General features: G+C 34.2%; 5 protein-coding genes across 15 annotated transcripts; 3 read left to right on the top strand and 2 right to left on the bottom strand.

Moving 5' to 3' along the window:
• Positions 1-329: 329 nt before the first annotated feature.
• On the top strand, positions 330-16,168 carry LOC128994250 (glutathione synthetase-like). Of its 3 annotated transcripts, none has more exons than XM_054418657.1 (12): positions 330-470; positions 3,639-3,735; positions 4,307-4,490; positions 5,395-5,470; positions 6,705-6,904; positions 11,489-11,531; positions 11,708-11,781; positions 12,710-12,874; positions 13,051-13,204; positions 14,847-14,954; positions 15,224-15,498; positions 15,926-16,168. In XM_054418657.1, exons 2-12 carry the CDS (start codon positions 3,639-3,641, stop codon positions 16,047-16,049), a joined length of 1,500 nt encoding a protein of 499 aa, XP_054274632.1. In that variant the 5' UTR covers positions 330-470; the 3' UTR covers positions 16,050-16,168. The 3 variants fall into 3 exon arrangements, with proteins under 3 accessions (XP_054274632.1, XP_054274635.1, XP_054274634.1); XM_054418660.1 differs by lacking the exon at positions 6,705-6,904 and adding an exon at positions 8,134-8,267; XM_054418659.1 differs by having other exon boundaries at positions 466-568.
• Positions 16,169-16,631: 463 nt separating this feature from the next.
• Positions 16,632-27,787, top strand: LOC128995491 (glutathione synthetase-like). The gene is made up of 10 exons (XM_054420508.1): positions 16,632-16,702; positions 17,014-17,089; positions 18,324-18,523; positions 23,108-23,150; positions 23,327-23,400; positions 24,328-24,492; positions 24,669-24,822; positions 26,465-26,572; positions 26,843-27,117; positions 27,545-27,787. Exons 1-10 carry the CDS (start codon positions 16,632-16,634, stop codon positions 27,666-27,668), a joined length of 1,290 nt encoding a protein of 429 aa, XP_054276483.1. The 3' UTR covers positions 27,669-27,787.
• A 1,015-nt stretch (positions 27,788-28,802) lies between these two features.
• Positions 28,803-39,312, bottom strand: LOC128994933 (nuclear transcription factor Y subunit gamma-like). Of its 3 annotated transcripts, none has more exons than XM_054419772.1 (7): positions 39,024-39,312; positions 35,222-35,363; positions 34,014-34,334; positions 33,627-33,728; positions 30,806-30,937; positions 29,222-29,320; positions 28,803-29,004 (listed from the first exon to the last, which is right to left on the bottom strand). In XM_054419772.1, exons 1-7 carry the CDS (start codon positions 39,050-39,052, stop codon positions 28,924-28,926), a joined length of 906 nt encoding a protein of 301 aa, XP_054275747.1. In that variant the 5' UTR covers positions 39,053-39,312; the 3' UTR covers positions 28,803-28,923. The 3 variants fall into 3 exon arrangements, with proteins under 3 accessions (XP_054275747.1, XP_054275746.1, XP_054275748.1); XM_054419771.1 differs by having other exon boundaries at positions 33,570-33,728; XM_054419773.1 differs by having other exon boundaries at positions 33,570-33,728; positions 39,160-39,311.
• Positions 39,313-43,308: 3,996 nt separating this feature from the next.
• Positions 43,309-69,146, top strand: LOC128994642 (far upstream element-binding protein 3-like). 4 transcript variants are annotated; one of them, XM_054419322.1, is made up of 18 exons: positions 43,309-43,642; positions 46,887-46,956; positions 47,811-48,020; positions 49,255-49,384; positions 50,560-50,668; positions 51,455-51,529; positions 54,855-54,920; positions 55,742-55,912; positions 56,405-56,452; positions 59,462-59,563; positions 60,415-60,621; positions 63,051-63,285; positions 63,739-63,896; positions 64,510-64,660; positions 65,447-65,583; positions 65,808-65,999; positions 66,410-66,641; positions 68,691-69,146. In XM_054419322.1, the coding sequence occupies exons 1-17, from the start codon at positions 43,559-43,561 to the stop codon at positions 66,623-66,625; spliced, it is 2,361 nt and encodes a 786-aa protein (XP_054275297.1). In that variant the 5' UTR covers positions 43,309-43,558; the 3' UTR covers positions 66,626-66,641; positions 68,691-69,146. The 4 variants fall into 4 exon arrangements, with proteins under 4 accessions (XP_054275297.1, XP_054275299.1, XP_054275298.1 ...); XM_054419324.1 differs by having other exon boundaries at positions 51,470-51,529; XM_054419323.1 differs by having other exon boundaries at positions 49,261-49,384.
• Positions 69,147-86,912: 17,766 nt separating this feature from the next.
• Positions 86,913-127,556, bottom strand: LOC128994175 (sister chromatid cohesion protein PDS5 homolog B-like). Of its 4 annotated transcripts, none has more exons than XM_054418538.1 (25): positions 127,401-127,556; positions 122,101-122,193; positions 120,492-120,692; positions 119,828-120,012; positions 119,218-119,425; positions 118,004-118,263; positions 117,153-117,399; positions 116,690-116,841; positions 115,924-116,070; positions 115,207-115,388; positions 113,942-114,111; positions 112,749-112,853; positions 111,951-112,092; positions 110,945-111,096; positions 109,665-109,790; positions 106,336-106,437; positions 100,824-100,957; positions 96,430-96,553; positions 95,278-95,500; positions 92,508-92,776; positions 91,978-92,145; positions 91,552-91,686; positions 90,993-91,049; positions 87,918-87,968; positions 86,913-87,588 (listed from the first exon to the last, which is right to left on the bottom strand). In XM_054418538.1, the coding sequence occupies exons 2-25, from the start codon at positions 122,182-122,184 to the stop codon at positions 87,517-87,519; spliced, it is 3,696 nt and encodes a 1,231-aa protein (XP_054274513.1). In that variant the 5' UTR covers positions 122,185-122,193; positions 127,401-127,556; the 3' UTR covers positions 86,913-87,516. The 4 variants fall into 4 exon arrangements, with proteins under 4 accessions (XP_054274513.1, XP_054274514.1, XP_054274515.1 ...); XM_054418539.1 differs by lacking the exon at positions 127,401-127,556 and adding an exon at positions 127,213-127,232; XM_054418540.1 differs by lacking the exon at positions 90,993-91,049.
• Positions 127,557-144,179: the final 16,623 nt, after the last annotated feature.

Raw genomic sequence — 144,179 nt, forward strand, 5'->3', positions numbered from 1 at the left:
ATTCAACAAAATATTAGTTGGCTTTGAGGGTTGAGGTTATGTTATATCTGGTGGTCTGTTTGACTTTGTTTACGCTGCTAAGTAACAGACGACAGACCGCAGTCATCAACAAGATGGTTCTTCTTCTTCATGGGCCAGTTTTTTCGTTTGCAATAAGTGATCAGTCAGGCTGTAGACGCTTGTAAAACTGTCAGCAAATTGTGCTTCTTCTTCTCGAATCTTGTCATTTTGTCACTAAACTAACCTATATAAAGTTTTGAACTCAACTGTGTAAATCCTAACAAAAAAAGTTATTTACACTATTATTTACTTACTTGGGCCTACTTTCGACTACCTATTCGAATTGTTCAAGTTGATTATTTTTTTTACTTATTCATACTTATGAAGAAAAAAAATTGCTTCAATGAGACTAATTATTAGTTCTTAATCTGAACAATTAATCAATAGCACAATATTAGTAAAGAACTGAAGTAAGTAGATATAACCCCACTCCCACTCAACTGATAAGTGATAACTAACTTATTAACGACTGTAGTGTGTCCTTGGTGATAGATAAAGGCTTTCACAGGTTAGTTTAAGGCATATTCATTGAACTTGTCTCTAGTGTAATTAAACGTGCTTACTGCTCCCTGTGTTATCACTAGCCTAAACATTAGAAACCAGTAATGGTAAATTTATCTTGGTAAGCTTATATTGGTCCAAAATTTAAGTACATTCATCAAACTGTATGTTGGATTTCTTTGTGGTCTAGGCCTAATCATAAACCACACCCTAATAAGTTTTAACGTTTGGCTGGATCATTATAAAATAATGAAATTTTCCTGCTTTGTATGTAAATTTGAACGATCTAACCAAGTCCAAGACCTATAACTAACTCACATCCATTCTCAACAACGTGAATCAGCCTAGGCCTAGGCTCACCTCTCCTGGCCTATGCTCTCATCTCAGTGAAATGTTACGTTGGCACTTTATTTGCAATAGTAGACTGTTGAAAGACTTTAGGATAAGTTAGGCCTATTATAGACCTATCCTTATTGTTAGGTACTCACGTTCATTGCTGAATAATAAGTGCATGTGGTCCCCTAGGATGGCTAAGGCCCTAAATTACGGAGTTTATTTCCTAAATTAGACGTTTACTACTCTAGTGCTAATACAAAAGTAAAAAAGACAACTTAGATATACAAACTGGAGCCGCTCACAGTAACAACTGCCCTCTTCAACGGCTGAGCTTTCTTTGGCCATAAGTATTTATGACTGTATGTACGCCTCCTATTATCAACTCGCGCCACACCGACAATGCCGACTCAAGTCGGCCGCACAGTGATTGTGTTAAGACAGCTTCACACACCTAGGTGCGTATTTGAAGCTGAAAAAGAATGTACAAGGCAAGTTTGGAATGTGATCTAGTTTCAAACCATCAAAAGCTAGCTTAAATGTAACCCAGCCAGTTGTATCAGAAAAAGGCTAACTTATGTTTAGTACTTAATTTACAATTAATTAAACATTGGTTTTGATCACTTACTTAGTTACCTTAAATGAAATTTTAGCTTTATATCAAAATATAATAGGCCTAGTTATGTTTGTAGGCTCTACATTAAACTTTTGAATAAACATCCTTTTCTAAATGTAGAAAGTAATTAAAGAGACATAACTTAGGTATGATGTTTTGATTGAGTCCTTTTAGCGAATTTCCCTATATAGGGAAGTAGCTATTACCGTAGGTGACAGAATCAGAATACAGTAGAGTCCCGCAAACTCGGCGTAATGTGGACTGGAAGGGTGCCGAGTTTGGGAAATTCCGGGTTATCGTGAACTAGGGTTAAAAATAAGAACAACACAATTTTTAAGCTTATTAACTGCCTCTTTTATTTATGTTAGTATTAAGTCATCAGATATAGTAGAACAAATCCTTGGTACGAGCTGCGAATGATTTGTTTTGAGTCCATGTTTAACTCTGACTCAAAAAATCACTAATTTTCCGAGCCAGGTGATGGCCGAGTTATACAGACTGCCGGGTTATCGAGTGCCGAGTTTGCGGGACTCTACTGTACTTTATTCTTGAACATTGAACATAGAGTACGTACAGAATAGGCGTCAAACATTGCAGAGATTTAAACATAAGACAGTATAAAGTTGTTGGGCTTTGAGGCGCTGTCAGTAGTGATGGTTATTACTGGCACGGTAAGACCTAACTTAGGCCCAGGACCGATTTACTTTTTCATTTTGATGTCCCCAGAGGCCAAAAACACTATTCGTTCTAATTTTTGTATATGTAGAAAAATATTTATAATTAATGTTCGGTTATAAAAACATCTATACAATTCTAATAATGCCTAATATTAACAAAAGTTGGTTAGGCTATATATATATATCCGTGGTTAGGATATATATCTGTAAAGACGATAACTTGAGTAATTTTCGTACGATTTTAATAAAATTTGTTTGAAATTGTAAGGCGGGATAAACTTGGATGAGTTTGAGAACCAGCATGATCGGACCATGGGTACGGGCATAGATAAAACATACTCCTCAAGGGGTATAGATAAACATATACACTTGAGGTGTAGGCCTATGTTTTATCTATGGTACAGGGTTTTATGGGGTTAAAAATTTGTTTTTCTAATTTTTGACCAAAACACAAAATTTCCCAATTTCTCTTTAGACCATTTTAAAGAACTTAAAAAGACAAATACTTTAATAGTATATTGAAGTATTTTTGCGGCGGCAGGTTTGCTGCAGCAGGGGTATTTAATAACATCATATGTTGGATTATAATGCTTAGGGCCTACTAAGGATTAAAATTCTTTGTAAAATACATAGTTATTAGCCTATTGCATATTCATTAACATATGTTCTAACCTATATTAAAAATGAGTCCAATCAAACAGAACAATAAACATAGGCCTACGGTATTTATTTGTCTATCTTATCATATGCAAAAACTAACTAAGGCTTCTAGTTATAACTAACAGTTCCTTGACCCTCGTAGAAAAAAAAAAAAAAAAAAAAAAAAACTAATGCAATTTTTTAGTCAATTTGGAAAACATGTGGTAAGTTTACTACCTAGCTGTAGGTTGTGGTTAAGAATAACTTATGTCTACTTTTTCAAAATTATTTCATTAGTTAGTTGCCGCTTTTATGTTTTGTGAGATCGCCCTTGGCATTTGATTTTTTTTTTGTAAAAGGATGGGTCCAAACCCTGGCCTTGTTGCTTTCTAACACCGACTATTTGTTTGGCATCATCATTAATTGTCTGCCCAGAATTGATCTCACTCGGGATCGAACTAGCAACCTATTTTTTGTGTGCTATTGCTACCTCGAAGATTAACAAATGAAAAGTCCAGTTCTTTGAAATATTACGGGTGTTTTTGGAATATTTTGTTTATTAACTCAGCTACTTCTTTAATCTCAAAGCACACATTTCGGAGCTGTTGCTGGACTGTTGATGAGTTAGACATTAATCATAAAAATATTGTGCTTACCGGGTGGCAGCAAAGCTCAGCGCTGCTAGCTGAAAACCGGTTTTATTTGTCTCAGTTAGTTTTCATGTACGAGAGAAAACAGTTGTCTAATGCTAACAAAAATATTCATTTTAAAATAGCCTATAGATTTTTGAAAATTGTATTTTTTTGTTTTAGATGGCTGCCAGATTAACTCCAAGTATTCCTCTACCTCTAAACCCAGATGTACTTAAGGAAATTGTAGAAAAAGCAAAAGATTGGGCACTAATGCATGGTGTGTAGGCCTATACCAAAGAGAAATGCTGTGTTTGTAGAAAAAGTTTAGACATTATTTCTTATTTCAAGTCAATTAAAGGGTCAAATTTCAAACCCATCTGAACTAGTATAATTTTTTGGGACATGGTAGACCTATCCGATACCAACTCAAGGACATGTTTTTTAATAATAGCCTTTTACAGTGTACAAAAATAGTCTAAAATGCATAGATTTCTCCTGTTTATGCAGTTCCAACACTTCACAAAGAAATTGCCAGAATTAAAACTATCACTGATGGATCTGCCATGGTATTGCTGTATACAGATTGTTTTTTCTTTATAAAACATGTTAAATAGCCTAACCAACTTTTGTTAATATTAGTTAAGTAGGCCTACAATTAATTTGATCTCTGAAGTTTAATGAGTTGTTCTCCAATCCTCCATTGGAAAGTACAGTTTACAAAAATCATAAATTTAAGGAAAATTTAAGGAATAAATCTAAGCCCTGAACAGATTTGTGATAATACTAGCCAAATAGGTTTAATTGTTATATTTTATGCTGTCAAAATATATTTTAACCTCTGATTCTAGGTGCGTGTATGAGATCAAAAACTAATTTTTCTGAAGACTCTTTATACTTTGCCCCATTTGCTCTGTTGCCTTCAACATTCCCTACAAGGGAGTATAATCGAGCAGTCGCACTGCAGCCTGTGATAAATGAGTTGATGCACAAGGTGGCGCACGATCACGATTTCCTAGAGGAAAGTCTTAAAAAGTAAGTGTATTAAAGCTGGTTAGCCTAGTTCATTTTATTAGGTTTAGACTACTAATTAGATTACAGTGCTTTTTTTGTATTAGGTAAAAAGTAGTTTTCCTGCAAGTCAGATTCACAATCTTAATTCCTTATAATAGGCTAGTTATCTCTAAAGACTAATTGAGACATACAATTTTTGTTTTTGCTAATTTCTCTTAACGGAGGTATCTATTGCGGAAGTCTTTATACGATAAAACTTGTATTGTATTTTGTTTGTTTTAGGATCCATAGAAGTAAAAAAAAACTACGTTCAAAATTGTTAATGCCAAAATATGTCTCTGTGACCAAAGGCACAAAAACACTTGAACGAAATCTAATTTTATGAAATTCTGTTTGAATATATACGGTAATTAAAAACTTTGTTATTATGATTGATTTTTAATTTAAAAACAAATGCATGTCCTCTTGCTTGTATAGCCATGCTTTTGTCTGTACTAGGCCTATAGGTATCATTGAGTATACACGTATAAGAGGGGTCAGAAAATGCTAAAAGTTGTTACCGATTTTGGCAACGTAGTTCAGGCCGCTGACGCTTGGGTCGCGGTAGTCTGTCGGTAGTGCAGTGCGCCTCTGAGGACCTTTTAATCATATAGTATTCAAAATGTATTATGAAGCAATGAAACTAGGAACAAACAAACAAATTTCATCAACAAAAATTACATTTTACAAAAACAATGAAAGCAATAATAAAAAACAACCAAACTGCCTTACTGACAAGCCCGAGGTGGAGTAGGCTGGGCCGCTGACGCTACTCTACAACAGCGCTGCTCAGGTAACGATAACCTCCATTGAGTGGTTACTCTAGTACGTACACTCAATGACCATATTTATCATTTTGTATAAACTATCTCAATTTTTTTTCCAGTACTATAAAAGTTGATGAGTTCACTGGTGGCTTGTACAAAGTCTACGAAAAAGTGAGAAAGGAAGGTTTTGGTCAGGTGAGTTTGTCAATTTTGATGTATCTGCATGTATTAATGTTATGTGTAATTAATTCATAGAATGCTAATGCTGCCATAATTACTATTATGTGTCTTGCAATACATAATTTACTTACAATTGTTGCATTTGCTATAGTTACTTGCTTTCTAATGAATGATGTACAAGTATTAAGTGAAATTTCTTTATTCTTCATTTAATCTCTGTCCAGATTTATTTTATTTTAATTTTATCTAATGTGGCAGTCAATCTCAGTTAAAATAGCGCTAATGTTATTAACTCATGTTTCGGCTATGCAATAATTTTGTTAAACATCCTGATCTGAGGGATTTAGCGATAGTCGACTTCTGCATGCTCTTCAATGATTTGGTTTCATTTGAGAAATAATTCTTTCATGAAAATTCTGAAATGTCTCTTTCTGTCATTGCACTGTTTGTCGAATACAGAGAGACGTGGTATGTAAAGTTGTGACAAAGATAAGGAGAGCATGACGGATGAAATGGTTAAATTGTGTGATTTATATTTTTGATGTTTGAGTTTAATTAGAACATGAATTTGAACGGATAGTGTTTTTGGCCTCTGGAGACATCAAAACAAAAAAGTGAATCGGTCCCGGGTCCAGATCTTACCATGAGACCTACGGTAACACAGTAGCTTATTCCATACATGGGAATTCGTTAACAATAAATAAAGATAACGCTAGAATACTTGAAACAAAGTCACTGGACATAAAAATCATTTTAAAACATTATTCAGTGATACGCTACCTTCTCAGGGGGACAGCACGCTAGCAGTCAGAATAAAATCTTTAAGGTAAGCATACCATATGCACATGCAATTAAACATATTTGTTTGTGAAATACAATGCCGCAAACCTAAACTCCAACAGACAACCGAGTCAAAAATGGCAGCCGTTGAAAGATTTCCTGAATTAACAATTTTAAATCTTTGAACGGCTCCGATTTTTGACTCAGTTGTCTGTTTGAGCTCGGGTACCGTGGTATTGTCTTCTGCTAATGAAGACCTTTAATTTCATGCATATCAAGTTATGCGTACATCTATGATTTTCTTCTGACTTTAAGCGTGCGCCCAAAATTGAGTGGCTTATAAAACCATGTTGTAAATTGTATGTAATACAAAATAAATACAATACAATACGAATACAAAATTGGCATCAGTAGTCCATACAGATGGCATTCACTACTCAAGTCTCCAAAAGTCAATGGTGTGCTCTAGCGGCTCAGTCTTGGACTGGTGAGGGCCGACCTAATGTTGGAGACGTGTAAATGCGAGGTCAGTGTCCGGCCGTCAGGTAGTTGCGGTTGTCGTCACACCAATCCATCTTGTGTCTCGTACTGCTGCTGGAAACAGGTTGAGTTCAATACCATCGCCGCAGGCTTTGGTTGGTTAGGCCCTGCGTCCGGCCTAATCCACAGGTAGACTCAGTGTCTTTGGGCCGCTACGCTTTCTGTGTGAGTGATCGCAGACTGCTAACCGTAGTTTTTGCTTTTTGTTCTGTCAACCCAAATTAACGACTTGCCTATTGTGTTTGTTCAATTGTTGAAGCAGGACCGTTGTGTTTGTCGAAAGCTTTTGAAAGTTTAACGGAGTGGTTGTAAGTGTTTTGGTATTTATTTACCTGTCATTTGCAGCAGTATGTATTTTTAGGTTCATGTATAATCATATAAAGGCAGAAAATTATTTACGATATCGGTGTCAAATAGGAGTTAATTATTAAGAGTTTCTGACTGAATTATTGTTCCTAATATTAGAAATCTCTCAAGTTAAAATGTTTACCTCCTGAGTATTCAACATTGAAGTTAATAATTTTATATATAATGAAACACACTAAAAGAATTGTTGCAATATTAAACAATCTACAGTAAAGTTAACTTAATTATCAACAGACTTTTGATAATCGAAAACCCTGTCAAATAGTCGTTATTAATTGGTCAGGAGCAATAAAATAACAGGCGAGTCGGCAGCGCCACAGACTTTGAGCCCAAGGCAGCAATGTCGTGGGTTTGGTTCCTCTTACCTGCCAATACTTTTTATCAGTACAGTTTGAGTTCACCTTGGTACTGTTTTGGCTAACCCCTTTTGATATTATAGGATATAATCCACACACACGCCTCTGGCCAAGTGGATAGGTAAATACAGTGTAAAAGAGGCCGCTAACCTCTTTTTATTAAACAAGTCAGTTCTATTAACAGTGCTTTGGCCTTAAAAATTCTCTATACAGTTATAAAAAGGCAGGTACCGGAAGGGTAACTTAATTATTATTATTTTTTTTTTTTAAGAGATTTGATTAATTATGTGCTACCGAATGCATATTCGTGAGATTTTGTCAAAGTTATAAAGATTACATATTCTTGATGCATAACTGCTCCCTCCATTTTGTCAAGTATATTTTGTTAAATGCAGGGAACGTTACCTACATCTTTAAATAAAATTTGTTAAAAAAAATTAAAACAATAATAATTTAATTAAAGCTAAACTTTTTGTGTAATGAACTGCCTGTAGGAAATTTAAAAATTTGTATTTTAATATACAATATCTTAAAAGGAATATTGCTAAATATCTTTCTGAAAAAAATAGTGAATAGGTTAACCTGGATGTGTTATGTGAAATCTGTATTTGAATATTCAACATTTGAATGTTGCAGTCTGTCTGTCTGGGTCTTTTACGGTCAGACTATCTCCAACAATCTTACCAAGAAAACATTATTAAACAAGTGGAAGTAAACACAATTGCGTCAAGTTTTGGGGCGATTTCCTCTCATTTGTTTGACTTTCATAGGTATGTTGTGCTGTTAGTCCCTAGCATCATAGATTGTGTCTGTTAAATGTCTTGGATCCTCTCAATGTGAGGGATTAGCGCTGTCACTCTATCACACTAATTTATTGCAACAAAACGGGTAGCTTTGATGCTTTTGGAAAATAGTAGTTTGTAACTAAAATATGCTCAAATTTAATGATCCCCTCCTTGACGGCCAACTCACATCAGCTGTCTGTCGGCAGACGCACGTCTGTGTAAGTGATGTGATTGATACATCCAAATCACATTATAAAACATAACAAAACATAATCATTAGATAAGTACTTCTGTGTTAGGTTAGACAAATGCTATACATAGACATTTACAAATTTGAAGCAAAAAGAATATTTTTCAAACTATTCTTTAGTTACTATCAACATTTTATCAGTAAAGACGTTATAGCAACTATTATTGAGGATTTTGATGACCAATGTGCTGCTAAAGAAATCTCTTAAACTAGTCGTACAGTGGCTATTGGTGGAGTGGCTTGCCAGTTGCCTGTACCATCAACTGCAGTTTCCCAGCTGGTAACCGGTAGCGGTCACTAGTGGCCTCGTGTAAGGGCCCTTACTCATTCCATGGCTGTTTGCCACCTCACCGAGGGATTTCATCGTATCCGCTTGCAGATAGATGGACTCGTCTACGAGTCGAAACATGTGGTGTATGTTGACCCATTTATCAAGCAGGGTTGCGATAATTTAATCAGTGTGCAGACGTCTGTCTACCAACATACGGACGACCGGTGTGTGTTGGCCTTTTAATCAAATGTAGCTGAATATGCAGGTTTTCTTGCTATCTTGCCGTAAAATTTTACAGTATTTTTAAGCTACAACAGTTATATAGTAAACTGATTGCCTTCCTGAAATAAAAGTCAAATCTGATTACACTCAATAAAATCAAGCAATTCTTTAGGATCATGTGATTTAATTATGAATTCAATAACGATTATGAAGCCTATTTCAATTAATGCCACTTTAAGTTATGTTTGAATAGGCTAATATTGACTAACTTGAACCTCCAGTGCACAATGTACTCTCTGGTAAAAATACCAGAGAACAAGCAATAATCGTAGATTGTTCATTAGCTGTAGGCCTAATAATGTTAAAGTTAATTAAATAATAAATAACTGATAAATAAGTAGAAAACACCCGCACACTTAACAAGAAATTCCATGCCTTAAACTAACTTGAATGGCTCCAAAAGAGTATAAAATATATAAACGAGTATGTCTCTTGTTAAAAAGGTCGGCTCAGTCATCAATTGTTATATGTCTGTTATTTCATTTTTAATTCCTTTCTAAAAACAACAAGCAATGTTTTTTAAGTCTAGTTTTGTTTAAGGAAAGGCTCAGGATTGTGATATTTAGAGAAAAGAGGGAAAGCAGCTAGCTTACCATAGAACATAATCAAGGTATGCCAAAGCATTTATAAAAGACACTCACCCCCGGGGCAAGTTATGTTTGAATAGGCTGATGTTGACCAACTTGAATCTCCAAATTTTACAGTGCACATATTGTAAGCATTTATAATTCATTTATTCAAAATATTGTGTTTTGAAATTAAATGAATAACGTCTTAACTTAAGAGGTGAAGTTTAGACTTGCAAGTCTTCTCTACCTCTTAACCTCTGTTTTGTGGTTTATACTTGTACTATGACCTACTTAGACTCCTTCTAAGCTAAGTTGATGCTATCTTCCTTTACTCTAAAAATCACAATTAGTTGTATGTTCTTTAACTGCGGGTAGTTTAGATGAAATTTAGTGCATGATGTTTGGTGTTCCCAAATAATTTTTCCCTCATTCAAGGTTTTGTTAGTAGTGAGATGCTAGTGGTTATTTTATGTCTACATACAGATTTGATAAGTGAAAATCTGAGTGACATTTATGTACAATATTGCAATCTACCAGGATTTTGTTTATTCAAATATTTTTAATAGATAGATACTAAGGATGGTATAGCATGTAGTAGGGGAATAGCATGGTATTCTACAAAATGCTTATTAGTCGTTATGTAGATGATAAACTTTTCTTTGAAAATGTAGCGTCTTCTGTTCTGTAATTTATTTTGTTTATTCGAATTCTACACTAGGAAATTTTTAATGTTTGCTATTTTCAACATGTAGCCTTATCTGTTTTGCAATTTATTTTGCTTATTTATTGTATCTAAATGTTTGCTATTTTGGGTCTTTGTTATTTTTGTAGGTTGAACTTGTATGTTTTAATCATTTCAGATATGTAGTTATCCATTACAGGTAAACTGTAGTTACTGCAATATGTCCCATAATATAATAACAATAATATAGTCACAGTCACAAAATAATTTCTAATTTACTGAGTTATAGAGAAAATTTTAAGTACATACATGCTCTTGGTTCAAAGGTCATATTTGTTGATGTTTAAAGGATTATTGTATAAATTTCCCTAATAGTGGTTAGTAAAAAAGAAATTTCACAGCATTGAGATCTGGATTCTGACCCCAAGTGGAAAGGAAACTATGACATGACAGAATTGCCAAAAACACAATAGCTGAGAAAAGCAAAAGTTAACAGCAGTCATATTCAAACCGGCAAACAAGAAAAAAGGGATAAAATATAATTTTAAAAATTCATTAACCATAGGATCACAACTTTACAGTCCTGAAATTGAGCTGTAGGGTATAAGTGTGTAGCATCATTCAACATAATATAACACCATTTTTATTAATCAGTGATTGCAATTGTCCGCAAAATGCTTTTAAAAACATTAATCCATAAATTATGTAACAGCAAGTGAAAAGCATAATGTTTGACAGCCCATATCTTCCTGAATTAACCTCATTTATAAACACTGTTACACAACACATTTTATTTTTTGCCGGTCTGGTTTACAATATTTTTTCTCCATTAAGTTCTTTTTAAAGTTGGCATAAAGATAAACTATGTGATTTGAAGAAAAATTTTACAACTTAGAAGACTTAGACAACAAAATAGATTATTTTCTGACAGAATCAGTCCAAAAGTAGTTCTTGCTTGGCAGTTTTGCTTAGTTTGACATTTTCCCAGGAATGCTACTACTGTATACAGCAACTGCTTACAACTACTTTTATTAAGATTTGTTTCATAATTTATTTAACAAAAATTACCAGTTTTTAGCTATCTCAACAAATGTTTGCTGACATGAAATATTAGATTAATAATAATATTAAAACCTTTTGTTTGTTTCTTAGATATGTCTTACAAGAACTGGGGTATCCACAGCTACTTAAGAATGTAAGTATAGCAATGATCTAAAGTATTGTGCTCTGCCAACTTTTGCATGACATAAAAAAGGATATTTGTGTCATAATTTTGTCAATTAATATCATAAATTGTTTATCATAAATTATATTTATTGATTGATTTAATACATGTTAAAGGCAAGCATTAACCTTTGCTTTTATTTTTAGTTGCCTAAAAACCCAGCTTTAACTGGGCTCTCCAACGGCATGCTGGAAGCATGGGACATCTTTGGAAACAAAAAGTAAGTAAAGAAACCCATCAAGTAGCCCTATTTATAAGTTTTCATTTTTAATTCAGTAATTCAAGTCAGTCAAGACTAATTTATTATTCAATTACCAATAACAAAACATAAGAATTAACACAAAGAAAATAGAAATCGCACCATTAATAACAAAATGAAAGCCAAAAATGATTAAGACAATGGTTATTGAAAGTAATTTTGAACTGCCATTTTGTTATTAATGGTCCGATTTCTATTTTCTTTAAGTTAATTGTTATGTTTCGTCAAGATCTGCAAAATGATACCAAACTCAACTATACTTGCTATTTGAAAATTTTGAGCTACCCCCTACCCCAGCTACCCCTAATAGCAAGCTTTTCAAAATTGACCATAATTATTGTAGCCCCTCATATCTAAGAATGTTGCCACAAACAGATTTCAAATATCTCAAATAGTTGAAAAGTTAAGGGGGGGGGGGGGGGTAAGTTACTTTTCAGCCACCTTGTATATTTGATATTGCACAGGTGAAGGAATGTTTTTGTGTTGATTAGATGATAGTTTTTTCCAGAATTAGATCAGCTGGTTCCATCTACCAGAAGCTCAATGTCAAGGACAGCTAAGCCCTGATTCAAACCATAAAAGTGTATTCTCAGAACTGTGACTTCTATTTCCTATATTTTCTGTAGTCATTCTACAAGATCATCCTATTTAGTATTGATTTGATAAGTATATGTGAACAGACAGACAACAAATGCAAGTTAGTTTTGTTTGACAAAATAGTCTCTTGTCTCTTGAATTTACTTCATTTTGGTGTCAATAAGCTGTCAGATTCATCCCTAAAAAAACAAAAAAAAAAAAATAAAATAAAAAAAAAATAATGCAAATCCATTTTACTTAACTGAGTAAAATCCTTTTAGCTTTTATGATTTGTATGATGTAAATTTTCCAGTGCTGTCATACTGTTTGTCATTGAAGATGTGACATACAACATATGTGACCAACGTTTCCTGGAGTTTGAGATACGAAAAATAAATCCAGAAGTAAGAATTATTCGAAGGACACTTACTGACATAGCCAACGCAGCTAAGCTGGGTCCAAAGAAAGAACTTATGGTGTAAGTATACATTTTATAAATTTGACTTTGTAGAATAATAGTTATTTTGTATTTTATGTTAATTCACCATCGCCATTCTGATCTAATTGACTAATAAAGAATAATTTTGACAGGTCATTCAACTTTTTCATTACCGGTACAATGATTTTCACATGGTTGACCTATATTTGCTACAGGGGCCAGGATACAGTGGCTGTGGTGTACTTCAGAGCTGGCTATGAGCCTGGCCATTACCATTCACAGAAAGAGTGGGACGCTCGTCTGTTGATGGAATTGTCCACTGCTATCAAGTGTCCCAGCATTCATTACCATCTTGCGGGTACAAAAAAGGTACTGGATGTTTTATTCTATAACATTTATTTAAAAATAATGGCGTAAACCAGGGATACTCACTAGGCTCAAAGAGCCAATTGGTTTGCATCAAAGTAACCTCGAGACCGCAAGCAGTGGCGGCTTATGATCACTTTTAGGGTGAGTCAGTAAAAGGGGTTTTGGGGGCCCTCACCTGAAAAAATAGTTGAAAATAAAAGCCTAACGAGTTTTTAAGCTACCTGAAGCACATTTTTCAGTGTAATATATTTCTTCACTAAATATTGTTCATAGCTATAATATTTTATTTTAATTCCAACAGTACGAGAAAGCGTAGTTAAGGTACCTCGCCTAGACATACCCCTTGGTACATCCTTGAAATTTAGGGTAGGCTTAGCTGTAGTCAAACTTCCAACATCCGTTTCACCAGTAATTAGAACTCTGTTGAAAAATAAGTTTTGAAACTTCACACTACTCTACATGTCAAGAATTGTCTAGCGACATCTTCCCCATTATTTGCACCTTTAAATCAGTAATTTTATTGTTGATTTACACAATCCTAGGACTAATATTGATGGATGTTAGCCTGCGGATTGCTGTATAGTACTTAAAATGGTTTAAGTACCTACATTTAATCCAATTCGTTGCTTTATGTTGCAACTGGTTTCAACTCCGTGCAATCTTCAGGCGTACAAGGATAAAGTTGTCACTTCATTGTAAGGTCGTCATAGTTTTTTAAAAACACTTACCTTGAACATTGAACGGAAACTAAGGTTTAACATTAAAAAACAACAAAAAAATACTGAGAAGGTGAGCGAGAATAGACGCTTACCTATGGCTAAATCTTTCTTTAGATATTGTTAATTCAACATGATTTTTAAATTACATGGGCTTGAAATACTCAAATCAAAAATTATATTCAAAGGAATGGCTGGTAAGGCATTTTTTTTTAAAGGAATTGAGTTCTGCTAGCTTACCTAAGGAATTTAAAGTTCAGGAGCTAATAGATACACAATAATAGAACACAAATTAAACCCTGATATTTTCTCTTGACGTGGAACTTCTTCAGAGAATACCTTGAAGAGAAAATTGACTTTCTAATTTTCTCAGGTAAGCTCGCTGAACTCTTTGCCTTTAAAAAAAAAAAAAACTCCATAAAAAATAGTCATTGAGTAGGTAATCAGTGTAAGTGGCAGTTATTTTTGGATGACTGCATTTTATTCTCTCACAGAAAAGAGTCAGAATTTTTAGGTACTTAGTATTTTCCACACAGAAAATACAGGTTATAGTGCAATGTCATGGGAGATCTCTATGTTATCTAATTCCTCCCTAGTGTTTTGTGGACTTAAAGATTTTTCTTACAATGCTGACCCTTGCTACATCACTTTCCTTAGTTTGGTCATAAACTCATAATAAGGCTTAATGGTTGTGATGAATTACCTAATTGAAATTTGATTTCTCAACCAGCGTATTACTTCCTGCTTTTCCCAGTGCTTATTTGAAAACCACTGCTGAAGATCTCCTTTTGTAATATTATATTTGTGAACATTGTGCTTGTAATCGTGTCCATGAGTATTGTGTAGTCTATGGTAAATTGATAGTGATAGGTACTAATATTGTTTTCACAAACAACAATTTTCATAGTTTACCCTCTTTGTATCAGGTTCAACAATCCCTTGCCAAACCTGGTTGCCTAGAACGATTTTTGGATGACAGTAAGAAAATTCAAGAAATTCAAGACATTTTCACGGGTCTTTACTCTCTAGACTTGGTAAGTTAATAAATATTTATATTTCTTATTATTTCCATTTTTAAACGGTAATCTGGGTTTAAACAGTTTGGCGGATAAACTTTTAAATGCCACTGCAGTTTTATAAAAAAAAAATATAAAAGACTTAAGACATGTATAAAAAATTCGTAAAATAGTATATTTTTACCTTTGGTGTTTTCTCTTTCTATCAATTGAACATTATTGTCATTACTTAAACTAGGTTTTTTGCCTCACTGGTTGCATTTTGATAATAGAATGTTGTTCTGCAGGATGATGCGGGTAATACGGGTGTGCAGAAAGCTCTCTCGTCGCCAGAGAAGTACGTTTTGAAGCCGCAGAGGGAAGGAGGTGGCAACAATGTTTACGGAAGTGAAATCAAGGAGGTGCTGCTCAACATGGCAGACTCAGAAGAGAGATCTGCGTGGATACTGATGGACCGTATACATCCCCCGGTGCAGGCGAACTACATCGTAAGACCCAACCAGTCCACGGTTGAACTGCAGGACATTGTGTGCGAGCTGGGCATCTTCGGCGTTGTCATTGGGTAAGTTTTTTTGTAATATAGGGGTTTTGGTTTGCAGGAATATTATTGACAGGTTACTAAATAACTCATAACATTGAATATTGACAGAAGATGAGATTTCACTCTCATTTTGCTGTAGTCAGTTTTAGATTGAATACGGGTGTAGTTAAGTTTACCTTAGGACTATACGCCAACTTTTTAACCAACCTGAACTGCATCTACAATTTAATGCTGCCTAATGTTAATAATTTTTGTTATCATACTAATTCATGTTTTAATGGTGTTCCAAACTTGTTTGTTCCTAATCCATATCATATTTGGAGGTCATAATGAATTGAAATGGAAGTCAATAGGGGTACCATTCGGCCCTGAAGATAACATATGAATTAATTAAACTATGCTCCGATTCTACCGAAGTTTGTGTGAAACTCTGCCTCCTTGTTTACAGAGATGAAAAGCAAATTCTGACCAACAGACAAGTCGGCCACATGCTACGAAGTAAGCTCAGCTCTGCGAACGAGGGAGGAGTGGCTGCAGGGGTCGGGGCTTTGGACAGTCCTTACCTAACCTAACTGTCTATTACATTTTCACCGATTGTATACATTGTTATTTGTTATATTTTATACAGATTATACAATAATTTTATTGCAGTTATTTTAAATCAATACAGAATATATTTTTAACTACAGTACTTTTACTTGTGTTTTTTTTATCATTTACCACGAACACATTCATCACGGTCATCAATTTAGAAGCTTCAGTCTTACAGGTGTGCTGATTTAAGCATCTTCCATTCTTTTCTATTCCCCATGGAAGAGATTTTGGTGCACTTGCTCAGACGTTTTTGTTTTGTCATTAGGTTTTCTTTTGTCTTTCAATTTCTGTTTAGTCCTCTAACTCTTTCAGATCTGTTAGATTAGATGTAAAAAATAGTTGTTTTGACAAGGCTGAATCAAATTTACTTCAAAAATAGTTTTAGTAAAACTAATTTTATGAAATTCTGTTTGAATATATACGGTAATTAAAAACTTTGTTATTATGATTGATTTTTAATTTAAAAACAAATGCATGTCCTCTTGCTTGTATAGCCATGCTTTTGTCTGTACTAGGCCTATAGGTATCATTGAGTATACACGTATAAGAGGGGTCAGAAAATGCTAAAAGTTGTTACCGATTTTGGCAACGTAGTTCAGGCCGCTGACGCTTGGGTCGCGGTAGTCTGTCGGTAGTGCAGTGCGCCTCTGAGGACCTTTTAATCATATAGTATTCAAAATGTATTATGAAGCAATGAAACTAGGAACAAACAAACAAATTTCATCAACAAAAATTACATTTTACAAAAACAATGAAAGCAATAATAAAAAACAACCAAACTGCCTTACTGACAAGCCCGAGGTGGAGTAGGCTGGGCCGCTGACGCTACTCTACAACAGCGCTGCTCAGGTAACGATAACCTCCATTGAGTGGTTACTCTAGTACGTACACTCAATGACCATATTTATCATTTTGTATAAACTATCTCAATTTTTTTTCCAGTACTATAAAAGTTGATGAGTTCACTGGTGGCTTGTACAAAGTCTACGAAAAAGTGAGAAAGGAAGGTTTTGGTCAGGTGAGTTTGTCAATTTTGATGTATCTGCATGTATTAATGTTATGTGTAATTAATTCATAGAATGCTAATGCTGCCATAATTACTATTATGTGTCTTGCAATACATAATTTACTTACAATTGTTGCATTTGCTATAGTTACTTGCTTTCTAATGAATGATGTACAAGTATTAAGTGAAATTTCTTTATTCTTCATTTAATCTCTGTCCAGATTTATTTTATTTTAATTTTATCTAATGTGGCAGTCAATCTCAGTTAAAATAGCGCTAATGTTATTAACTCATGTTTCGGCTATGCAATAATTTTGTTAAACATCCTGATCTGAGGGATTTAGCGATAGTCGACTTCTGCATGCTCTTCAATGATTTGGTTTCATTTGAGAAATAATTCTTTCATGAAAATTCTGAAATGTCTCTTTCTGTCATTGCACTGTTTGTCGAATACAGAGAGACGTGGTATGTAAAGTTGTGACAAAGATAAGGAGAGCATGACGGATGAAATGGTTAAATTGTGTGATTTATATTTTTGATGTTTGAGTTTAATTAGAACATGAATTTGAACGGATAGTGTTTTTGGCCTCTGGAGACATCAAAACAAAAAAGTGAATCGGTCCCGGGTCCAGATCTTACCATGAGACCTACGGTAACACAGTAGCTTATTCCATACATGGGAATTCGTTAACAATAAATAAAGATAACGCTAGAATACTTGAAACAAAGTCACTGGACATAAAAATCATTTTAAAACATTATTCAGTGATACGCTACCTTCTCAGGGGGACAGCACGCTAGCAGTCAGAATAAAATCTTTAAGGTAAGCATACCATATGCACATGCAATTAAACATATTTGTTTGTGAAATACAATGCCGCAAACCTAAACTCCAACAGACAACCGAGTCAAAAATGGCAGCCGTTGAAAGATTTCCTGAATTAACAATTTTAAATCTTTGAACGGCTCCGATTTTTGACTCAGTTGTCTGTTTGAGCTCGGGTACCGTGGTATTGTCTTCTGCTAATGAAGACCTTTAATTTCATGCATATCAAGTTATGCGTACATCTATGATTTTCTTCTGACTTTAAGCGTGCGCCCAAAATTGAGTGGCTTATAAAACCATGTTGTAAATTGTATGTAATACAAAATAAATACAATACAATACGAATACAAAATTGGCATCAGTAGTCCATACAGATGGCATTCACTACTCAAGTCTCCAAAAGTCAATGGTGTGCTCTAGCGGCTCAGTCTTGGACTGGTGAGGGCCGACCTAATGTTGGAGACGTGTAAATGCGAGGTCAGTGTCCGGCCGTCAGGTAGTTGCGGTTGTCGTCACACCAATCCATCTTGTGTCTCGTACTGCTGCTGGAAACAGGTTGAGTTCAATACCATCGCCGCAGGCTTTGGTTGGTTAGGCCCTGCGTCCGGCCTAATCCACAGGTAGACTCAGTGTCTTTGGGCCGCTACGCTTTCTGTGTGAGTGATCGCAGACTGCTAACCGTAGTTTTTGCTTTTTGTTCTGTCAACCCAAATTAACGACTTGCCTATTGTGTTTGTTCAATTGTTGAAGCAGGACCGTTGTGTTTGTCGAAAGCTTTTGAAAGTTTAACGGAGTGGTTGTAAGTGTTTTGGTATTTATTTACCTGTCATTTGCAGCAGTATGTATTTTTAGGTTCATGTATAATCATATAAAGGCAGAAAATTATTTACGATATCGGTGTCAAATAGGAGTTAATTATTAAGAGTTTCTGACTGAATTATTGTTCCTAATATTAGAAATCTCTCAAGTTAAAATGTTTACCTCCTGAGTATTCAACATTGAAGTTAATAATTTTATATATAATGAAACACACTAAAAGAATTGTTGCAATATTAAACAATCTACAGTAAAGTTAACTTAATTATCAACAGACTTTTGATAATCGAAAACCCTGTCAAATAGTCGTTATTAATTGGTCAGGAGCAATAAAATAACAGGCGAGTCGGCAGCGCCACAGACTTTGAGCCCAAGGCAGCAATGTCGTGGGTTTGGTTCCTCTTACCTGCCAATACTTTTTATCAGTACAGTTTGAGTTCACCTTGGTACTGTTTTGGCTAACCCCTTTTGATATTATAGGATATAATCCACACACACGCCTCTGGCCAAGTGGATAGGTAAATACAGTGTAAAAGAGGCCGCTAACCTCTTTTTATTAAACAAGTCAGTTCTATTAACAGTGCTTTGGCCTTAAAAATTCTCTATACAGTTATAAAAAGGCAGGTACCGGAAGGGTAACTTAATTATTATTATTTTTTTTTTTTAAGAGATTTGATTAATTATGTGCTACCGAATGCATATTCGTGAGATTTTGTCAAAGTTATAAAGATTACATATTCTTGATGCATAACTGCTCCCTCCATTTTGTCAAGTATATTTTGTTAAATGCAGGGAACGTTACCTACATCTTTAAATAAAATTTGTTAAAAAAAATTAAAACAATAATAATTTAATTAAAGCTAAACTTTTTGTGTAATGAACTGCCTGTAGGAAATTTAAAAATTTGTATTTTAATATACAATATCTTAAAAGGAATATTGCTAAATATCTTTCTGAAAAAAATAGTGAATAGGTTAACCTGGATGTGTTATGTGAAATCTGTATTTGAATATTCAACATTTGAATGTTGCAGTCTGTCTGTCTGGGTCTTTTACGGTCAGACTATCTCCAACAATCTTACCAAGAAAACATTATTAAACAAGTGGAAGTAAACACAATTGCGTCAAGTTTTGGGGCGATTTCCTCTCATTTGTTTGACTTTCATAGGTATGTTGTGCTGTTAGTCCCTAGCATCATAGATTGTGTCTGTTAAATGTCTTGGATCCTCTCAATGTGAGGGATTAGCGCTGTCACTCTATCACACTAATTTATTGCAACAAAACGGGTAGCTTTGATGCTTTTGGAAAATAGTAGTTTGTAACTAAAATATGCTCAAATTTAATGATCCCCTCCTTGACGGCCAACTCACATCAGCTGTCTGTCGGCAGACGCACGTCTGTGTAAGTGATGTGATTGATACATCCAAATCACATTATAAAACATAACAAAACATAATCATTAGATAAGTACTTCTGTGTTAGGTTAGACAAATGCTATACATAGACATTTACAAATTTGAAGCAAAAAGAATATTTTTCAAACTATTCTTTAGTTACTATCAACATTTTATCAGTAAAGACGTTATAGCAACTATTATTGAGGATTTTGATGACCAATGTGCTGCTAAAGAAATCTCTTAAACTAGTCGTACAGTGGCTATTGGTGGAGTGGCTTGCCAGTTGCCTGTACCATCAACTGCAGTTTCCCAGCTGGTAACCGGTAGCGGTCACTAGTGGCCTCGTGTAAGGGCCCTTACTCATTCCATGGCTGTTTGCCACCTCACCGAGGGATTTCATCGTATCCGCTTGCAGATAGATGGACTCGTCTACGAGTCGAAACATGTGGTGTATGTTGACCCATTTATCAAGCAGGGTTGCGATAATTTAATCAGTGTGCAGACGTCTGTCTACCAACATACGGACGACCGGTGTGTGTTGGCCTTTTAATCAAATGTAGCTGAATATGCAGGTTTTCTTGCTATCTTGCCGTAAAATTTTACAGTATTTTTAAGCTACAACAGTTATATAGTAAACTGATTGCCTTCCTGAAATAAAAGTCAAATCTGATTACACTCAATAAAATCAAGCAATTCTTTAGGATCATGTGATTTAATTATGAATTCAATAACGATTATGAAGCCTATTTCAATTAATGCCACTTTAAGTTATGTTTGAATAGGCTAATATTGACTAACTTGAACCTCCAGTGCACAATGTACTCTCTGGTAAAAATACCAGAGAACAAGCAATAATCGTAGATTGTTCATTAGCTGTAGGCCTAATAATGTTAAAGTTAATTAAATAATAAATAACTGATAAATAAGTAGAAAACACCCGCACACTTAACAAGAAATTCCATGCCTTAAACTAACTTGAATGGCTCCAAAAGAGTATAAAATATATAAACGAGTATGTCTCTTGTTAAAAAGGTCGGCTCAGTCATCAATTGTTATATGTCTGTTATTTCATTTTTAATTCCTTTCTAAAAACAACAAGCAATGTTTTTTAAGTCTAGTTTTGTTTAAGGAAAGGCTCAGGATTGTGATATTTAGAGAAAAGAGGGAAAGCAGCTAGCTTACCATAGAACATAATCAAGGTATGCCAAAGCATTTATAAAAGACACTCACCCCCGGGGCAAGTTATGTTTGAATAGGCTGATGTTGACCAACTTGAATCTCCAAATTTTACAGTGCACATATTGTAAGCATTTATAATTCATTTATTCAAAATATTGTGTTTTGAAATTAAATGAATAACGTCTTAACTTAAGAGGTGAAGTTTAGACTTGCAAGTCTTCTCTACCTCTTAACCTCTGTTTTGTGGTTTATACTTGTACTATGACCTACTTAGACTCCTTCTAAGCTAAGTTGATGCTATCTTCCTTTACTCTAAAAATCACAATTAGTTGTATGTTCTTTAACTGCGGGTAGTTTAGATGAAATTTAGTGCATGATGTTTGGTGTTCCCAAATAATTTTTCCCTCATTCAAGGTTTTGTTAGTAGTGAGATGCTAGTGGTTATTTTATGTCTACATACAGATTTGATAAGTGAAAATCTGAGTGACATTTATGTACAATATTGCAATCTACCAGGATTTTGTTTATTCAAATATTTTTAATAGATAGATACTAAGGATGGTATAGCATGTAGTAGGGGAATAGCATGGTATTCTACAAAATGCTTATTAGTCGTTATGTAGATGATAAACTTTTCTTTGAAAATGTAGCGTCTTCTGTTCTGTAATTTATTTTGTTTATTCGAATTCTACACTAGGAAATTTTTAATGTTTGCTATTTTCAACATGTAGCCTTATCTGTTTTGCAATTTATTTTGCTTATTTATTGTATCTAAATGTTTGCTATTTTGGGTCTTTGTTATTTTTGTAGGTTGAACTTGTATGTTTTAATCATTTCAGATATGTAGTTATCCATTACAGGTAAACTGTAGTTACTGCAATATGTCCCATAATATAATAACAATAATATAGTCACAGTCACAAAATAATTTCTAATTTACTGAGTTATAGAGAAAATTTTAAGTACATACATGCTCTTGGTTCAAAGGTCATATTTGTTGATGTTTAAAGGATTATTGTATAAATTTCCCTAATAGTGGTTAGTAAAAAAGAAATTTCACAGCATTGAGATCTGGATTCTGACCCCAAGTGGAAAGGAAACTATGACATGACAGAATTGCCAAAAACACAATAGCTGAGAAAAGCAAAAGTTAACAGCAGTCATATTCAAACCGGCAAACAAGAAAAAAGGGATAAAATATAATTTTAAAAATTCATTAACCATAGGATCACAACTTTACAGTCCTGAAATTGAGCTGTAGGGTATAAGTGTGTAGCATCATTCAACATAATATAACACCATTTTTATTAATCAGTGATTGCAATTGTCCGCAAAATGCTTTTAAAAACATTAATCCATAAATTATGTAACAGCAAGTGAAAAGCATAATGTTTGACAGCCCATATCTTCCTGAATTAACCTCATTTATAAACACTGTTACACAACACATTTTATTTTTTGCCGGTCTGGTTTACAATATTTTTTCTCCATTAAGTTCTTTTTAAAGTTGGCATAAAGATAAACTATGTGATTTGAAGAAAAATTTTACAACTTAGAAGACTTAGACAACAAAATAGATTATTTTCTGACAGAATCAGTCCAAAAGTAGTTCTTGCTTGGCAGTTTTGCTTAGTTTGACATTTTCCCAGGAATGCTACTACTGTATACAGCAACTGCTTACAACTACTTTTATTAAGATTTGTTTCATAATTTATTTAACAAAAATTACCAGTTTTTAGCTATCTCAACAAATGTTTGCTGACATGAAATATTAGATTAATAATAATATTAAAACCTTTTGTTTGTTTCTTAGATATGTCTTACAAGAACTGGGGTATCCACAGCTACTTAAGAATGTAAGTATAGCAATGATCTAAAGTATTGTGCTCTGCCAACTTTTGCATGACATAAAAAAGGATATTTGTGTCATAATTTTGTCAATTAATATCATAAATTGTTTATCATAAATTATATTTATTGATTGATTTAATACATGTTAAAGGCAAGCATTAACCTTTGCTTTTATTTTTAGTTGCCTGAAAACCCAGCTTTAACTGGGCTCTCCAACGGCATGCTGGAAGCATGGGACATCTTTGGAAACAAAAAGTAAGTAAAGAAACCCATCAAGTAGCCCTATTTATAAGTTTTCATTTTTAATTCAGTAATTCAAGTCAGTCAAGACTAATTTATTATTCAATTACCAATAACAAAACATAAGAATTAACACAAAGAAAATAGAAATCGCACCATTAATAACAAAATGAAAGCCAAAAATGATTAAGACAATGGTTATTGAAAGTAATTTTGAACTGCCATTTTGTTATTAATGGTCCGATTTCTATTTTCTTTAAGTTAATTGTTATGTTTCGTCAAGATCTGCAAAATGATACCAAACTCAACTATACTTGCTATTTGAAAATTTTGAGCTACCCCCTACCCCAGCTACCCCTAATAGCAAGCTTTTCAAAATTGACCATAATTATTGTAGCCCCTCATATCTAAGAATGTTGCCACAAACAGATTTCAAATATCTCAAATAGTTGAAAAGTTAAGGGGGGGGGGGGGGTAAGTTACTTTTCAGCCACCTTGTATATTTGATATTGCACAGGTGAAGGAATGTTTTTGTGTTGATTAGATGATAGTTTTTTCCAGAATTAGATCAGCTGGTTCCATCTACCAGAAGCTCAATGTCAAGGACAGCTAAGCCCTGATTCAAACCATAAAAGTGTATTCTCAGAACTGTGACTTCTATTTCCTATATTTTCTGTAGTCATTCTACAAGATCATCCTATTTAGTATTGATTTGATAAGTATATGTGAACAGACAGACAACAAATGCAAGTTAGTTTTGTTTGACAAAATAGTCTCTTGTCTCTTGAATTTACTTCATTTTGGTGTCAATAAGCTGTCAGATTCATCCCTAAAAAAACAAAAAAAAAAAAATAAAATAAAAAAAAAATAATGCAAATCCATTTTACTTAACTGAGTAAAATCCTTTTAGCTTTTATGATTTGTATGATGTAAATTTTCCAGTGCTGTCATACTGTTTGTCATTGAAGATGTGACATACAACATATGTGACCAACGTTTCCTGGAGTTTGAGATACGAAAAATAAATCCAGAAGTAAGAATTATTCGAAGGACACTTACTGACATAGCCAACGCAGCTAAGCTGGGTCCAAAGAAAGAACTTATGGTGTAAGTATACATTTTATAAATTTGACTTTGTAGAATAATAGTTATTTTGTATTTTATGTTAATTCACCATCGCCATTCTGATCTAATTGACTAATAAAGAATAATTTTGACAGGTCATTCAACTTTTTCATTACCGGTACAATGATTTTCACATGGTTGACCTATATTTGCTACAGGGGCCAGGATACAGTGGCTGTGGTGTACTTCAGAGCTGGCTATGAGCCTGGCCATTACCATTCACAGAAAGAGTGGGACGCTCGTCTGTTGATGGAATTGTCCACTGCTATCAAGTGTCCCAGCATTCATTACCATCTTGCGGGTACAAAAAAGGTACTGGATGTTTTATTCTATAACATTTATTTAAAAATAATGGCGTAAACCAGGGATACTCACTAGGCTCAAAGAGCCAATTGGTTTGCATCAAAGTAACCTCGAGACCGCAAGCAGTGGCGGCTTATGATCACTTTTAGGGTGAGTCAGTAAAAGGGGTTTTGGGGGCCCTCACCTGAAAAAATAGTTGAAAATAAAAGCCTAACGAGTTTTTAAGCTACCTGAAGCACATTTTTCAGTGTAATATATTTCTTCACTAAATATTGTTCATAGCTATAATATTTTATTTTAATTCCAACAGTACGAGAAAGCGTAGTTAAGGTACCTCGCCTAGACATACCCCTTGGTACATCCTTGAAATTTAGGGTAGGCTTAGCTGTAGTCAAACTTCCAACATCCGTTTCACCAGTAATTAGAACTCTGTTGAAAAATAAGTTTTGAAACTTCACACTACTCTACATGTCAAGAATTGTCTAGCGACATCTTCCCCATTATTTGCACCTTTAAATCAGTAATTTTATTGTTGATTTACACAATCCTAGGACTAATATTGATGGATGTTAGCCTGCGGATTGCTGTATAGTACTTAAAATGGTTTAAGTACCTACATTTAATCCAATTCGTTGCTTTATGTTGCAACTGGTTTCAACTCCGTGCAATCTTCAGGCGTACAAGGATAAAGTTGTCACTTCATTGTAAGGTCGTCATAGTTTTTTAAAAACACTTACCTTGAACATTGAACGGAAACTAAGGTTTAACATTAAAAAACAACAAAAAAATACTGAGAAGGTGAGCGAGAATAGACGCTTACCTATGGCTAAATCTTTCTTTAGATATTGTTAATTCAACATGATTTTTAAATTACATGGGCTTGAAATACTCAAATCAAAAATTATATTCAAAGGAATGGCTGGTAAGGCATTTTTTTTTAAAGGAATTGAGTTCTGCTAGCTTACCTAAGGAATTTAAAGTTCAGGAGCTAATAGATACACAATAATAGAACACAAATTAAACCCTGATATTTTCTCTTGACGTGGAACTTCTTCAGAGAATACCTTGAAGAGAAAATTGACTTTCTAATTTTCTCAGGTAAGCTCGCTGAACTCTTTGCCTTTAAAAAAAAAAAAAACTCCATAAAAAATAGTCATTGAGTAGGTAATCAGTGTAAGTGGCAGTTATTTTTGGATGACTGCATTTTATTCTCTCACAGAAAAGAGTCAGAATTTTTAGGTACTTAGTATTTTCCACACAGAAAATACAGGTTATAGTGCAATGTCATGGGAGATCTCTATGTTATCTAATTCCTCCCTAGTGTTTTGTGGACTTAAAGATTTTTCTTACAATGCTGACCCTTGCTACATCACTTTCCTTAGTTTGGTCATAAACTCATAATAAGGCTTAATGGTTGTGATGAATTACCTAATTGAAATTTGATTTCTCAACCAGCGTATTACTTCCTGCTTTTCCCAGTGCTTATTTGAAAACCACTGCTGAAGATCTCCTTTTGTAATATTATATTTGTGAACATTGTGCTTGTAATCGTGTCCATGAGTATTGTGTAGTCTATGGTAAATTGATAGTGATAGGTACTAATATTGTTTTCACAAACAACAATTTTCATAGTTTACCCTCTTTGTATCAGGTTCAACAATCCCTTGCCAAACCTGGTTGCCTAGAACGATTTTTGGATGACAGTAAGAAAATTCAAGAAATTCAAGACATTTTCACGGGTCTTTACTCTCTAGACTTGGTAAGTTAATAAATATTTATATTTCTTATTATTTCCATTTTTAAACGGTAATCTGGGTTTAAACAGTTTGGCGGATAAACTTTTAAATGCCACTGCAGTTTTATAAAAAAAAAAATATAAAAGACTTAAGACATGTATAAAAAATTCGTAAAATAGTATATTTTTACCTTTGGTGTTTTCTCTTTCTATCAATTGAACATTATTGTCATTACTTAAACTAGGTTTTTTGCCTCACTGGTTGCATTTTGATAATAGAATGTTGTTCTGCAGGATGATGCGGGTAATACGGGTGTGCAGAAAGCTCTCTCGTCGCCAGAGAAGTACGTTTTGAAGCCGCAGAGGGAAGGAGGTGGCAACAATGTTTACGGAAGTGAAATCAAGGAGGTGCTGCTCAACATGGCAGACTCAGAAGAGAGATCTGCGTGGATACTGATGGACCGTATACATCCCCCGGTGCAGGCGAACTACATCGTAAGACCCAACCAGTCCACGGTTGAACTGCAGGACATTGTGTGCGAGCTGGGCATCTTCGGCGTTGTCATTGGGTAAGTTTTTTTGTAATATAGGGGTTTTGGTTTGCAGGAATATTATTGACAGGTTACTAAATAACTCATAACATTGAATATTGACAGAAGATGAGATTTCACTCTCATTTTGCTGTAGTCAGTTTTAGATTGAATACGGGTGTAGTTAAGTTTACCTTAGGACTATACGCCAACTTTTTAACCAACCTGAACTGCATCTACAATTTAATGCTGCCTAATGTTAATAATTTTTGTTATCATACTAATTCATGTTTTAATGGTGTTCCAAACTTGTTTGTTCCTAATCCATATCATATTTGGAGGTCATAATGAATTGAAATGGAAGTCAATAGGGGTACCATTCGGCCCTGAAGATAACATATGAATTAATTAAACTATGCTCCGATTCTACCGAAGTTTGTGTGAAACTCTGCCTCCTTGTTTACAGAGATGAAAAGCAAATTCTGACCAACAGACAAGTCGGCCACATGCTACGAAGTAAGCTCAGCTCTGCGAACGAGGGAGGAGTGGCTGCAGGGGTCGGGGCTTTGGACAGTCCTTACCTAACCTAACTGTCTATTACATTTTCACCGATTGTATACATTGTTATTTGTTATATTTTATACAGATTATACAATAATTTTATTGCAGTTATTTTAAATCAATACAGAATATATTTTTAACTACAGTACTTTTACTTGTGTTTTTTTTATCATTTACCACGAACACATTCATCACGGTCATCAATTTAGAAGCTTCAGTCTTACAGGTGTGCTGATTTAAGCATCTTCCATTCTTTTCTATTCCCCATGGAAGAGATTTTGGTGCACTTGCTCAGACGTTTTTGTTTTGTCATTAGGTTTTCTTTTGTCTTTCAATTTCTGTTTAGTCCTCTAACTCTTTCAGATCTGTTAGATTAGATGTAAAAAATAGTTGTTTTGACAAGGCTGAATCAAATTTACTTCAAAAATAGTTTTAGATTTTATTGTGATTTTATTTTTTATTTATTTTACAATATCTCCATAGGGGTGACGTGACACACTGAATTTACTTTTTTATGTCCCAAGAGGCCAAAAACACTAGTCAATTTGTTAAAATGTTTATACAAACATACTAAAATGTGTAATCATAATCATGTTTTTTATCTGTACGTGTACGTTAACACGATAACTAGAGCAATTATGGTCAGATTTTGATCAAATGTGGCTTGAACATTTAGGGCTGGAGAAACTTCAATGAGTTTGCAATCCAGCATAATCGGACGACGGAAACATTGTTTAGTAAAGTAAAAATTGGTTATTTCCATTTTTCATCCTCAAAACACAACAGTTTGCTTCTTTACACTAAAACTCCTTTAGAAAAAATATTGTTCGGCTTAAAAAACAAATAATTTTGATTTTGTACATTTAAGGGTACAATGCTTCACTTCACACTTAAAGGTTACAGAGATAATAAAAAAACAACTGCAATTTAAAAATTCCATTTTATACTTAGGTATACAGAACAACACTCAACTGCTGTAGTTTGTTTTGGATTATGTATATGTCAAATTCAGCCAATTTTTTGTTTCCTTCTAAGCTATCAAAATTTGCTAAACAACCTTAATTCTTTTCCTGTAGCAGCAAACCTAAGGGCTGGGTTAAACCTGTTAAATAGCGAATAAATCTAACATTTAGAAAAATATTTTGGTAAAAATTCAATGAGTCAAATGGAAAATGGCCTAGTCTGCAGGTTTACTGCAACTGGGGGTATTTATTAAGATAAAATTACTGAGAGTTATAAATAGTTTTTTTTACAATATGCACACATATTTACACACAGCTAAATCTATTCTGCCTCGGATGGATTGTTGTTTGATGTCGCTTGGGACAGATACACTGGCGTTGATCCTGAGTTCTGTTGGTTGACCTGCAAAAAAATATCAATTGTTTACTACATGAGCTCATTCATTATCCTACAGTCAAATCATTTTGTCCAATGCTGAAGCAGAAAAGTAGTAAGGTTTCAAACAATTGTTTTCCACACAACTACTTATTACTAACGGATGAGAAATATATTAAAATAATGTTAAAACACTGTGTTAAGTTGTATTTATTATAGAAGTCGAAAGTGATCTATGATTTACCTGAATTATCTGAGGATGAGCTTGTACTATGATTGGCGACGATGTTCCTCCGTTCAACTGCATTCTGATCATCTGCAGTTGACTGGGAGATAACTGAATCTGAAAAAATTGTTAGTTCTATCAAAATGCCACATTAAAATTAGGCTAATTGTACACAATTTATTAACTTGACAAGAGGATCGATAAAATAGTCTTTTGTTCTGTTTGTTGGTTCTGAAAACATTTTAAAAGACTTTCAGACATAATGGAAGTGTAGAAGGACAAGGTAATTTTATTAGTAGCACTTGAACTGAGGGATTTTTCTGACCTTGCTTGAACGTGTTTGCTGTCAAAATTTGAAAATTAATGTTGTAAGGAGTTTTATCGGTTTGTCCTCTATAGAGCAATTTTTTTTGTAGAAATTATTTTAAAACTCAAGCCAAATGGCTTTATCAGCTGCCTTGAACAAGAAAGGGGGTAGAATAGGTTTAGGCTGCAGCAAATGGAAAGGAGAGAACCAAAGATATACAAAATCATTAGTAAGAAATATGTTTGAGCAAAGACAATATCTGCAGTTATTAAATATCAGCTTCAATAATCCGACGTTATAATTTTATGGTATTGTAGGGGACGGAAATATTTATTCAAAGATACTCTGTGGGAAATATAGCGCTATTTAACTTTTCCCTTGTTTGAAACTGATAAACTATACCACCCTTAGGCTTATACTTAAGCTGTCCTGGCAGAGGCAGAGTTTGAAACTGATAAACTATACCACCCTTAGGCTTATACTTAAGCTGTCCTGGCAGGAGACCTGGCTATGAAGACATTTTGTACAACAGTATATCATCTGTAGTTTTTGTTTCCTTTTTTTTTAGCAAAAATTATCAACATTATCAATCGTTGAGATGGGGACGCCACCTAGGTGCGTAGTTTAACTCAAATATTGAATGAAGGATGAGTGTAGAATGGTGTGTGATGACCCGTGTAGCTCTGTAACTGACTAAGATCAGCTGTTTCATTAGCCAGGATCATTTAAAGCCAAATGATCAGAAACTGCTGGGTCCAGTTTTGAACCATCAGACTTTTTCAGGATCGAACCTGCGACCTTTTGAATGTTAGGCGAGCACTATAACCATTCAATCACCTAGCCACAATTGGATACAATATAATAAAACTATTACTGATATAACCACCATTTCTTCTACATTAAAAAAGAAAAATTTTGCTAAACTAATTAATTTAAAATCAGGTTGATAACTTATATTGAAACGGGTCAAAATTTGCTTGAGGGTGAATATTTTTGCGCTCATTCCAAATATGTTGTTTTACTTGTGCAAGGGGCTCAGTAAAAGCTAGGCATAATGATGTCACCCTGGACTAGCATTATTTTAATTAATACTCTCAGCCAATAATCTTAAATCGATAAGTCACAAACTCGTTCAAACCCTAAACTATATCGTTATAGGCTAGGTTATCTGGACAAATGTGTGACTCATTTTGGTGAGACAAAATTATTAGGTCTTCAGGAAAGACAAGATTATTATATCATATTTTGCCCTACACCAAAATTTACAGAGTATGATAAGATTTGATTTGACATACTGGAACATTTTGGATCTCCCCATTTGCCGTAACCACCTGCTGTACGAGTTGAATGCCCGTCTGTCCTTGATTAGTCTGTAGTTGCACCATGTGTGGCTGACTGGCCGAGTTGTTGGTGTTACCTCCGTTTTGCTGCAATCAGAACAAAGCTATAATAGATTTATACGACACTGACTCACCACTGTGTATATTTTTAAGGCGAAGATGAGTTAAGGGAATGTTAATTGAATAAGGAATTTTTGAAAAAGGAATAAAGTTCAGCTAGTCAAAGAAAATTTGAGTAAAGGGGCTAATAGATACACAATAAAAGAACACAAAACATTGTGGAGTTCTACATAACTTCTATGTCCCGCCAAAAGGTATGAATAGTTAACCCATTGACCAATCTTAGACGTGGCTCTCGCGCATGCCCTGGAGGTGTCCTGGAAGCGAAGAGTGAACATACAACATGGCACTCGACGTTCTGTACCCACGAGCACCTCAGCTTCCACAAGCACAGAAGGCCTTCGAACAGTTCCTGGGATAACAGCTATTTGTGTAATAGCTTTACTGTATATCTTTATTGGACCTGTTTAGATAGTTATTTTTTCAACAGATACAGTTGCGAACTGTGCACTGTGATTTTGTAAAGGTGTTTATTCTTTACTGTTTGTTTACTTTTGGTTTTGACTTGAGCTGCTTGAAAAGATGTTTTATGATTATGAAAATCTTGTGAGTGTGCTGAAGCTGATTTGTCATTGTCATTAGGTATTGACAATTAGCCTAAATGTTTTGCGTGCATGAATTATTTATGAAGTTTTAAAAGTTTAAAGTATTTTATACAGTTTACTTAACCTAGGCCTATATTTTTCGGATTCCTCAAGAGAGAGTGATTGTTAGGTTAGGTTAGGTGTTTGTTTGTGTGTGAATTTGTTAGATTGCAGTTTTGGTAGTGGTAGGTCTAAGTAGCCACTAAGGTAAAATTAGGCATACTCTTACAAATAGATAAGTTAATAATTTAAATTTTTCAAAGGCAATAACTTAGACCTAAACTCCACTGAAATACCCAACTAACTTAATCAAAATAAACCTAGACCTACCACTACCAAAACTCCAATCTAAAAAATTCACACACAACCTACTAACCTACTTACTCTACTCAACATACTCAACATATACACCCAACATACCTAATTCACACGCAACTCAACCTAACATTAACAGTCACTCTTTCTTGAGGAATCCGAAAAAGATAGGTTAAGTGAACATTTAAAACTTCATAAATAATTTATGCACGCAAAATATTTAATTGTTAATACCTAACAACAAATAATCAGCTTCAGCTCACTCACAACAATTTAATTTTCATAATCATAAAACACCTTTTCAAGCAGCTCAAGTCAAAAATAAACAAACAGTAAAGAATAAACACCTTTAAATCACAATGCACAGTTCGCAACTGCAACTGTTGAAACAACTATCTAAACAGGTCCAATAAAGATATACAGTGAAGCTATTACACAAATAGCTGTTATCCCAGGAGCTGTTCCAAGATCTTCTGTGCTTGTGGAAGCTGAGGTGCTCATGGGTACAGAACGTCGAGTCAACATGGCTGGCTAGATACGCGGGGCATGGGTTAAGGCCCCGGTGAGGTATAGTGCTTGAATCATAAGTTATTTAAAAATTTTCATATTATTTGTTTCGGGCTCAATGATTTATAATGTCCATTTTAGCTTTGATATCAATATTACGTTAATTAATCCTTCATGTTGTGTCCACTCAACTTTGGTCCGTTAGATAATATCTTAATAACATCCATCAGACGGCCACAACATAACACTGACATTTCGTCCTGATGTAGGACTTCTTAAGAGGATAGGTTGGAGAGAAATATCTGTTCAAAACTGGAACTGGAGTTGATCTTCAGCGTTGCCAACTGTGGCCACCACAAAAAAATACTAGACATAATGATACTATAAAAACAAATGTACACAAATATTTACACTTTAGGGGAAACTACTTAAAAAAAGCTAGCTGAGAGGGGAGGTAGGCGTTATTGAATTAAATTGAGGCCATTAGGATTTCCAGAGCCTGTAATATATATCGGCAGGCTAAATCCCACCTCCTCAGTAGGGAACTGTTGAACTGTTGTTAATTGAACAAGATGATTCTATGTTACAGTAGAACCTGTATTGTGTCACTTTTGGGACCGGGAGCGTGACAGTTAAGCGAATAGATGGATAACAAGAATCTTGTGTATGTTGTACTTGTTCAATGTTCTTACGGCGTTAATTACGACACATTAAGTAGCAGGGTGACGGATAAAACAGAGAGTAACAGTTGATCGAGGTTCTTCTGTACTAAGATCTCTCTGAAGCCATAACCATTTATTAAAATCTCAATGATGAAGTGTTGCTGGGTCTAGTTTAAAACCACCAAAAAGTAACTGAATTTTCTAAGAATTGAACTGGTAATCTGATTATTAGGCTAGCGCTAAAACCTCGCAGAAGTGAGACGAGTTGACAGACAGATCTAACAGAACAGATCATTGGTCATTGGATCAAGATTGGTTGGTTTCAGAACAGATTTAACCTTGCACCTTGGTGAAACAGTTACTCAATACAATAACGTATAGTCTTAAAAAAGCAAATCCTAATCCAAGCTAATCATACAAGCTTTAACGACTTCACTCACCAACTTCAGCATAATATACGCCTACAACATTGAACCAAAACATGTAAAGAGATTTGTCTCTAAATTGTTGCCGATTTTACAAAAGTCGAACCTGTTCACTGGGATTGGAGACGGTGATTGTGTGCAGACCGGAGGTAGGTTGTACTACCTGTATGGTTGGCGCAGGTGCTGGTGCAGACGACGCAGGAGCTGCAGATGCTTGCTGTAGAGCTGCTTGATGCTGTTGAGCTAGGTGGAAATAGTAATGGACCTGCAATAAATTCATAAATTAATAGTAAGATAGCCTTTTGGAGGAATTTTTCCACCAATTCACAACCACTGATTCACTACCTATATATTTTTTTACTATTCTATCTGGGGGTTGATCAAGACACCAGAAAACCAGAAGCTCGCCTATTAACGGGACAACACCTTGATCAACCACCTAAATAGTTCTATATTTGATTTTTGATTTTTTGGTAATTTTTGATGTTACCGCCTAATAATCTCATACATAACATAAGTATCTCATACAGAACATAAGTAGGCTACTTACCTGATCAGGATTTATGGGCGTTCTAGCTTCATTTGTCGATCTGCTGCTCGTAGTTTTTATTTCATCCCTGGGAACAATGTCTATGAGGAAATCAAACTGGTCGTACTTTGTGATGGCCATTGCGATGTCGTTTCGTTGCAAAGTGCGTCTCTTGTTGTCTTCAGTGTGTATCCATGCCCTCAGCGTAAGTTCGTGAATAAAAAGTTCAGCCGCTTTAGAAAACAGCATCGGTGCTTCAGCACTGATCATTTTTACATCTTCATCTAGTTTCATTATCTTTTTTATCCTTGCCAGAGGGAGAGCCTGAGTTTTCACATCTAGCTGCAAAATAACCATTAATATATGAAATGGATCGTTATATATATAATATAGATTATATAATCTATATATTTGCAACTCCTTGATTACACATATTTATAAGATTTCTTTTTTGGTACTGTTGCACCAGTGGGGTTCTACCTTAGAAAACTTGTTTTAAAATCATTTGGACTTTTTTTCATAAGATAAGAGAAAAATACTGTAAAAAGAGACGTTACTAAACAACTGAGTGGCAATACCAAACTATAGGCTACGGCAACTAAACAATAGTTATTTGTTTAACTAGTGGGGTGAGAAATGTTTACGCACGAGCCATAGGTGAGTCTGGAAAGTTTCTCGAGTGCAGCATAGGCAGTTTGCACTCGCCTTACACATTATATTTTTCCTACAGTTACTATAAAGCATATAAATAATTAGTCTTTCAAACACTGTACAACATGTTTTTAGGTTAGGTTAAATCCAAACACTAAACGAAATGGAATTAAACACTGCACCTAAGTGTTGCCAACTTATTTTCAAGCGTATACGTATTACGTGCCTAATAAAAGCACACTGTTTTGTGTTCATTGGTTGGAATACTGGCTTGCGGCAAAAAAAAAAAAAAACCTGTGACAAAAATAAAAAGTGTGCGGCAAAAGTAAGTAGATGCAGCAATTAGCAACTTTCTGTATTATAATCAGTGCAAGAAAGGCCACTTTGTCAGGTTACTGCAGGAAAAAGTTATTTCATTCATAACTTGACATAACCTGTACACCTATCTAAAATATTATGTTTTATGAAAAAAGAACCTTAGCAAAGGAAATTTTTTTTAACTCCCCGGTATCTCATTAGGGGAATCGATAAGATTATTTTTTAGCCTATGATTTCACAAAATTTTTTATCCTACATACCCGAACTTGACTTATTTTCTTGATTTCCTCTGTCATCTTGGGCCAGAATGCCAACAGGGCTGTATGAGCTTCTGACACATTCTGGGGAACAACTGCGGCTGAAGCAGAACCCGAGGCACCCTCTCCGTCCAAGTCATTGTCTCTATGAATTTAAACGTCACTATACAATTTATCATTATAAAACAAGAAACTTTTGATAGTTGCCAAACATTGTTAAAACAAAACTATGATTGAATATTATTGAACAGTAACTTAAGTAATCTAAATGCTATAGCAAGTCAGTAGTAGGCCTAACTGAGACGTAAAATATTAGATAGAATGGTATCACAGAATAAGCGTAGCCTATTGGAATGAGCGACTAAAGAGTGGAATTATGTCATTCCTCTGGCTAGTGTGCTTTGTTACTGACTAACAGGTTCTTTATTATAGCGTCTCGGTTTCCCCTTCCAAGAACTGATGAGAACCTCTTTAGAGAAGGAGTGGGGGGCGTGACGTCACTCTGCTCTTTAGGGAACACCATTACCGTAACGAGACGATATGATTCCATCGGTGTTCGTGGTGTAGTTGATAGCATCTCGGACTCGTGATCTGGAGTCCCCAGTTCGAATCCCGCCGGCGACACTAACTTTTTGTCCAAGGTTTTGCTTAGATTGCGAATACTTCTTAACTGTACAACTTTTTTTAGAATTTGAGGCATTTATAATTTTATTTATGAACAGAATTATTTTTTTAAATTAGTAAACTTAGTAAAGTTTATCTTATATCTTTTTTATATTATCAGCAAGTTTGGTTGGTTAGGTTAGGTTATGACAGTTTAGTTCTATAATTAAACATTTTAAAATTAATTTTATATAGTTAAAAAGTTAATTTTCTAACTAGAATATTATAAAATAAATTTAAAGATTTTCTTAAATCGATGTGAGGGGCTCTCCCACAATCCCCCACTCTTTCGCAGACAAGGTTCTCATCAGTTTTTGGAAGGGGAAAATGAGACGCTAGTGTTTCTTTATCCAGGATACTAAATAGGTTAAAAGCTTAAAGATTGAGATTGAGAACAGCTGTGAGAATTGTTAAAATACAAAAAAATTAGCTAAAGACTGTTTTGTTTCATCCAAAACCTTAACACCATCCATTTATTGGGTCCATTTATGAACCCAAGTTGTATGTCAATTTTATTAAAACAAGTTAGGCCTAATTGAATGTACAAACCAACCTAATTGTCAGTGTTGAATTCCAAAAGGATGGTAAAGGAATTAGGTGTGTACCTTGGTCCTATTTGCACCATAGTCGTAGAGACTAGAGATCATAATTTTATTTCTTATTTCCTAATGGATTATCTTTACATATTGCCCCATATAGAGGGTATGATATCAGAGTTAATTAGGTATCCTTCCTTAACTTCTAGTGAGGTATCAAAACTGAAAATCTAAAAACTCCAAAACCCTCGAAACTTTCCCAAATAATTAGGCCTACATTAGACCTAGCAAGTAAACTTGACATAATTTAGGTTAGTAAATTATGAGATTCGATCAATGAGTTTTGAGATTTGTTACTAAAAATCAGACTTCCAACATTTTTTGGCGTCATTATAATTGTTTAGGAAATTTATTTTACTAGGCTTGGCCTATTGTTACAAAAAATTTCATCCAGGATTTTGTTATAAAAAATATGCCTATTGATCACATTCATTTAATTTATTTTAGTTTGACTTGTTTATCAAAACGATGTTTTTTTTTGTTTAAGTCACAATCATAAATCAGAGGGTCAATGGAGTTAAATTTATTTCAGTTTTCGTTACATATTAACCTTTTATTATTACCTGCATTTTTGTAACAATATATATAAACAAAATTATCAAGTTTTGTCTGTAAAAGTGTGGTGTAGGGTATGGGTTTTGAGATTGGGGACTGGAATTTTAATTTTTGTACTTTATTTTTGGTTTTGAGGTTAGAAATTGTGAATGTTGGCTATCACTGCTACCTATTTAAGTTAATACAACCAATCTTACCAAGATAAGTTAGTAAAATTTAGTTAACTTAGATTGGGGACTAGAGTTTTAATTTTTGTACTTTATTTTCAGTTTTGAGGTTAGAAATTATGGATTTTGGCTATCACTGCGCGAGCCTTTCAAGACCGGAAAATGCCGCGCGTCTGCGCATGCGCAAGTAAGCGTTATTCGTAGCACTTGTAGCAGCTGCAGCTGTTTCAGAAAATCACACTAGTATCTTCACTGCAACTCTTGCAACAATCTACTTGAAACTAGAACGGTTCTCCCGCGCTTAACTCCAAACCATTTAATTACTGTAACTGAATGAAGAATTTTACAGATTATGTTTATGTATGTGTTACTTTACTTACTGTAACCTCTGGCACCTCCTTTATTTTATAAAATAAATTTTAAGTAACTTGGGTGGGCTACGTTACCGTTATCATCTATTCATCTATCTTCAATTGTACCCAAACATGTTTTCCAAAAGAGAAGATCCCAATTCTCATTTCATTTTTAATGGTCTAAGCTTTTTGAGAATTATTGGCATCTTGCTTACAATGAAATATGAAATGTATAACAAAATGTAAATGTTCAACAACGCTAATACATAATAATTTATTTTATTCACTAGCGCTTTCAGAAACAAGTTTTCCATTCAAAAGCGCTAGTGAATAAAACAAATTATTTTATTGGCTTTGCCTTGTTGAACATAGCTGGCTTATTAATTGGAATCCTTCTGTACTTCTCGTCCATAAACTAAAAATAAAATTTTCCACATAAACTACAAAGTACTCCAGTGTTATTGATGTCTTCCATATTACTCGTATTTCTCAGAATCTTCGCATTGAAGAAGGAGCACATCATCGATAATAAATGACCTCCGCAACACAGCAGCAATAAAAATCTATCAATAACATTAACCCCAACTTCAACTCAGACATAACTCGATCATAACATAAAGAATAATAAACTATATGAATAATAATTATGAGGAACTAGTTGCAGTTGCAGTGCAGTCAAGATAAATATTACGACAACGACGCTAGTTAGTGGTTAGTGACCGTGACTTTCTGAAATAGCTGCTGCTACGCCACCAGTTACTAGCGCATGCGCAGAAGCGCGGCATTTTCCGGTCTTGAAAGGCTCGCATCACTGCTGCCTACTTAAGTTAATACAACCAACCTAACTCATAAGTTAGTAAAATTACGGGTACAGTTTCTTAACTGGGGTATGCTAATAGCGATTGAAACTATATAGAATTGGAAATATTGATTAATAATCGATATTTTTAAATATATCTAAGTTTATCATAAAATTAAACCATCATAACCTAACCTAACCAACCAAACTTGCTGATAGTGAAAAAATAGCATGAAGGTTTACTAATCGAAGTCCTTAAGGATAACTGTTCTTTCCGAATGCCTTAAGGATGGGAATAGGCCTAGGCCTATTAACAGTCATTAGTCTATACTATGGCTATGTGAAAAGGCATGTAAACAGCCAGTGTTTGTATGGGTTTTACTCCAGATCATTAAGGATTCTCAGAATGAAACACTGTAATGAAAAGCAATTAATTACTATTATAACTGCTACTCAACTATTTTTGATCAAAAATAGTTTACACAGTCACAGGACAAAGCTTAGATTTTGTAATGAATTTGTGATATTTTTTAAGTGTATGAATGTGACACCCACACTTTCTTATCAGTATAAATCTCTAGCCTGTGTTAGGGAATTAAATTGAGACCTAACTCTGAAAAATTAAAAAAGTTAATTGTAAACACTTTGAATAGGTAACTTATAGGTACTTACTGTTGGCTGTTGACAAAGAAGAGGGACATTACTGAGATACTGAGTTGTTTATCGTCTAGAGATCGATCACGACGATCACACTTTGCTCATTAAAACTCAAGTATAAAATTAATACTAAATTAATTAATTATCTTACTTTCAAACAGGTCGTCTTAAGAAGGATTGACTTTACTTTAGTAACCAATCAAAATGTCCAAAAACTCCAAGTCTCCAATCAGAAATCGAAGTAATAAGAGATCCTCTGGTTGGATGGTTGAGCTGGATCGTAGATCGTAGTCGTGAAAGTCGTGTTTCTTTCGTGTTCGTGTTGTGGCTATCCTGTCCTGACTTTTTTTTTCTCAGTGATGTGAACGTGATGCACTGAGCTAAAATTATAACTGGAGGTAGCACTGCCATGGCAGAAGTCTGTCAAAAGCGTGTCGCTGATTTTGTTAGGTTGGTATAGCAGTAAGTTTTCTTATCATAGCAATGACATGGCTTCTTATAACTAGGTTGGTATAGCAGTGAGTATTTTTGTCATACTTGAATACTTTTAATACTTTAATAATTTTCTTTGAAATGGCGACCATACAAAGTAGGTATTTTAAGCCAAGTATAATAATAGTTATAGCAATAATATGGCTTCTTATGACACCAGACTCACGCAAACATGGCGGCTGGCGACACGCATCTTTGACATTCAGTGCTACCTCCAGTTAGAATTATAGCTCAGTGACGTGATGCTATCAGGACAGGAACCCTTCTAATCACCGGCGTACAAAATACGAGAACAATAATATTTCGATGCTCCATGACATCAACTAAATTTTGTAACTAGACCAATTCATGAGTTTTGAAAATATGTGTTGGTTTAAGTTTTATAAGTAAGTATACGCTATTTTATTCAGATATAACTCCTTAATATTAAAGAAAAACCTATATTTATTACCGTGTCTTCGTCTATGACCGGTACATTTTTTCCTGTAAATATCTATTTATTGAATTGTATAACTGCATATTTATTTATTAATTTAAGATTACAACTATCCGTTATAAATCATTTTTGTAATGGTCTTTAACCGTTGGAATGGAAATAAAAAATAAAAATAGACCAGTCAGGGCCGAAATAGATACAGCGTCAAACGTAAAATAATAAACTCCTTGAATGAAAATTTATACAGTAGACTCCCTCTCTCTTATCCGGACACCTTTTAACCGGACATAGGATTTGGTTTAACGGAACTACACTTGGCGTAAATGTATTTTTTTTAACTGGACAATTTTTATCAGCACATCGGTTTAACCGGACTTGATTAGCAGGAAGTGGGGCGGTACTAAAACGACTGTTCTCGCGGGAATAAAGATTTGACACAAGCGATCACGTGTATAAACACAATGCTCTCCTAAATTTGATTTAGGTACAGTGGAACCTTGATAACAAGACCCTCGATAACAAGTTACCCTTGATAAACATAGTGTCATTTTCAAACTCCCTAGAATTTATTTTACCCTTTAATTAAATGTTATTGCAAACCTCGATAAGAAGTCAACCTTGATAACAAGTCTTATTTGATAATCCCAATGAGAGTCTTGTTATCAAGGTTCTACTGTATTTGGGTTGCACGCATTAAATTTACCGTTTTGACGAGTTTTTGGGGGCGTCTGCTTAACCGGAAAACCCGTTACCCGGACTGGCCTCGGTCCCGGGGAGTCCGGATAAGAGGGAGTCTACTTATAACTTTTAGTTTTGATTATATGACGGTGGATAGTCAATAGTTATCTTAATCTTATGGCTTATCCCATCCATTAAGGATTTGAGGTGGTCTGGAAGTGGGTTAAAGAAACGTGACCCTGTATGTAGGGGAGTGTTACTGGATTTTTTAAGACGGTGTTGAGGTAGGTCTATGTCTGATCTATGTCTGGCGAAATGAGTTTTGTCGGAGAAGTGGTGAGGAGTTGTTTGCGAGGATAATTGTTTCGAGGATATAGGTTGAGATTATGTGAGATTATGTGATTATAATGAGGATATGGTGTTTTTGAAAATATGGCTTGCAGTGTTCCAAGGGGTCCTCGGTCCTCCAGTCTCAGTATTGATATCAATGCCCCCATCTGTAAACGAGAATTTTGTTGTGGTTGCTGCTATCCCCATATGAGGTGATTCCGAATTTAATGTGTGACAATTACGATATGATAAAAGTATAGTGGATAGATTTGTATTAAGTATAATAAAAATAATATATTTATTCAAAGGAAACGTTTTGTTTATTAATGTATACAGTAAATTGATGATAATAAGATGATAAGACCCATACCTTCCAAAGATAAATATGTGCAAGAGACAACAAAAAATTAAAATATAATAGCAAAAGTCAACAAAATAATTTTGCCATTGCCATTATTATCCAAATCACTATCATTGTCATGTTTCTTCTTAAATTCTTTTTGATATAGACAGCTAAGTTAAAGTTGTGCTTGTAACTGTTCACCAATAGTGCGTTTACCACACAGTTCACAGCAGAAACCAAAGTCCTTTCGATCCTACCAGACACATAATTAATACAATTAATGTAATTTACCACAAGAAATTCAGAACTTCTTTTTAAAAACATTCCAAGAACAAAATAGTAAAGAAAGCTAAGATATGTCTTATCAAACAGCTAAGTGAACAGAAGCGGGAGCGGGAGAGCTGATAGCTAAGCAAAACAGACGACAGACATACGTCGTCAAGAAAAACTAGGTGGTTCTTCTTTATCAGTGGCCAGGTTTTTTGCTTTACTGCAATAAGTGAATCAGTCAGTCACTAGTAAGGCTGTAGACGCTTGTCCCCCAAACATGGGTTTGAATCATTGACTAAGGAAACACACAACTTTGTTTCCCTTGTCTGTGGTTTCAATGTTTGAACGGCTAGCCGTAGAGGAGTTTATGTCCCTTAAGGCCCGTATTAGGGTCTGACTTAGGGGAGGTACGAATGAGGCATTTAGTTCAAAATTCCTCCGTGAACAGCGCTGTAGTAGAAAGCACTTTTGGCAATGAAGGTTTACTAATCGCAAAAATGGTTCTGTTCATAAAATAAAATTATAAATGTCTCAAATTCAATTTTATTATTTTTTAATTATAAAATTAAACTATCATAACCTAACCGAACTAACCAAACTTGCTGATAAAGAAATAATATAACAAAAGTTTAGTAATCGGAAAAATAATTCTGTTTATTAAATAAAACTAGAATTTTCTCAATTAAAATTTTGTAATGACTTAATAACCAACCAAACTTGCTGATAATAAAAAAATCTTGGACAAAAAGTTAATACTTCCAGCAGGATTTGAACCCGGGACCTTCAGTATATCAGCCCGGCACGCTAACCATTAGACCACCGAGGCCGATGCTAACCGACCGTTTTGTTACGGTAATGGCGTTCCCTCAGCTAACAAGAAGCCCACAGCTGTCATCGTAGCCTCTTCTATACCTCCCCTGAGTAAATACCCCCGTATTACACTATCATAGTTCTATGACATATATCTATTATCATATGTCTTTGATGAAAATTATTACAGTGTAATGTACCAACTATTATAATGGTTTTGAACTATGATAATATGTTCTCCTTGAGAGAATCAGTCACGCTTTCTCACACTTTACTACTTATCAAGAAACACCACACAATAATATAATATATTTATACGAGGTGATGGCCTCCTTATAAATTATTAATTAAATTATTATAAAACAGTCTTATTTGCCCGTATTTACCGTATTTGCCGTATGAGGGGTTCAGTAATGGTTGTGGTCACAACAATATTCATTTGTTGTGTTAACCTTTTAATACGGTTATTCATATTGTACCTATGTACAATAGGTTAGTCATTTCGTGACATTGTTGTTTTAAAGCCTCAAAAAGAACCAGGCTACTTGTAATAGCCTATTAGTTCACCAGTTCATCTGTAACTTAGGCCTAAGTTAGCCCAGCTTATAACATTAAGTTGTTTAATTTATAGGTCACATATAAATTTATATAGAAAATGATTATTGACGATAATATAATATGTCATAGAACTATGATAGTGTAATACGGGCCTTAATAACTCCTTATTGAAAATCAAAATGCATAGACCATAAAAAAGAACGTATTTTGTTATTAAGGTCTTAGTTTAATTTTGTATGAATGTAAACCTATTCATACACACTATATACTATATTATGTAGGTATGAGTTACTTTCATTCTGTTTTCCGTGGCAGGGCTCCTCTTTGTTCTATTCCCTCGTTTATTTTCCCTTTCCATTTTCTTCTCGCTCTCGCTGCTCTTTTATGCGTTGTTGTTTGTTCTTGTGAGGCTGGTTCCTTGACATTTATCAAGTTTTAATGTGTTAAAGTGCCGATGCACGTTTGTTTTTATTTGCTTTGTGCTAAATAGTAAGACCGTTAGCATATTTTTCAAAATTTCAGTTGATTTTCTTTGTATTATCCCTGTTCTAATCGCGAACGTCAGTAGTAGATTTCTCCTGAAATCGGCCATATCCGAGCGGCCATTTTCTTAATCCTGCTTCATGGTTCACAATGAGTGATTATTCAGCGGTCGCTCCGCCACAGAATTTTAGTCAAAGTTCTGCTTTTGCTGCTGCTCTACAACGTGCAAAACAGGTAAAATCTTGATAGTTAACTTTTTAAACTCTTATCGGCTTTTTCTTTGTCTTACTTGACCAAGCTTGGTTATATTTAGTAGGCCTACGACTTCCTCATCATGATGGCAAAGCCCATATCCTAATTTTTGTCGTGATGTAAGTTAATTGGTATATTCTTAATTCTTATGCATTTTGGTTACTAATTTTAGTTCAATGTTCAACACATTTAAGTAGGAGTAAGTTAAAATGATTATTGAAACCAAGCTGGATAAAGGCAGCTTTAGGTCTGAATCAAGAAATTCAAGGCCATAGACAAATCTTGGTTCTGGAATGGTTCCCAGGCTTAGGCCTAGGTCTAGTTAATTTAAAACAGGACCTGCCCAGGAGAGGAGCGTGTAAAAGGTTTTTATAAACCCAAGTTGTTGTATGTCTATAAGTAAAATAAGATTGGATTAAAAATAGGCTAGGGTAGGCTCGATAATTAGTTGAAGTTAGGTCTGAGTCTTGAAATCCTTATTTTAGTTAGCCTAGGCCTACTTATAAGTCAACTTAAGTTGAACTAAGGCATAATCCAAGCCATTTTTCCGTAGGCCTACTGTCTAGTGATTGTTGGCCATTTGTTACCAATTTCGAAAACAGCTGTTTTCATAAAATCGTACCGGTTGTCCAATCGATAACTTAATGTAGGTATTTCGTTCTAAATATCACGAAGTTACCACAATGAAGATAAAATCAATAGGTATCCAGTGGTACCACCCGCAACATCCTAAGACGAAAATTAAATTTAGGTACTTACCCAAAGTTAATGCCAAACAAGTTGTGTTTTGCCAGTTCCCAAGTGTCGGCTGCAAAAGTCGTGCCACTCTAAAAATTCATTTGATCTCTAATTCTCGTGACATTGTTAGGCTACCTGCTGTAGGGTTTGTTTATTAATAAAATAAAGTTCAGAATGTGATCTTTCGAATGGTAGGCCTATATAGCCTAGGGTATTGTTCTCATCTGAGTGGATTATAAGTGTTTTTTTACTGTTAAAATTATTTTGGCCCATACCATCGCCTTACTTACGATTGTGGCCATTCTAAGCATCAACGGCGAACGATCGTCCCGCGATCGCTGGCCACTGCTAGGGTTAAAGTAGGTTCATTAACCTAAACTTTATCTTAACATGGCCTTATTTAACCTTTTAACTTAGAAGTTAGCCCTACCTACGGTCACAAATTCCCATAACTTATATTAAACCCCTACCGCCCACCCTGACAAGCCTCAAAAAGAACCAGGCTACTTGTAATAGCCTATTAGTTCACCAGTTCATCTGTAACTTAGGCCTAAGTTAGCCCAGCTTATAACATCCATAATGCGATGAAATTCCCTTTTAAAAAACTTCAACTTAAGTTATTGACTAAGTTACAAAAGCAGTTGAAATATTTCTTTAGTCAATTACCTAGCCTAATTCGTTAATCAACATTCTTCAGTCGTTGAAGTTACTGCCATTAAGCCCCTTGCCGATGACAGAATCAGAGTTAAGTTTAAGTTAGGCTTAGTTAACAACCAGCTGTAGGTCTACTTATCCGGAATTCATTCCTCTTGTAAGATAATAGTGTCAACCCAACACGTTTCATACAATAAACATTTTTAAGTAGGCCTACCTAAATTAGCTGCACTCAACATTTTGTAATTTTTATGAAACTTTTATACGGTAAAATGTTTCTAGGTAAGTAGGCTACGGTACTGTACGGTAACTTAACAGAAATCTCATGCAAGTAGCCTATTGAAAAATTATTTCCCCTTTGGGTTTTTTTTTTGGCTGCCACCTTTGTTTAAGTTTTAAGTATGTACCGGTAGGCTAATGTGAAACATGTGTTTTTTTGCATAAATCGTCCTTTTTACTAAGTTTTGATGTTAGATAACCTTTTTTTCTTACCTATAAGATATCAGGACAAATTAAAAACCAAGATATTCAGCATTAAATGGGCTTCAAATTTATATAGGCCTACAGTAGACTCCCTCTAGTTCCACCTCGGGACCTGACTAGCCTACTGGCCGGACCACAAAATGGCCGGACTAACCGAATGTAGTAGAACCTCAATTATCCGGCATAATAGGGGGAGGGAGACCACGGATAACTAAAAACCTTGGTTAATCTAATGTGACCTAAACATTTTATAGGCTTATTACATACCGGTGGTATACATAAAAACGCCTAATAGGCCTACTGTTAATGGATGTTAATGTAATAATTAATTTGCATTTTACATCATAAAACACGGGTACACTTCCATATCTGTTAGCACAAACAACCGAATGAGTAATATAGATTATTCGATTGTTTAATTCGATATATCGTTTGGTTAGTTAGGTTAGGTTAACCTTACCTAACTAACCTATCGAATAATCGATATATCGATCGATATTTTCATTCGGTGGTTTGTGCCAACAGATATGGAAGTGTACCCTCAAACACAAATAGTAGGCCTACTGTATTGTGCAATTTCGTGATATGTTAAGTCATTAACCTTGGTTTAGTAACTTACCAGTAATAAAAATTGTAACGTTTTAAAATCACGCCTACTCAAACAAAACAACAATTACAAAACACTGTTCAGCAATAAATCACATAAAGAACAGAACGGTAGAAAGTCTAGTAAGCTAACTGCTACATTGTCAGCATAGGCTCCTACTACATGTTGTTTCAGAACAAAAGAATGTCAATAAAAACATTAGCTATCTTATAAAACAGCATAGGACAATCATAGTACTTAGTCTTAAAGATAATAACAACAGTTGTAAAATAAGATAAAGATAACAATGGATGACGTAAAACACCGCTTATTCTTTCTGTTTGTTCTTCATATTCTTTCTTTGGTTTCTCTTCATACAGTTTTGCACAAACAAAGATGGCCGTCACAAAAAATTCTGAGGGGAAATAATTTTTTGAATAGAGGAAAGTAGGGTGACAACCCATAGTGAGACTTGACCCAAGGGTAATTTCCCTATAAAGGGAAATCTATCTCAGGTCAAACTGGAAATACTGTCATTCAGTTCCCTTCATTCATGAGTAGTTTTGGAAGGACGTGGGATTCCAGTTTTGAATTTCCTTTGTTTTCAGTTGGAGCAAGAAGGTTACATAAAAAGTAGATTTCCAATGTTCAAATCTATTAGGTACCTGTATATTTATTCTTTAGTGTTTAATGGCAGGTGAATTTGAATTTAATGGATTTAAATATTCTTTCAAAATGCTAATTGACAAATATTATTGTTTTCAGATTGCAGCTAAAATCAACCCTAGTCTTGCCAACGAAACAGGAAGCAAAAGGCCATTAGAAGATAACTCTGGTGAGTGGTGAGACCAATAAGATTATAAATTTTTCTCTTAGCATGTTTTATCTTGAAAATGTAGATGTTTTGCAACCTAATTGGACCTGATAGCAATGCTTTACGCATCTTGACAATCTGTTTGTGTAGATTATAATTTTAACATCAGTTAATGAAACTTAAATTTTAAATAGACTACTTGTGGTTCCTTAGTTTAGCCATTAATTTTTACATAAAAAGTAATCAAGATACTCTGCTCACCTTTATTTACTTAATCTTATTTGAACTTAAGGGGAGTCGCTACTGAAAAACTACCAATTTTGTAAAAAACTTGATTTTTTTTATTATTTTTTTATCTTGTTCTATGGATTGTAAGGTTTCAGAAAAACATAACATTTGGTATAATATATATTTTTTTCACTGTGAAAAAAATATTTGAAGTGAAGTGCGCACACCTCTTTTGGGGCATCAACTAGGCCTAGTATAAACCAACGTATAAACTTCAACCGCTGTTTTCCGCGACTTTAAATTTTTTTTTTTTTTTATATATAAGTTCTTATAACTTTTTAACTATTGCAGCTATATGAATGAAATTTTTACCACACATTGTTTATACTATAATTCAACTTTCTGTGCATGGATATTGTAATTGGGTAAATAAAAGTACATGAAAAAAATTTATAAAAATTTATAACCTATAAATTTTTCAAAAACTTATTTTTGAAGCCATAACTTATAAACTAATTGAGAAAATAACATGAGTATGCACAGAAAGTATGTGCTTTCCTTGCTCTTTAAAATAAGATATCGAACAATAAAATTGGTTCAGTAGTTAAATAGTTATAAGAGATTTAAACATTGTGTATTTATAACAGACGGACCGGAGGCCAAAAAAGTGGCCAGTGAGAGTGGTGCAGGGAGAGGAAGCAGTGCAGCAGCAGCAGCGGCGGCTCAGGCGGCTGCGGTAGCAGCTAGAGTGGCGGCCGCAGCAGCTGCCGGTATCCAGGGGCTGGGCGTACCCGGCCTTGCTCTGGGACCTGTTACTAATGAAGACATCCGGGTGCCCGACAAGATGGTCGGCCTTAGTGAGTCATTCATTACTGACATATAATAGTTTACCTTAATACTCATTAAGGTTAAATGAATTAAAAAATTATTTTGAAGAGATTAGTGTTACAAGTAGGAGGCCTACATTCCTCCAAAACTAAAAAATCTGGGAATTGTTATTGAGTTTTTATGACTCCCTGAAAATAACTAAGAATTGTACGTGGATAAGTTTAAGAATTGATAAAGAAGTAGACTAAATAAAAATTGGCAAAAAATCATTTTCCTGGTAGATTTCTTAGATATTTTATGTTTTAATTGTGGGCCTAAACTTGAATTTGACGTGTGGATTTTGATCTCAAGGATTTAGTTCATGATAATAGTTTTCTGGATTTGATAACAATTAATGTTGTTTGTTAAATAAATTATGATGGAATAACTATCAATACCAATGTAAAAATGTTTGTTCAGATTTGGTTTTACTCAAGTTGAAGTTAGGTTCTTTGAACGCTTTTTATTGTACTTTTTTTATCTGGAAAACCTTTAGTCGCTCTTGTCATTTATTTTCATAGCATACCGAACATTGATTCCTAGACCATATTTAAGATGTGATGTTTAGTGGAGGTGTGCAAGCCTGAGATTTTCTTGAGACATAAGATTTTTTTAACCGAGCTTATTATACATTGAATTTAAAATAATGTAAATTTTAAATAAGTTGGTTTGTCTTAAGCTGTAGCTAACAATTTCTTTAATTAAGATAATCGTTATATTGAAATGTTAGTACCTACCCCTTTTTGCTTGTTAAATTTAAATTTGACAATATTAAGGTACCTGCGGTTAATGGCAGGTCTATAATTTAGGAATCATAAATTGGTCTAATTTGTATTCAAATGATTGCGTCAATAGTGTGATCATTTCCCGCCATTAAGTAGACATTATCATTGTCCCCAATGATCGAGAGTAAAGTGTCAATTTTTTGTAAACGCCAACAACGTTATAAATGCTGCATCTTGGTAACTTTTGTTTTTCCCTGATATAATTTTTAAATGCTTTTAAGTAGTTTTTTCATCAATTTGCTTGATTTTATTTAATAGTCAAAGTAGTAGTATTTGTTGGGTTTTTTTTTCAAAAGTGTACTGGCCCACGAAATTGCAAAAACAGAATAGTAATAGGCTTCTGCTTGACACTTTCACTAGTCCTTCACTTTGGACTAAGTTTGGTTTAAGTTTTCCCCAACGATTCTATCTCTAAATGGCAAACTCTAATTGCCCCCAGTTATAGGCCGGGGCGGGGAGCAAATAAGCAGGCTTCAGTCGGAATCTGGATGTAAAATTCAAATGGCACCTGACTCAGGCGGCCAACCAGAGAGAGTCTGCACGCTCACCGGCAACGCACAGGCAATCAGGTAATACGCATTGACTTTCAGAGGTAGAGTAAAGGTGCTGTATTCATCACATAAAGATTTTTTCATTAATCGTAAAAATTAAGTTAAAGGAACTAAAACAATATGCTACCCATATCCTATATTAGCTATAATACCCCGCCGCAGCAAACCGACAGACTAAGCGAATTTCCATTCGCATGTATTGATATAGCCTATAATTAAATCCATTCAAATTACATTTAGTATGAGTACTTAGGTTTGCTGCTACAGGGAGGCTAAAGTGTTTTTAGTCAAATATAGCTTGGTATAAAACAATTAAGTTTGCCAAGTTTGATCTAAATATATCCATAAACAAGCAAACTACAACATTTTACAATATTCTCCCTAAGAATAACATGGGAATTTTAAATTTACAATTTTTTAAATTTTCTCTAACCCAATAACCACAGAAAAACACTTCAATATACAAAATTATTTGTCTTTTTAAGCTCTTTAAAATGGTCTTGAGAGAAATTGGGAAATGTTGTGTTTTGATGGTCAAAAAGGAGAAAAACCAATTTTTACCCCATAAAACCCCGTTCCCATGGTCCGATCATGCTCGTTCACGAACTCATTCAAGTTTATCCTGCCTTACACCTTCAAACAAAATTTCATCAAACTCAAACAAAAATTGTTTAAGTGTTCACGGACACACACGTACACACACATTTATATATATTTAAAAACTTGGACGAATGGTGTTTTTGGCCTCTGGGGCCGTCAAAATAAATAGCCTAAGTAAATTGGCCCCGGGCTCAAGTTTTACCATGAGACCTATGGTAATAGTTACTTCCTTATAGAGAAAATGCGCTAAAATCAGCCTACTCAATGTCTAATGCATAAAAATATATCAACATAAAGCAAATATTTGAGTATGATTGTAGATGTAAAACAAATATTCTCCCATCAGCACAAATTGGCATACTTTAAGTACAATGCATAAACTTAAACTATATAAATATTCTTTGTTGATGGTTTTACGTTCAACTTTTTTACCTGTTATTTTAATTATTGCAATCAGTTTTCTATCTTATAGTTTCTCACAAAAATTGTTACACAAATCTATGTTTTTAATTATTTGTGCACAAATGAAAATCATGCTTTTTTTGGGATAAAAAAAAAACATCAATCTATCGTCCTTTTACCATGATTTTCAGTCGAGCCAAAGAATTGATAAATGCCATCGTGCAGCAGAGGAGTAGAACAGAAGGAACGGGAGGTGCCAGATTAGACGATATGAACATGGGAGGTCCACCAAGCTCGCATGTAAGTACCAGTCTTTCAATGTCAGGTTAGGTTAGGTCGGCACAATGTCCAGTGATGTTTAAGTTCATCCTTGCTCGCATATTCCTTTTTGAGGAAAGTGACGATAAACTACTTGGCCATAATACCTGAGGACATTTATCATTGTGAGTAAAGTTACGTTAATTTTAAAGTTTACAACTATTGGTCTGGAGTGTTATGTGTTGAGAATAGTTTTCAAAGAATTTCCTCTTTATCTTTTATTCAAACAAAATTTAGAAAGTAGCTGTGTTACCTTCGTGTACTTAACATCAGAGAATTTATATTTGTTTTTTATACTTTGGTTGCATGGTGCACTAATGATGTTCAACAGATTAATTTTTAAATAAAATTAATTTACTTATAGAAAAATCAGTCATCAATTAAGTTTGGATTGTAATAATGATTGTATAGAGTTGTGATGATATGTTTGGTTTCTCAAATTGTAAAGCAATGTTTAAAGGTTGTATTCGCTCTATTTTCAGTTCTAAGTGCTTTTAACTTGCACAGGTGTGAGTTGTTTTGAGACCTGGGTGATTGCCACCTTATCATATAAGATAATTAGTCTCAGTCAGTATATGAATTTCTTAAAACCTTTAGTTAGGCCCCTATGTATTACATTTTTTAACACTTAATAACGTTGTGTTAATTTTATCACCAAACAATTTTGAAGGTGATGTTATCAAATTTAATTTTTGCAAGTTTTGTTTTTAATTTGTACTGTCCAAAAATTCTGTGAACCATGAATCAATTTAAATATTGTGAGTGTAGTTTGATTTTTCACAGACCGATGATGATGATGGCCCTTCCAACATACCGCCCTTCCCGTTCGGCAACAGAAGTATGGTAAGTGTTGAGATATTTTTATCAGAACGTGCTCTGTAAGATTAAATTTATTGTACAACTTTTAATTTTGCAATACAAAACATTATTCAAAGAATGTTAATATAGAACTGGATACTATCAATAACTTTTGCTTAAGATGATTAAGGTAGGCTTAGACCTGGCATATTTGCATGCTCCTTTTGTTAATCACTTTAATTTACATTTGTGCTTTTTCTTATAAATATATCTTTATTGTCACATGACATTTTCATAATTACATAACAACAGCTACAAAAACAGGTGACATTGTCAATATAATCATAATAGCATAGACAAATAGAATAAATATAGACCGTCAGCTGTGCTGCGGTTAGCATAAGTTCTGGTGTCCACCGCTAGGTTTGCTGTGTAGCTACGGCGCACACCGCTGCAGCGGCCCTGCTGGTCGCGTGTGCGCCATAGCTACACGGCACTCCTAGCGGTGAGCACCGGAAGCTTCCTTTGACAGTCTATATTTATTCTATTTGTCTATGATAATAGGCAGGCCTGCCTAAAATAAGAGAAAAAAATAATAAAAACAAAGATTCTCGGAAATAATATTTTGTCTTAAATGTTTTTAAACTAAAATAATTAAAAATTACCATTAGCACTGAAATATAATTTGTTTACAACAAATTAAATAAATTATATGTACTTGTCATAAGTTGTCCTATAAAACAATAAAATAATTGGTAATTCAGTAATTACCAAATATTTTTCTGGTTGAACAAATAGAATTTGTGAACACTTAGTTCAACAGTGAACAAATAGTTTTTCTATGTCAACAATTTAGAACAGTATTCCTAACTTTAATAACTTTATTAATATAAATTTTAAAATGTTTGATGTAGGCCTACATAGGCTACTTGTAAAATGTATCTTTACATTTTGCAGTTTTTTCCCCATATTTTGCAATTGTTATAAGAGGTTTCTTGGAGAAAATCGCAGAATAACTATCTAATCGTTAGGGGTCTGCGGGTCCCCGATTTTTTCGGGTCGGGTCGGGCCAGTGGAAGGCCCGAGAGACCGGGTCGGGTCAGAGATTTGTTTGGGCCAAGACCGGGTCGGGCCAAAAAAAATAATTATTAGGCTATTTTTAAAGTTATAATAAGTAATTTTCAAAGAAACACTCTTATATACATTATTACAGAGGAATTAAAATGTTAAAATTAGAATTAAATATTAAGTTTGCTCACGTTTAAGAACAAAGACACAACAGAGCAATTATTGCCTTACTGTCACTAGCCAAGCCAGAGCTAGTCGTCTACTGACAAAACAAAAGCCGTGATGCAACAGTGCAAAGAAAACAAAGTCAAAAGAAAGACTATTTATCCAGAGGTACCAGTTTAATTATTTATTGTTTATTCCATACCTAGTTTAAATTATATTTTAGTATTTTATTTACATAATAAATTATAAACAAAAGAAATATCTGATATAGTGTACAGATCTGTATCTTGTTCTTTTATTTTCCTATTGTCCTTTTTGTCATTCAGTAACAAAACAAAACAACACTTCTGATCGTCTGGTTCGGCATTTTATGGTCACCATTTAATTTTTTTTTTAAGTATCAAGTATCAACAAGTCTACAAAGAGGTTAGGCCTAAATATTTTATAATTTTATGAAAGTTTTCATCAGTAAAATTATTTTTTTCTTAAGTTAGATTGAGTTTCAAAAAAGATATTTCTAAGATCCAATACAATATTTACAAGACACAAACTACCATGAATTAATTTCTTTGGAAATTATCTGTAACAGTTTTATATTTTTGAATAAAGAAAATATATCTTTTTGTCTCTACTTCCTTGTTTTGTTACTTGTATTTTGTCAGCAATTGGAACAACCGGGTGGTGTAATAGGGGCGGGGGAGGGGGAGGGTCTATGACCTTGAGTGTCCCCGGGCCTGGCTCTGGTTGTGTAAGATGGGAGGGGAGGGGAGGGGGAGGGTCTGTAACCTTGAGTGTCCCCGGGCCCGGCTGTGAGAGTGATTCATGGTTTTTTGTTTACATTCTACTACCCTTCCTTCCGAGAAAAAGACCCTACAGTTTCAAAAACATTGACTTACAGTATAAAAACATTGAGTTGTGTTGCTAATTAGGGCACTATAATGTCTCTGCTGTCTGCTTATGTTGCCAAATTAGCATTTAACTTTCTTTTCTCTTGATTTAATATAATTTTCTATATATTAAGAGTTCCTTTTCGGGTACCTAATAATTGTGACATTGTTTGACTTGAGTTTATGGATTTTTAATTCTTTTCATTTATTAGCTAAAATCAGTTGTTTTAGGATTTTAATCTCTTGCAATACCTATAACTGTGCCTATAACTGTGTATGACATGATATGCAATTTTTCAGTCTTTACTATAACTATACCATAAACAATGTATGTGTGTTATTTATTGTTTTAGAGTTTTATAGTAAATTAGTTTACACAATATCTTTTCTTCAATGAGTTCTCCACTTGTTATGTTGCTTAGTCTATTACTATTTTAGGCCCTATAAAAAATAATTCCTATGTAAAGCTGTAGGCATACTAATGCCAATAATAGATAATTCTTTATTTATGATGATGTAACTAATAATGCTATTGTAAGTGTGAGAGGAGGTTAGGAGGCAGGGAATGAATGATTCATATTGCATGGTGGAAACATAGAATTTTTATTTTCTTCTTGATTGCAGTCTTGAAGCCACAGGCCCTAAACTTGTGATAAGGTTAATTGATTTGTTTATGATCCATTTATATTAAGTTCCATTACAAACTTGTTGTAATATAGCTGTTTAGATATTTCAACAGTTATGAAAATGGGAAAGAATGGCTTGATAAAAAAATTATTTTCTTCTTTCTTGCAGTTGAGGCAACTCCTAAGCTGTAAATAAGTTATGAACATGAAATAATATACATAACTACAATATTTTTCCATATGTTATTTTCAAGTAATTTTATAAACACAGATAGGAGTTAAAAAAAGAAAAAAAATCCGGTAATTAATAATTTTTGGCCCGACCCGATTTTGGCCCGAAACCCGAGGACCAAAATTATTGGCCCGACCCGACCCGACCCGAACCAAAAAAGTCTGACCCGCAGACCCCTACTAATCGTATGAGGTAGAATAACAAACGTAGTATTTGTTACGTTTTTTAAAAGGTGGAGGCTAATGAATGTAATATTTAAATTAGTAATATCAATATCCAAGTTCTTTATGCTTTTATTTTGTTTTATAGATATTCTTACTGTAAAAAAGTGAAATAGCTTTAGTACCTAGGCCTATAATAAATGTTTTTAATAAAATTTTAATTTTTCACAGAAGGATGACCGAAATGATGATGGCCCTTCCAATAAAATGCCTTTCCAATTTGGCAACAAAACTACAGTAAGCGAACCTAGCTATTAATTTGTCTTATTAATGTCTTAGTGGGCCTTTTGTTGCAACAATATTGAAATATTTACTTGATTTTCATTTTTAAGTAGTATTAGTCATTTTCAAATAATTATGGCATGTATGAATGTATTTTCTATCAAATTTTCTACTAAAGTAACAAAGTTGTCCAGGTTGGAATAACTTAACCAATAGCAAAATTTCAATGATTGGAAACAAACCTGGTTGGTCTGTATTAAGTGTAATGTGAATAGATTGAACAATATTAGTTTCGCTTTAGGCCTAACTAATCTATTGCTACTGATTAACGTTGGATGAAAAATTCTTCACTACCAGATCAAGCTTAGCCATTTAGAATTTTTATTCTTTTGTTTGATATGTTGAAATTTTGCCTCTTGTCGATGGTGAGGGGTCTTTAGTGTTTAGTTGAAAGATGGTTAGAATTACTTTATCAAGATTTTAAAGATTGCCTTGCATGAGCAATAATGTTGCCATGGGGTTAACAGCTAAAATATGGTTGATATCTTTCTTCTTGAGGACTTTCTAAAAGACTAATTTTTACAATTCATCCATTTAATTCCTAACAGTTTTCTCTGTAGTAAGCTATACATACACTCTTAAGGTATGAGTGTATTTATCCAAATCCTTGTATTTGATGTATATTTTAACTTACCCCTCCTCCGATGGTCTCAAATATTCTTATTTGATAGGCTAATTCCTTTCTCTAAAAGCTCCTCAATTAGACAAATGTATTTTCCTTTTGATTTGTTCAAAGGATTACGGTAGTATTTTATTAAATCCTTTTTGTTTTACAGGTCGAAATAATGGTACCTGGCCCTAAAGTGGGACTAATAATAGGAAAAGGTGGTGAGACAATAAAACAGTTGCAAGAAAAATCTGGAGCCAAAATGGTCGTAATTCAAGATGGTCCTTCTCAGGAAAATGAAAAACCTCTACGGATAACTGGAGAACCCCAGAAAGTGGAGGTGAGGAAGAATTTCTGTAACTTTTTTGAATACAGCCTATTATTAGTACAATACTTCAGTTATCACTTGTTTTCTGTATAAAATAACCAGTTTCTGCCTTTTCCATTATTGTATAAAAAGGGAGGCTGATTAAAATTCACTTGTAAAATTAAAGCATTTTGAAATTTCTAGAACAACTTTCACAATGTTGAGTAGAGAATTATGTTAAAGCATCGAATAATTTCGTTTTGCAGTACTTGATTGTTTGAGTAAAAAAAAACTAAGGTATTCTATAAGTAACTTGCTGTGATTATTTTCCACTTTCAGTTAATTGACTAGAAGCTTAAAAAAGTTAAAAATGTATTATACATCTGTTAGGCCTAGGGCCTACTAACTTGATTTGTAATTTAAAATTAATGCATAATAATAATAAACAACACACTTTTGATACAGCATTCTTTTCCTGTATTCTGAAATAATGTTTTATTAATGTTTTTTTTTTTCATTTTTCAGCATGCAAAAGCCTTAGTCTATGAACTCATAGCTGAAAAGGAAATGCAGGTAATATTAGAATTAAAGTTGTAGTCAAAGGTAATTAATCTAACAACACAATTGGGGCTGGATGATATAAGTAACATTATTTAGTTATTTTATTCATAGATAGGTAGATGGGCTAGTCATTGTAAAAGTATAGTTTAGATAAGAAGATATAATGTTGGTACAGAATAACCAGATAAGAATAGGGAGCAGGCTTAAAAGCGTAAGATTTTATATTGGTCTGTCGGCTCTGAAAGTCAGAATCAAGAAGACACTTCGTCGCTGGACGTATTATTAAAACCACGCTTAAATAAACAGGTGAGTTATAACAACATTATATTTTTAAGTTCTATTTAAGTTATTATTTATTTTTATTAGTATGTGTAAACAGCTGATTTGTTTATCAAGTTTAAGTCCTGTTTTGTTTGAACCATATCGATTATAATTCACAAATTAATCATCATACCTTAAGATATGAAAAATAATATGTCCTTGTTAAACCTTTTCTCTGAACATTTTAAGGATTGATCCAGTTAAGTAATTATTCCCCTCCGAATTATTATTGTCTTTCAAATATGCCAAATTTTAGTTCATACAGTAGAACCTCGCTAATCTGACCTTGGCTAGTCTTAACTCTTCATTTAATCCGACCGTGCCATCGCCTATGGTTACAGTGTTATCGCGGTCGCCTAACTTAAAGCCGAACTGATTTAGTAACCATTTCCCATTGTTCTGTGGACATCATCACCTTCTCCCACAGTAGCGTCAAAAATCTTGTTACCCTCCACAGTCACAGAAATATCATAACGTTTGCCGCGATCTTGGCAAAATGTTGAATATTTTCTGCGGTAACGGATAAACAATCATTGTCTTCTGCGATCGCGGCAAAATCCTGAACCCTGATTATTGCTCCTCAGACCTTTTCACTGTTCCGCCCATGGTCCCGGTCCCATAGGTGACGTATTAGCGGGGTTGTACTGTACCTAACTGTAAATCAGTAGTTGTTGTTTGAAACTAAATACTAACAAACAAAATTTACAATAATGAAACAGCTAGATTGAATAATGTATTTCCTAGTATTTGTATCTATGTATCTTTCACTTTATAATGTTTATTGTACTTATCTGGTTTTCCTTTCAGTACTATTTTATATTTATTATACTATAACAAGTGATTTATCGATAGTTATCTAATCCTCAACTATCTTCTGTTTACAACTCAACTCGGTAATCAAAATTAATTTTTTAAATTGTTATTGGTTAAACCTGTAATAAAGTTGAGATGATGACTAATCGTTTTTGGCCTGCTTAACTAGACAAAAAAACATTATCCTGTAAATATAAACATTTTCTATAAAAGAAATTGTTACTTTTGTGGAAATAAAAACTGTAAATTATATATTTCCTACGCCTTAGGATTGAACACAGGTATGTTTCATACATTACTGTTGCACCCACAATGTCACTTCAAATGTGGTTTGTCCACTATTAAAACAAAAGAAATTGGTAGTACTGTAGTTGATATCTTCTGGATGAAAATTAAATAATCATCCAACATACAACCCAGCTATCACATGGCTACTTGTAAAACACAAACATCAAGTGGTACTTGAAACCTTTCTGTAGCCTACAAAATTGCATTGATGTATAATAACTCTACTGGATAGCGCGGTAGGTGGTGGAAAAACGGTCCGTGCCCACCAAACGAATTGGCAGGATACCGAGGCGGACGGGCCGAATGAACCTCTCTGTTTTACACAACCATACATTCACTCAACCTGTTCTGCTACACTTATTTGTTAACATAAAAATTTCAAATTGATATATTATTTTTCTGGAAAAACCAGTGCTCATTTCTATGTAGCTAGTTTTTACATTAACATATTTTTTATAATTTATTTAGGCAAATTAAAACATATGATTGTTTTTTAACACCATTAAAAACATGAAAAATGTAGTAAGCGAGGAACTTTTTTATTTTTTGGTCAGGAAAAAAATTCCTGCGGCAAAGTTTTAGATCAAAGTATGAATTTTATTTTTTATTTGAAGCTTTTTTTTTTATACGGAGCCTGCTTGTATCATTTTTAAGCGATTAAAAATAGGCATAAAATCGCTTAGCGCGGCATTGGCGCTAGGAGCTCGGCTGGCTCAGCATCAGTTTTCGGGATATAGAAACCGAGTTTCTAGCATTTAATTATCATTATATTACATCAAATATGTCATTACATTACGAAGAATGGTAACTAAATTTACAGGCATATGTTTATGCATTTTAATGCTTACCGGTAGTCTATAGTTAACAAAATTCATTGAATCAAAGAATAGATGTTGGATTTCACAGTAGTATTTAATACCTAAGAAAATATTTTGTCTTTATTTTACTTCAGTGGGAATAATGAATACATTTGAGATATTGGCATTAAGTATTATACACTCATTTTATTTAGCAACATAATATGTTTTCCAAACACGTTAATCACAGTATGACAAAGAAACATACTATAATATAAACAAAATATATATTCTTAAATGATGATGATTAAGTCTCTCAATAATAATTGGGCCTCACCGAAGCAAATGACGACATGCATATGTGATCAAATAATTATTGTGATATACTTTGCTCTGGTTAATGTTAAAATATAAATAAATCTAACTCTTTTATATCACCACTAACTACATTTCTTATGAGATTTACTTTTGACACATAGTCTATAAAGTGTGAGCAAGTACGTAGATTAAATATATCTGCTTATAAAACCTCCTTAAGTTCGTTACAATCAATTATACTCGGAATATTTCCACAAAACTAACATAGCAATACACGGCGAGAGCGGGCGCGACGCTCGGCACTAGGGTGAGTCATGCCTTTATCCCCACTCCTCGCGGACAGAGCGAGGTAGCGACGGACCGTTTTTAGAGCCCTACTTCAACCTGAGCGCGCAATCCAGGGAGTTATTATACATCGATGCAAAATTGACAGTTGTTTCTGCTTGTTTTCTTAATGCATTTTATAAATTTCTTCTCATTACAGAATGCGTTTAACCGTGGTGGCGGAAACGGAGGGGGAGGAAATAGAGGAAACTTTGGAAACGACTTCAATGGAGGAGGTGGAGGGGGTGGCGACTCAGTGGAAGTAAGTGGTACTTTAAACAAATTACATTTAGTATAGGCCTACCTTCAATGCGTAGTAGACAGATTTTGTGATGTTGATTGATTGATGATTGACAACAGTTGACCTAAGATGTTCAAATTAGCCTATATTGAAACCAACAATTTTTGGTTCAATAATTTGTTATCAAAGAACTGTAGAACTCTTTTTTTTCTCTGTTTCATTTAGTTCCAAAACATATTTTTAACTGAAGTGTTATAAATTCTGAGTATTTCCTGTTCACAATCTACACCTTGATCCACGTCTTGAATGTTAATGCTAGTTATTTATCTGAGAATCTGTGCTGCAATCGGTGCTTCTGTTGATAATAGGCTGTTTAATTATAATACTTCCTTCCCTGGCCATTTATACGCATGGTGATATTTGGCCTCCTCAACACTCTGCATCTACTTCATTTGTTCCTCACCTCTTATTCTCTCTTCTTACCTGATACTGATCTGACTCTCCTATCTTACCTGCTAATCCAATATGACACTGAGAACTAAAGTAGTACAGCTAGTAAAGAACAAAATGATTTTTTCCCATTTTTTTTGTGATTTTCTTTTGTGCACAACTTCTTTTGAATTGTACCATAATTTTCTCTCCTCCAAGACCTTTCACAAGAGAGCCACAATTGGTTTTCGGTACAGTATTTCAGTTTGAACAGATGTGGAAGCAAAATATCAGAACTAGATGTTTTTCAATTTTTTTAATATCTTTTTTGTTTTCCTCTCCTTCACAATTTCAAGTCCCGTACCACCACCTTCTCCCAAAGATCCTTGATCCCGGTGCTTCAATTGGACTGTGGGTAAAGTAGTTGACACGTCAATTTTCAGGTGGCAGTGCCTCGAGCGGCAGTTGGGGTTGTAATTGGTAAGGGGGGCGACATGATCAAGAAGATCCAAGGGGAGACAGGGGCCCGAGTGCAGTTCCAACAGGGCCGTGATGACGGACCTGGAGACCGACGGTGTCTTCTCACCGGAAAGCCAGAGCAAGTGGAAGATGCTAGGATCAGAATAGAAGAGCTGATTGACAGTGTTCTTGTGAGTTGCGTTTGTCTGATGCATGAGCCCTCCACTAACTTTGGAGCTCTGTAACACCCTGCGAAGGACCATTAAGCCTGCTCCCGTTCTTTTCTGGTTGATTTTGTTTTCTTCTCTGACTCGCTTTTTCTTTTATGAAACGGATTATTTTCGTAGTGGCTGATGCGTTTTTTGTATTTTATTCAGGTTAACATAATGGCTGTTATTTTTACCATACTCAGTTCCACGTTCACCATGCGGTACAGGTCTTATGCCGATAGTCGTGCTTGTGCTATCAAGATAACTGGAAAGTCATGTTTTTTGTCTTGAAGGTTGCCTAAATTATCCCAACAACCTTTGTAAAGAGCCATAATGGTTTTAACTTAGAGAAATTGGTGTTTTGATCTAATAATTACAATTTTGACTTTGTTATAGCCAAATTTAGTAGTAACAAGCGTGAGAAAACAAGGAAGCAATTTGAAGGTTCTGATCTTTCTATGACGGCTACTAACGCTGAAACTGCATTTGAAATATTTGTTTTATATACAGACTATTTACTGCAGAGTGAACTTGGAATGGAGTATTAATGGTGTTGGTTTGTATATTTATTCTAGACAAGAGTGTATAATTTGGATTACTATACTTATATCAGAGCCTTTAGACAGTTTTTTGTATTCTTAATTATTCGCCAACTTTTTTATGGTAATGACCTTAATTTTACTTTTAATTTCTACTTTTTTTTACTGTTTATGATCATTTTTTTTTGCATCTACTATTTCAACCTATAATCCTAGTAATATAATAGCATGATTTTTATAAATTTCCTATGCACATTGAAATTGAATTGAAACCTATCCATCTACCTTAATGAAGAATGCTAAATATAATGTAGGAAGTTGTTAACTGGTTATTAATGACTATTAGAACAAGAAACTTAATCAATAAAGTCAATACAATTGTACCAGATCCAAAATTAAATTATTTTAAACTGTGTTTTTGTATGTGGTTTGTTTTAACTGTGTTGAGACCTAAAATGTTTTTTTAACCTACACTAGGAACATGTTTATTTATAAATTCTGAAAATGGTAAAATTTGACTTAAGTTCAAGCAATTTACAAAATGCTATTAACTATGATTAAACTATTTTAGCAATGCAAATCAAATTCATCATATTCAAATGAATTATAAAAATATATTCAAAGCACAATATTTGATAAACTAGAATTATTTGAATAACACTTTATGGTAGCTAAAGAGTAATACTGACTAATGAGTATTTATCCTAAATTATTTCATCTTTGCAGAAATCTTCGTCATTAAAATATTAACGAGAGTGGAAAATTCAGATATTATTCAAACTCTGCCTAAAACTGTGAATCCAACAAATTTTTGGGTGTATTCAAAATCCCTAATTTTAAGCTAAAATCATGTTCATCGCAATCAAATTGTAAAAATAGAATGATTAAACTTAAGCTTTTACATTGTACGCCAAAATAACCAGCATCAAAATCATCATATTTTATTCACCCCAGGAGTATTGCAGGTACTTTTAAAAATTTACCCGATTTTCATGTCCAAGTTAGTAAATCAAAATGTATTATTTAAATAAAAATAAGAAATATTACATTATTTACCCATAAACAATACGTTTTACCATCTACACGAGTTTTTCAATGCTGGTGTTAATTCAAAAAGGCCTTGGTAGTTAAACCTCAAATTCAAAGTCTTGTAAAAAAGACACTAATTTGCTGGTTAGATAAATAAAAAAGTATAAAAAAAGTAAATAAGCTAACAGTATGAAAGTTGCAGTTGTTTAGGCTGCCTGTTTAAGAAAACTAGGTGATTTTTAAGAAGCTACTAATTTATGCAAAGTTTTTTTTGTATTGAGGGAGAGGAAAGGAATCGTTTTTGCGCTTCTTTGCTTGACCTTTTTTGTAAAACTGTGCTATTAGGTATCAAATTACTAAACCCTCATATAACCTTATATTAAAGGATGGCAATATTTCCACCATGATGTTTTTCATGTGAAGGAAAACTCCATAAAGATTGATAGAAAACCCGTTTTAAGAACTATTTAACCAGAATCATTTTACAATTAGGCTAAATATATAAAAAAAAATACCTAAAACTAAGAATGAATTAAACTAATTAATTAATTATGTGAAATACCAAATTCAAATGTATAAAAAATAATGTGGTTAATTGTTAACCATTTATGGTCATAATTTACTAACACATAAATATAGTATTTAGGTGATAAAGTTCAGTGTCTGTGGTTAATTCATTTATTGTAGCCATCTGAAAAACTTTTTGTGTAAGTATAAAACTTCAACAACAGTGAGATATTTGTTTATAACAGTATTTAAATAGTTAAAAAGGATATCTAAGCATCTGATAAACATTTTTAAGCCAATAAAATTATTTTTCTGAAGGCAATTTGTACGTTTCAGCGAAGAGACAGTGAGTCAGGTCGAGGAGGTGGTCGAGGAGGCGGAGGCGGAGGTGGAGGCCGAGGTGGTGGAGGAAGCTTTGACCGCATGGGCGGAGGAGGAGGACCACCGAGAGAATTCAACGAGCGAGGACGAGGCTGGGACAACAACGGGCGCATGGGTGGTCCCGGAGGCGACAAGACCGAGTCTACATTCACCGTCCCGGCCGCTAAGTGTGGTGTCATCATTGGCAGAGGTAATTTTATAATATCCTCACAATTTTGATGGAATCATTTTACTTATTTATAAACTTTCTTAATACTTCTTTAAAGAAAAATAATATGTTCACCAGTTTCAAACTAAGGTTAACTGCCGATAGGTATTACAAAAAAAATTTGTTATATGTATATAACATTATATAACATATTATATGCATAAAACATATATCTTGATATTTTGTCCTGATGCAGAACTTATTCAGAGAGTAGGTTAAAGAGGATAAAAGGTTTTTAAGATTTTCTCTCTAAAGAAGTACAACATCAGGACAAAATATCAGTGTTATGTTTTGTGTACTTTTATTGTGTCTCTATTAGCTTATTGGAATCTTAATTTTCTCAATTAAGCTAGCATAACTCCATTCCTTAGATAATACAAAAACTAGATCATATTTTTGCATCTTCCTAATTTCAACACTTAAAAATTGGTTCAGGCGGTGAAACGATAAAACAAATAAATCAGCAAACTGGAGCTCACTGTGAACTGGACAGGAGGCCTCCAGCAAATCCTGCAGAGAAGACTTTTGTCATCAGGGGCTTGCCTGATCAGATAGAAAATGCTAAGCGCTTGATCGCTGAGAAACTAGGAATGGTGAGTGACTTATAGTAAGAACAAATTAAGTTAGTCATGTAAAAAAACCTTAAGAAAATAACTTAGTACTGAGATGATAAATTTCAATATGGTGCCACTGCCAATAGAAGTTTGTATAAAATGTTGAACCACAGTTTCTTCAACTTCAAAGAATTTCTTTAAATATTTTACTTGAGTGTCCCAGTTGGTAAGTTTAGAATTGCGTTCAGGATAAAGTAAATTTGTTAAACCCATGTTTATTGCCCAACAATTGCTACCTTTTAGAGGAAAGCACACTTGGGTTGAAAATTAATATAAAAAAGGGAATGGATACATTACTGACTCAACCCAAGAAAAGAGTCCCAAGCAGTTGACAGAAAAAAAGATCACAAAACAATTGATTTGATATTTTAGAGAGTTCTTCAGAAGGCAGCCTCATTTCATTAGTAGAGGTAGAATGTCAAATTAGTTGTGTTGTGCATGTTCTATTAACTGTCTGGAATTCTTTTCTTAGGCAAGTTGTTTATCCATTTATTCTTCATTTTTGGTATGTGGTAATTGTCATTATTTTGGTTTCTTGGCGAATGTTGCCAATTATATAGTGTTCATGTACTACAATACGTTCTGTTTGTAGCCTGGACCACCGGGCGGCAATGCCGGGCCACCACAACAGTATGGTATGGGAGGACCAGGCGGGCCTCAACAACACTTTGGAGGACAGAACTGGCAAGCTCCAGGAGGCTTCCAACAACCCTGGCAGAACCAGTCTCATCCCCAGGATCCTAGTAAGTCTATCACAAGACTTAATCTGGTTAATAATCTGGATGCTCTCCACAATCGGGATGAGATAGCAAATGTTCAATTGCAAGAGTACATATACGGCTTCTGCAATCTCTTAAATGTCCCAAGATACCAATTTAAAAAAAATACCAAACCTTTACCAACAAAATAGGAATGTTTGAAACTAGGGTATTATTCATAAACATTTGTTATCACATAAAAAACTTGGTGAATCATTTAACAGACGTTTCTTGTAGGAAAACTAGTAATTAATTTTGAGCAGGGACATCATTGCTGTCTTCCCCAATCACAGCAATATTGGGAATTTTCTATCTTGCAATTTTTTGACTTGGCACTTGGTTATTTGAGCTTTTAGGTTTGCGTAAAAGCCTGAGTCGCACACTAGGCTATCTTAACTTGGCCAGATAACAAATCTCATCAAATCTGGCTGTTGTCTGACAACTATTCCCGGCAACATTTGGAACATTGCTTTGATGTCCATACACAAACTGATTGCCCCTCGGCCTAAGACCATTGATCCTTAGGCCTATCAACATCACAAAAGTATGCAAATATGACCATGAATATTAAATTGTGAATTTCATTTTCAAGTTTAATAGGGCTTAAATTTTGCTTTTTCAAAATTATTGCCTTTCTCGCTAAACCGGCTACTCAAAAAGTGTTCACTAATCGAACATTTTCGGTAATCCATCAGTGCTGAAATGTGTGCTGGATTAGGGCCAAGTTGTGTTGATGACTGATTGCCATGTTCACTGATGTGATGATTGCAGGTCAGGGAGCAGGACAGGTGCAGGTGAACCCTCAGACTGGTCAACCTGACTACAGTGCTCAGTGGGTCGACTACTACAGGTCGCTGGGTATGCATAGAGAGGCAGAGGTCATTGAACAACAAGCAAAGGCCAACAAGGTAACAAGAGACGACAAGAGGATAATTTTACAATATTTTTACTCTTCCAAAAACATAAAAAAAGTAAAGTATTACTTTACAAGTCTGAAAAATTCTATTTAGGCAAAGTCATTATGTATTCTAAATAGTTAATAGTATTGATTAAACTTCAATTTTGTTAGAAATATGTTTCAAGATGGCAGCGTTTAGAAACATTTAGATTAAGATTGTTGTATGTTTGGCAGGGAGCCATGCCGGGTGGAGCAGCGCAGGGAGCCCCAGGGGTAGCAGGACAGCCCCAAGCCCAGAGTCAGCCAGTAGCAGCAGCAGCCGCTCAGAACGGCCAACCCGACTACAGCGCACAGTGGGCCGACTACTACCGATCCATCGGCAAACTCAAGGAGGCTGAGGCCATTGAGGCTACGATGAAGAACAAGGTAATTTGCTGGAATGGCGTGGATAAATGTTCTGTGGAAGTAGGTTGTAAAGAATAAGTTATATTGTATAACCAGTGTTATTAAGAGTGTAGTTAGTAACGAGAAAATTCACTATTCATTAAAATTACCACAACTACAACACCAGATTTAATGATCATGTTCTCTAAGGCTATAAGACATGTATTTTCCTGTTTTAGGCTTATTGTTTTTAATGTTGATTTAATTTAAATTTCACCTTGTTTAATGTTTGTTCCTGAATGATGTTAACAAATACGTTTCAATTCTTACAACCTGATTTAGCTACATCTATCAAGGATTAATTACGTCTATTCTTGCTTTAATTCATTATTCATTAGTTATTGTTTTTACTATGTCATATTATGTGATGTGGATGTGAATGTGTTTAACAGCAGGCAGCAGTTGCGGCAGGAGCTGGGCCGCAGCCTGGTCCTACCCCTACACCAGCGGCTAACCCTTACCCTCAGGCTGGCTATGGCTATCCCCAGGCAGCCGGGGCCTTCTACGGCGGAGCTCCTGGCGCCCCGCAGCCTGGCGCTCCTCAACCAGCCGCCCCACAGTACGCTCAGTATCCCAACTACGCAGCCTACGCCCAACAGACTGACTAAACACATCTTGTCACTTGTAAGTATCCTCCTACTAGTCCATAGGTCTACTCGATAAATCGTATACATTGTGGTATTCTGTTTTTGTGGTACAAAATTAATGTGTGTTGAATTGTTGCTTCATTCTTAGTTTCAGGATGAAGCGACCGTTGCACTATTTTCGCCTGGTATTTCATTTCGCTAATGGTTTTGTTGAGATTATTGCTATGTTTGGTTTACACAGTTTCACTGTGTATGAACTTTGTCATCTGAATTAGTTTGATTTGTATATAGAGGATTATTAATGTGACAATGGTCGTGTAACATGCTTTAGAAATTATGTTTTAATATGGCAATTTGTTTGATCATGTTTGGTTTTAGTGATGAGGTTATTCATAATTTGGTTTATAAGTTTGTGATTGTCCATTGTAAAGGTCTAGAATGGCTCGTGATGTACAAAATAATCTTTTCAGTTTAATCAGAAAAGTATTTTTTAGATAATTGTGCTCTTATAATATGCATTTTATTATACCATTTTTGTTTAGAACTGTTCAAAAACATTTTATGATGAATTTTGGAATGTACATGTAAATCATCATTTCATAACTAACAACTGACATTTTATCATAAAATCCTATGACATATTTCAATGGTCTTAAATTATTTATAAAACACACATTTAACTCAATTTTAATGTATTCTGGCCTCGATATTTTTTTATGATTTGAATTTTAAAATTATTTTACCCAAGTTTTGGTACTGTGAATTTTATAAATTATTTATGCGCTCAATAATAGTTAATGATTTTCTTGGACTGTGTTTAGAAAGTGCATTTTTAATTTTTATGATTAAAGTAATTACAGTACACTAAAAAAAAAAACCGTTTTACTATTTGCATATCATTACTTCTATCAATATTTTCTAAATTTAAACAAAATATTGTGTGGAATAAATGTGTTGATATTTAAAAAATAACCTTCTTATTAATTGGCAGTAGCCTCGGGTTTGTACATTTTTACTAAGATAAATAGGCTTACGTCATTTCTGAAATTATTGGGGGATAAAATAGATAATAAACGTTATAAAAAAAAAACAAGTTAGTAATTCATGACCATTTAAAATTTAAATTTCTGAAAAGGGCATTTTCTGAATAGGATAATAAAATTGTTTCAGCATTATTTTATTAAATCGTGTCATCTTCTTATTTTCCTGGTCTATCTCATATTTTCTGTAATGTTGCACCGAGTTGAAAAAAATATTTTGAACAAAAAGATTTTGTTCATCTAGGCCTACTTACTTTCTTGATTATAATTGTACGAGTATAATTTACTAGTAATGGAGATAATTTTATACAAAACCATTATTACCAACCTCAGGTATACCACAATGTGATATAACATTTAAGCTGTATAAAGTAATAAGTTTTTGGCAAATAGTCGTTTTCCTGGAAGGTAAAACTAATAGGTTTCAATTTACAGCATGATTCATAATCCCACAACATTTAGGGCTGTAAAACGTTAAAAGGCTAGTTTCTCAAACGTTGCAAGAGTACTAGTATGACTTTGAACCATTTGTTAGCACATTTCAATCACAATCAATATTAAATTGGCTAAGGTAATTCTTCTTTGCAATTGAATCACCATGAGTCCTAGATGTGTTGTCGATAAAAAAATTGGCAGATAAATGAGCTTGTATCAAACACATTTAGTCTGTATTTATTATATTTATAGAGAGGAAAATGTGAAGAATTATTGCTGTACAGAGTTTGTGAGAATTGTAAATATTTGCTGTAAAATTAATATAAAATGTCACGTCTTGTGTATTGAAACTATTGTGCAACAGAAATCGTATTTGTACTTTCCACAAAAACTGTCTAAAGTGAATAATTTTGTTGAAATGTATGATCTGATATTTGAAATTTGTCGCACAAAGGTAAGTAAACGATTGTGCCAACCTTGTAAGGAAATGTATACATTAAAAATACCTTAGTTAAGTTAAAATTAAAGTAGGTTTTATCTAACAGGTTTTCAGGTGTTTTATACAGTACATAATATATATGGTGGTTTGTGTGTTTTGTGTGCATTCACAGGTCTTGCTGCTCTGTATAGCTGCTGGCACGCTGAGAAGTCATCTTTCTCGTCACCGTTCCATTTTAAATAACTTGTAACTGCAATTTTCTCCCTAATAGAACTAACGCAGTTTTCTTGTCTCTATATACTCTATATATAGGTTAATAATCTATCATTATGTTGATGTTTGTTTTTTTTTATATGCATTTAGGTTTTGTTATTACCTTTAAAAAGATATGCGTGCTTAGTAACATCAGTTGCGTTTATTCTATCAGCCATGAAGACTGGCGAAACAAATTTTAAGACACTTCCTCTATGTAAGATTTAAGATAATGTTTCAAATAAGGTCCACAATGATTTTTGTTGATGTTCAGATGTCAAATAATGTGTTAGTTTATAGATGAATAGGTAAACCGATTGAGTGTATCTGTATTTTGTGTTATTACATACTGTACGGAATATACATGTTTCTTGAATTTTCTTTGAAATCATCTCCCAAGATCCCTGCACTAATTCAACTGTAGGTCACAAAACTGAACTCCGAGACAGCCGACAAGATGAATACTTACTTTGACCATCAGATGTCTGTAAAACAAAGTTACCAGTAAGTATGTCACTGTTAGTTTAAGATGTACACCAAATCTGAAAAAGTTTTAGTATTATTATGGTTAGCATTCATTTCAAAATGTGTGTTGAAATTGCCAACAAGGTGCTATTTAGAATTGTTAAATCTGCATTTTAAACGTTTCCTTTTACTTTACATTAAAGATAAGTACATTACAAAATTTAAATCGGTGAGGTCCCTAGATAAAAACAATTTTTAGCAGGGGGTCATGGTAGTTAAAGGAAAAAAACTAATTTTTAAATAGTTTAAAATTGGATGACTCAAAATATACAAAACAAAAATGTGTAGGAACATTGGCGCAGTAATATAGCTTATAATGCAAATTAAGTAGTGAAAATGAATATGAGTACCATGCAATTGTTATTTAATCTCATAATTCATATTGTGATAAAATTCATGGTTTTCAACTTACACTACTGAATTTTCCTTTTTGTAACATTCAAAACACAAACATCATTCACACACACATTACAAAATCCCATTATAATTTTCACACCGAACTTGTAAATTATAACTACTTTCAAGACTACAGTAAACAAATCTAGTTGTTTCGTACTTCTATAAATCAATTTTACTCTGAACCCTGTTCTTTTCCGTAATTGACCGTATTTGACATATTTCTAGTGTCAAATTTGTTGAGTTCTGAAGTTGTTCCAAAAACTGATTTTTTCTTGGTTGGTATTGAGTTGTTTTATTATGTGTAATTTTATAGCTTCGAGGGCAATTGTGTATTGTGATTTGTGTTTTGCAACTTGGATTGTTTGGCATCTAAAATTTCTTCTTTTAAATGATGGAAATAACACATTCACTGCTTATGATGAATTTAGTAAATAGCTAGATGTAATACCCTTGCTTATTAATTAAAATTATTTTTAATAGATTATTTTTGCTGAAGAATAATCACATTTGATTCCTGAAAGCCTGAAATATTGTTGGATTTTATATTTCAAGGTAAATAATGAATTAACATATATTTAAATATTGAAAAGGATTATTTTCAAAATAATCCAATAAAAACTTGTTCTAAAAAACCAAAGGAAAGGGTGAACTTTTAATTAATGAATCTGTGGAGATAAAACTTACAGTTGATTGTCTTAAATGTGCGTGATACGATACATAATATGTGTTATTTGTTACGAGGGCTATCCAGAAAGTAGATTACGTTTTGGTCTGTATCCGCTAGGGGCGGGGCTAGCGCGACCATCTTGGTGTTAGTTTGTTATGCAGCTCAGTCGGCATCTAGCCGTGCTAGTAAGAGGTCTCTGCTGTACTCCGTTGAGTTACTGTGACTGTTTAAAATGTCTGTGTTAATTAAAAATACCGCCAACTGTGAAGTGTGTGCAAAAAAAAAAAATTAATGGACTGTTTGGTTATTTATTTATTCATTACATGTCGCTGCATCAATTGACAGGACATAGTGTCATACAGTTTGGTAACCAAACTTTTCGGTTATGATCTTGTGCATCAAACTTCGCAAAATTTGTGGAAAACCCAAAGAGGGTTCTGTTATTGTGAACGTAAGAGTTTACGGACATAGGCATCGACTTTTTCGACAAGTTCGGCAGTCACAATGCTGGGTCTTCCACTTCACTCTACGTCGTGAACGTTAGTTTGGCCATTTAAAAATTTGATGACCCACTGACAAATCCCACCTTCAGTAATAATGTTTTCCCCATAAACTTCACAAAGTTGCTGATAGATTTCTATCGGTCAACAGTTTTTTGCAATCAAAAACCTTATAACTACACGCACTTACAGTTTGCGGCATTTTCAATTAATACCGATATTTTAAACTGTCACAGTAACTCAACGGAGTATAGCAGAAACCTCTTACTAGCACGGCTAGATGCCGACTGAGCTGCATAACGAACTAACACCAAGATGGTCGTGCTAGCCCCGTCCCTAGTGGATACAGACAAAAACGTAATCTACTATCTGGATAGCCCTCGTATATCGGAACAGTATTTTAAATACCGAATACCGGTGAACAATTTATCGATTGCTTAAAACGTGGATCGACGGTTTGCTCTGCTGTACTGTGCTACCTAAATTAAATCACAAGGTTTCTAACTTTAAATCTTAACAACATTTAGGTACAGGAAAAATACCATCTTGATGCACTGTAATAATGGAAGACGTCGTCGACCAACATATTCACACTTGTACTTCAAACTTTTACATAATGGTAAACATATGGTGATTAATCCCGACCAGACACACAGTTCATAATTGGACCCAAAACTGGGTATTGTTAAGTTTTTGGTTGATATCAAAGTTGATTTTTTTGGCTCTTTTCATTTTAATATTGTTGTTTAACCACCAAGAGCTTTGAACATCTGGTACGGGTACAACGATTTCATTTCATGAATCAGTTAACAAATTATCATGATGTTGATAACTTCACTGTGCGTAAGAGATTTTTTTTACCGTGGATTACATCAAGTCACAATCAAGACATAATCTAGCTCAGTATGATAATGTATGGGCAGTTGTGAACTCGCCAGTGTCTAACCAATGGCTTTGAAACAAGTTCAATGTTTCAAGCTTAAAACTAAGTAATGGATATCATATTTACTTACTTACTTACTTGTTCAAAATAGTTGAACGTTTGAATATTGGGGTTCCAACAATTTGAAAAATTGTACATGTGTTGTGTAGATTATAAATTGATGAAATAAGGATTTAGAAAATAGCCTACAGTAGCATCCCTCTCATTTGGATTCATTCAGACATCTTTTTACTTATGTACACTTGTGCAACTATTTATAACTAGGTAAAGAAACAAGTTACAACCTGGTTTGTTTATTGCTGTTTGGTAAGTAAGTGTATACCCTTTTTGTTTAGGATATTACTCCAGTTTATTCATTTAGCATACAATGGTTTTGAAATGTATATGGACTTAATGGTTCAGAATTTAATATTTGGTTTTCAATATATATATTTTTATTTTATGTTTGAAACACATGGAAGCTCTCCGTTCGGTGTTACTTTTGAAGTCTACTTGTGACTTGCTTATAAAAACATCAATTATCAATTATCAATTAGTTAAGATGGGGACGCCACTATGTGCGTATTTTAACCCAAATATGAGTGAAGGATGAGTGTAGGATGAGTGGCGCGATCATGTAGTCTTGTTAGTGACTAAGGCCGACATATTCCTTAGACACAGCTGTTAATTAATAGCCCATACAGCTAATGGCAACTAAGGGACCTACAGTTTATAGTGGAATCCGAACCACATTTTTCCTTGTAATTTACGAATTGGTCTAATTATCAGGATAGTACTGCGGATAGTCGTAGTACTCACTAGTGCGGACGTTAATCCACACCAGGGAGCATCGCATCCACAGTGCATCCCTATAAATATCCATGAACATCATGAAGAAGCATCTAGTATAATTATCAGAATGTCACTTTGAAAGCTAAATTTAATGTTGTCAAGCAGTAGAAAAATCAGGTTAAAACAAGGTGCACTTTTTAGCTTCTTCACCTGGTTGGTTCTAAATAGAACAAAGGTCACTTAAAAAATTCCTCCTCATAGGCCGATTCTGAATACAAATTTTAAAATGTTTTTACTCAAAACAATATTTGGAGAGAATGAAGCAGAAGAACTATATTTACACTGAATTTTTTCAAGAGCAACTTCTAAAATATTGTTTCCAGACAAAATGGAGAACAAAACGCACAAAACATTCAATAGGTTTGGTGTTAAAAGTAACTCCCTAAAGAACCAACAATGTAAAACAGAAAAAAAAAGGCAAGCGCCGTATCTGACCAGCCAAGGAGAGAAAACTAGGGAGGTTGTCATGATTTCACCATTTCCAAACCAGCTGGGCGTGTAGTTCTGAAACAATAAATACCCCCGTCGCAGCAAACCTGCAGACTAAGGTAAAACATGAAGTTTAATAAGTACCTAGGTTTGCTGCTACAGGGAGGGTAATAAAGTGTGGTTTTTAGTAGAATAATAGCTTAGCATTAAATAAATAACTTACCAAGTTTGATCACAATATCCATAAACAATCAAACTGCAATAGATACAATATTCTCCATAAGAATAACATAGGCATTTTAAATTAAAATTTTTTTAAAAAATTTAGTCCGACTCCTCGTTTAACTCAACCGTGCCATGGGCTTACGGCTACAATGTAATCGTGATTTTCACCTTCTCACGCAATCGCAGCAAAATCATGTTTATCCCCCGCATTCACAGAAATATCACATTCCGTGATTGCGGCCAAGCTCAGTAATGGAAAGATTATTGTCTTCAGCAATCTCAAAAGCATTATAGTAATCCCGGGTGATTGCGGCCAAATTGAATACATCTCTTGCGGTAACGGAAAAATTGTTGTCAGTTACCACGATTCTGGAAAAACCCTAGACAAATCCCTCAATCTTGGAAATCATCATTATCGTCTTCAGCGATCGCTGAAGCTGCTCCTTGGATAAACCAACCTTTTCATTTTTCCGGCCAAGGTCAAGTAGGTGACAGATTATGTTAGGAACATAATGTATACTGGGTGTGCTATGTAAATATTTTCTTTGAGATTTTTGACTGTTTATATATTTTCATCGAGCTTGGGCTTTATAAAGATTAGAAAGAATAAAGAGTTAAGGGAACTTTATAGAAGACCTGATATTGTAGCTATAATTCGAAGTAGGAGAATCAGATGGCTTGGGCATGTTAAAAGGAGAGAAGAAGATAACTGTATAAAAAGTGTGTTAAGAGGAAAGCCAGAAGGAAGACAAAACACTGGGGAGACCAAGATTGAGATGGGATGACCAAATTTGCTTGGGACGTCAGAAGACTGGGAGCAGGGGGGACGTCCTAGAAGAAAGAGAGGCACCTTGTTGGCGAGGCAAAAAATCTTCTTGGATTTGAGTGGCCACAGGAGTAGGTAGGTAAGTTGGGATTTTATACAAAACCAAGAGGAAAACAGGCTTCACAAACAAGATTTTAAACAAATAGTTCCTGAAGGTCCACGGGCGCATACATTTGCTGGATAAGTGTGATGCCATCAATGGAGCCTACTTTTAATCATCTGGATACTAAATTAAATAGAGCGTTTCATCAGATGTCAAGAGTTGGCACCACAAGGTAAGTATCTAAAGTTAGTTAAATACATGAGCAGTGAATGTGTATACCATCATTTCACATATTTTAAACTATTTTCCCAAGGCTGTTGAGCTTTCAATGACACTATCCAAAATGGTTGTATTAATTGTGCATTGGTTGTGTTGCATTGAGTATATATTTTTTGTTTTCTTTTGGTTTAGACTTTCTATTTAACTTTCTTGGGCTGAAGTATTACAGGTTCTTCTGCCACTGCTGAGCTGTTCCCCTTACCTTCTTTTATTCCAAATCCCGTTAACTTTGATATGAAGAAAAATAAAAAGAAAAAAAATTTTCATGTACCATATTTTTATGTTTTTCCATGTATTTTGTTGTATTCAACAAATTTTAATCAGTGATTATGCCTTTGTTCGTGTGAATATTTTCTGTTTTTGATGATTGCGATTTTATTCATGTGTTATTGTGCTGTTGCAACCGATCGTGTACAAATAATCTTTGCCAATGTTATAAAAAGATTTTTTAAACATAAAATTGTCGGTGTTCTCTATTTTCAGATTCTCGTTGGTGAGTTTTTGTCGCAGTATTTTTATTTAGTCTTTAATTGAATGTTCAATGCACAACAGAATTTTTTTAATATTGTATGTTTTATGAATTTTATATGCTGTTTAAAATATATTGCCATATTTTTGCTCAACATTTTACTTATTATTTTACATATAAGAGAAAAGAAATTGTGCTCTTTTTTATTATTTTCTTCATTACACAAAATATGTTTCATATATAATTTGTAACAAACCTATTGCAACTATTTAGTAAACAATTGTAAAATATTAGATAAGTCTTCAACACTGAGCTCAAAACCGACGTATTGGACACATAAGTAACAAACTTCTTTCTACGAATAAATAGGAGCATAAATCAACTGAAACAGCTGAAAGTTGAGCTGAGGTTGGCATGTGCTGCAACCTGGGAGTCAGTTTTAGAACTACAGTAGAACCCCTCTTATCCGACCATGATGGGTTGAACTATGAATACATATTATGAAGTAATATTTTGCCAAAAACATGAGCACAATTCATTCAGGATGCCAACATGCAGGGAGGACCTGATTTTAGAGCCATTTTGCTGTAATATGGTTTTAAGACAAATTTAGAAGCATTTAAATCCCAGCAACATTCTGTATTTGCTTGCGTAAACCCTCATGAAAAACCTGATTGTGTAAACATAGTCTGTGGTTGTAGCAACAACAAGAACGTCTTCTGAGGTATCGGCATAATGGTAAACACCTTCCAAAGGTCACGGGAACGAATGTTGTGAATGTCTACCGCTGTAAAAGTGAAATCGAAAACATATTCCGCAGTCACGGCGAGAATATCTTCAGTGTTCACGGTGAAATTCTGAACATCTGCGGTCATGATAGGAAACAAGTAGGCGGTCACTTGGTTGCATATCCCGAGCAGTCGTTTACGACAAGGTCGTACATGAGGGGTTCTACTGTACCATGCTTGGGCTTTGGATTGGCTAGTGCTGTTAGTGAGTAGGTAGAGTGATAGGTCGTTCAGTGGCTTACTCAACAATAAATCACAATTTTTATCAACCTAAAGTTAGCAAACTTGGACTGGTCCACTAAGCCTTTTTTTCTCTTCAAATTACAAATTATTACTAGTTAGGTTTCACTTTCAGTGTGAGTCCAAGTCCGTTAGAGCTTTTAATTCAAAACGTAAAAGTTTTAATTCATAATATATAATCTAGTGTTGGCCCTATTAGAAAAATAATTGTATACACAAAAAGCCTTCTCTCTTGGCAGGCTTTGAACAATTAATTCAGCAGATTGTTTCCAGATACCAAGGTTTAAAAAAATGTTGACAAGTATTTGGTTAGAAATTTTAAGCCTGAGGTGAAATGAAAATTTTGTGATTTGGTACAAAATGATAGCACTAATAATGATCGCGCACTCATCTTGTTGTGTTTAATTGCACTTTAATATAAACTGTGTTTTTACAGCTGTGCAGTAATTTTCCGTACCAGCCAACCCCAACATTATTTCCACTTGCCTTTTAGTTTTGTTGCAATAGTTTCCTAATACTTTGAATTAATTTTAGTTAGGAAGAAAAGTCTTAAAAATTCACAAGCTGGAAAAATTAACCCCAAAACATACAGTACTATTTATGTATGCCTTTTTGCTTACAAATTGCATCACCCAAAAGTTACTGTACTTTATTATATTAGTTCTAGTATTTTTCCTGTTATTTGCTTGTGGACAGCGTCACAGCATTTACTTCAAAGGTGTTTGTGATCAACTTATGTTTTTTAAATCATGTTGACAAGTACCTGTTTTACTGCTTTACTTTGTTACTTCCTCTCATAAGCACCTTCAATCCTAATTGGTACTTCATCTTGAGTTTGGCTCCCACATTGTGTTTGTGCTTTCTATGAAGAACTTCTCATGAGTTTTTCATCAGACTTTCTTCTATTCCTTTAGGGGATTAAAAAAAAACTTGATCTACTTACGTACTTACCCTTCTTAAAGAAACTTGTATTGGCCACCAAACTTTTATCAGCAATTGCAGTTTGTATGATTTAATACAATGAAAAATGTATCAAATTAATGTTTCAATTTGTTAGTCTCTTCAACTGGTAATTCTTATTGGGTCTAAAACAATGTGCAAAACATGCATCCTATTTTTTATAAATAGTTTCAACTATGCCAAAGGTTTTCGATAAATCCCTTGTGGTGTTTGTTCTGGTGACGTATCCCTGGTTTAATTTTACAATGCAAAACGTTCTTGTAAATTTGTTTGTGCTTGTGTAACTTAATGAGATACTGTAAGATATTTTCCAGACACATTCCTTCCTCATTTACCTGCAGGTTTAGATTAAACCTTAATTTTAGGAATCTGCCGACAGCTAATATACGAAAGCGAAGTTTTCTACTGTGTATTCATTTTTGTGTGGTTGCAACATCACTTTATTTCTAAAACAAATATTATTTGTTTGAAATAATTTTGTTGTGAAAACTGGTTATGATTTTATTGTGTCTTATGCATGATAATTTCTGTTCTTTTACTGTAAGTTATGGTTTGTTTTCACTTATGTGTAGGCAACTTCGGTTCCGTAAACCGTTGATATATTTATCATACAACCCTCATCTATCTAGATTAACAGTGTTCAGGGTCATGCATGATTTCTTCCAGTGCATATGTGTGTGATATTAGTGTGACATCAAGGTTTCTGATATTACTTTCCTGTTTTCCTAGCTCAAAAGACACGTTGGACACATTCAATTTCTGAAACAAGTGTCAAGTTCTTATGTGCATTTTATTCTTGTTTTATGATATGTGATTGGTTTGTTAGTCTATTTAGTGTGTCATTTTAGTTTTTAATTTGTAAAGTTTTGCTTGTCTTCAAATGCCATATTCACTGCCCAGTTTTCAATACAATATTGATGGCACATATAGTGTAAAGATGAGAAATAATTGGGTATTGTAAAACAAATTGTTTCGATTTTCAAAATCGTTAATAATCACAGAAACGGGACGCTGTTGCTGTCGACAAGGGGCTCAGTGGACTGAGGGCAGATCTCAGTTGGTAATCCTGTGGTGAGTTGTAGACTAGTTATTCTACTATGCAAATCACTACTGAAGATTATCATGGGTTCAGGAATTACGATAAGTTGACCTCAAAACTTCATTTAAAAACAATAAAGATTACTTTATGGTAATGTTAATCCCACTGAGTAGTATTGATACTAGAGCTGGTTACAAAAAGATCTCGGTAAATTTTATTCTTTAATTTTAAGATAGACCCAGTCATGAAACCGTACTTATTTGGTTCCTATTTATTTCATCTTAAGGAATGGTTTTTGAAGTATAAGCTACAAGACGTTTTATTTAAGATTATTGCTAACAAGACTATCGATTCCAAGCCCAGTAATAAAAAAAATTATACTCAGGCTTAAAAATAAATCTATTATGTTTATTAAGGCTGTGAAATTAGTTAAATAAATGCTTTTACAGATTTTGTGATTTTTAACTGTTTGTGTGCTTTATGTCAATGTTTACAATCTACAGTCGACTATTGCAATTGGAGGGTCAAGCAAATCAATTTGATTGAACTATCAAGAGGTTCGATTTATTGGGATAGGGAGGAAAAGAAATTGTTCTAATTACAAAGAGTTAATTTTTTTAAGGCAGGTTCCAATAAGGCTTTTTCAATGAGCAACACTGTCAACCAGTAATTATTGCTCCAACTGAACTGTGCCTAACAGGATGTGTATTTTCCCGATATGATTGGAGCAAATGTATAAATTTAACCTCCGCCCCTTCGAATTATAGCGAGTTGTTGGGCTGTTGGTACTGTTTTTGTTGCTGCTTTGACTTTGAAATAGAGAGTGTATCAACAAAATGCATGGTAAAACTTTGAAATTGTGCTTTCATTTCAAAATATCGAAAGTTTTGATTTATCATTGAAAACATTTAAAGTAAGGGCAGTTTGTGTGTAGCTTCTTAGTTTGCAAATAAGGGGCTCCTTGCTGCTTTGTGGCATAATTAGTGAATAGACTGGCACCATTTGCAGTTCTATAGCTGACGTGTACGCTTCGCTGTGTGATTAGAAGATTATTAATCTCGCATGATATAAGGAGCGAGTCAGTGATATGGTTTCTGACCACAAGAAACATATCCGATGTCGAAATTCAACACCCTAATGCAATGAATGAGGATAAAGTGCAGAAATGGTTTAGGGAGTGTCAATATGGCCGTGAAAACTTTCGTGGTCTTGTGTGAGAAGTCTGGCTAACCACTACAAAAAAAACACTTCGGAAATGGACATTTTCACAGGCATTTTAAAACTCTTCAACCCATTTATGCACTATTCTCTATCATTGCATTAGGGCCATAAACTGTTATCTGGCAATGGCATGTGGTGAGAGATTTTGTAATTTAACTTACTTTTAGAACACAAAGCATAGTGTATGATACTGTCAGCAGAGGCTGCAAATGGCGCCGTTCTGTTTACAAATGATGCCAGTAAGAGGCAAGGAGCCTATGGACTAAGAAGCTAATACGCACTAACGGCCTTTACTTATTAAAAAACTACCCTAGTGAATATTTTTTGTAACAATTAACATCTCCAAAAAATGTATTTAACAACGCCAACTATGAAAAAAGAGATTAAATCTGCCTTGCAAGGCAAGAACCGATGTTGGTAGCTTTTTATATTCGGAATAACAAACTTGACATGGCATTCCGCTCCTCTTCTAGCAAAACAGTAACATTAAATTACCTGAGACAAGAGTAGTTCGCTCTCCGCGCCAAGGAAAACCCAGCGTAAGAGTAACATTTCATATTTCTACCTATAACTTGGGTTGGGGGATTTTAATGAACAGGGGGGGGGGGGGGGGCATTTGGTTTGGTTTCAGCATAATTTTTTTGGAACCGATCCTCTTGTGATAATCAGTAAAAAATCAGGTAAAGCAGTACTAGTAAAAGGTGTCAAATATTTCGGAAATAAATCCATTATTAATGGAATGAAAACTCAGCTGCATATTTAAAATCTAATTTTTCAATGTTTCAATTTACATTTTTACCTATTTGTTTTCTTTTACTCTTTGAGTTTTGTGTGTGATGGTTTCAAAACCAAACCTACTTTTACATTGCCCAAACAGAGGCGTAGTCGATCGATGGTTGTTTCAGAGAGGGAAGAAAGTTGTTAGGTTCAAGGGTTTTGATGCCATCAAGAAAATCAATGCTTTTACCGCAAGAGCTGAATTATCAGGTCCGTTCTTCCATAGCAATACATGATTCAAGTCCACATTTTCTATATATAAAAAAAAACCGACCTAGACAATTAATTCAGATGGATGTTTTTTAACACCCCTTTTTTAAATTAAGAGTTTTGTTTGGATATGATATATAGATTCTTGCAAAAGCTGTGTATGTGATTTCTATTATTGAAATAAAATATTTCCTATTCTTACATGTTTTGTTTTCTCTTACCTAATCAATTCCAATCTACACAACTAAAAGAAAGTGAACAATACAATTCCATAAGCAAGGTGAACAACATTTGTGCAATACCATAGTCTGTAAAAGAAGTTGGGACTCATCTATAATATTAAAACGTGATAGGGTTTTTTATTTCGCGATTCTGAATCAACCACTTGACGAATTTTCATGATTTTTGTGTTGAAAGAAAGATAATTTTGAGAAATGGGGAATGTCGAAGCCATAATTTTAGTTTAGGGTTTCAGTTTTTTGGAAATTAAGTTTTAAATTTTTAAAAGTCTAGAAGCCGACGCTAACATTCTACTCTAGCCTTTGGTATAATAACAGCTGTTAACCTTCCGCGTTTTTCGACAAAAATTCAGCTTTTGTATGAAAATGAAATGACATACGTAGAATTTACTTATTTATACTATGTGTAATGCTATCAATCAATCAATCATCATAACCATTGATAAATATGCATAGTAAAATAAAAGATGTTAAATATTTAGTTTGTTTTAGCGAAATATAATCTGTTATAACTAACAGCTGGTTGAATAAAAAATATTCTATAGATTTATGAGGTTATTTTATTTACTCTGAGATTTTGTCATTGATTATAGGAAATGAGTAAGATTCTATAACCATTGCTGTATACGAATCGAAGCTCACGAATCTTCAAAAGAAAGCTTATGAAAATTATTGTACTAATCGACTTTTTGAGGAAAGGTTTGGGAAATAACAATGATCACATGTTTTAACTCATCTTGGAAGCTTTTTCTTTACTATCAATTTTGAACTGCTTAAACTATGCCTGAATTACTAATAGACCACTATATACAGTTTTAGTGGACTACTTAATTCCCGTCCATCTAGGACGGGCCGACAGCTCGTATAAAATAATAGCTACAGCTACAGTTATGTGTAATGATGAGGGTTCTGAAACATGTGCTCTAAATGTAATGGTTTGTGGGGTTTTGTTTTCATGTCTAAACTTGTGAACATAAAAGATTCAAAGACAAAGTGTCATCCAGATTGTTTCCATTTTAATGGTTCTAACCATAATATATAACCATTATAATTTTAAACCTCACACTTTTCCATTATTATCCTGCTATAATAACTTTTCCATTATAATCCTGCAGTGAATGGAAATTGGATTGTCAATCAGCCGTCTAGGTAAAAAAACAATCAAGGCACAGAAATTAAAAATATTTATTGGATATGCCTTCCTGTCAAAACTTGTGAACATAAAAGATTCAAAGACAAAGTGTCATCCAGATTGTTTCCATTTTAATGGTTCTAACCATAATATATAACCATTATAATTTTAAACCTCACACTTTTCCATTATTATCCTGCTATAATAACTTTTCCATTATAATCCTGCAGTGAATGGAAATTGGATTGTCAATCAGCCGTCTAGGTAAAAAAACAATCAAGGCACAGAAATTAAAAATATTTATTGGATATGCCTTCCACAATGCTTAAGTATTGTACAAAGAAGTATATCTGTTTAAACTTAACTATTCAACAAAAACTATTTCAAACATTGATGATCGGTGAAGCCGTCAATTTCATAATACAAGAGATCCCGTTGTCCAAGTGTCGTATAAAATGAAAGAAGGTTGAAGTGTCAAAACCAAACAAAAACAAGTTTATAGAAGAAAAAAAATACTAATTGAAAAACTTAAATTCTAAATATATATAACCAGTCGTCTTGAATCACAAAAATATCTATTACTGGAGAGCAGGTAAGAAGACGGTCAGGGCTTTTGATAAAATAACCGTATGGTGTTGCTATTAAAAGGCTATGCACTGCACACCCGGTGACATTATACAATTTAAAGCTCACCGAACCGTCTTTTTATGTGCCCACTAGTTGAAGAAACTAAAAATAATACTAAATAAATATGTTACAAGTACAGAAAAAAAGTATCAAAATATACATGACTATGATTTTTATATTGACAACACTATACTTATAGCAATAATTTACTTATTGGCTCCTCGAAAAACACCACACATTGGAAACTATTTCTGCAACAGCGGAATATGTATATGAAAACAATTCCAAAAAAATCAAATGGTACCTTTTAATGGGTGAGATTTCAATGCCACATTGAAGCCAACCTGCAAACTGAATGAACCTTCATTTGGTATAATTTTGATCACAACACGTTCATAACGAAAATTCCTAACAGATTTTTTGCAAAAATCCCATTTGAGGGCTGTTGGAAGAAAAAAATCTTTTTCAAACACTATACTTGGTATAGTCTGTATGAGCCAACAGTATGTGTGCAAGCAAAATTCTAGCCAGCTAGGTACAATTCATAACATACATTTTTTCTGGGCTACAAAACAAGGTGTAACTTGGGGAAAATATGTAATGTTTGTTTTACAGGGTGTTTAAAAGACACTGGACACTTTTAGTAAAAAAGATAATTTTTATTTATAAATAGTAACAATGTTTTTTTTAGTTTTTTTGTTTCCAGACATTCTAAACACCCTGTGTGTATTTTTGATTGTATGGCTTGATAAAACTGAAAATGAAATATCCAACAAATAAATATAGCAATATACTGGCTTACTTTATTAAAGTATTAGTAAGTAAATATAGAAGGTAGTCAACTAACCTATTGTATGAAAAATAAAGTTGTATGCGATTCTGAGCTAGAAATACAACTGGGGGTATCACTGAATGAGAGAATAGAGAGACAATGGCCACACAACCAAAATCAAAATCCCACTTTTCGGGTCAATAAAATCCCATATTATCTCGCATAATTTTGTAAATAAATCTATTATCCCGAGCGGTCATATCATGTTAAAAAAATAGCTCTTTAAACCTTGCTATAGTTCTTAACTGCAATTATTCAATTCAATAGGGTATAATTTTGATCTAAAAATAATTAAAAAAAATAAAGGCCAGAGACAAGAATACCGTCTTATTCCACATCCCGTTGTTGTTGGCCCAAAAATCCCTTTTCAGGATAAAAATATGGCATGTGGAAACACTGCTTAGTAAATTGGAACTAAGAGAATAGGGGATTATGGGATTGTAATGAAGCCATAGCTAATGAGCTGGTTGATTCCTTTAATTTTATTTTTATTTTTTTATAGAGGTTGGCAGCCTCCTTTAACCTTGCATTTGTCTGTCCACATAGACTAACTGCCCGTGCGTGGATCGTATACAGCAAAGCAAGGGGTGAGCTGGTACAACATGTTTACGGCAGTGACTAAGATCCGAACCCTCGACATCACTGCCTTGGGCCCAAAGTCTGTGACGCTACCAACTGACCTAAATGTTACAGCATGTCGATTTTCTAGCTCAGTGGTGTGACGGGGAAAAGAGTTCTTAATCTTGCAAGCCACTGTTTGCGATGAGTGATGGGTTGAAATTCACAGATTTCATTGCACAATTATTTATAAATTGGTTCTAAAAAATTTTTTGCTTTATAAATTACATACTTTTTAAAACATACTTCAAATAATCTATTAAGTAATATAAGCCTACTAAAAATAAATATGAGGAATACTGTAACAATACGTCAACAGAAGAGAGTAGTACAGTCGAATAACAAGTTGTTTTATATAATCGTCATGGGAAATGTCTGTAACAATCTATTAGATAAGGATCATTTGCCATCAATCATTAGACTTCAACCATTAAGCATTGATTGAAACTGAGGTTTAAATAAAAAAATATATATTTTGTAAGTTTGTAAAACAAGAACATTTGGTAAATCAAGGTGCTATTAACAGCGTTTTGAGGTTATTTGTATCACAGAGAAGTGAGGTACAGAGTAAACTTGCTAATAGACGTCCGTGCGCTTTAAGCTCTAGTAAGTTGTGCCGGAAACATACTTTTGACGAGCAAGGACCGAGAATGTATGCATTGTAGTATATGAAGGCAAGGGGAGAGATGAACATTGCGCTAGACACCACTTAAGTGAATGTTTCCTCTGTACCTTATTTCTCTGTGTTCCTAACAGTTGGTCATTGTGGACATATGAGCAGTTTTAGTCCTACAATGGACCAAATATGACTTCCTCAAAAATAGGCTGGGTGCACATTCGGATTGAGCAAATCTGGACTGTCATGGCTAAACTGCTTGAGTTGAAAAATTGTGCAAAGAGTATAAAGCTGGTAACAAAAATCCAGTGGTTTGAGAAATTTTAATTTTGACCTTAAGGCTGGAGTAGTTGTAGGAAATCAAGTGACAGTTCGAGACTGGGTTCCATTGGATCACTTTCATAAGGCCCAAAGCTTGTATTTTAATAATAATAATGTAAGACTAAATTACTTACGTATTCCCGTCACAGCTCAATAACAATTTTATTGATGAGCTGTGACGGGAATACATAAGTTGAAAAAGTACTGGCAAAAATGAATTCGGGTGTGTCTACTCTCAGGACATTAACAAATATTTGTGATCTGACAACTCTCAAAATGGTCTATTACGGTACGATTCATTCTCATTTAGCCTACAATATACATGTTTATGGAGCAACCAATATTAATAATCTGAATGAGATATTAAAACTACAAAAGAAATCAATCAGAATAATGCTAAATATGGAACAAACTGACCATGTTAAAGAAAATTTTAAAGAATTATGATGGTATTTTATTTTTAGTCTTTATGTATGTGAAACTAACTACTCAAAACAAAATCAAGAGGAATTTGAGACTGGTCAGTTGATCCACCATTATAATACAAGAAACAATAACAAAAATAAGATTGCAAAGTCACCGATTAAAAATGTTTGAGAAAAAGCCAAATTATATAGGATCTAAATTTTTAAACAAAATTTCTACCATAATAGACACAAATCAAGAGTTTTCAAAATTTAAGAGAAAATTAAAAGAACACCTAGTTGAGAGAGCATTATAGGCCTACTCACTAGATGAGTTTTAAAATAACTAACGGCCTTAAATTTAATATTTGCCAACAGAAATGATGGTGTTTTGAACATTATTGTACTTATTGACAGAAATTGTATTATAAGGATTAGTTTTAAGAAATGACACATGTTCAATGTACTTACGCTACAAAACAATGAATAAAGAATGTTTTGACTTTGACTTAAGTAATTTAGTCTTACTTTATGTCCAACAGCTCAGGGGCTACACACATGGATTTCTATAATAATAGTTATTATAACATTATTATTGCCACATAGACCAAGTTTAGAGTCTGTTCAATAATAAGAACAATTAGTACACAAGGTCCAAAAATAAATGGTACAGAAGTTCCAAAAGTAGGAATAATTTTAATTAGGTCTCAGTTTGAATACAAATATCCTGGTTGTGAGAAATGTTTGATTTCTATTTTTGTTTTTTTAATTGTACATTGACAAAAGTATCCAAAACTTGTGTTGGCAAAAATATGGTGGTACACGGCAAACTACGTTCCAAAGTCACATAAGATAGTGTAATGACTGAGTAGGTCTAGTTATGAAAGAAGCACAGAGGCTTAGAGCAGATTACAACTGAGATAAATAAAATAGCCTAAAAATTAGTTTGGGTTTAATATCGCACAATTATAAAAAAGACAAGAAATTAAACATTTATCACAATCAAGATTTTAGAACAAAGCATTTTTTGATATAATGTTAATGATTTAATCCCACGATTATCCACGATTATAGTGCAGAGCAGTTTTCCAATATTATGTCAAGTTAAAAAAATCAAGCTATGATGATAAAATGAAAATGCATGCAGAGAGATTGATTACAAATAACAAGTTACAGTACATCACAAAAGAAAATAGATAGCAAGGAACGTTGATGGTCATGGCGTGTACTCAAACACCTTCAATCTGGGATATGAAATTATTCCTACTTTTGGACCCTCTGTACCATTTATTTTTGGATCTTGTAAACTAAAAATAACCTTTGGGCCTTGTGAAATAAAAAAATAATAACTAACTTAACAGGGTCCAAAGTTCAAAGGACAGTCTTTCTACAAGTTAATTTCAAAAAGTAAATGTTTACTTCTGGCAATGGCTGTATTCTTAGACCTTGTACTGAAATATAAGCTTTGGGCCTAGTGAAATGCTCCCATTCAATAAATTAATGGAATTACAGGTTCAAAAAGTTGGCACCTGGCCCACAACAGTGCTGTAGGTAGCACAGCTGTAGGCTGAACAGGCCTTCTGTTTGGTTTTTTGGAATGATAGTAAAACTAACCAATAACTTAGTGATTTTTAAATAGTAACAACTATCCTCAAGGGTCTTTTTGGAGTGATACAGATTTGTAAAATTAAGAGCTTTTTCACTTTATCAAGAAATATGATGTGAAACAATACAAACAGATCAAAAATAAGTAAGATTTCTCAGTTATTTTCCATGTGCTAAATGGAATTTAGTTCTACTAATTATCCTGAACATTTGCCTACAAGCTGTGAATTGAAAAAATTCAATTCTGTGAACTAAATATCAAACTTGACAATTTTCTTCAATGTTTTTAAATTCGTAGCAAATATCTTTTTTCAAAATTCAGGACGTTAGGAGCGTTGTCTCTCAGGTCTCATTCAACCCATGAAATAAAGACAAAGTCATTAAAACAATTCAGTTTATAGTTATTTAAATTAATCGTGTAGTTTCACTGTTGTTATGTTAACTTTGACTCTACATATGAAATAAATACCAGGTAATTTATGCTCAAATTCTTAGGACTAGTCTCCTAATAGATTATGTAAAAACATTGTGATATGACAAAATAAAAATAGTTCATTACTAACCAATATTATGAGAATTCAATTCCTTTTTACTGTGAAAATATATTAACAATATGTTCTCAAATCAACGTGCTTAAATCATTATTATGTTCGAGAATTTCCATTAAACCGTCGATAATTAAATATTTGTGTCAACAACTTTTCTATAATTAAATTATCATGATAAAACTACTATAGATTTTGGTTTTATGTTTCTAACAATTCGTACCCAACGTTCAACTTAAGTCACGAATAAAATGACAAAATATTAAAACCACTTGCAAACTGCAAACCTTGATGAAAAGTACCTCTTTTGGCTTTAGCAGACAAATGTTTCCAAGTGTTCTTTGGTGATAGTTTGTTTTTCCAGGAACCGCTTACACAGTTGTTTCACTCACAGAGTGTCCTCTTATCACTTTGTACCATTCAGAATCAGGTGTTATCACTCTGCTTTCTCTAATTTAGCGAGACGACCTCGCTTAGGCGGGGGCTCCCTCTCCTCTTGATCGTCCGACTGAAACCAATCACAAAAATATTAGCCATATGAAAGTAAAAGTGTTATTTACTGAAAATATTCTTAGAACTGTATTTATTGGTTAAAATTTATTGTTTGCTGTTGTTGAGAGTGTAAAGCCATCTAGTCAGTGCAAAGATATTACTGGCTCTTTTGGCTAGTAGAACAATTGGAAAGTAGAGTAAAAAAATATAAATAAATACAAGGTCTGCTTACAAGCTGCTTCCACACCTATGATATAGTTTATCCAAACTGTGCTTGACCCACAAATTTTGACCACTAGGTGACGTGCAGATGTACATAAATAAAAGGTCAACTGAAGTACTCACATCTACTTCCATATGTGGTAGGTGTATTCTTGAGTCGGATGCAGAAGCAGGCTGAAACAACATGATTCTATAAACCAAAGATTAAATTCTTTGCAATACAGTATATACAATGTTCATTAGTCTGATAGTATTTATCTAATTTTGTTGCACTTGTAGGTTTCGTATTCCAGGGAGAGAGGGGGGGGGGAGGAGGAGGGTTTAAATACCTTAATGGAAATGGACAAGCAAAGATTACATATGCTACGCAAAATAGATATTGCAGCCAAGCCATTTTTGTGATATCAATTTTCATGCGAAGCCTAGCGAATGTCTTCACAACCTTCATTGCCGACATGACCAGCTGTTATTTACGTATTTCTTGTTGTTGTTTGTTGTTATGGTTAACCTTTATCCGTGGTTGTTTGCTTATGTAAGTAACCGGAGGTTTGTTAGAAGATGGATTAGCAAGAGTGAAGAAGTGTTAGTATTATGTGTAGTGAATTACAATTGTATTATGATGTGAATATTTCCATGAACAATACCAGGTATTAAGACGAGTGTATGTGATAAATGGCAAACACGGCAATCAAAAAACGGAAAGACCTTCCCGACACTGCTTTACATTCAAGTTTAGTGTGTGAACTGCATTTTTAACCTAACTGCTTTATAAATAATATGAGGAGTAAAAAGGAAGCTGTACCAACATGACTAGTTATGTACTAACAAACTATGGATGTACACCAGTTGTCACTCAGCAGTCTGCACTCATTACTGCCTCTACAGACGATCACCACCGTCTCGCGGCAGCCCCTTCGTCACATAGCGATGAATTCACCAGTATTTCTACTGTCAATGTTTCATTATCTTTAGAGTCTGCCTAAAAACAGTTATGATAGAGTTCCGAAATATATTATTAACTACCTTCATCATACTATTATGCAATAATTTGTAATTTATTGTCAATTAAAAATAGACGTACGTTGTGGTTTAAGTGTTTATCAACGAAGACCACTAAGATGGAAATAAAGTATCCTAGGCTATATATTTATGGGGTTCAATTTTGGAGAGGGGTGGTTAGGCAATTTCTGCTCCAGGGCGCTCCAATCCAAACCTGGCTACGCCAATACAATGCCTTAATGTTGATTCAGGAACTTACTGGGAAGGCGAGAGTGTGACTGACCTCCAATTTCCAATCTAAATATCGTTTATACGTGGTAAAGATAACCTCTTTAATTTATATACAACTAAGGTTCCGCTGTTTCTAAAACTATGGGTTTTTAAATTTATTTTATATAGTCGTCAGTTGAAAGATTTGTTACATAAAACAATCCAAATCAAAAATCTATGTTTTGTATCTTATGCTCTACATTTTCTTCAAAGCTCAGTTGCAAACTGCACTTATGAAACACCAAGACGAGATAATACGTAGTTTGAAAACAAATGCCGATCTGTGTAGATAAATGTTCTTCCTACAAACTATGTGTATATTGCTATGTTTAAAAAGGTCAAGTAGCCAGTGAATGGTTAGGTAGTAGTTGACTAACCATACATTTCTCATCGTGAGTTAGTAGCAAGATATTGCGCTAGTCTAGAAATCCGGAAGCAAACTTTGTGGATAAAAATTCCGAAATAAGAAAAGTCGACGAACTCACAAATAGTCCCTGATTAGGATTTATACATTTCTAAATTGATAAGGGTTCTCTAAATGTAAGTTAAAATTCAATGCAGAAAAACTAGTATAACATTGTAAGCTTATTATACCACTGTGACTGCTATTTTTGAAGATTTTTATTAATTCATGTTTATATCAGTAAACCTTTAGTATCCTTTAGCTCTTTGTTACGTGGTCACTTTCATTTTAAATTAAATAAATGCCCTTTTTGTAAAAAGATAAAGTTATGGTACATTAATGACAGCTGTGCACTTTCACACTACAGTAGATACAATGACGACGGGTCGGCGAGTGCGTTGCGTACAGGCAAGTTAATCCCTAGCACGCGAACATTACCGAACTCACCCGGGGAACTTAAATGGTAATGCAGATCGAGACTTGACACAGCGCCTCTGTTGAGGGACCACCCAACTACGTGAAGGTGGCCCCATCCAAAAACTACTTGGCACAAAATTGCCATAAGGTGCAATATCTATTTTGCGTAGCATATGTAATCTTTGGTACAAGGCATGCAGTGTACCCAAATGAATGGGATATACAATAACCCTTCAGAACTAAGTAGAAGGGAACTCGACCAATACTTTTTAAATGGGTAGTCATCAAACAGATACATTGCACCGACGTCCAAAATATAATTTTTTAGCTGTTTCTTGACTTCCAATATAAAATATACACTGCTGCACGAAGTCCAAATCTCACGATGTCCAAAAGTACAGTAACTCCAAGAAACAGTCTTTCTAAAAGCTCTGGACGTAATGAGATTGGTTGTCGTGAAACAGCGCACTGAACACTCTTAAAAAAAGTAGCAGTTGCATGATATCTAATAGCTCAGCACTGTCCCACGACGTCCAGAGCGCCTGCACACTGTGAGTACTGTTTTACCATATGTAGTGCATACTAACCTATCTTAACCTAATCTAACCTTGCTCCGTATGAGCAAGGAGGTGCTACTGCTAAGTTTGTAAGAGTATAAAGTGCTCTGTTGCACGACCAATCCCATGACGTCCAAAGCTTCTAGACAAAACTATGTTTCTTGCAGTACTGTACTTTTGAATGAGATTTAGTAGACGTCGTGCAACAGTTGAATAGTTATATTGAACACCTTGAGACAGCTCAAAAATTATATTTTGGACGTCGTGACACTTATTGAACTTTGTATCATTTGGACGTTGTGCAACACTCCCTTTCAAATAGCTTCAGAAATTTATAGAGGGGCTGATATAACTGCCCTAAAACAGAAAGTATTACCAAAGAGGTGTCCTGATGGAATGATAGAAGATACAGCAAGCTGATTAAGAACTGGTGGCTAAAACGTCTTACAAGTTACAACTGAGAAACAGATTTAGAGTAAAATATTGCAAGATGTACACAACACCAGTAATAGAATATTTCATAACATTCACAAATTTATGAGTTAGACCTACCAATGCATCAATAGGTTGACTTAAGGTAGACACAACTTCCTCCTCCTCGTTAAGCAGCTTGTAAACAAACAAATCATGATAATATTTACACACACCTATTTGAAGTATCCTTAAGTTTTTACTCGTAGGCTAGCCACATTTTTTTACTACTAACATTTACTTGAGGCACCAGCGTAGACAGTCCATCTTTTTCCAAAGAGAATATGGTTTATTAAATTTTACATAATGAGCTATTACCCAAACATTTATTTTCTCTCTTAATTTTGGACACTAAGATGATTAAGATTGGAAGTCTAGTAACATCTGGAGTCACAGATACTACTCTAAGCAATACAAAATCAATCAACAAAACACATTGGATTTTTCAATAGTGTTTGATTTTTCGTTAAACTTTTTTCGGGCCAGAAATATCATTATGTTAATTATTGTTTTAAATACATCCATCAATATCTGCCTTAACTACTTTTTGTGTGGACAAGAAATCAAAACATAGAAAACTCTTTGCTTGGACAGCAACAAATATAACCAAACATTGCCATTTTTCGGTGATATGACGTACCTTGACATCGTGCTCGTTGGTGTCTGAAGGCTCTGGCGGAGGTTTGCGACCTCTGGTGGTTTTCCTCACTGGCCGCTCTGTCGTTGACATGTGTACACTCGCATTGGTCAATCCTTTCCTTCCGTTGCCGCTCATCTGACAACAGTACACAACTAACTTAGACACAACACAAGCAAATTCAAAAAAAGACCATTAATTTTGTAGAAAACCCAAAGTTGAATCTCTATAATCCAGCTGGGGAATAGTCCAGGGGCTATCCAACTAGTAGTGTTAAGTCTTACAAGATAGAAACTCAGGCAACAAATGAAAACCATCCGAAGCTACATGATTATTACTTATTATTATACATTAGCTACATTATTATTATTACAGCAGCCTGGAGAGATTTGAGTTTGTTGGTTTTATGCATGAAAGTGTATTAATTACCATTAGCTCTGGAGGAATGTAGACCTTGGTGTTGACAAAGTTTGGATCTTCGTTTTTCTTGAAGTACATAGGTGATATTCTCGCCTCTGCAGGGAAATCTTTAAACTCAAAGTTCACGGTTTTTTGAGCCAATAAGTCCATGGACAAATCACATAAGGCCCAGAGTTTCTAAAAAAAGAACATGCAGACCAACGTTACAAAATTAAAATTTTATCAAAGCCAACTTTAGTAAGCAGTAATGTGCATACAATATACATATAGTAAAATTATTAAACAGAAAACAATGTAAATTTTATTAAAAAAATATAATGTTTTAAATTTAAATGTAGGCTATTTTTTTTTATTTCTTACTTAAAATCCATGATAAGATAAGAGACATGGGAAATAACAGTTGCATGTCAGAGAAAAGGCCTAACTTGATTGAAATCATTTTAAGACTTGTTGCCACACACCAATCAATGATTGGTGCTTCAATTTGTACCATTGTATATTCTTGAGGTATTTACAAGTCTTTTAAAATAAACACTTACACAATTGACATTGTTATCCTCAGGCTTGACGGCATCATTGAGGTTCTTCATTTTGTCAATGAGCTCCTTATAGAAGCCGTAGCAGTACGAGTCATTCTTCTGTATGAGAGGCTCCAGTATAAACCACAACACTGTCCGTAGCCTGGTGAGCTCTTCTACGTCCTCGTGACTGGTGTAGAGAGGGCAGTGGACCAGGATGGGCAAGGCAAACACCAACATGTAGTCTGGTAGAATGTGAGGCAGCTGGCTCATCGCTTTATCTATACTGCCTGGAAAATCATCACCGATCTTGTTAATGAATAGTCATTTATTCCATCTCTAAACAATACAATATTGTGATTGATTTGTCGTATAACTGTTGGTATACTAACGACCAGCCTACTCGAGGAGAAGCATGTCTTGACAATGCTTTTACAAACCTTTGTGGATCGGACTTCAAGTGCTCCGTTGTTCATCCGCACATTACTGACCAAGAGGAGCTTGAGTTGATTGAGTTGATTCAGGTTGAAGGTAAACCAATATGAATGAAATGAAATGAAATGTTTATTCGTCACATAAATTTACAAGATTGTGATTTTCACATATAAACATAGGCTATGACATGTCAATACTACTTTTCTATCTAATAATACCTTATGCTAAATTCTTTGTTTTTATCAATCCATTAAACCTAAAGCTAAGTTTTTATAAAATCATCTAGGGAATAAGGACACAAGAGAATGAGATAAGATTTTAGTTTTCTTTTAAAGGATAACATATTTTCTTCAGTTTTAATTTGATCTGAGAGGTTATTGTAAATTTTCCTACCCATGTACCATGGCGATCCTTCATACAGAGCTGTTCTATGCACAGGATATTGAAGATCATTCCTGTGTCGGGTGTTATATTGATGAGTGTAATTTTTCAACATAAATTCCGTATAATTTCTTTTTACAAAGATGCACGGTTGAAAAATATAAACTGCATAAATTGTCAAGAGTTTCATCTGAATAAAAAGGGGGCGGCAAGAGGAACGTGGTCTGGTATCAGCTAAAATTCTAACGGCAATTTTTTGTAAGATAATAATATTCTTGGTAATGGGGGAGCTGCCCCATGAGATAATACCATAGGAAGACCTGGACATAAAATAAGAATGATACACTGCAAGAGCTGCATGCAAACCAGAAGACTTATAAACCACCCTTAGTTAATAAATAAAATAGTAAGTATATAATAATAAATAATAAAAGTTACAATAAAAAGTAGGCTTACTAAGGCTGTATCATTCAGAAACACATCTGTGGCAAGGTTGAATGATTTGAATAATTGTTTGTCGGAAATTGATTGGATTAACTTACATTCAGACATTAAGAGGAATGAAGATAAAATGTTTGAAACCTTTTGTGACAAATTTTTTGAAGCCTTCAACTATTGCCGTCCTATGTAAACTCTTACAAAGAAAGCAGAAACTGCTAAATTTACACTGTGTCTAGGCCTATGTCTAATGTTTGTCGTTTTCATGTTTTTACAATTAATTTAATGCAGCCTAATCTCAATCTGTAAAATTAATTATACCTACTGTGATATTATTCTGTGTATTAGTGAGTTTAAGAAGACTGGAAAACTGAATGGAGATCCTTTCAGTTTACTCTTCAGAATGTTAAAATATGTTGGTCTGAAGGATAGTTACAATTTTTTTTGTATAAAGCTATTAGGGATGGTCAAGTCTCGAAATTTTGGGAAATTTTCGGGAAATTTTAAATCTCGTTACACGAGACGAGATTTCTTTTTGGCCGAGATTTTTATCGAGACGAGAATTAAAAAAAAAAAAAAAAAATTAAAAACGCCTGCAGAAAGTCAATGCAATACCCGCAATACAGGAGCGTGTTGTAGTTGCGTTTCCTTTGCGAAGGCGTTCTTATTTAATTAATTCTTTAAATGTAAATATTACTTTAATTATTTTAATAATATTACTTTAATAACATTTGAGAAGTTTTGTTAAGTGTAAGCAGTGTGAGGAATGTTTTATTACTATAAAAAGTCAAAACAAGTAACTATTTTATAAAAATTAATATTGCTTTTATTTTATGATTTATTTTATTTTAGGATAAGTTGAACTCTATCCTAACTGATATCACTATGTTTCCTAATCGTAGGCATTTTTAATAAGTTAGGTGTGATTAATAAAAAATGTTATGCTGATGTTTTTTAATAAAAGATTGTAAATATTCTTGCCTATTATCATTATTTTTGTATTTAAACAGTCATCTAACAATGTTACAAAATCAGGTAAAAATTTTGAACGTGCATTTCCCGTTGTGTATGAGAAGGGAAATCCCGTCTCGATCTCGTCTCGAAATTTTATGAGAAATAAAAAAATCTCGTCTCGTCTCGTCTCGAACTAAAAATCCAATCTCGTCCATCCCTAAAAGCTATCGAATCCATCAAATTTGTGAATATGCTTGATCACACCCATCACTAACGCACCGAAGTCCGAACCACTATACCCTGTATGCTCAGGGAGTTTTATTAAAATCAGTTGAAAACCACGTGTGATATAATTTAAAAACTAGGACAATTAAGAAAATTCCTCAACTCCATGCATAACTAGAAAACGTACACAAAAGAGTCAAAATTCTAATCTAATAGTGCAGACAATCATCTAAGCAATGAAATTCATCGTTCATTCAGTTTAAAAAAATTGTTAGTTTTATAGTCACTGTTGGAATAGGCTACATCATATGAACCGTACATTCTATATGAATTCAAGGCATTTAATAATTCAACTCACAAGCAGAAGAGCCCATTGTAAGAGTCTTGGCGTACTCTCTCCTCTTGTTAATGTCGAGGAACATAAAACTTTTGGCGGCCGATCGGAGTCGTTTGTCTTGTTCAAAACCAGACAAGACGTAGAACCCCATGAAGTCCAACGGCAGGCACTTGTTGGGTAAACCTCGTCCTAGCCCTTTATGCAACTTTATCATCATTGTTTCCCTGACTTGGGGTACCTCATCCTGCAAGTTTAACATGTTATTATTTTAAAATAGTTTTTCAACGATACATTTTATTTTAAAGTACATCATCATCTGACAAAATACCTGTTCTTATACAGTACACTCCTGATTATCGGAACCTTTAGGTCAGGGGTCTCCAACCTTTTTTACTTAAGGGACACATTGTCATATTTTGGAGGAATGGCGGGCCGGACTGTCAATATTTCAGTGCAAAAAGGTAGCCCCCCTCCAATTATCTAAAAAAGGTAGCCCCCTCCAATTACCTAAAAAATTGGAAGTTTACTGTATATGGATTGTACATTATGAAGAACGTTTTGTGTAAATAAAATATGTCCATGTCTATGTATTATTAGGTAGAGACTAGTAACATCATGAATTTTCAATTGATTCACTTACACGATTGTGAAAATATTACAAGAATTAAGGCTCGGCTCGGTAATCAAGCCACTCGCACACCTCTGATATAAATAACCCGTCTGGGGCTTGGCCCGAAAATTAATTCCGGCAACGACCCGAGCCCATTGGGAATCAGCAGACCCCTGATGACTAGTTAACAAAACCAAAAATTGGATTATGCGCCCTGGCTCGTAAAATATTGCAATTTGTTTTTACCGACCTTGTTATGAGAGCAGATCGGTTTATTTGTAACTTTTATATTGTCAAAAGTTAAGGAAAAAAGGATACAAGTTTAGCTTGTGTTGTAAATAATGCACGCATGGCTTCAGAATAATAATTATAATAATTCCAAATGAATATTACTTCATTTTTTTTTTTTTACTTTTAAGGAATTGCCCGTTTTAACCGACCTTTTGAATTATACGACCAAGATCTGGTCCCGTTACGGTCTACTGTAATATGAAATGTAGGAAATTCAATCTATTGAATTGGGGTCTATTGTTCTCTATAACTGTTTGTTTTTATTTACTTACAATCATAAGGTGAGACAGGATGTAGAACTGTTCAGGAGAGAACTGGTCTCCTACACCTTTCTGTTCACAGATCTTCAACATGGCACAACCTGCAGCCAGCCTCAGCCACGACATCTCAGCTTTGCTGTATCAATGACAAATCAGATCACAATTAACATCACAACACACTCCCAATTATAATTGTTAGGTATCCAACACAGATCTTTCTGTATTAGACAATGGCAATATACCATGGTGGAGGGAAAATACATAGGTGTGCAACTCCCGTCATATACTGACGTCACCCAGATTGCAAACAAAAAATCACCTGATTGTATTGCCATATAAGTATAATATATTTGTTTTGATTTGATTGTTATTGTTTACATAATTTTTTCTAAACAGTGAAATGGTGTTTGCAATCTGGGTGATGTCAGCATATGACAGGAATAGCACACCTATGTATTTTCCTTCCACCATGGCAAGATACTATTTAAATACTGCTTGTATCTAGGGGTGTGCGATGCAGCATATTTTTTTCGATTCGATGCATCGATGCGATTCAAAGAATTTCGATTCGAATCGATGCGATTCGATTCGATGCAGCACAGCATGATTTTCTTCAAAAATTAAATACAACATGTGTTTCTGTAATGGATCCTTTACCTTAAAAAAAGTTAAAGTAAAAAATTTACTAAATAAAATTATGAACAAGAGGATAGTTGCTGACCTAACCTCATTAATGGACACTGCTAATTTTATGGTTGGCCTAAGGAAATTCACCCTTCACTAACAATTAGAATAAGCCTATATATCAATAAAGCAATCGTTAAGTTTATTATTATTGACCTGTATTAAATAAAATAGAGTTTATTTTATGATGTACGGTAGTATTGTTACTTAGTTTTCACATTTATATTTGTTGGCTTTCAATACTTCTGGTTCATTCTTAAATCAGCACGAACCAAAAAAGTTGATTATCAGTGTTTACTGTCTATTTTAGTGATGGTCGGATCCGGATATCGGACTACCGGATCCGCCGGATCTGAGCTAGAACCGACGCCCGATCGTATAAAAAAAAAATCGGATCTTGCGCTGGATCCGGTTTTAATGGATCCAATTTTATTTACTATTAACACAAAATGGACGAGTATTCGAGATTTTGAGTTTGAGTAAAGTACAATATAGAAATAAGCAAGAGGTAGTTGTCCTAACCTATTTTTATAGCTGTTACGACAGAATAGGTCAACTCAAAGCAGTCGCCGGCGACTGACTGGCAATGGCAATGGTAGGCCTATACTGACTTGAAACAGAATAGAATGACATGACCGGTAGTGATTTTGTTTTAAAGTAGGCCTACTGTTTCACAATAGAAAATTTCACTACTGAACTACGTAAGCAATAAATTTATGTTTATAAAAGTCAGAATAGAAACACTATAAAGGCAAAACAATAGACGGGAGGCAGGCGTTGTGCAATGACCTTGAAATGAGCGGAATAGTAACATTGAGTAGGGGAAGGGATGGGTGAGACCTTTGAGCTATATTTAGACTAGACTTTCACCACTTCCCAAATGGCTGGGTACGGGGATTACAATAGCAGGTTTTTTCCTTGCCTGGTTTGACTTTTGTCTTTTTGTGTAGGAGATTTGAATAATCAGAAATATAATTTGAATTGACCACAATTATTTAGCATTGATTATACAATTTGCAAGGGACCAGGAGGAAATAGAACAAAACACTAAAATTAATAGAATAACAAACAAAGTTAACAACAAATTAAATACAGAACACGGTGATTTAACACTGTCACTGTCACTCAATTTTGTTGTCTAGAAGGGTCGGTGAACTAATCAATAAATAGCCAAAACCAGTTTCCTCCCCCTCTAACCACTACCCCTCCCCCCTAAGCCGGGAGGCCCAACACTTTGTCCTTGAAACACCCTAGCCTCTGAAACAATAAACCCTTACACCTGCGTTGCTGTTTTGACAACAGGTTTATGAATGCGTTCACTATTTTTCATTTTCCAGAATTAACTATCAATTATTATTATTTGCAAGTTACAAATAGGAAACTACATGACATTATGGTACCTATTCAATGACCCATGTATTATCAAAAATTTATAATTGATTACTTATTTTGATCATAAAAAGCATTCATTACAGCACGCAGCACTTATTGATATATATATATATATATATATATATATATATATATATATATATATATATATACTGTATATATAATCATCAAAGTATCTGTTACTTTATACAAAATAAAATAGGTAAAAAATTGTGTGGCCAGTCAAAATTTATAAACAAACATTTTATTCTATAAAATACAGATGGTAAATAGGGGTTGGTTTAAAGGAAATAAAATACAAAACAGATTAATTAATTATTTTGATAAACGATAGAAAGGTTATGGGATTGATTGAACTAAAATAACCACAGGAAATCTTAAGTAGAAAAGTCGTCAACCACAATCTGTTTATTCAGTACATCGTTAGAGAGAGAGGGGGGGGGAGAGAGAGATAGCAGATAGGGGCGTTTGATAGGGAATCTGAAAAAGTAAACAAACAAGGAACAACGACGCGACAATACTCGTTTATAACCTTATTGTCAAATCTAGGTCTTTGTAAGACAAAAGAAAATCACACAGTTTTAAACTTTAACCTAATTTTATACTCTTTACAAACAAACACGTCCTACATAACGGTTCTTGATATTTATCAATGTATCTTAGCAATCGTCACTTGCTCCATTGAAACACGAACGTCGATTGGCTGACATGACAGTGCAGCATGGCCTCTCGACCAATGAGAACTCTTGTTACATACTTTGATTTATCTTAGATAGTCAACATTTACCATTCATTATAATATTACAAAATCGACATGGACTATGCGTATGGTGTTTTTCAATCAAAACTTATGTTATAGTAGCACTTAAAACTTCACTTAAACTCTTAAACTAGGTAGATAGTACAGATATAATATGGATCTACTTTTTGGTGCAATAGGCAAGTGCAAGCCTAACCCTCTGACTTCGATGTTGTAATTGAATCGAATTTTTCTAATGATGCGTAATGCAGGGATGAAACTGAACATTTAGACAAGTTTAGGTTATTTATTTTGTTCTAAAAATAAAAATAATACATTTAAAGATCTGACTTATTGATACAGACATTTTTTAGTATAATTTCGTGTTGAGGACACTCGCGCGCCGGTTGTCTGAGACTGAATTCTGACTGTCTGACATCTTGAAATGTAGATTGTATTGTGTTGTGCAATATCATCTGCCTGCAGAGAGAACAGCTGAAAATAAACTTTAGCTGTTTTGAACTAAATAGTGTGCTAAGTTGGTTACTAAAGTTGTTAGCGTGATTACAAAACTAATAGATATCAAATAAATAAATGTTAAAATAAAATATCTATCCATCCCTGTCGGCTGTCGGTATCGGCGGAATCGGGCGAAATCGATGTTTGGCAATCGATTCTTGATACCGATATTCCTAGTATCGGCAATGTCCGAGTATCGGTGGTAGCGATAATTGACACTTCCCTATCTAAAACTCATTTTGGAGTCCTGAATTAGTTTTAAACATGCATCGGGACGTAATCGTTGCATCGGGAGCTAACCGATGCATCGGTCTTTTTCGATGCATCGAGGCCAAATCGATGCATCGTGATTTCGATGCATGCTGAATCGAATCGCGATTCGATGCATCGAATCGAATCGAATCGAAATTTCGATGCATTTTCGATGCATCGCACACCCCTACTTGTATCTAAGTGATGTTGCGGTGTCAACTGATGATTTAAATTTGGACCAAAATAATTTTATAGCCTCAGTCAAAACACCACTTCTACGGAGCCAATCTTTTAGGAAATTTTTAAACGTTTTTTTAATAGATAATACTTGTTTATATTGGTATTAAAAATTGATCAATTAAATAACAGTGGTAAATGACTCAAACCTCATAAAACTAATTGAATTCAGCCCCCATGAACTACCATAGATAACAAATGTAGAAAAATGCTAAATTCACTTATGGCTTAAATTCAAATTGAAGACCTTTTATGGTAGAAATAAGATCTTTCCTCTAGGGAGAGATCTATACTTATTTCTATTATAAGTGGACCAGGAGCTAAAGATATCCTGTAAACCACCAAGTAACATCACTATCGCAAAACTAAAATCTATTGGCATTTGGCAGCATCCCAACCAAACCCAACAAAACAAAAGCTTCATAACAAAAGGCCAACACTATTCCACATAGCCATTCGCTCTCAAAACTGTTTACAGCATAATGAGGTGTACAATGTCTCATTTTATTGAGTACTTTTGTCTTGATTTATTCCTATCTTACATAACATAAAACCATTAAATAAAATCATTGGTGCGTCTCACCTAAGCTTGCCAGACTGCAGAAGGTCTCCTTTGTTGGTCATGAAGGCTGCAAGCATTCTGAAGGTTTTCTGTGCAGACATCTTGTCATTCTTCAAACCCAGTAGCCATCTTGCCATAGCTTTCAGGCCTTCAATCTGGAACAAAAAATTAAATCAATCTAAAACCTTAAAAGAATATTTTCCATTTTTTTAAATTTCACACCCTGAAACAGTAAGAATTTATTTCCTGTTAGAATGATAAATTAACATAGTACTCTTTGTTTGAAGTTCATTGTTGGTGATGGTGAGATAATGTTGTTCAAAGGTTTATTGCGGACATTTTTCATCACGATTGTAAAAACAATACACAACGTTTCGGGATCTGGAATCTGATCCCGTCCTAAGGTGAAAAAACCTAACTAACACATTACAACTAACAATACACAAACGCCCAACCTAAGTTGGTTTGCACTACAGAAGGTAGCAGTCAAAAATATGCACTGTATAGCAGTCAAGTCACGATACAACATGCAAATAATAACCAATCACAAAACACTATAATCTATAAGAGGTGTAATGTAAAAAGCTCACACAATGGAACACTAATAGCACCGTTCGCAATGACTCCACCAATGAGACTGATGCAACATGGCCGACCAATCGGAAACACGTAGACAACAGAAATGGCTTCCGGTCCCTGGAAAAGTAAAACCAACAAAACGGCAGAGCGATGTACGATGCCGCAAGATAGGTGTTAATTCTGTTTATTCCTATCACGAGTTTTACTACGAGTTAACATAACGTGCGAATTTTGAGGAAAACTCGTTATTTCACCATTTATTGAACAATTAAGTTCCCTATCCCTTAGTTCCTTGTTCAAAATGGGTAGCCAAAGTGGCCTGATTTCAACCGATGACTGACTGATTGGTTGGTCTGATAATTTAATGTATGAGGCTTCAATGAGTTTACGTTTGAAAAAATGAGGTTCCTTATGGACAATTTTTGCCTCTTCAAAATTCATACGATGATTTTCGGACCAGCAATGATGAGCGATCTTAGATTTTTCCACTAAACCTTTTTTAGTGTTTTCTCTGTGTTCTTTGATTCTAACGTTCAACGGTCTCCACTCGACATATCTCCACCATATCTTCGGTTTGAGCCGAGCTGAAGCCAAAGCTTTTTGCTCAAACTCCTCCATCAAATCAAATCAAATCAAAACATCTTTATTTTCCTTACATGTACATGGGTACAAAAATAGTGTCAAGTATAAAGTACTAAACTAGCTTAAAGATATAAATACATTTTAAGTATGAATAGGTATTTATTCAATGAGTTCCTCCATTGTATAAGGCGCCTTTTCTATTAAATGTTTTTTTAATTTAGATTTAAATAATTTATAATTTGATTCCTCTTTTATAGAGGCAGGCAATTTCCTTAGAATTAGTGATCCAGCAAAAGTTGGTTTTTTTTTTTGAGAATTCCAGCTTATAGGTTGAAGTTACAATATCCTTTTTATGTCTTGTATTGTAAATATGTGGCACAACTGGCTCATATTTTAGGCTGTCTCTTTTAGCTATACATGCTATTTCAAAAGTATACGCTGCAAAAACTGTTAAAATATTTAGATTTTTAAAGTGAGATTTAACTGATTCATCTTTTTTAAGGTGTAACATAGTTCTAATGGCTTTTTCTTGCATGATTAGAATTTTATTTAAATTTTTAATCGTAGTTGCCCCATATAGTCCAATGCCATAGTTTATGTGAGAATGAATATGGGCAAAATATATTTTTTTAAGTGCATCTAAATTGCACAAATAAGACATTCTTTCCAATGCGTACACTCCAGAATTAAGCTTTTTTAATAATTTTTCAACGTGTTTATTCCAACTTAGATGTTCATCTACATAGAGACCTAAAAGTTTGGCTTCAGAAAGTTGTTCTATTGATTCTGAATCAATGATCAAATTGGGTTCAAGTTTCTGTTTACTTTGTTTAGTCGAAAAGGACATAAAGTTTGTTTTTGTTGTATTAAGATTCAAATTATTATTTTTTAGAAATTGTTGTATATTATACAATTCTACAAAGGCCGAAATTTCCAACTCCTCTTTACTTTTCCCCGCCACTGTTAAATTTGAATCATCTGCATATAAACAAATCTTACTCTTTTGAGGATTAACAATACTTTTAGGCAATTCTTTTATATAACATAAAAACAAAATTGGTCCCAAAATTGAACCCTGTGGCACCCCCCACTTAATTCTACGTTTATGAGAGTTAAATGTAGTTAAATAATTGTTTTTGTTTGATTTTATTTCAACAAATTGCATCCGACCATCCAAATAAGATTGAAACCATTTTAAGGGGACTCCCATTATTCCAAGACTTTCCAGTTTCTCTAGCAAAATTGAATGACAAACACTATCAAATGCTTTAGAGAGATCCATGTATATCCCTAGAACATTTTCACCGTTTTCAATTGATTCTACGATGGACTCAATGAAGTCAGTAGCTGCTGTTATTACTGATCTTCCATTTCTGAAACCATGTTGAGAATTATCAAATAACTTATTTGATTCAAGATAATCTACCAATCTAATGTACATTGCTTTCTCGTATACCTTTGATACAGCAGGGAGCAATGAAACAGGTCTATAGTTAGATATTTCAGTAACTTCGTTTTTTTTATGTAAAGGAATTACCTTTGCAATTTTTAGTTGATGCGGAAATAAGCCAGACACAAAAGAGGAATTCACCAAATGTACAAGTGGCTTTACTAAAAGGTTCCCTACATATTTTAATAATTTAGTTGGTATATCATCATAACCACTAGACATTTTATTCTTAAGTGAACCAACAATTCTTTCCATTTCCTTATCATCTACAGGAGTGCACTTAAATATCCTACTTTCAAAAAGCCCTTTTGTTTTATTTACATCGCTAACTTGATTAGTTGTTCCTCTATTTTTATCTAAAGGTTGCCTAACACTAAAGCTATCTACAACATCTATGAAGTAATTATTAAACATGTTTGCAACATAAGTAGGATTTTCAATTAGTTCATCATTCAGTCGAAGACTAATATTCTCTGAGTAAGTGTTTTTTTTGTTTGAAACTTCATTATTAATTATTCTCCATGTGGTTTTGTTAATGTTACTTGAATTATGAATTTGGAAATCAAAAAACTTCTTTTTACTCTCAGAAATTTTTTTATTTAATATTTTTTTTCTTTTATTTAGTTTAGAGAAAGTACATTTATTTTGTACTTTTCTAGCTATTCTACTCATTTTTATAATTTCCTGTTTTTCTTGTTTAATTTCTGGATTTATCCAGGATTTCTTTGTGTTGTAAATTTTGACAAGTTTATTTTCAAAACATAAATTGAAATAGTAAATTAACGTTTTGTGAAAAATATTGTACTTTTCTGTTACCGGTGCTAAATAAACATCATTCCAGTTTTCCTTTTCCAGCATTTGATAAAATTGGAGCTTATTTTCTTCTGAGAATTGTCGGGATTTTTTAAAAATGTAATTGTTTTTTATACATTTATCTAAAATATTTATTTCTAAGATTTGTCCATCGTGATCTGAAAGCTCAGTTATGACTCCTGTGGTCTTTAATTCATGGGTTGGAATGTTTGTTAGAATGTTATCAATAGCCGTTACTGAGTTAGCTGTGACCCTTGTTGGAAAATTTACTAAAAATTTCAAACCGTGAGATTTTAACAAATTATCAAAATCCTTGCTTTGTTTGCTGTTTACTAAAACATTTATATTAAAATCTCCTACTATTACCACCTTTTTGTTTTTTGATAACACATAGTCACATAGAATACCTAATCGACTTAAAAATTCATTAACACTACTTGCAGGTGATCTATATATACCAACCAAAAGAATTTCATCCCCTACAAAAAAATATTTTGAACAACAGAACTCAAACACTTTTTCTTCCCTTAACACTTCAATATTAGCATAGTTCACCTGCTCCCACTTTAAACCAAGCTTAGATAATATCAAAACACCTCCACTTTTAAATTTTTCCCGAGTGTAATAAAGATGTTGGCAAAGATAGGTGACAATGGGGACCCCACGGCCATACCCTCATCTTGACGGTATAATTTACCCTCTAATTGGAAATAGTTACACTGAGTACACAAGTCCAAAAGTTCCATTATGACGTTAACAGGGAGTTTAGTTCTGAATGCTAAAGTATCGTCGTTTGTGAGAAGAGTCTCAATTATTTTTAGGGTTTCCAACACCGCATTTCACAGTGAGACAAAAAGACCGTTGAACGTTAGAATCAAAGAACACAGAGAAAACACTAAAAAAGGTTTAGTGGAAAAATCTAAGATCGCTCATCATTGCTGGTCCGAAAATCATCGTATGAATTTTGAAGAGGCAAAACTTGTCCATAAGGAACCTCATTTTTTCAAACGTAAACTCATTGAAGCCTCATACATTAAATTATCAGACCAACCAATCAGTCAGTCATCGGTTGAAATCAGGCCACTTTGGCTACCCATTTTGAACAAGGAACTAAGGGATAGGGAACTTAATTGTTCAATAAATGGTGAAATAACGAGTTTTCCTCAAAATTCGCACGTTATGTTAACTCGTAGTAAAACTCGTGATAGGAATAAACAGAATTAACACCTATCTTGCGGCATCGTACATCGCTCTGCCGTTTTGTTGGTTTTACTTTTCCAGGGACCGGAAGCCATTTCTGTTGTCTACGTGTTTCCGATTGGTCGGCCATGTTGCATCAGTCTCATTGGTGGAGTCATTGCGAACGGTGCTATTAGTGTTCCATTGTGTGAGCTTTTTACGTTACACCTTTTATAGATTATAGGGTTTTGTGATTGGTTATTATTTGCATGTTGTATCATGACTTGACTGCTATACAGTGCATATTTTTGACTGCTACCTTCTGTAGTGCATTCCAACTTGGGTTGGGCGTTTGTGTATTGTTAGTTGTAATGTGTTAGTTAAGGTTTTTCACCTTAGGACGGGATCAGATTCCAGATCCCGAAACGTTGTGTATTGTTTTTTACAATCGTGATGGAAAATGTCCGCAATAAACCTTTGAACAACATAGTACTACCAGTTATGTTAGTGATAGGTATGGTCAGGTTTGTAGCACAACACCGCATTTCACAGTGAGATAGCTGCTAATCTACTGGTGCTTAGTAGTTTGTCAAATCTAACTTGTGAGCGCTTGTAGCGACGTGTGCTTACAGAGGTACTCGTCCCGGTCAGCTGACGGTGGCATGGTAGCTCAGTTGGCTAAGGCGTTGCACTCATGAGTGTAGCGTTGAGGTCTCTTCATGTGCAGGTTCGTATCCAACTGAGCTAACATTCTACCATCCTATTTCCACCATAGATTGAGTCGATTGCCTCTATGAGACACACGATGAGACTAGGTTTCGCATGTTGGATTCGACATACTACTTGAGCACCAGTGGGTTAGCAGTACGGCATCTCGCTGTGAATTTTAGTGACGTTGATAAAGTGTAAATTATATCATCAAGTGTCTACCTTGCACCTAGTCTCCTCTGGTAGCTGGTCTTCCTCACACCAATCATCATCATTGTTTTGGCCTCCTCCGTCACTCTCCTTCACCAGCAGCTCCTTCACAATCTGCACAACAATACACATACTGATAATAGACAAACATCTTTTTTTGTAAGTTTTTAAAGAAATACATAAGTGTCATACATGTAGGCTAATAGAAAGTTGTTCTTATTTTACAATAATTATTTGGTTTGTTTGGTTTTACATTAGGGTCTATCTTAAGTTGAAAAATTCCTTGATTGAGTACACTGATTTATAAGCCATTTCTAAAGTTCCTGTTTCAGTTTTTTTCCTGAAAGTTTTTTTGTGTACAATGGAAGGGAATTTAGAATTTTGCAGCCAATATACGACGGTTTCTTACTGATTTGTGTGGTGTGGTGGATGGGAAGGCTGTAGTCTTTAGCTCCTCCGAGTGTGTCTTCCGAATGAGAGCTTCCTAGTTGGTCATATGATATTGAGTCGTAGATTTGTTTCACATCCAAATTGGTTGCAGTAGAACCTTATTTTTGTTTACAGATCTTATTCGTTGTTGATGATAGTAAGTTTATGTTATTAAGGAACTATTCGTGGTAAAAGATTCTATGCCAAAATAGGTTTGATTTTACCATTGCAATATTTCTTTCTTTGTGATAGAATATAAATTAGGGGTCTGCGGTACAGAAAATTTAAGGTCAGTACGGTTCGGTACGGTACAATATTTTGTACCTCGGTTCTCGGTACAAAATCGGTACGGTACGCGGCTACCCGTATTTTAGCGGTTTTCTTTTCAGATCAGTATTTGAACCATTATTTTTAATTTTAATACATTGAAATTACTATGAAAATGGATAGTATCCTACATTCATGGTTTTCTAACAACAATTACTGTACCACACATTATTAAAACCTTTACTCCTACGAGGATTGTGTCAAGAAAAATCACAATTAAGATAAAGGCTTTACCTATTTTACTCTGAGAGACTTTGAATAGCCATGATATAAATTATTTCCAACCAACACAATGTCTAATTGTTTTTTAAGCTTGTAAAAACATAAAAGCATTCAGTACAAAAACAGTGTAGTTGCCAGCTGTTCACATTCAAGAGATGACGATGAAAAACAGGATGTTATGATGAAGTAATGGCAAAGAGCATCTTTTTTATCAGCTTGAAAACTAATTATAAGATGGATACATCTCTTGCAAAGTTTTTTTCTTAAACTAAAATTTGGATTACCACAGAGTAATATTATTGTCTTTTCATTTACAAAGTTAACATCCACACATATCAATCATTAGTTCATTATCTCAGACTCAATCCAATTTTCTTAGTATATTTGAAAGCTCTTCCAAAGTGAGTCAAAAGACCCAGGCCTGGACCTAATTATTTAGGATGGCCTATATAAATTGAGTAGGTTACAATGAGGGTAGCAAAATCACTATCATAATTCTAGTTCATAAGATTTAGATTGCATAAAGTACTTTCAACACAATAAAAAATATAGGAAACAAAAAAATTTAAACCTTAACCCTTTGAGTGCCAACGTCCGGGGAACCGTTTTTAAAACGAGCCAAAAGTGCCGACGTCCGGCCGACCGGACGTTTTTAGAACAAGCCAAAAGTGCCAACGTCCGGCTGACCGGACGTTTCGTAATGATCGAACAGTTGTCATAACAACCGAATGGATACTCGGATTCTTTTAACCCATATATTAACATTGAGTCGAAAGTTACTAGATGCGATACATCGATTTTCGTTGGTCGAAATATCGAAAATTCGATTTTTACGAAATTTTAACCTAAAAATCGCCAGATCGCGCTCGGCATTTTTAGCGCGACCTTCGGGAAAAATCATCGGCATTTTTTGAGCGTTACTTTTATTTCTCGCCTGGCACTCTAAGGGTTAAACAGCCACATCCAACAAAATATAAGACAAGATACAGAACATACAATGACATAATTTAAGACCGAGTAGGCTTGCATAACGGAAAACAAATTATGCAAACAACAACTACTACGCTTGTGGCTTCATCAATAGAAAGGTAAAATATCCATAACAAATATCTTAACTTATAAAATAAGATTGTAGATCAGTTACAACTTTAATACGAAGCCATAACAGTTTTATGGCAGTAGGCAAAGGCCAGTGGGCAAACTGAATATTCACGAAAATAGACTGAGTTAGAGATAAAATTTACAGTCATCATAAAACTATTATTTTTATGATAAAATAGAAGTGGAGAAAGTCGTATAGGAATAAAAGTGATAAAACTCAACAGTTCTTGGAAGTAGTGATGTGTTAAAACCGAATCTCAAATCTCAAAACCATCAAAACTTAGGAAAAGTTTCGGTTTCGAGATTCGATCACAAAGTTTCGAGATTCAAAAGTTTTGAAATTGAAGATTTTGGCAGTTTTATTTTTGAAACTGATGACATTTTTTTGTGCCATTGTTATTGTTTTTAACACTGTTTCCAAACAAGCTGGTAGCAACAGAGCAAACATTACCATTAACAGTAATGAAACAAGCGACTTTTATTCTGAACTTCAAAAGGTATCTTAAATACTATAACTGGTACAATTCAGTTTCACATCAATATTTACTAAACGCAAAGAAATATTGACCACTAAATGTTCTAATTAATTTAATATTCATGTTTATGTTGGTGTTAGAAGTTTAATTATTTGTTTTGTTGGTTGTTTATGAAAAATTATGTTGTATTGGATTTTAAGATTATCAGTCACATTCACATGTATTTATGTTTTGTCATGGTCAGGAGTTGATCTCTTTCAGTTTTGATTGCATACTTAACATTTTATGATTATGTGTATTTTTTGTAACCTTGACCTTTGTAACCAGCTAAGCAAAAAAGTTTCGTGTATAGGTTTTGAGATTCGAGATTCGGGATTCGATTTTTTAAAGTTTCGGTTTCGGTTTTGAGATTCGAAATTTCTGGTTTTGACCATCACTACTTGGAAGTACTTGAATACAACAATTACTGTCGTGATAAAATGTTAATGGATTTGGGACTGCTAATGGGTTTTTTATTGCATCATCACCCTAGTAATAAACCATGAAGATCATAAACAAACATCTGATAAGACTTTTATGTGCTCAGAACCAACTACTGTTGAGGTAATTAAGAGACCCCTAATATAAATGCATTTCCTATTGAGAAGGCTCATCCACTATAAAGGCAAGACATCTCTTTCTATCAAAAACTAAATCAAACCTACAGGTAAGTCTGAATGTATGTAATCCAAACCTTTTGTCATACCAATAGATCAAGGCTAAGTTGAATTGTTGGTAGAATCGTACCTTTCTAGATACCAAGTTTTTGATGTGAACAGGGTAGTGGTCTGGCAGGTTATAGGCAATGTGACCGAGTGCTACAATTGCTGTCCTGTAGTTTGGTGAAGTAGGTGTTAGGTTCTCCTTTACTTTCTGAAAAGGGAAACCAAAGTTAAGATTAAATTGTAAGAGTAACTGACACACTTGTTCTACCTCTGAGAAATTACACTTGACAAAACAAATTATAAGCATGTCTATACACAACTAACATTTGTTCTAATAATGTCTAATAAAACACCAAAAAAATTCTTGTTTCAAATATGCTACTTACATAAACGGAAAAAGTAAAACATATTGTAACCAAGCTTGGGTTGAGTAAGACAATATTTTCTGCTGTTGATGTGTTTTAATCCAATGAAGTTGCCAAATTTTTACCAAAACCGACTTATTCATTCAGGTTACACAAGTAACTTTGCTTTGATCTATTTTTTTTTTATTGAGCATTGTCTCCAGGATTGATTTAAGACAATATAAAATAGGTTACGTACCTTACATCGTCAATCCTTGGATAGTCTTTTCAAGCGACTAGTTTCGAAACTGACGTTTCATTTTCAAGCCTTGTCTAACATAAAATTATTTGAACATAATGTCTTCGTCAAAATACACAAATACACATTTAACACGCATAAATACATTAAGTAACAGAAAGACGCGCGGCCGGCTATAGAAAGACACGACGACACGACTCAACTACCGACTGCCACTCATACTAACGCCGACTGCCAGTTGAGTCGTGTCGTCGTGCGTGTTATAGCCGGCCGCGCGTCTTTCTGTTACTTAATGTATTTGTGCGTGTTAAATGTGTATTTGTGTATTTTGACAAGAACATTATGTTCAAATAATTTTATGTTAGACAAGGCTTGAAAATGAAACGTCAGTTTCGAAACTAGTCGCTTGAAAAGACTATCCTAGGATTGACAACGTAAGGTACGTAACCTATTATATTTTTTTTTTTTACTTGATAAAGTTTTAGTGCTGATCAAATTAAATTGAATTACAAATTAATGAATCTACTATAAATATAGATTTTAACCTTCCTAGGTGTAAATTATGTCAGCTTTTTGGAGCACATAAAATGTCTTGGACCACATATTCCAAAGATTATTTCCAATAAGCTCAAACCTGTTTTGAAAGCACTATTCCAGGGACCCATACATTTCCCTCCTCATAAATCTCACCAGGTCAATTTCAACAATTATGATTATACTGTATACCTAAACAGTTCATAACTTTAAGTAGTATATTACCTCTAGCATTTCAGAAAACAGCCCTTCAACATTGTTTGAAACATTTTTGAATAAACATCTTATCGCATGTTTCGCTTGCTTGGGAGTTCCAGTCTCCACAAACCTCTTACAAATGGGAATCAGTTGATTTATTTCATTGGGGACCACGTCATCTGAAAACACAACATTGATTAATATAATCTTACAGTAGGCCATACTAGGGAAGCAAACTATGTCCTAGTCAGCTCTCATAGTACAGTAGACTCCCGATTATCCACGATAATGAGTGACTGAGTGATCGTGATAGTCAAAATCGTTGATGATGCAAACCTAAGGGAATAACTTGCATCGACTTTGAATGTACAGTAAAGATTTAATCATAGACTAAGCAAAACAAGTATACTTCTCATCCCATTGTAAATTTTGAAACTTGTTTTTTGTGTCTAGTTCATGTATGTCGACACTGATCGCTAGTGGAGCGATTTAGAGGAAATTTTGTCTCTATTATTTTTCATAGGGTATGTATTATTTTTCATGATTTGTGCTTTACTGTTTGGTTATATAACTAGGAGACCAGTTATTGTTAATTATTAGATCGTTTTATTTGGTTGAACGAGGTTTTAAATTACTGAAATAACAATAAAATTGGCTTCAGCTGTTCCATAAGGATGACCAATCTACTAAGGGAGTATGTTTTATCTATGCTTTAATAGAGGTTTAGGTGTTAATACAAAATTTTGAATGCAGTGAATATTTTAAATTTGTTTCAAAACACTTCTTTTTACAAAACAAATAATATTGGAGAGCCTATGTACGTACAGGCCAAGTAATAACAAAAAAGTTTCACGTTTGATACACTTATTTACAACCTAGTTTTTATAAAGGAAAAAAAGCAAATTGGCTTTGGGATTATTGTTAAGGACTTATTTACAACCTAGTTACCATTTTCCAAATGTCATTGAGTATTTAGCTTTAAGATACATATAATGAGAAACATAATAATAAGCTGGGTGGCACAGTTACGTACCAAGCCGCTTGTATTTCCCCAGGAAGGTCAGCACCGTCAGAACCAGTGGGGCAATATAATCCTCTTCCATGCTTAACAGTCTTATTAAATGCTGAATTATGTCTTCATGTAGAAAATGATGGGGGAAAATGTATGAAAGCATCTGAAACAAACACAAGTTTGGTTAGTCAAAAAAACTGTTATAGTTTAATATTAACAACTTGAATATACTTCCATCAAGTAATTAACTTATACTATTTGGATTAAACGGTATCAGCAAGCAATCTGACACATACTTTCTCCCATTTGTCAACAACCCTTAGCATGGGAATGCGGTGGGAGTAACTATCATATTTTAGGGCGTAATTCACAAAGGTTGCAATAACTTTTGAACAGTAATATTTACAGCAATGAGGGTTGTACATTTCTTTTAAGAGTTGAAAGGTCTATAACATACTAAATATTAAACCAAATTGTTTTGGGCCGTTTTTAAAATCAGATTTTTCTGTAATTTTTTCCAGGAAAATCACCATTACAATTTTCAAAGAGTAAAAAAAACACCTTGAGATACCTTGGATTAGTGCCCACTTACCAAATTTCATCAAAATCGGTCTATATGTGTTGTCTGTAGCTCTGTACACATCTACACATCTAGACAAACACATAACTTTAAAACCACATTATTGGGTTCAGTGGGATCCAAAATAGATTTCTCCACCTAAAACTCAAACTCATAAATTTTGACAAAAACAATACTTCCTCCATATAGACTTACTGTATATAGGGGAGAAAGTAACAAGGGAAGGCAGAGGCACTTACCACAAGTAGTCTAAGGCCTCGTTCACCAGCATTGTTAGGATGAAGTCCTATTTCTTCAATCAGATTTCCACCTTTCAAGCAGTCTTCCACAAAACCAATCAGAGCCTGGAACATAAGTGAAATTTCAACTTTATGTCAAATCAAGGGGGATTTGTCAGATTTATGAACTTAATTGTTTCACGTTAATGTTGTAAATTTAACACAGTTTCAAAATAATAATAACTTACTTATCACTTCTCAGAAATATTTGATCTCCGAATGTAATTGCTAACTAGGGGTTTTGTTCAAGAAAAGGCTCTAGGAAGAGTTCAAAATCCTAGGTGTAAGAAGTGCATATTTTATTTTTGGACAGGATGAAATAAGAATTATATAGGCCTAGATACTTATTGGCCAAAAATATTAAGAAATAACAGACAGGGTTATTTGTAGGGTTTTCAGGCCCCTTAATTTTAGAGTGGGGGCGGGCCAACTGTTGTCCCAGAAGTTCAGTTGAGGCCCAAATTAATTTGGTGATTTAGCTTGGGTCAGGTGTGCAAGTGTGATACAAAATTTAAGATAAATTTTGCTGCGATCGCAGAAGACCATAATGTTGTCTCCGTGATTGCTGAAAATGACCACAATTCGGCTACTATAGCGAGTGACGATGATGTTGTCGTCATGATCACATAAGATTGCCACTATAATGGGCGATGATCACGATGACTTTGCTATCACAGGAGATGATCTTTATTTTACCACTATTGTGGGAAACAATGATGATGTCTCCACGATCATGGGAGATAATAATGATGATCCATGCCGTGATCACGGACTATAGTTATGATGACATTGGATAATTACACATTACATAATATGAGATTACTGCTACTAATACTGCTTTGCTACTGGCAACCAAATCAGACGTGCCTTGTAAGTTAAAAGTTTCCCTTATTGCGAGGTGACAAAAATCCTGCACTCAAAATCAGGAAGGAAATAAAAACTTATCCCATCTTCTATATAGTCTTAAAAAATATAAAATATAGTATAGTCTTGTCTATTTCAAATAAATGTCTTCTTTTTGATTTTCTAAATTCAGATATCATCTGGCCATTTTCTCTGTTTTCAAGCTAGCTAGTGTAAGTCTATTGAACTTTCTAAGTTTCTCACATATCCAAAAACTAATGGTTAGTCAGATAAGTATATCTTGGACTTACTCTGATGGCGATTGAGTCCACCATCACTGACGAGATCCTCTCCAGCAACATCTTGACAGTAGTGTAGTACAAGTTGGTCTGGACAGGCTGGCCTAGCTTCTTCAACACCAGACTGGTGGTGTGGGTGCAGTCTTTACAAGACATGTCAGGGCGAACCAACGCTTCCATGCCTGCAATACAATACAAACATATCAACTGTAAACTGTAGGCCTACAGGCACAAACTAATGACATGTCTGTATTGAATGATGACTAATGACTCTAATGACTCTGTAGTTTGAAAGTAGAATGCTACGGTTTGTTTTATCGAGATAAATTATCAGCTATTGATTTCTTTTCAGTGTTTTCTCTTTTAGGTTCAGCTTGTGACATTAAACATGTGGATATAATGTATTGACCAAGCCTATTGTGATCTACTTAATGGCTGAAAACATTTTTTTTTGTACAACAAACCCTGGTAGGAGATGCTCTACGGAGTGTGAACAGAACAGTTCTTGTTTGTCACAAATACTTGTTTAAATACTTTCAGTCGTGAGATTCAAATAGTCTTTTTTTCTGCAACATAGGTTTCAGCAAATTTTAGCAATATTATCAGGCTCCAGTGTGAAATTTAATCAGTCCATTACAAGTCGTTGAGTACACATAGTCCACATGACACAAACACAGGTAAAACTAGTAAACATTTACAGATCGGTATTTACAAAACAAGCACACACACATGTGAGTTTTGTTCAAGGAAAGGCTCTAGGCTAGGATTTTGAATTGAAGAAAAAGGAGGATAGCAGCTAGCTTACCTTGAAAGTGTAGGTAGGCCATAGAACATGTAGAAAAAGAAAAACCCTGGAGCCTGATAGCGCTACAATGTGCTGAAACCTGGGTGACAGAAACCAGCTTTATTTTAACTGGATGACTGAAGGTATTTAAAACCATTATTACCGATAGTATTTTTTTTTTTTTTTTTTTTTTTTTTTTTAAGAGGTTGGCATGTCTTTTAACCTTGCATTTTGCCTGTCCATATAGACTAACCGCCCGTGCGTGGAACGTTTACAGCAAAGCAAGGAGTGAGCTGGTACAGTACAAAGGTGAACTGTACTGATAAATTTTAGTGGCAGTGACCAGGATCCGAACCCACGACATCGCTGCCTTGGGCCCGAAGACCGCGACGCTACCGACTGAGCCACCGACTCACTAAACCTAACTAGTTCAGGGGCATTTGCACATCTTGTGAATTAAATTAATAAAATCTACTTTGAAAGTGAGACTTACCGAGCAATAAACTTGGGTCCTTCATCATATTTTTGGAAAACCTGACAAGGAATTCCTGAGCCTTTAATGGGTCTGGGAGGAACCGAGATATTTGGATAAGTCGTGCTCCTATATCCTTTTCTCTCTCCATACTTGGTGGTCGCCTGTGAATCTCCAGCCACTCACCCACACTCTTACGCACTCTGTAATAAAACAATCATTGATGGTTATCAGGGCAACCGGCAACTTTTACAATTATTTACTATTTTAGTATTTTTAACTTTTCATTTATGTTTTAACAGAATCAATTTAATTTACTACCCAAAATCCAACAGTTATCTACAGTATTTGGTCTAAAGGTGTAAGGCAGGATAAACTTGAATGAGTTCGCGAACCAGCATGATCGGACCATGGGAACGAGGTTTTACAGGAGGTTTTTACGGATTCCACTATAAACTGTAGTTTCCTTAGTTGCCATTGGCTGTATGGGCTATTAATTAACAGTCCTGTCTAAGGAAAATGTCGGCCTTAGTCAGTAACAAGACTACAAGACCGCGCTACTATTCATACACTCATCTCCATTCATATTTGGTTTAAAATACCTACATTTATATGACCGCCATTTAAATTAAAAAGTATTAAAAGTGCCTATTACTTCTACCACAGAAAGTTGACCTAACTATGTTAAGAGCATCAACCCTGTTAACTGACACAAGTTCAGTAAAAAATAATACTTACGTCAGTTGACTTTTTTGCAGTTCTACAAATGCCTTAGTTGCATGATCATCAATCGTGCCAACCAAGTGGTACAACTTTTTCATCCTCTCCTCAGGTGGAAGGGTGTAAGGAACTAACGAAGTATTCAGCAATCTTTCAACCAGCAGCCTAAAATATTAAAAATGTGTTTAAAAGATGCTGGTTATCATGACTTGTATCAAACTATCTTTTCTACTTGTTTCTACTACAGAATTAGATGTGTGGATACCAAAATTTATCGATTCTTAAAACCGATAATCTGAAAAATCTATTCTTGTTACTGATAATTTTGTTTTTATTGTAGGGTACAAAATCTTCTACATGGAATGATTATACCACATCACATCAACCCCTGTCCCGGACAGTACTCAAAGTCCTTTTTGGATATGGTGGTACCGGACTTTCTTTTGTGATCACTGAAATCCTGAACATCTTTCTGGTCACAGAACGTCACCACTGTCTTCACCACAAAATCCTGAACATCTCCCACAGAAGTGTTGACATTATCATCGTCTTCTGTGATTACGGCATTTCAAATCTTCCCAGACGTGTCGGGTATTGGTATAGGATAGATTCTCCATTCAGATTTCAATGTTCAAAAATCAGTATCGTGAATAGACACATACCTACTTATGTTACATTGTAATTGACTTTATGGTGTTTTTTAGCATTATTTGATAAAACTATTTGTGTTTAAATAATCCTACAAGAGAAGTAAACAAACGTGTATAATCTTTGGGTAACATACCTATCTTCCATGCCCTGCATGTAATATCCCTTCAAAATTTTATCCTTAATCCAGAGGACAGCCTTTTTAGTTGCTTGCGGAACATCAGAATCAGACAAATGCTTTTTGTATATTAAGGAGAGACCGGTCATAGCTTCCTTTCTAATTTTGAACTGAAACAAATTACACATTCAATTAACAATAATAAGCTTTAGAAAGGCCAGACATAGTGTAAACTTACCTTAATATAACAAAGTCCAGGGTACAAGATAGATTTTTAAAATTTTCAAAGACTCAATGTGACTCAGATCTCTTAAAAAGTATTAAGTCCAGTTTAAAGCCTCCATATAAGAAATTTGTAGAAAGATTCACATATTGTATTGTATTCACATATTGGCATTCACATATAGTTTTAGATGCACAAATAAGGAATCTACATTCAAGGGGTATAAGAAGAAAGTTGACTTAATTTCTGAATACCAACCTTCTTGTCCAAAGTACGTTCTTTTACAAAATCCAACAAATCTTCACTCTGAGACACAATTTCAAAATCTTTTTTTGCAGTTGATACGATGGCTGCCACAACTTCGTACCGGACATTTTCGTCTGAATCGTGTTGTCTTAGTTTCAATGTTTCCACGATATCTTTTCTCAGTTCAGGGTGATTAATCAAAAAGTGCATCGAGTACTGGACACATTTTATTCTAATGGTGACACTGATATCATTGAATCTGAAACAACATATATTTAATTACAAGTTGAAGGCAGAAATATAGTGATAAAAGAAAATCTAGGACAAATGGTGTTACACTTGAAAATGGGCTTGATGACGATGTAGGCTTTTTCTATTGGGTGTAGGCCTATATAAAAATGTATATGAAAACAAGTTTAAAAAAATCACAGACTAAATGTATTTTTTTTAAGTAGAGTGGAATAAAAACTAATATGAGCTTGAAACATCTTTACATTACAGTATTCATGTTATTATATTGCAAAAATAAGTATAGTATAAACAAAATGCAACATAAACCTACCATTTAGTAAAAACAGCATTAACTGCTGCTAAACAAACAGATGGTGTAGGATGCTGAGCAAAAATTCAAATAAGAGATCGACATGATGGAAAACAGGTAAACAGGCCCAACAAAAATATTATAAGTCGGTTAAAAATATTGAAAAACAGGACAACTCTATCAGTAAAATTTGAAACATCAATAATGATGGTGCAAACAAAGACATCAACTAGGGGTCATGTGTACGCGTTAAGTCTACGCAGAGCAACACCAAGTCAACACCTTGTCCTCATTTGAATGGGAGAATGTAAACTTGACCAACCTTCCCAAAAACGCACGCCACAGTTGATGGTGGTTCCTGGCCAGTACGGACTCCTTCTCGCTGAACATACGAGCGAGCAACGCTACAGCTCCCAGCCGCTCTTGCTCCTGGTTGGACTTCAGTTTACACTCGAGCTGCGGCAGCACGGCCAGCAGAACACTCGGACAGATCTTGTTGAGCTCGTATATCAGGTCGTACACTTTGTTGCAGATTGACAAACCTTTCTCCTCCTTGCCCAGAATCAGCACTTGGTTGAAAAACTGTAAGAATACATTTCTTGTGATATTTAAGTGCTTTATGAAAATAAGTTGTAGAGCCAATTATTATTGTATTAATCAGCAGTACTATTGTTTTTTTAGTAAATCATTGTCTCAAGATGTTTTTATTAATGAGGTTAATTGAAAGAAAGTACCATGTGGTCCTAATTCAATCGGTTTCAATGGACGAAGTAGGTTCAGTGTGTCAGTGAACAATCACTTCAGCAAACCCTTTCAACAGAAAGTTTTTCAATAATGTTATTTATGTTTAGGTGTTCCCAAATAAACCAAAAGAAATCAGAACAAGATTCACAGTTGAAACAAACACACACACAGTTGGTATTTTTTATATTAGTGTTGACTTTCTGGATAGGAAGTTATACAATTTTTTCTCAATACAGAACCATCCTTGGATCCTTGTATAGCAAGGACAAATACTAGGTCTGTATTTAATGACAGTTGATGGAATGAAAAATCCAACAGATCAATATCCCAACAATACTAGGTACTTATTTATTTTAGCTGTTTGTAAACATAAATACAAGAAACCTTGGACCGTTTAATTTCTGCAGAACATTAAGCAAAGTTCTTCTCTTTAAATTGTGTACTTTTTAAAGGGTTAAGACTTAGGGTCAAAAATATTTATTTACTGATTGTCTGGTCTATTAACTGGTAGAAAAGGTTTTTGTAGCCTACTTATAGCAAATATGAGACATTTATTAAACCAACATACATATACACATACATATACATTGTTTCCACAAACAAAGAGTTTCTTTAGAAAAGAAACAAAAGTAAAAAAAAAATTATTGAGAACCAAAACTACAACTGTTTTAAATCGAAAATTGAATAATGGACAATAAAATTAACATAGCATCATCGAAGTACTAATATTAGATCACAAAGATGAGGAACTTGGTCAACTAGGCAGTTAGAAGTTATGTATAGGATACTTACGGCGTTGATGTACGGTTCCAAAGTATCACTGCACTTATTGATGAGTTCTTTGGCTAGGTGATAGGCGTTTTTCCGAGATGTTTTGTTAGGCTCGACAATGTTCATCAAAATAATATCCAGCAGTTCATTGCTGACAATATCTGACTCTGTGATCAACGGGACCAAAACATCAAGCATAAAACTCTTCACTTTACTTGAATGTTCATCGCTGAAAACAAAATATTGTTAATGATTTGAGTGGTAGATTGTAATAACACACAGGGTTATTTTTAAATAAATTCAAACCTGGGAGAGAACTGGAGAAATGATTTTCACACACAACTAATTGTAGCAACTAAGTTTAAATATTCCAAAGCTAATTAATAAAAATACTACAGTGAAGTGTTTTGGTGCAGTAATAATATTTGGGCTTTAAATAAAGGATTCCAACAAAGAAGCTCAGGAAAAAACTGCTCATTTTCTTATGACAAATACTTTTTGTATTGGTTCAACTCATGTAAGATAAGATGTTTGATCAAATTTAAATCAGATGTTTTTGTTACAATAATAACTTGAAACACGATAATTGAGGTGGATTAGCTTTGTACGTGGATTAAAAAAGACTACTTACTTGACAATCTTCAGCATCAGTGCAAACAGGTGACAAAATATTTCTTGGCAATCTTCCAAATCAAAGCACATATTAAAAGACTTGACATACGCGAGATTTTCTAACAAATAAAAATATCTCTTGAAGGCTGGATCCTTGGGATCTCTCAAGCCATTTAACTGCTTGATCAGAAACATGAATATCGACTGTAACAGAAGAAACCCAGAATTAGACTTGCACTGTACTAATGAAATGTAACACAACCCATTGTGAAATTATTGCATTAGGTAACATGTAGGTAAAACAACTTGAGAATTCTCGAGAATAAACCAGGCAAAAGTCAAACTAGTAGCCAAGCATGATATTGTTTAGTTACATTTTCATCACTCCGTACAGAAAGTAGCTATTTTTGGTGACAGCTAATATCAAAGAAAATAATTGACTAAAATAACCTTAGGATTGATTGTTGGGATAAAAAATACATTTTGACTCTCCACAAAATAAATATAAGTCAGGTATTCAACCGAGAAATGATTAATAAACATCAGCACACTGTCAGAGGCTCAACTACTTTAATTTTTTTTCTAAAACTGGTTAGGTAGGCCTACAAAACATGAGGTTTATGTCTAGTTCTACCCATTATCTAAAGTAACACTTTGCTACTGGCTCAAGTAATGACAAATACCTTGACTTGTTCAGGATCCTTGTAAGGAGCTTCCGGAGCGTAAACTCGGAGAACGTCAGCTATGCAACACGCTATGAGAAGTTGTACATCTTTACTTTGATGCATCAAAAAGTGTTCCTCAGCTAGATGTAATGCCAGAGGTATATACTGCTGGTACATTCCCTCGTCTTGGCCCATCGCTTGGAGCGTGTGGGCAAGCGTCTGTAAAAGCACAGATCAATTTTCAACCAATCCTTTCCGATAAATTTTTTACCTTGGCACAGTTAGGTATAATAGCACTATCGTTTTGTGTTGTATTGTATTTTGATGTTTTATATGTGTTTTGACAGTAATACGCTTGCAACAAAATAGTCAGCAGCAATTTCTATATTTGTAAGGAAGCATATATAATGGAGCAAATGTGCCATCTCTGGCCAGCATTCAAGAGATATATGTAGCCTACTGCCAAATATTGTGATGTTCGATTGAGTAGGCCTAAGCCAATGTTTAAGGTTAAAAACATAACTCGTACTTAAAAATTAAGTAATACGAGAGTGAATTCTGAATTCCTTGATCCTTCTTAAATCCACATATTAATTAAGTGCTCTACAACATCACATCAACAATAGCAGCTACATAATAAATAAAACTAGGCCTAGTGTTTGTAAAAAAAACTGTTTGTTTACAAAATATGCCGGACTACTAAATGTCAATTACCTTCTAAACAAGCTTATATCTGAATTTTTTTAGCTTTTGATTTTGTTTTATTAATTACTAAAGCAAGTAATTAACAACATCAAACAAGTTTTTGGTGAAGCAAGAGTTATAAAAACACACATAAATTCATAATGTAGGCCTATGTCGTATTTAAGTTTGACTAAGGTCTGACATTTGGTTTACATGGTGCAAAATTTACAAATTCAAAAGACAGTTTTTGAAGCTAAAATACAACACTATTTAACACTCAGATTGTCATAAAAAAAATTCCTAAAACAAGAAAAAAAATATTTGTTTTAAATGAATACGTACGTTTGTTTTTATGAATACAGTACACTCCCTCTTATCCGGACTCCTCGGGACCGAGGCCAGTCCGGATAACGGGTTTTCCGGTTAAACCGACGTCCACAAAAACTTGTTAAAACAGGCCGTTTACTGTGATATTCAACTTAAATTTAGGAGAGCATTGTATTTATTCATGTCATAACTGGTCTCAAATCTTTCCCACGAGAACAGTTGTTTCAGTACCGCCCACTTCCTGCCGATCTAGTGCGGTTAAACCAATGTGCTGATGAAAATTGTCCGGTTAAAGAGATGTCATTTCCGCCGAGTGTAGTCCGGTTAAACAGATGTCCGGTTAAAAGGTGTCCGGATAAGAGGGAGTCTACTGTACGTAGAATGAAACAAAGAAAACTAATGTACTCTGTGCTTTTCAAACAGTTTAACAGATACTTTTCTGTAGAGCTCCAAAATCAAGTTTGTCTACACCTCTTTCCCCAACAGTGGGCTACAACTACCGGTACTATAAGATCCGATGTAAACCAGCTTAGTATTATAGCTAAAGAGATTATGAAATCATTAAATTTGCACATATTTGGAGAGAAGTGACAGTAAGTAAACTATGTGAACTTACCTTAAGACGGCGAATGAGTTCATCTGAACCCAGCTCTTCATTGATGGGCCGACAGCCCTGAGGATAAACTATTTCATGAGGCATTGCGACAATCTGAAAGAAATCAGATGGTTTAATAACATTAAATATAGGAATAAGAATCTACCATACTTTATTTAAACTGTCAAGAAACGTACCTAAGTTATGTGATTTTTTACGTACATAGCCTAAATTAGAAAAATTGTTAAGGAACCTTTTAAAATTTTTTAACTAGGTACTTGACTTAGTCATGAAACGTAGGTCAGTAATAACTGTAGGCCTATTAAATAATGCTATTACAACATCATGATTAATTTTTTTAATACATGTTTGAGAAATCTTGTGTATTTGCAGCCTAGTTTAATCCTAGTGTGATGTTCCTAGTTTAAGTTGTACTATTTGCAATTCTAAGTTTGTTATATACTATTAGAAATATCTAAAACACTGGCATGTGTTTAAGATAGAATCAGAAAAAAACAACAAATTTAATGAGAGCAATTTATCAAGAGAAAGCCTAGCTAACGGTAAGTCCAGAGTGCACGCCGATTCAGATTTTTGGCGGCAGGAATGGCACTTGCATTCAAATGGAAGTGGCCGTAGTGGCTGCTGGTTTCCGAGCCCGCGTGTAGGCACCTGCTTACCGGAATGAATTCTTCATTCTGGTTTCAGATTCTGATTCAGATTTTGCTCGTAAACATACTATTTTGTTTAATAAATTATTTTTTTATAGTAAAATATATTTAATTTATATATTTTTAATATTTAATTTTTTTCATCCTTATTTTTAGGGTTACCTACCACTAAACAGTCTTCAGCATTTTTTTTTATGTAGGTTACACCAGTTTCTTACAATACAATGTCCAAGTTTCGGTGGTTTCGGGCTCCATTCAATGCAATATAGAAAGAACTCTATCATTTCTAGCTACAGGAAAAGAGATAATATCATAAACACCATTTTCACTGGCTGTAAACTTCACAACAGTTTCAGACGCTATAATTTTACACGTTAATTCCTCATCAGACGATTCCATAACAACGACTGACTTGTTTCTTTGCTACCGAGTCAGTACCAGCGGCGTATTTCCTGCTTCCACTGTGGCCACCAACCAAATTTTTTACTCAGATTAACCAAGTACCGAAAATCTGAATCACCTAGCTCGCTTCATTAGGATGCTGGGTATCCGGATTGGTTATGTAACCGATGTACCAATTGAAAAACTTCAGAGGTATCCAACCTCTTCACATAAGACGTAGACTGGCTGATCTTGTGGTGCTGTCTACTGCTCATGTGGACTTCTTCAGCACTTCAGCTCCTGTTTTTAACAGATGTGCCAGTGCCTTTTTAAGCTAGTGGCTGCCTAAGGGCCTCAGTAAAGTTCAGTTTTTTTTGTGGTGCCTTTAAAGGGACACATCTGTGTCCAGTTAGTGTTTCCTGTTTGTTTATTAAGTTTCCTGTTGTGTTTGCGGTTGCTAAATTAATTTATGGCTGTTGTTTTGTATATATTTTGTTACTAGCTGTAAAAGCGGGCTTTGCCCCGTTTTACTACATAAGTGAGCTCTTTTGCATGGCTCAATCACGTCCTGGTTGAAGTTCCTTCGCTACGCTCACTCACCTTTAGGTTAGAGCTCGTTCGCTGCGCTCACTTGCCTTCAGGTTAGCTCGTTCGCTACGCTAACTCGCCTCCAGGTTGAAGTTCGTTTGCTACGCTCACTCACCTTTTGGTTGCAAATTAGCTGTTGTCATAAATAAAAAAAAATAATAGTGCTGCACCCTGTTGGTAATCCTTGTAAGTTTTTAATGCTTTTCCATATCATAGAATCAGCTTTTTAGTTGAAACAGCTGACTAAATTCTTAATTCCCTTTTAATATGAATACTCATAAGGTTAACATGGGGAACTATAGAGCCACTGGGGTGGAGCCCGAAAGGATTTTTGAGATAAGAATATGCCTATATGTTAATCGGGAATGTAAGCTATCAAATTTCAGCAAAATCCGTCCAGTGGTTAATGCGTTTACTTGTCACAAACATACATCCATACATCCAAACTTTCTCATTTATAATATTAGTAGGATAGGATGTATCTTACCATACTTTTGTTAGCCTACTGGTATTGCACTTGTCGTTTCCTTTTTTTCTAGTTGTTGCTATGTATCTCAGTTGCATATTGTTAATTTTTTTTAATGTTTTTACACTTCATATTTTAAACCTGTTGTTAACTACGTGCTTCCTATATTATTTGCTGGTTATGCCTGCTTTTCACATTCATTCACTTATTTATTGCGCATATTTTAGTAGCCCATAGTCCTACCTAATTGTCTGAATAACCTGAATAGCCTGAAGACATATCTTAGTAACCGAAGACAGATGGTTTGCAGTGGGAGTCGGTGGTTCGCAGTTGCCTTAAGCAACTGTGGGGTACCACAAGGCTCAGTCTTGGGCCCTCTGCTATTCTTAATCTCAATAAATGATCTTCCATCCAGTCTCAAATGTAACACACACCTTTATGCTGATGACACAACTTTGCTTACACACAGCAGAGATTTAGGATCTCTTGAGCTTGAGGCAAAAAACTCAGTAAAGGTAGCAGCAGAATGGTTCTCTGCGAATAGTTTTTTGTTAAACAGTGAGAAAACCCAAACTGTTGTCTTTGGACTTCATAAAATTCCTGAAGCACAATGTGACAAGGTCAAAGTTATTAAGTTTTTGGGTGTTTATGTGGATCAACTCCTGTCATGGTCATATCATGTTGAACATCTCTGTACTAGACTAAGTAGATTGACATTTCTTTTCAGAAAACTCAATGATGTTGTTCCTTTTGACTATATAAAAACTGCTTATTTTGCACTTTTCCAATCAGCCCTTAAGTATGGAATAATCTTTTGGGGCAGCAGCCCTTACATCACTGATGTTCTTTTAATACAAAAAAAGGTGATCAGGATCATGGCAAATGCCAATCACAAGGAACACTGCAGACCAATTTTTGTAGATTAAGATTTTGACCGTTGTTAATTTATTTTTATATAACATTTTGTTGAACCTGAAATCCCATACTCTTAGGGGTGATGTTAGTAGGTACTAGGAATAGAGGTAAAATTGACATCCCTTATGTTAGACTTGAAAAAATGAAATCTTAGCCTATTATGAAGTACTGCCGGTCTCAAATGCCTAAATAAACTCCCCAAGGAAATTACTTACTGTTATTAAACAACAAAGCCTTCAAAAATAAAATTCTTCTGTGGCTGACTGTAGGGTGCACCCTTTTTGTGGGCTGGGAGAATTTTTTGAATGTTCAACCAAAGAAATCGTAATCTAGTCACTGCCTTGTTCTAAGTATGGTAGCCTACCTATTTCTTTTTTTTCACTAAATTATATCTTGTACCTATTTTTCTGTAAGTATACCGTAGTGTTCATTGTGCCATCTATTGTCGGGACCACATAAGTTTGCAGTTGAGGGAGGAGCCTATTTACCATAGGCCTATGGTTTTGAATGAACCAATGAGAACCGTGCGGTGTTGCCAAATCTAATAATACCAGCTGATTTGAAAATATTGCTTAGTAAGTTATATTTTATTAGTGTGATGTGGCAACGTTGCACTAGCCTTGTCTTGTGATTGGCTGCCACCAACTGCAAACTTACGTGGTCCCGACTATAAATGACCTTTGTATCTATTTGATTTTTTTTGTATATGCCTTATTTGTTATGTAGGCCTACTGTAATTTATCTTTGACTTGTGTTTTTGCAGCATGTAATCAACTTTATTGACGTACCGTATCCAAATGCATGTAGGCTACAATAAAATAATGATTCTTGATTTTTAATTATGCTATTAAAGTTGGCTTTGATTTGGCCATGAACATCTACTAGTTTGTCCAGATATGGACAGAACATGCTCCTGGCTTGATCTTAAGGAGGCAAATGACAAAGCCATATATGTGGCAGATTATTGGAAAATAATATCTAACTGAGCCGGTGTTTTTTCCGGACACGGAAATGAATGAATGAATTATGCTATGTTTAGCCTATGTATGTTATGCATAAACACTTACACTTTAAGTGATTCAGCCTATGTAGACTAATGTATTTTTTTCCTTTTATACTGGTTAGGGCCTTTGTCTTTTTAATGTTAGGTAAGTTATGCCTGCTTTCTAATTTATTCCTATTAACTTATTGAACATACTTAATTAACTTACCTAATTTTTAGGCCTACCGGTATGCTATGTTTAATATAAAGTGATTTAACTTAATCCTATTTAATGTAAACTTAAGTATATTTAAATGTAAAAATTGTGTTACCGTTGAAAGAATAAATAAATAAATGAATCAGTAATAGGCCTACCGGCGAAGTAGAATATAGGCTAATTAGGCTAAGTTTTAAGTTCAATCAAAGTTGTGCCTGTATTTGCCCTTGTCCGAGTTAGTGTAAGTTAGGTAGGCCTAGCTTAAAAAGTTGGCAGAGGATACACGTCCGGTAACCAGACGTGGATTAGACGTCCGGCAATTACTGTCATAACCTAACCTAACCAACCAAACTTGCTGATAATGAAAAAATCGAATTAAGGTTAAATTCTTTCTCTATAAAAAAATCATAAATGCCAAAAATTCTAATAAAAGATGTACAGTTAAGAATAAATGGTATTCAATGCAAACTCTTCGACAAAAAGTTAGAGTCATCAATGGGATTCGAACCCTGGACCTCTTGCATATCAGCCGAGCACCTTATCCACTACACCACGACCACCGATGGCCGAACATTGTATTGTTGTGGTAAAGGCGTTCCAGGCTCCCGCAACCCCGTGACGTCATTGCCGTACGCCTTATCCACGTCCGGTTACCGGACGCGTATCCTCTATGTAAAAAGTTATTTTGTGCTAGGCCTAAGACAATCAATAATAAAGAACACTTCCAATTAAACTTAAAATGACTTGAATTATTCAATGTTAGCCATAAAATGAAAATAGTTTAGGCCTAATAGGGGATGTTTTACTCACTAGCCTAGGCTATCCTAAGCTTCCTATGGTAGGCTAGCCTAAAGAAAAGTCTAACTTAGTTCAAGTAACTGAACTAAGGGTAGGCTACACAAGGGTAACTTACGGTATAGAAGTAAATTTTTTATACCTAAGTCATTAGAAAGGTACTAATAATATTTATTACCAGCCTTCAAAGATAAATCATCTACTACAGACCTCAATAAATTTTAAACTTTATTTTGTATACCTGCATGTAGTAAAGCAGGGCACTACAACAAGTAACTAGGACATACAGATACAATTGTTACTTACGTCACGAGGAAACAAACTATGAAAACATCAACCGCTTCAAATTTTATCACTTGCGAACATAATTACTTCGTTTACAACGAGAGCATAATGTTATTGTAGCTATATTAATCAAAATATTATTAATTTGCTATAGTAAAGAGACAACGCCGTCCACAGTCCACCTCCACCACAAAAAACCAAACCATTTTACAACATTGCATTGCAACTAGGTTTTATTTATTGGGCAAGGAATGATTGCATTGCATACAGACATGGAGAAAAAGAACTATACTATAATTTGTTTGGTTTCCCATGGTATTAAGTAAAGTGCCATTGAGCACGGATAATATAGATTCTTTAGGAACAATATGTAAATCTTCTATCTGTACACTGCAAATATTTATATATAAAGCCAAAAGTACCCATGAACTTTTGAGAAAACTACAAGTCACACCCCCATAAACCATATACTTAAAATGTTCGTCATTACGGGAAACCTTGCGCAAAACTATCCATCATTTAATAAATTGCCCTTTAAGGTCATAATTTCTTTCTAAAGGGAACTTTCCATATACCTAATGTTAAAAATACCTCAGCTGTACTTATTTGTTTGTATTACTGTATTCTGTTTTGTTTATTTCAGCTTAACTTAGCCAATCGATAATTTTATTAATAATTATGAAGTCAAACGGGGTGAAGCCCGTGGGTAACAGCTAGTTTGGATATAATGAAAAAGATTTCATATAGATATATACTCTTTGTAGAAAAGATTTTTTAGAAAAGTTTTGATCATGGTCTTGTAAAACATAGAGTGTGTGTTGGCATGGCCGCATTTAACTCCAGGCACGGCAACCTTTTTAGGCAGCCATGCTCCAGCACCTCCAGGCCGCTGCATGTAGTTAAAGGTGACCGTGGTAAGTATGGTGAGTGTGGTGTGAGTGTATACTATTTTTTATATTCTTTTTGTCAGCTGTAAAATACGTTTCTTCAACAAAAACAATACAAGTTAAAACTAATGCTTAGGTGGATCAAAGAGCAAAGCCCACACAATCAAAGTTCACCCCGCCCTAAAAATAAGACAAGCACATAGCCACAGCTACCTTTAACTCCAGACCGCGGGCAGGTAGAATTGGCATCGTTGCAAATAGGGCTGTTTAGTGTTAGACATCCCATAAGAGAACATGGCAGACATGTGACATCAGCTCATTAATTCTCATTTTATTGATTTAAATTTAAATTTATGAACATAAATTTATTAAAATATAAAAAAAACATACGGAATTAAAAAATAAAACAATAATATGAATTGAAAATCTATTCCGTACATTTAAAGCGGAATCAATATCTTCATAGCCCAGTAACCAAGCTTTCGTAAATACACAAATACCATTAGCTGCTTCCAAACAAAACAGCTGCTGTTACAACCCTACTTGCGACGTTGCCACTTCGAAGACCACGGCCTGGAGTTAAAGGCGGCCGTGACATAGCGCAATAACACGCTACCGGAAACTCAAACAAAAATCAGATCACTTATAACAAAACTATAAGGGAGTATTTTAAATCATAAACTATACATATCCTCTCACATAATTCATATTAATATTTTTTGTGGTTAAACTTCATGTCACAGAAAGGGGTTTATTGTCCCAACATTGACACATTAGCACCATAATAAATAAAAAAATATATTTTAATTTAAGTCAATGGCAATAATATAGCTTGGGCCTGTCTGGAGGGGTTCGTATGTGTTATTGTCTGAAAGTTTTGTTGTAATTTGTAATAAAAAACCTCAACGAACCTTTCATAGTTCGCTAGCTTAGTAACGACTCTGTTACTAAGCAGAGTAGAGCAATTAATGTTTTTGGTACTGTACAGTAATACATTGAAATACATTCAACTTATTTGGCCATATATCACTCTCAATTTGGTTGTGCATAATAGAATTCGTTAGGTTAAAAAATATGTTCATAATTCTTTATTAAAGAAGTGATACTCAGCCCATGATTTTTAATCACTCTGTCACATGATTACAGGACCACCGTGAGGGGGCCTGGGGGGGCAAATGTCCAGGGGCACGGGCCCTAGGTTGGACAATTTTTAGTGTAAAACTGGCCCCAGTTACTTTTTGCCTTGGGGCTATAAAAATTATTACCTTGTGAATTAACAAGTCCAAAGTTAAGATTAACATACCCCGTCAAAAACGTAACAAACACCATACTGACGTTATAATTTATGATAGACAAAATTAGAGCTTATGCTATTTATATTTGATTTTTGGATAGATAAATGCGGCATTAGAATTATTTCTAAAATAAGAGCATTACGCCCCTAGTACAAAAAAATTGCATTTAGTCTGGCCACTGCCGCCGCACAAACTTGCAGGGAGCCGCGCCCCACGGGCAGGGTGAGGGGTCAAAGACAGATTATACATGGAATTGTCTTCGTTCATTCTCATACGCGACTTAGGAGCGTACTCGTCTATGTTGTACATGGTTGTACCAATACAATATGAGTTATAACAGTTTTAGATTTAATGAACATTCAGCACAACAACACTGGTAACAAGTTAAAAAATAGTAATAATGGTAATAACAATAAATTAATTATTAATAACAGTGAAAGACAATCAACATGGAACCAGCAGCCGATGTTTTTTTTAGAGATAACAGTTAAATGTTTAAAATACCCCCGCCGCAGCAAACCTGCTGACTAAGCGAATTTCCATTTGTCTTAATTGGTTTTCAATTAAACTTATTTGCATAACATTAGGTTTAAGTAGGTTTGCTGCTACAAGGAAACTAATAAAGTGTATTTTTAGTAAGATATTAATAGCTTAGTATAAAATAAATAAATTTGGCAAATCTGATCAAAACATATCCATGAACAAGCAAAACATTTTCAATAATTATTTTCCATAAGAGTAGCATTATGGGAATTTTAAATTAACAATTTGTTGAATTTTCTCCGTTACCAATAACCGTACAAAAACACTTTGATATTCTAAATTATTTGTTTTTAAGCTCTTTAAAAAGGTCTGGAGAGAAATTAGGAAAATTTGTGTTTTGAGGGCCAAAAAACAGGAAACCCATTTTTACCCCTTAAAACACAGTAAAACCCCGTTCCCATGGTCCGATCATGCTGGTTCGCGAACTGAACCACGCGTTCACGGACGTATATATATAACAATTTGAACGAATGGTCTTTTTGGCCTCTTGTTGGGTACAAACAAGGTTCAAATTGGGTACAATAACATTTCAAATGACTAGTCAATAATATGATTTTTTACAGCTAATTTAGTGTAACATTAATTTTTATTTGGCTAGAGATTTGACATTGTTGGCCAGCCTGGAGTTCCGGTTTCCGTTGTATTCCTTGACAAACTAAACAAAAACAAAACACCGATGTCGGATGTTGATGTAAAGTAAACAAAAATAATTTAGCTAGCTGTCAACAGTGTAAACCATTGCAAAAATTACCCACAGTTAGACGGTGAAAAAAAGATTGATTGAAGGCTTTGTGAATGTGAAGTAACTTAGTTAGGTTTTTAAACGTGTTATCCTTATTTTGTTATTTTATAATTAATTGATGTCCATAATTTTGTAAACACATTCGTCTAAGTTTGATGAAGCATTTCAATTTTCAGAAAGCCCAATTTATATTTTGTATTAGCATATGAATCTATCCAAAAAGCTCATGTCTAAACCAAAAGGAAAAGAGGAAAAAAATAATGATTCTTTACATCGATTACAACCTCAAAGAAATAAAAACATTTGTGACAACTCTGACTTGATAGAATTTTTAAATGATGATCTAATATCAAAACCTGCCAAAGCAGACTGTGGAAGGTTGGTGTAAGTAGGCTAGGACCAGACATATGCTTAGTTAGCTTACAGAAAGCCTAACTTCTATGTGAAGTTTGCTATTGCTACACCTTGCTATTATTGCTATTACTACCTGTTTAAAGTATTAACTTACCGTACTTTAAACAGGAGCTCCAACCTATGTTTTTATGTGTTCATGGGTGCAGCTTTGTTTCTAGGCCTACCTCTCAATCTTACCTTATATAATTACAATGCTTTAACTTGACTCTAAGAAACTTAGGCAATAAGTTCAGCCTTAGATGAACCATCATGATTGTCTTTGTAAATTGGCTGCTGCCGTTGGAAATAAAATAAAATAGAAGTTATGTTGTTGGTTTGGTCTAGGACATGGTTTTAATTATGGGTTTGATCAGGACAAATTCCAAATTTTCGAGTTCTCTATCAATTAATTTCAAAAGCTAATATCGATCAATATCGTAGGCCTATCTGCTAAACTGAAAGGTTGTTTCTTAATGGATCTAATATCACTTAGGTTAACAAACTCATATAACTTACTGTTCAATTTTTGGCAAAACTTTGGTACCGGTATCCGATTCCTTCGTATTATCAATTGTTAGACCTACAATTAATACAGAGAGTTAAGTTAACTTATTGGCTATTGGATAGATTTGTTTGTTTACCAATTAATGAATTGGTACTTGTACCTATTGCTCAATAAATCCAACAGAGCCTGATATCAAAGTTTCGCCCAGTTTATATTAGTCTATTAACTTTGGGCCTAAATTAAGTTAGTTTGTATATTCTGGCCTAAAAACTTTTTCTGTTTTAATATAACTTACCAGTATCTAACTTATAACTTAAGGTGAGGCATTAACTTATCAGGATGTTTAGGGTAGGCCTAAATAGAGCCTACTGGGGGAACTAGGGATCTTCCTAAGAAAAACTGTAAAAAAGTTGTGTAAAATTGATATAGGTATATATTTTTTTCTTTTTGCCCTCCTTTGGTATTAGCTTAAGTTATTTGGTATAACTGGACCAAGGTTGTAGCCTTACATTCTAAAAACTATAAGTTAGGCCTACTATACTTGACATCTTGGGATTGGTTTTCAGACGGCTGTCAACTGCTCTATCCTGCAACGTTCCTCACAAAAACACTTTTGAAGTTAGAAGAGCAGCGTCTAGAAATAAATTACCAAAGGAGCTGGCAGTGAGTCAAATTAATCAAAAAAATGCAATAACTAAGTTATTATACAGTACTTAAGCTTAGTTATTTATAAACTTAGCCTAAGTTAGTTTTTTAGTAAATTAATTTGTCATTTTTTCTTCTGTTGGTATTTAACCCTTTGAGTGCCAACGTCCGGGGAACCGGACGTTTTTAAAACGAGCCAAAAGTGCCGATGTCCGGCCGACCGGACGTTTTTAGAACGAGCCAAAAGTGCCAACGTCCGGCTGACCGGACGTTTCGTAATGTTCGAACAGTTGTCATAACAACCGAATGGATACTCGGATTCTTTTAACCCATATATTAACACTGAGTCGAAAGTTACTAGATGCGATACATCGATTTTCGTTGGTCGAAATATCGAAAATTCGATTTTTACGAAATTTTAACCTAAAAATCGCCAGATCGCGCTCGGCATTTTTAGCGCGACCTTCGGGAAAAATCATCGGCATTTTTTGAGCGTTACTTTTATTTCTCGCCTGGCACTCTAAGGGTTAAAATAAGACACTAAAGGTAACAATTATTTAGGCCTAATCTAAGCTAGGCAAATATTTTAGTTTATTTATTTAATTTTTTTGTGTCATTTGAATTTGTTAAAATATTTAAATAGCCAACTGTGAATAATGAAGCAAGAAAGGAACAACCACATAAAAGGAGAAATATTCATACTTCCAAAATGCAATCAGATTTAATTGATTTTTTAGAAGGTAGTGAAGTTGACCTTCTTGACAGAATCCCTTTGGGTGAGTTTAATTTTTGTTTATTTTATTTCATTTTCTATTAACCCTTTCAGTGCTATGAAACGATATATCGTTGTTTTAAAAAAACCCTAAGGGATATAGAGAGGAAGGTTATTTAAAAAAAAATAGCAAAACGGCCATTGGTGACCTGCATGTTCATAGGATACACTACCAACCACTTAGCTAAAAGATTCGCCCAATCCGATGATTTCGAGGTGTATGTCTAAACCAAGGATTATGAAGAACTCACTATGCCCCAGTGGTTGTAGTATATCGCTACAAACACACAGGTCACCAATTATTTGCCACACAGGACGGGATTCGAACCCGAGCAGACGAATGCCACTGGCCAAGTGACACACGCCCTAGCCTTCTCGGCTATCTGTGCTTGAAGACTGGGGAGTCAAAACCCGGTATTTAAGCTGTCGCCACCAATTGCGAACAGATGGCGCTGCAGATGGTTGTTCAATGCGTTACTAGGTAGCAGCACCAGCTAGTCACGGACTATTTAGATGCAATCTTTTAGTTTTAGTAGTAGTAAATGTGTTCCTGAGACTTTGCTGCAAAACAGTAGTTTCCCTAAAATTGCTATATTACAATAACCTCGTCCAACTAAATCAGGGTTAAATTCAATATTACATTGTAAACTATATGTCTTTTGATTTTGTGAGGTTTCGGTTTCAAATAATGCTATCAGAACATAAAAATGTATAGGAAAACCAGGAAAATTACAACAAAAACTAAGTTTTCTTTGATGTTTACTACAAATACCGGGATTTATCTTTCTTATATATTTTCTTGTTGTGTTATTATTCAAAATTAGCCTAATTAATAAGATAGTGACAACATGACAGTAAAAATTCAACAACGGGTAATGGAATTAAAAGGCAAACAAAAAAGTCTTACAAAATATGAATTATTGGCCTAGCACTGAAAGGGTTTTAATAGGCTATTTTAAAATCCATGTTTTTAGAAAATTTCTCATATAAGTTTAGGGAATTTTAGTTATTACCGTAATTCTCATGGTAGGACCTGGGCCCATGACCGGTTGAACTTACTTTTTCGTTTTGAGGTCACCAATCAGAAGCCAAAATTACCATTTGTTCAAATTAATATATATATATACCGGTACCTACATATATTGTAAAAAAAGTCTCAAATAAGAGTACACCAGCAGAGTGATTCTCTTTCAGTGGGATTTTTGTTTTCTTCTTCGGGTAGGAAATTCGAATCTTGAAGTTTTTACTATTTCTTTGGATCCTCTGAAAAAAAACTTTAAAACTTTAGCCTAGATGTCAAATCAGAACCAAAGCTTCTGAAGCTGAATGGTTTTTAATTTATTTTTTTCTTGATTTACTTTTGAAATGATGCTAGTTCAATAACTGCGTTCAAGCTTATTTTTAGTATTTTTGTAAAAATATGACTATGAATTTGCAGTACTAAACCCTCCACAATTGACTTTAATTTTAAAGGTATGTCTCATGTTTTTTTTCGGATCACAAAATCATGGTGAAATTGATTGTATTATAGCCTTTACAGATTAAATTTGTCTGATAAATATGAACCAGGCACTCATTAGACTTTGAAAAGTACGCGAATAATAACCGAAAACAAAACGTAAAGAGATGACACACAGAACTGAACTCAAGAGAACGCAAGGGGTAAAACTTGGTGACGGCGTCTGTGCTACGCGACTCTTACAGTGTAACTGAAAAGGGGTAACTTAGTGGTGAATGATTCTGGGGAATGCAGTATGTCAGGTCAGCCCATAGAGAGAAGGGTTTGGCAACTGACAACCATTTTTGCTACCGAAAACATTTTTATACAAAAATACAAACACCTGGAGGAAATCTCCGTAATGTAACCTCTCAAAGGGGAACTCCGATATAGGCTGGCTATGTACCAGTGATAAAAGCAACACTAGTGACTAGTGTAAAATAGAATATCCAAGTAACATATGGAAATATTTATAGAACCTGTTATTACTTTTTACCTTATTGATGAACCAGAATAACTGCTTTGATCAGCGAATTTCCCTATAGGGAAGGAAGCCTAGTTATTACCGTAGGTGGCAAGGTAAGACCTATAGACCTGAGACCAATTTAATTTTAAATTCTTAGGTTCCCAGAGGCCAAAAAGACTATTAGGCTAATTCAAATTTGTTTGTTATAACATTTGTCCGTGAACATGATAATTTAAGCTACTTAGGTCTGATTTTGAAATATTTGGCATGAATGTGTTGAGTTGGATAAACTTGATGAGTTTGCAAACCAGCAAGATTGAGTCATAGGAACAAAACACTTTTTGAAGTTAAAAATAATAAAAAAATTCAAATAAATAAATGAAAATGTCCAATGCTCCAGCCGTTGTATACAGCTTATAACAAAATTTTATATTAAAGAATTGTTTTACAATTAAAGTTTATTGAGAAAATTAAGTACTTGTTAAATCTAATGTTATCTAAATAGGGATTAAATATGACTTTTATGGAAATATTTTAGTTTGAATCTAATCATACTAATTAAAATTTATACTTAGTCTGCAGATTTGCTGTGACAAGGGTATTTTTATAATCAATAACAATATCCGTTCTATGCTTTGATTTCTGATTTGTTTCCACTAGACATGGGAGGTGGAGATTTAGCTATGCATAAGGAACCTACAATGTCAGCTAAGGAGAAGAGAACCTCGATAAGGTCACTTCAAAGTGATATGTCCATTGGGAGAAAAAAGAAGGCACCCACTGATCTATGTGACATCAAGGCACTAATCACTGAACTACGGAGCAGCCCAAGTTTTAAATTTTACTATTTAATTTTTGCAGTTCCTCAATGGTCAAATTTTTACACTCCTTATTGTTTAAAGTAAGTAACATGCATAAGTATAAATAATTTTGTTAACACTATTTGTGCTGTCGACATGTTTGAACATAAAAGTTGCATTTATTTCAATGTTAAGCAATTGCGGGAATTCCCGTCATCAGCACCCAACGTGTTAAATGCCACACATTGGTTTGATAAATTGGAATTACTAGGGCTGGGGATGAAGTAATTAATCTCCATAGCAAAATTTACTCGTAAAAACTATAATAGAAAACAATACATTTTAACTTCATTGTAGTTGTTAGCCTCCGGATTGCCAAATAATATTAAAATACCCCCGCCGCAGCAAACCTGCCGACTAAGCGAATTTCCATTTGTCTGAATTGATTTTCAGTTAAATATATTTTAATAACATTAGGTTTAACAAGTACCTAGGTTTGCTGCTACAAGGAAACTAGTAAAGTGTGTTTTTGAGTAAAATATTGATAGCTTAGTACAAAATAAATAAATTTGCCAAGTTTGATCAAAATATATCCATAAACAAGCAAACTACAACATTTGACAATATTCTCCATAAGAATAACATGGGAATTTTAAATTTAAAATTTTTTTAATTTTCTCCGTTACTAATAATCGAATAAAAATACTTTTATATACTAAATTATTTGTTTTTTTAAGCTCTTTAAAAAGGTCTAAAGAGAAATCGGGAAATTTTGTGTTTTGAGGGTCAAAAGTGAGAAAAACCAATTATTACCCCATAAAACCCCCCGTAAAGCCCCGTTCCCATGGTCCGATCGTGCTGGTTTGCGAACTCATTCAAGTTTATCCCGCTTTACACCTTTAAACCAAATTTCATCAAAATCGGACAAAAATTACTCAAGTTATCGCGTTCACGGACGTATATATATATATATATATATATATATGTCTATATATATATATATACATATATAAAAATTTGAACGAATGGTGTTTTTGGCCTCTGGGGACATCAAAATGAAAAAGTAAATCGGTCCCGGGTCTAGGTCTTACCGTGCCACCTACGGTAATAGCTACTTCCCTATAGGGAAATTCGCTAAAAGGTTCAAATACCTGCTATTAAGCAATCCAAATTTGTTGTTAGAACAACTAGTTTCGGTGTCTGTGTGACACCATCATCAGGCTGCACAAGGACAGTTTTCTTTCTTCATACGAAGAGCGTCATATTTACACGAAAAATAAATAAACATTTACAGACGACACAAACACGAACACGAGACATTTATGGTAACTCCAGAGTCCAGAGTCTGGACTCAAACTCCGCCGGGTTAGCGTCGTCTGTTTTCTTAACTGATCAGTTACCATAAATGTCTCGTGTTCGTGTTTGTGTCATCTGTAAATGTTTATTTATTTTTCGTGTAAATATGACGCTCTTCGTATGAAGAAAGAAAACTGTCCTTGTGCAGCCTGATGATGGTGTCACACAGACACCGAAACTAGTTGTTCTAACAACAAATTTGGATTGCTTAATAGCAGGTATTTGAACCTTTTTTAATACATTTTAAGCTGAGTAAACGAGTTGTTAAATCTTAACAAAGAAATAACACATTTATGGGTCCAAAATGTTTGAATATTTTAATAGGGTTGAAACAAGAAAGTAGGTAAGATACCATACTGAAATAAAAAAAATTCATGGTTGATAACACTTGTGGGGTAATGCATTTAAGTAAGGGATAAAGTAGGCCCAAGTATTTTTTTTGATGCCAGCTTTGATACCATTTATTTATACAGAGTGTCCACCTTCGACTAGGACAAACTTAACCAGATCATTCTGGAGGTTAAAACAATCAAAAAATGCAATACAACATGTGTCCTATCTCAAACATTTTAGTGTCTGTCTGTCTATATACACTTTTTACAAAAACATTCACAATAGGCCTACCTTAGCAGTTTGCGCTATAGCGTTGAAATTCAGCAAATATGTTTATAGATTTCCCATGACCTTTATGTAAAATATGAATAAAATATTTATAACCGTTTCAAAATGGCAGCTATTTTTGTTTTCAAAGCTTAATATCTTAAGAACTATAAAATTCGTAAAAGTTTTAAACGCTGCAAAATTTTATTTTCTGAAAGATGGTACAAAGTTTGTTAAGATCGGACCTTTATTAACTGAGCAGTTCATGATTTTGTAATTAAAATAATAAATATAATAGTCGAAGGTGGATACCAACATTTATATCATGAATAAAGAACTAGGCTATTTAGTTTGTTTGCTTTTCAATACAAATACAGTGCACTAATTTATAAATCACCTGTTTCTTGTTTCAGAATTGTTCCTTACAGTCACGTGGACAAGGATAATTTCCTCACCATTAGCACCGAGGGAGTCACACACCATTTCGAGGGCTCTATGATGATCACTCCGTTGATTGAATGGGAGCGAGACTACGACATTTATTGTAAACTTGTCAAGGTAACAAAGAGACAGTGGATATATTAGTGTGCAACAGTTTCTATTAATAAATATAGGTAATTTAAAGGAGAACACAAGAACAGAAGGAAAAAAGAATTTAAATTACTTTAGTGGTACAGTGTTGGCCATCAAAAAGTCAATTGATATCAAAGTCATTTTAGACTATTTGTTTTGCTTTAGGGCTTTATTTTGCAAATTTTTTTGAATTGAATTATAAATCGTACAGTCTTGTTTTCAAGCTGTGCGCACACTTTCTGCAATACCTTTGTTCTCTCCTGCTATTTGAATATGTTTGTGTCACTTATTTAGAAGATAACTCAATTTAAATTTCCCAAAACGATACTTTTAATTTGTACAATGTTGTAACAGAGCTGGATAAACAGTTGGCATTGTTAATTTTGTTTTCTGCCCTTGTTACTATAAACCAGTTTTAATAAATTTTTTTTAAGAAACCTGAAAGCACAAAAAAATATGTCAAATATCACTTGTATTTTCACTTGTACTGTTTACTCACAGTCACAAGACGGTAAATACATATAAAAGATGGTAATTGGTGATCGATTTTGATTGGACACTCCAATCATCATCAGACCCAATTGGCGAATTACAAGAATAAAAATGGCGTCCCTTTATTATACTATTGGCTACTGGAAGTACCGGCTAGTAAGTATCTAAGTACAACTGGAGTCAAAATTCACTTATTCATTAATTAGCTTGTTTATATTTTTACATTTTTCCTCATAAATGTACAATTATTCTCAAGCATTTATCACATTTCCTCAAATCAAATCAATTTATTCATCACAAAAATTCATAATACAGAGGCTGAATATCAGCAATGAATATGTGACACGTCAGTACAAATCATGCATTATAAATAGTTTACAAATAATAAATATATACAAATATTAAGATTACAGTTGACAGGATAAAAATGAATTCATGTCATAAGGACAAAGTGCAATCAGTTTTTCTGAAAGTTTCTTTTTAAAATTATTAAGGCTCAAAGACTGGTCTGTGAAATAAAAGGACAATTTGTTGTAGACTTGTATGCATTATTGGTCCATTGTGAAACAAAGCTAATCTGTGGCTCGGAATTTCCAAAAGTTGTTTGTGTCTAGTTTCATAACTATGAGTTTTTTTACAGTTTTCAAATAAATAAAGGTTGTTTTTAATGAAAAGTGCCAAGTGTAAAATATAAAGAGCAGGAAGGGTCAAAAGTTTGAATTTTTTTAAACTGGATCTGCATGATTTTCTTGAGCTGATGCCAGCAATGACTCTGACGGCCTTTTTTTGTTGTTTGTTGTTATATTTGCTAGAAGGTGAATTTGCCCAGCACAACAAACTGTAAGACATAATTGATAAAAAATAACCATAGTATACTAACATCACTGTCTTGTCATCGCAAATTCTTCTAATAATTCGGAGATTAAATATAGCTTTATCTAGTTTAGCGTATAAATGGTCACAGTGGTTATTCCATTTTAAATTATCTTGAACTGTCAGTCCCAGAAAATATACTGATTTACAGACAGGAAGGTCAATGTTGGTGTTGGGAACTGCAAAAATTAATTCTCTGTTTCTGTTTGAGGAGGCGGAAAATTCTAATATTTTAGTCTTGGCATGATTTAAACTTAGACCGTTCTTGCTCAACCAGAAACTGATGTTTTTGTTGGAAATATTGTCTAAAATAACAAATCGTCTTGTGGATCAAAAATTAAGTTAATTTAATAGTAAAACTGATAGAATAAAAAAAAACTTAGATATGTGTATACGGGTGAATTTCAAATTGTGGGAAAAATTTAGTCCCACCAATTTTTCAACCATTTTTGATTTTATAAAAATAAAAATTAAATTTGTCATACATAGCATATAATAACAGCTACCATATAAATGCATAAAATATAAACAAAAATGATTTTAATAATATGAAAAATATTCCCAAAGAGTGTTTTAAACAGATCGCTAACGGTCCCGAAGTGCAAAATGGCTGATTGAAGATTGCAAATATATAAAATAAATACAAAAATAAAATGTAATAACAACTTTAAGATAACCGTTAAATATGGATCTTTTAATTCATGAGGTTATTTTAAAGCAAACGAAAATATGAAACAGCATTTTTTAATTACATTTGAATGTCCCGCTATCTCGATTTAAATTTCCCGCACTTTTTAAACTTGCCGCCATTACTCACTCGACGTCTCACAAGAAGCACCCTCTTCACCAGTGATTGCAGTTTGTTTAGTGAAGTGAAATCGTATGCTATTCTTTCAGTTAATCTTCGTGTTTACCAGTTTATCATCAAAAATCAAGGTAAGTTCTACTCAGTATGTTAATTAAGCAACAGATCGCTAACGTGCATAACTTTTAACTTTTCAGATGAACATTAACGAAAACGCCGTAATGTAAGAATACGTAGTGAGCAACATAACCTCAAAGTTTGTTTTCCCGCCACAATGCTCGTATTAAGGCGCTAGTTACTAGAACAACTAAATTTCACAGATCGCTAACGAACAGCTCGCTAACGTTTTCGATCTGTTTAACTGTCGCTAACGTTAGCGATCTGTCCGATAACGTTAGCGATCTGTCTGCTGATGTTAGCGATCTGTCTACTATTGTTAACGAGCTGTATAATTGTTACAAGAATGACGTTATGTTTTAGTAAGTTTACGTTTTAACAGTATTGCACAATGTTTACATTAAATCTCTCTTAGCCTAAATATTTCTCAAGTTTATTTTTATCCCTTCAATTAGTTTATATCATGGTCGTACTATGCTATCATGCAGCTAAGGACGTGATCGTGACCCTTTTCTTCACGTAGCGATACATTGTTATTTAAAAATATTTCAGATTTTGTACCATATTATTTTACATGGAATTCAAAGTCTATTAAATTAGGTATCAAAAGTAGTCTTTCGGTGTTTTTTGAAATTTTTTCCAACTGATTATGAAATTTTGCGTCTCTTCATTGTTGGTACCAATTATGGTGTCACAGTGGTGGTTCATGCCATTTTTAGTTAACATTATCATGCTAACATAACAAAGCAAGTACACTTTTCTAATCTGTGAATTAATTAAAAACAACTTAATGTAATGACACTTTTTGGATGGTTAAATATTTCAAAATGATTTGTATTATTTTCACCGTATTTCCCAATTTTTTATTAATGCTGGAATAATATCAGGTAAGTTTAAACAAGTGAGTATTGCGATTTTGTATCTTGTTTTCAGACTTGCTGGTAAAGTTTGCAGCAATGGCGAAGAAGGTGAACAATAAACATATTCAGAATTCGGAAAAATATGAGCGACAAAAGAAATTAGCAGCAGAGAGACAGCGTCGGTTCAAGGCCAAAATGACCGAAGAGCAGCTAGAAAAGAAGAGAAAAAGAGACAGAGATAGACTAAAACGGTTGAAAGAAGAAAAGAAAATTAAACCGATAAACCGTTTCTTCAGAGGAGGAGTGGTTACCAGAGGTGAAGAAAGAGATGAGCTTGGCTTCCTCTTCTACGTCAAAGAAGAAATTGACAGTTGAAGAGGTTTTTTCTTGTTCAGACGATGAGGAGTTGGTTAAATGTGTACCTGTGCTCAATGAGTCGTCATTGGTAAAAGGCTGTTTTGTCGTTGTTTCACTTCCCAGTGAAAAGAAAAATAAAAAACCGCTTAATTTTGTTGCGGTTGTGGAAACAGAAGTTGACAGTGAGGATGAACTGAAAGTGATGTTCATGAAAAACATATTGAAAGATAAGTCAGTGTACGTAGTGAACGAAAAAGACGAATCATATGTTTCTTATGATCAAATTGTTGGAGTTCTGCCAAGCCCATCAGTTGTAAAAAAGAGGGGAACCATTATGTATAAATTCAAAAACTGCGTACAACTGTAATGTTTGTTGTTGTTGTCATACTGGTTCTAAAATGAAAATTGTCACCTTCATTTCTAGAATTGTAATTATCTTGTTCTTGTAATCTCCCAAGAGTCATTATTATTTCTTTCTTTTGTAGGCTTACTGTTTTGATTTACGTAATACTCCAAATTTTTGTTGCTATTGTTATACTGGTTCTAAAATGAAAACTGTCAGTCACCTTAATTTCTAGAATTGTAATTATCTTGTTCTTGTAATCTCCCAAGAGTCATTTGTATTTCTTTCTTTTGTAGGATTACTGTTTTGATTTACGTAATACTGTAGTTTTGATTGTTTTACTATAGACCGCGACAGATCGCTGACGTCAGTGACAGATCGCTAACGCCGTTACAGATCGCTAACGCCGTTACAGATCGCTAACGCTGACAAAAACTCTTAAAATCCAGTAAAATAGATTTATTTTCATATTTAAGGTTAATAACATGAAATAATTTAATCTGTTCTTACACATAACCTAAAAATCTAATCCATACAAATTTAGATTCGAACATTACTTGAAATTTAAATGTTTTAATCATGCCAGTTGGTTTAATATTCGTCTATTTGTACCGTTTATAAATACATAAAACGTAAAAATGTTTATATTATATGTAGAATACATTGTTGTAGGTATGTTTTGTCCTAAAACTATACTTTTTAAGGTCTAATTTTAAAGAATGGATTTTTATAGATTTTAATAAGAACGTTAGCGATCTGACAAAATTCTCTATGTTCGGCCAGTAAAAATTAAAACAAAAATTGTTAATATTAAAATTAAGCTATGCTAAGGCTGATATTATGTTTGTAAGGTTATTTTATAACAATTAACAAAAAATAAATTTACTTTCTCTATAAAAAACATAAATTTTTTTTTTCCCCATTTTGTCCCACAATTAGATAATAACCCATACATCTTACTTCATCAAAATATAACAAACAACTAAACTCTGTTGCCAAGGAAACATCATATGTTCTTTTCTAACATAACTATTATGGACATTATAATATGAATAAATTACATCTTTAACACACCCCCGTAATGTCCATAATACATTTTAGAAAAATAAGTTTTAGTTAAGAGGTCACCATCCCAATGAAAGTTTTCATTTTAACATGTTTCAATGATGATAAGCCCTTTGTTAAAATATCAGCGGTTTGTTCTTCTGTTGGAATGTATCTGACAGTGATCTGTTTCCCAGAGACCAACTGTCGAACATAATGGTATCTCGTCTCAATATGTTTAGAGCGATCGTGGAACATTGGATTGTTCATAAGTTTAATCACACTTTGATTGTCCACATGTAGTATAGGAATAGACTTTTCTTCAATTGCGCCAATCTCTTTCACAAGACGAAGGGATTTACAGGTCTTGCTAGCGGCAACATATTCTGCTTCCATTGAAGATTGGGAAACACACCGTTGAAGCTTACTCTTCCAAATAGTCTCATCAAGATTGCCATTCAAAAATGCTGTATTAACATCAAACTGTTTGATAGCAAGATTGTACTGAACTGAATAGCCTAACATAGTTCGCATCGTCTTAAACCGAGCTACAGGGCTGAAAGTGTCACCATAATCAATACCAGGACGCTGAGTAAATCCTTTTGCGACCAAACGCGCCTTGTAACGAATGATTTCGTTCTCAGAATTTGTTTTCAGTGTAAATACCCAGCGATTATCGATGACTTTTCTTCCTTTTGGTAGATCAACCAAATCATAAGTTTGATTTTTTATTAATGAATTTATTTCTTCATCCATAGCAGATTTCCAATCGATGGCATGCTCAGATCTAATTGCTTCATCATAATTTTCCGGTACTTCGTTTGTAAGTATTGC

This window comes from Macrosteles quadrilineatus, unplaced genomic scaffold (assembly GCF_028750875.1).
Source record: "Macrosteles quadrilineatus isolate MER2022 unplaced genomic scaffold, UCM_ALF_1.0 Scaffold_5__1_contigs__length_97177068, whole genome shotgun sequence".
Taxonomy (NCBI): Eukaryota; Metazoa; Arthropoda; class Insecta; order Hemiptera; family Cicadellidae; genus Macrosteles; species Macrosteles quadrilineatus.

Bases quoted from the DNA above. Each gene is read 5' to 3' on its own strand.
- LOC128994642 (XM_054419322.1), top strand. From the start codon at position 43,559: ATGAGTGATTATTCAGCGGTCGCTCCGCCACAGAATTTTAGTCAAAGT. The intron at 51,530-54,854 runs GTAAGTGTTGAG...AATTTTTCACAG, and splicing joins CGTTCGGCAACAGAAGTATG to AAGGATGACCGAAATGATGA. The intron at 65,584-65,807 runs GTAACAAGAGAC...TATGTTTGGCAG, and splicing joins AACAAGCAAAGGCCAACAAG to GGAGCCATGCCGGGTGGAGC.
- LOC128994175 (XM_054418538.1), bottom strand. From the start codon at position 122,184: ATGCCTCATGAAATAGTTTATCCTCAGGGCTGTCGGCCCATCAATGAA. The intron at 117,400-118,003 runs GTTGGTCAAGTT...ATGTTGTTTCAG, and splicing joins TGGCGTGCGTTTTTGGGAAG to ATTCAATGATATCAGTGTCA. The intron at 112,854-113,941 runs GTAAGTCCAAGA...CTTATGTTCCAG, and splicing joins TGGACTCAATCGCCATCAGA to GCTCTGATTGGTTTTGTGGA.
- LOC128994250 (XM_054418657.1), top strand. From the start codon at position 3,639: ATGGCTGCCAGATTAACTCCAAGTATTCCTCTACCTCTAAACCCAGAT. The intron at 4,491-5,394 runs GTAAGTGTATTA...TTTTTTTTCCAG, and splicing joins CTAGAGGAAAGTCTTAAAAA to TACTATAAAAGTTGATGAGT. The intron at 14,955-15,223 runs GTAAGTTAATAA...GTTGTTCTGCAG, and splicing joins GTCTTTACTCTCTAGACTTG to GATGATGCGGGTAATACGGG.
- LOC128995491 (XM_054420508.1), top strand. From the start codon at position 16,632: ATGCTAAAAGTTGTTACCGATTTTGGCAACGTAGTTCAGGCCGCTGAC. The intron at 17,090-18,323 runs GTGAGTTTGTCA...GGTGTGCTCTAG, and splicing joins GAAAGGAAGGTTTTGGTCAG to CGGCTCAGTCTTGGACTGGT. The intron at 24,823-26,464 runs GTACTGGATGTT...TCTTTGTATCAG, and splicing joins ATCTTGCGGGTACAAAAAAG to GTTCAACAATCCCTTGCCAA.
- LOC128994933 (XM_054419771.1), bottom strand. From the start codon at position 39,052: ATGTCCCTCTTCTTTGTCAACAGCCAACA. The intron at 33,729-34,013 runs GTAAGTAGCCTA...AATTTATTGCAG, and splicing joins CGCCCATAAATCCTGATCAG to GTCCATTACTATTTCCACCT. The intron at 29,321-30,805 runs GTATGTCAAATC...CAATTTTTTCAG, and splicing joins GGGAGATCCAAAATGTTCCA to ATTCAGTTATCTCCCAGTCA.